General features: G+C 46.8%; 1 long non-coding RNA gene across 1 annotated transcript; it reads left to right on the top strand.

Annotated features, from left to right (window-relative positions):
• The first annotated feature begins 34,739 nt into the window (after positions 1-34,739).
• On the top strand, positions 34,740-105,812 carry LOC129385766 (uncharacterized). Its single transcript, XR_011895426.1, has 5 exons — positions 34,740-35,003; positions 46,783-46,934; positions 63,363-63,439; positions 91,443-91,520; positions 105,599-105,812. It is a non-coding gene; the product is annotated as an uncharacterized lncRNA (long non-coding RNA).
• Positions 105,813-144,179: the final 38,367 nt, after the last annotated feature.

Genomic DNA, 144,179 nt, shown 5'->3' on the forward strand with positions numbered 1-144,179 from the left:
TAGCCGGCCAAACACACTTGGCATTTCTCAACGTTTGCACGCACCGACATGCCATGCATCTTCTAGCCCATACGAATGCATCGTGGCGCTGCCGCTAAATGGCGTGCAGTGTTTCTAGGTAATGACGAAATTGTATAGTCCCGCCGCAGTACACCATTAATTCACAAGTTGTTTGGATGGTGGCAATAGGCTCTGCCACTATATTGATTCGATGCTGAACGCATTACCGTCGACAGCTATCGCGGGATGGGTTCTGCAAACTTTTGGAACATAACCGTTTCAGTCACGGCGTACACGCTTGTCGATGCGGCTAGCAGTATTTGCACGATTCCACTGCGCCTCCGATTGTAACGCGCAGTTATATTACCACCAGATATAATAAAATATAACTTGGTGCCAATTCTACTGCACACATCAAGTAAAGACACCCAAGCCGGCGTGTTGTTTGCTGCAACGAAAGAGCGTCTTTTTTTTGCCATTGTGCCCCTGGACTACCTCAACCAAGGGTGGTTGAGCGGAAGTGCAATGACAGGCGTGTACAGCAAACTGGAAAATGGCGACCGAAAACCAAGGCATAAACAGACAAAGTCCGTTCTATGGCGATGTGGCCAGCTACCTTGCATAATTTCTTTTATTTTATTGCGATAGCAATTATATAGACACTCCAAGCGCATTTCTCCTGTTGCCGTCGTTGTCGACGTGATGTTCTGCATAAAGTCCAAACACGATACCTTTGTAGCCACGCTCTGTGAGCTGTATTTAGGAGTGAAAACTTGCGAGGGTATGTCGATGATCGAGGCTAAATCTTGCACTCGCGAGGGAGGAAGGCTGGGCGGAAGCGCGCCATCTTCTGTCGGGTGCGAGGAACAGGGGTGAGAAGAGAGAGGGGGAGGCTTCTACTCTTCGGGCTGCTGCTTATGGCATGGCCGCACGGGCGCCATATCGTGAAAGCAATCTTTGACGTGGGCAATGTGCGCCTTGTGGCCGCAGCTTCGTTTGCGCTGTGCTTCCGACGTTTCGTTCGCGTTGACGCTAGAGACAGCCCGAAGGTCAATTTGCTAGCTGGCGCTGCCACGATTCCTCGCTCCAGAATTTTCACAGCGAGTTCCTGCGGTCCTCGAGTGACCTGTGTTCGTGTTTACCTCTGCGCGCGTAACAACGTACTTGTTAATCTAGTTACTAAGCGAATGCTTACAAGATTAGACGGTTGGTATATTTACTATCCTCAGTTGGTATAGCCGTCTACTAATTTGCTTCGCAATCGATGCTTTGCTTTTGGGCAAAACTGCGGCTTTTTTTTTTGTTCGGTAAGAATGCCTTTCCTTTTTGATATTGAGACGTAGTTAAGATTGCAACCCTCGTGCAAATTTGAACGAACTTTTTATTCGAGAAAGGTGTGCGTTAGATCGTGCAAATACGGTATTTGTGACAACACTGTACAGTCGTTTCAAGGAATAGACAACGAATAATTGTCTTTCAGTAAATTGAACATTCTTGCTATCCTAAACTATACTCAATTCATTTTTGAGTGAAATGTATCGCTTCAGACGACCGCTTTCGTGAAGCTATTACCGCGTTTAACGGGATGTTTGGAATAAGGCGTTTCGATATTAATTACAAAAGGTTTATTCTTCTCTTGTTCTAATACTTGCACCCAATAATTAACATGCGCATGAAACTTGAGTGGGTGATTCGTTTGTTTAATGTAGGAACGTAATATGACTGACTGTAGACTAAACCTATATTTGATTGCCAAGTAATTATGACCGGCCTGTATAAAATGCACAGTAATTCTCATCCCACCTTGACATACTTTCTATGGAACCTCCGGCACATTGGCATAAAATTATGTAAATTTCACACGCTAATGTACTATCGTGAGCAATATGAGCAGGAACACGCGAGCGCGTGGGAAATGGCCTCGAAACCGACGTGGGGCGATGCGTTGCGGCCGCTGTAGGAAACAAAGTGGAAAGGGCGCCGCGGTTCCGCCAACTGTCGGCACTCCCGCCTCACTAGCGTTGCTGCGTAACGGCACCGGATTGCATGTCACCGGGCGCTAGCGATGATAAGGCGGTTATGGCATGCAGAGCGTGGACCGCGCTGTCTGTAGTTCAGCGCAAAATACCGCTGTTAACCTTTTTTGTTCCTTTTTTTCTTTGTCTGAGTGTGCGTATGTGGAGCGGTCCGACCCGACTCTTAGATATTTGCAAGCATGCGACAGGGAATATTTTCTGGCCGACTTCTTAAAAGGTCTATCGTAAGGCCAGTCGCACCTTTCATGGAAACGTTCGAATCTTTGATGAACAAGAAAAGAAGTAAAAATGCTACGTCACGGCCGACGCGCATCTTTAATTTCTTTTTCGTGGCAAATGCTTATAAGGGAGACCACGACTGCCCGCGGTTAGAAGTGCGTTTCAGCGTCCTGCGATGTCTCGAGTGCCGTTGAATAAGCGGGAAGAAGTCGTTGAGTTGTCGAAGAAAGGTTACTCGCAGCGAAACATTGCTGCCTTGACGGGCTGCCGGTTGAACACAGTCAGCAGGATAGTGCAGGCGTACCGAGATGAAGGACGCATTAAGGATGCGCCTCGCGCCACGTCGGCGGATCAAGACCTACAAATTGTTGCTGCAGTCAACGAGAAGCCATTTCTAAATGCGAAGGAGGTGCGCAGTACTCTTGCCCTGGAACATGTAAGCGACAGCACGGTGCGGCGAAGGCTAAGGGAAGCCGCCCTTCGTAGTCGTATCGCTGCTCAGAAGCCCTTTCTCACAGTTGCCAACAAGACTGCTCGCCTAAAGTTCGCTGTCGATCACCGCAGCTGGAAGGTCGAGGATTGGAAATATGTCATCTTCTCTGATGAATCTACGTTCTCAAGCCGCTGGGACCAGCAGAGAAGAGTGTGGCGCATGGAGAATACGCGCTTCTCTCCGCAGAACGTCAAGCAGGTGGCCGCAAGTGGACGCACGTCAGTAAACGTGTGGGCGGCTATTTCGCGGGATGGCCTAAGTCCCATTGTAAGAATCCCTGGGAGATTTACGAGTTCTGCATATTGCACATTGCTGGAGCACGAGATGACCCCCTATGCACTGAATGGTCCACACCCGGATGGGTATTATCTATTCCAGCAGGACTTGTCTCCCGTTCACACAGCAAAGGTCGTGGCACGTCTTTTAGGCGAACTAGGGGTAAGGAGCTTGGAGTGGTGTGCGAAGGGTGCAGACATGAACATCATAGAACATGTTTGGGCACGTATGAAGTCTAACCTTTCAAGACTCTCCTTGGACTCGACGACCAGTGATGAACTGTGGGAAGCCATAAAGCGCGAGTGGAAACATCTTCAAGATGACAAAGCCTTCATCCAGGCTCTCTACGTGTCTCTGCCAAAAAGAATGGAGGCCGTCATTCAAGCAGGCGGAGCCATGACCCGTTATTAACGCATGAAGCCTGCAAGGAAAGGTCAAGCTGTAACACTGATGTATTGGGATACTTTTTGTGTGGATGAAAATTTTGTTACCATTAAGCAATCGTCTAATAAAACCTTTAAATTCACTGCTGCGTACAACTTTTCTTTGTTCACAATAACCGAGACATAGAAAAACACGCATAACAAAACAACCCTGCTTTTTCCTGCGTGCGAGCGCTATTACAGGCGCCACGGTATCACGCCGGTATCATTGCGATACGTTCCGCAAGTATGATAAAAAGAGAGCTAGAGATATTTTGCGCTCAACTACAGACAGCACGGTCCACGCTCTGCATGACATAACCGCTTTATCATCGTTAGCGCCCGGTGACACGCAATCAGCTGCCATTACGCAGTAACGCTAGTGAGGCGGGAGTGCCGACAGTTGGCGGAACCGCGGCGCCCTTTCCACTTTGTTTCCTACAGCGGCCGCAACGCATCGCCCCACGTCGGTTTCGAGGCCATTTCCCACGCGCTCGCGTGTTCCTGCTCATATTGCTCGCGATAGTACAGTCGATTGTAATTCGTGACTGAAGTGGATAACACACCAGGAGCCTTATGTTATTCAAAGAAAGTGTAATTACTGATTAGTTTTAAACCGATATGGCAGGGAAGAACAAGAGCATTGCCTTTTATTGTAGTAGTAAAAAATATCTTTTTATTAGAGCCCGCGGAAGAAAACTAAATACGCCAAACCTCTCTGAAGGACAAGCGTACCATAGGTTCGTAACATTGTATGGCAGTTGGCGGGTGTGGAATGTGTGTTTTGCCAAGGAATGTTGAATGTATAGGTTGATGTAGTACGCATTATTTATTTATATATCCGCGATGACTGTAGCAGAGAGATACACATACACATAGAGAGAGATATTTACATTGCCGAATATATTGTTGCGCGCCATACACGCCGACGCGATTTATTTCTACGCCTGAGTTCGACAGTTAGTGTTCATGGACATTTCACTTAAGTTACTTGCAGGATGCCCGGGCCAGCATAACCAACGTGTTACTGGCGTCATGGGCAGTCGAGTGCTAACGGCTGTGGGTTCATGCGCCTGTATTGCGCAGTGGCGTTTGGTCTCTTTTAGGGTCCCCTGTAGTCACCTTCGCTCCTCACTTATCTGGTGTTTACCAGGGTGGCTTATGCAGCTTGCTACTGCCCTTTCAATATAGCGTTGGGTATTTCAGGCCTAGGTATTGCCCATCCTTGCTTTGAATGGCATATAGACCACAGGGAACGTGGACGGACTCGTTGAATGTTTTGCGCTGCCGCACTTACTGTTATCGGAGACAATGAGCCATTTGTCACTGCGCCAACGTCGATCCAAATAGGTCGCTAAGCTCTGGACGAAAAGCCGCGCAGAACAAATTGTGACCGATATCAGCAAATCGGATTATGGGAGCAGCGATTGAAGTGCGACTATGTGAGGAGGGAAGAAACATTCGGAAAGAAAAAATAAACGTTCATTTAATAAAACCAGCCACAGTTTCAGTCATTTAAGGACAATAAAATACCTAATCAATTTTATTTACGCGTGGCGAGCAAAGAAATTACAACTCTATTTTACTTTATCATTATCAATATATACCATTTCTCAGCGCTCACCAAAAGAGGCGGTGATGACGCTACTATCACTTGCAATGCAATTCAGCTCTTGAAGTGTGCCCCCAGAAAGGCGCGCTCGTAAAGTTCACTTACAATACTCACAGGTTGTGTTCATTTGCTTGTCGACGTTCGTCTGAATTTCTTGGCGCGGGTAGTCTCATCGTTTCATACCCTGTTCAGTCAAAAGTTGTGAGTTGCGACCGCCAGATAAATGTTTATTTTAGCTGTTTTCGTGCGGCTGCGCGGGCCGATGGGCTTGGCGCGACACTAAGAGACCTGCACGTTACACCTAAAGCGTTCGTCCGCCGCCAAAACAAGTATGTTCTGTGCATGGGTGCGATTTTGACACCCGTGTCGGCTGACCATTTGCTGCAGCGCTCGCCGCGCCGAAAGCTCTAAACGCCCATCAAGCTGAATTGCGGGGCACTTGAATATACAGCTCTAGTGACAGGTCACGAAAACAAATTTCGCGTTTTTCCAAACAAACTGACGTTACTTCTGCTTTTAGCGGATATGGCATCACATTACTTTTTCTTCCACCTGAAGTCGTTCCTCGTCGCACAGGTGGCACTAGGCCCTATGAACCACCGATGAACCACCCTGCTTCGAACGTGTGGAATTCTATGGAAGCTTGGCTAACATGTATATTTACCTTGATGGCGCTGCGGATGACAGTTGTCAGTTGTGGCCCCAAGTTTAAACTGCGCATTCTTGTGCTATATTGAAAATTGCGTTTTCTACATGAAACTTCTTGACCGATTTGCCATATTACGTTACGAGTTAAAAGAGGGCGTCCATGACAATGTGAAAAAAGACGGACTCGTATAGTTCGTCTGGTACTATTTGCCCCCTTGAAACCTTTCAATGCTTTGCTCCTTCTGGTGGGGGAATTATGAATTGCGGTGGCACATATTTTGCGGTTGATGAACGCTGCATCTGTGAGCTGTCTTACATTTTGACTTCATTTGTTCAGTGAAATGCTTTCTTCTAAAATGAGTAAGGAACAGCCGAGAAGTGTCGCATGGAACAGTCTTTCTGTGACTGGTGTGATTTACGGGGCTGTACCTGAAGAGCGGCTAAGGTTAACAAGTGTGCGGAAGGAGAGTGCGCCCAAGGGAGCAGTTTCCCCACGACCAAGATTTCAGTACATTGGTGCCAAGGTTTTTTTATATTTCAGGAAATAAAAGAAAGATAAGTTTGTTCTATTCTGGTACGCGCAGTACTTTGCGGGCTCACCATCACACATTTCTTAAGATTATTTATTTAATAAATAATTACCTTCTGTATTAATTTATTTCACGCAGCAGACTTGTCACTTTGTACTACACAGTTTTCGAACGTACAGAAAGTTGTGCGATATGCACAGCACCAGGTGCGTTACTGCCTGCGCCAAGGTTCATGTGCACGCCTCCTTTCTCAGATCCTGAGAAAGGCTAGGAAATAGTGTTTCAAGCTGTTTGAAACAGATATCAATACTTTTTCAGAAACTTTAAATATAACTGTTTCAACTGCAATATACATCGTCCCTAAACATAAATCGAGGTCGCTCCCACGTGCCTGCGGATCAAAAATTTAAAAAATATGCCTGTGTGTTTATCAATGTTACACAAGACAAAAATAAACTTTAAAAGCTTCAGCAAAAGCTGTAACAATATTTTGGATCTGACACAATCTTGCTGCATGTCCGTACACTGTCTTGTCATTTTCTATTGAGGCAGTTATGCAACAAATTGAATCGCGGATTTTTATTGGTATGCGCCAGGTTTTGGGGATGCAATAGGGCTGACGTACGTTTTGTTCGTTGCTACAGTTGTGCGGCCTGTCTGCAAACTGTTTGAAGATTTTCATCCAATGAAACTCAATTACAATCAGAAATTTGGCACAAATTGGAATACTTTTCTTTCAGCGTGAATTGACCACCAATGTGGAGCAACGCTCTAAAGTTTGGAAGCTCGCATATACCAGACAAACAATGAAGTAATTAAAAAAACATAGTATGTGGCCAGATGCGCTTAGTGAGCAGCGATATAAACATTACCGAAATGACAAGTAAATAACAAGGTCACGAAGACGCAGAAAGCAAATTTTTTCAGCAATATCAGCGTGGAGAGTAGTAAGCCAAATTTTATTCCTTCGCCACTACACATCACTTCGTGTTAAATGGGGCTTTACATCTAAAATACCGTTACCGACCTAAAGCGCCAATTCAGTAGGCAGAGTTTCAAGTTTTGAAGAACGAGACAATAGTTGACTGGTGCGGAGTTGCAGGATGTGTAAAAGTACCCTCGTAATCGCAAGGCTACAAAACAGAATAAATTTCATCGATAACAAAAATGATATGGAGTCCCTTCCGTTTTTTTTTTCTTCAAGCAGCAGTGTTCCCTCTTCGCGCAGATAGTGCTAAGAATCATAAACGGTTGACGAACCGCAATTTTTCGAAAGCATGGACATCTATGAAAATAACGCTACCTCCTATGTGATTACTTTGTTTACTAAACACTCAAAGAGTTTGCTTCTTTTGACAAGTGTTCTAGCGATGCAAAGAAAACAGAAGAGAGGCCACAAGGCGTTCAGCATGGCTTCGCGGTGGGCCAAAACTATTTCAAACTTTTCTATTCCAACTCTGCGATCAGCCCTCCGCGATTGGTGAAAAACTTTTTTCGACCACCCCCCCTTCGCATGTCTGTCAGCGACGTCAAGAAAACCGCGCTAGCTCCCCATCTGATATGGCGCGTATACAGTGATTATGCACGATTGGGCCGAACAAAACAAAAATATTTATTTCTGATTGGACGGCTTTTCGCCAATAAACCTTGGCTATTGGTCAAAAGTTTTCGGGCGACACCCACTTCACCTGCCCGTCACGCGACGTCATAAAGCCGCGAGAACTCACTACGTAAAAGTGGCGTGTACGAGTTAAAGATGCAATAATATGCCGAGCAAAACTGAATTTTATTCTGAATAGCCGCAGCCTTCACCGTTCCGAAAGGAATAAAAAATGGCTGCCGCCGATCGCCCAGGCATAGGCTAATCGCGCCTGCCAGAGAGCATGGGTTTATTTACATACTATAAAGCTTTTTGCGTTCCCGTGTAACGGTTTCGAGCACTTTTGGCATGTTTACGTCCTCGTTCTGGCAAGTCGTCTTTGCTGAGGATCGGTTTTAGCGGCATTCTTAACCTTCCGTTGCATGTCGCCGTGGTTTTCGACCACCCACCGCAATCTAAGTAAGGGAAAGCGGACTAACCACAGAAGCCGGCACCACCCTTTTCATGCTGTTATCAATTTTCAGCGCACTGGCTCCCTGGTATCCCTATCCACTTGAGCGTGCTTCTCGCCCCTTGTTAGATAACACAAGGCGCTCAGTGTAGGCAATGTTATTCGTTTTTGAAGCAAACCAAAATGACCTCCTATAAAAGTGGGGAGTGTTTGATTGGTCTGTTCAGACAGCCCTGCGGGATACCACCCGATGCTTGCGACGGCGGTTACGCAAATTTTACGTCAGGAGAGTGGAATAAAAACATTGAAATAGCTTTACAACATAGGGCCCCAGGGTCACTTATTTGCCCTCCAAAGAGAATGAATTACAGCCATGTTTTTGTGCAATCTTTAGGTAGAGACTACCAGGGAACGTTATCGAAACAGCTAGAAGACAAAAATAAAGGTCTGACGTACGCCGTTCATTTGTTTGCGGAGTGGAAGGACACTGACGCTACCTATCTACAGGAGCTAGTAAGTTGAGCAAGTGCTAGCTGATCCACTAACAGAAAGGGCGCGTCGTTGTACCTCGGTGACTGGTGTTAAGTTTTCACGGGAAATCGAAAAAAAAAACATGGTAATGTATCTTTGCTGAAGATGTTTGAAAGCGTGCTGCACGGGTGACACGGTTAGGTAAGAAAACACTGTGCTAGCCTGTTGTTTCTTGGTTAAACAATGGAAACCGTCTACAGGGTCGCAGGTTGCAGCAAAAGCAAATGAAGGAGTTTTCACGCGTTGAATGCTACGGCTCCGGACTCCTTTTACGTTAGAAAACGAACATTTCTGTTGGCCTAAAGAATAAAAAGAAAGCCTACTCGTCTGCTTTTTATCAAATATTCAACTTCGATATGCGGCGTTCGCGGATGCTTAAATGAGAGCTACGTAGCTCAGCAGACCTTGCTGAGTACGAACGAATGTAACCTCGCAACGAGTCGCGCTTCTGCGCAGCGAATACCAAGGCACTTACATAGGCGCTTAGCAAGTCACACGCTACAGTTTTCACGATAAGTTTTGTTCCCTTCTCCAGCACAAATTCTTCTAGAGCAGGAAATGTTCTTAGTCAGACGACCAGCGACTTCCTAATTTTGGAAGGTAGTCTTCCGGTAATAGGAGTTCTGCAAAACGAGGAAGGCAGGAACAATATAAAATGTTGAATAAACTAATCCGTCAGTGGCCTCATTTACAAATGAATTCGCAATGTATAGATAAAGATAAGGCAGATGTAAGAAACTGATAAGCGTTTTCACACAGCTGTTGAGGAATCCGCATTAAGAAAGATGTTACTCAATAAAAATTGAGATTAGAACTTGGCTTATTATTTATTGAGCCCTTCTAGACCTTAATGATTATGGTCATCAGCAGCAGCCTGTTTTATGTCTACTGCAGGACGAAAGCCTCTACGTGCGATCTCCGATTACCCCTACCCTGCGCCAACCGATTCCAACTAGCGCCCGCGAATTTCCTAATTTCATCGCTCCACCTAGTCTTCTGTCATCAGCGATTGCGTTTCACTTCCCTTGGTATACATTTTGTAACTCTAATGGTTCAATGGTTATCTAACCGGCGCATTACATGACCTGCCCAGCTAAATTTTTTTCCCTTAATGTCAATTATAATATGGGCTATACCCGCTTGCTCTTTGATCCTATTTCTGTCTCTTAATGGTATGCCTAGCAATCTTCTTTACATCGCTCTTTGCGGCGTCCACAACTTCTTCTCAAGCTTCTTTGTCAGTCTCCAAATCTCTGCCCCCTATGTCAGCACTCCTTGGTCTGAGAGTAAATTAAATTACAGCTGACATACAACCATTTAAAGCACTGTCTTGCGCAAGCTGTGATGAAACGCATTTCACCTGTTGTATTGTGCGTACTCACATAACTCCTTACATCTATTTTTTTCAGCCAGCAGGCCCAGCACGGATAATTACACCACCCCTGAATCGCTGTCTCGACTGCTTTAGGGAAACCGGAAAAAATGCTGTCTTCCTTCTTTCACCTGGTCTTGCTTACTGATAATTTTTTCTATAGGTAATCACAAAGAACCGTTGTGGCAAACAATTTCTTCTTATAGAATTGTTATATGCAGAGCAAAACAACAATATTTTTGCTGTTAAGAAATTGTATAAAGCTTGAAGTGCTCATGTGCCAATATAATGATACATGCATATCGCGTGTTTCTTGCGGCCCATGCACCCGGGCGCACCGACGAAGACAACGAACGCTCTCAGGTTTTCAAGCTGTCGGCTGAACTGGCCAGCGCTGCATTATCTTTTCTAAATATACTTTTTTAAATAGTCTCCAGTCTTGAGCCTGCGTTCCCCTAACATTTTGGTGGAAGGTGCCGTTCCCCGTCCTCGCCATGGAGCTCCGCAGAGGCCTACCGTCCTGCTTTCCGCCATGACTCCCAGTGACGACCCCTCGTTTACTTCTACTCGTGAGACCCCGACAACAACCTACGTTACGGGTACCAATCCCTGCGATCCTGGCATATTCTCCGGCCAAGATAATGTCGACGTTGAGGACTGGCTCAGCCTATATCAGCGTGTGAGCCGAAACATCCATTGGGACTCTACCATTATGCGAGCGAATGTCCTATTTCACTTGGGCGGAACTCCTCGTGTCTGGTTCCGGACACACGAGGACGAGATCTCTAGCTGGGATGCTTTCAAGGAGAAGCTCAGCGACCTCTTTGGAAATCACACAGCTAGATCGCTGGTAGCTAGAAAAGAACTTGCTACCCGAGTTCAGTTTTCTACTGAATCGTATGTCTCGTACATACAAGACGTGCTCGCTCTTTGCCGGAAAGTCGACGAGAAAATGGCCTAAGTTGACAGAGTCAGCCACGTACACAAAGATATCACGGACGACGCGTTCAACTTGTTGGTCTTCAACTATGTGTCCACCATGGACGTCATTGTCAAGGAATCCCGCCGCTTTGAACTCTCCAAAAGCGGACGCGTCATTCCACAGCTCTCCTAGCTTCCTAACACGGCTGCCGCGTCGTCTTGCGTCGACCGTACCGCTTCACCACCCTTAAATGAGTACGTCACACGTATTGTTCGCTGTGAGTTCGAGGCCACAAGTCCTGCGCCGTTCCATCAACGCCCACTTGACTCCACCATTCACCAACCAGCCCCACCGATCTCTCTCATTCAGGCACTTGTGCGGCAAGAATTTGCAAACCTAGGTTTTCCTGCTGCTTGCTCCGTCTCCCGACCTGACGCCCGCCCGGTGCCGACTGGTACGCCTCACGGCAATCTCTGTTCCCCTACGAAATAGCGTAACCCTACCGAGTGCAGAACTCCGGACTACAAGCCCATTTGCTTCCGTTGCCTCCGAAACAGCCACGTCGTTTGCCACTGCCGCACGTCTTGGACGTCGCCGTATTGAAGCTCCCTTTCCCCGTCTTCTTGGCCATATGCCGCCCCGTGCCGTTACTCGCCTCGCCATATGCCTGCTAACTCTGACGTATCCGTCGATGTCAGTCGTCCTGCTCGCTCGCCGTCACCTCAGCGCCATCGGTCTCCGTCGCTCCAGCCACGCCGCTATTCGTTGCCTACCCATTATGGACCCTCCCGGACGGAAAACTAGACCATGCAGCTCCTGGAGCTACTGCTGCATTATCTTCGTCGTGTGGCAATCCTCCAATAACCCTCCAATGAATCAGAACTTACTTGATGTTCACGTCGATGGTTTCCCTTTGACGGCGTTAATAGATACTAGAGCCCAGGTGTCTATAATGGGTGGTAACCTCCGTCGTCGACTGAGGAAGGTTCTCACGTCTCCTGCTAATCGAGCCGTACGCGTCGCCGATGGCAGCACTGATGACGTCACCGGTATGTCTACTTCATGTATAAGTATCGCCGACCGCCACGTTCCTATTCTTTTTACAGTGCTGACCAATTGTCCCCATGACCTAATCCTCGGACTCGACTTTCTTACGGCGCATTCAGGTTTGATCGACTGATCTGCAGGTGCCCTTTGCCTCGAACTTCCTCTACTCGCGCATATTCGTGCCGAACTGCCGAAAAACTTTAGTACGAACGCCTTCATCCGCCAGCTGCCTAAAGCTTTGGCGTTCGTTGATTTGGTATAATCTTTTCCTGTGCGCGATGGTGATTACGTCGCCACACCAGTTCCTGATGTCCTTTTGAGGTGCAATATCACTGTACCCCATTCCATCGTCACCTACGCCGACAAGCGGAAATACCTCCCCGTCGTCAATTTTGGCCTGAGAAAGGAAGTTCTACCCAAAGGCATATCGGTTGCAACGCTCCGTGCTATCGGAGATGACCAGGTCACGACGTTTTCCGTTGACGTCTGGTCCGATTCTTCACCAAGTCCACAGGATGATATTTGCCCTGACGCAACATTCCGGCCCATGATTGCTGCGGATCTATTGCCTGAACAAGCGGCAGTTCTATGTCGCCTTTGGTTTCCTGCCACGACATCTTCGACCTCGGCAATCGTCAATTGGGCCAGACTTCAATTGTTAAGCATCACATAAATACTGGTGATGCCAGTCCTATTCATCGCCCGTCATATCGAGTTTCTGCTTCAGAGCGTAACGTTATTCAAAATGAAGTGATCAAGAAGATTTCCAAAGGCATTGCTGAACCTTCGTCGAGCCTTTGGGCTTCACCCGTGGTGCTTGTGAAAAAGAAAGATGGCACATGGCGTTTCGGCGTAGATTATCGTCATCTGAACCGGATTACCAAGAAAGACTTCTAGCCCTTGCCTCGCATTGACGACGCCATCGATTGTCTCCACGGTGGCCACTACTTTTCAATAGACCTGCGGTCTTGTTATTGACAGATTTCTGGGGATGAAAAAAAACCAAGACAAGACCGCGTTCATTACGCCTGATGGTCTATATCAATTCAAAGTTATGCCATTCGGTCTATGCAATGCCCCAGCAACGTTCAAACTTACGATGGACTCTTTGCTTCAAGGGTTACAACGGTCAACATGCCTCTGATACCTAGAGGACGTTCTCATATTGTCGCCTACAGGTGAGGCACACCTTGAGCGCTTATCAGCTGTTCTTCAAGTCTTCCGCAAAGCTGGGTACCAAATAAATTCCTCGAAGTGTCACTTTGTTCGTTGGCAGATTACAGTGCTGGGCCACCTCGTCGATGCTTCTGGTATTCAAGCAGACCCGAATAAAATTCATGCTGTCACGTCTTTTCCTTTACATCAGTCTCTCAAATGCTTTCGAAGTTTCGTAGGACTCTGCTCCTACTTCCGAGGCTTCGTTAAAGACTTCGCAGCGATTGCTCGACCTCTTACTGATCTTCTGAGGACGGACGTGTCGTTTATGTGGGGCCCCGCTCGAAATGCCGCATTTGCCCACCTCACCAACACTCTCACCACGACACCTATACTAGCCCACTTTGACCCGTCCTCTCCTACAGAGGTGCGTACCGATGCCAGTGGTCACGGTATCGGAGCAGTCTTAGCCCAACGCCAACAAGGCCAAGATCGCGTTATCGAGTACGCTAGCCGCCTCCTCACTGCAGCAGAGCACAACTATTCGATTACAGATCGTGAATGCCTGGCTCTCGTCTGGGCGGTTTCCGAATTCCGCCCGTACTTGTATGGCACGCCCTTCTCTGTAATCACGAACCACCACGCGCTCTGCTCGCTTTCCTCACTCAAGGACGCTACCGGCCCATTTGGTAGCTGGGCTCCGCGGCTGCAAAAATATTCCTATGCTGTAGTGTACAAGTCAGGCCGATTACAGCAAGACGCAGACTGTTTATCATGCTGTCCAGTGGACGAACCACCCGGCGACGCTGACCGCGATACTGACGCTTGCGTTTTCTCCGTTTCTCAGCTGCTACACGTTGCCAACGAGCAACGCCGTGATGCCACATTGCGCCCAATCATTGATGGCTTGGAATCTTCGCTTTCTTATTCGTCCCTTTACTTGTTTGTTCTCCGGGATGGTGTATTATTCCGCCACAATATACGCCCCGACGATTCTGCCCTACTCCTCGTGATTCCTAAGCACCTCCGGTCAGCTGTTCTCCAAGAACTTCATGATTTACCAACGGCAGGTCACCTTGGCGTCTCCCACCCTAACGATTGGTCTCGCCGATACTTCGTTTGGCCTGGCCTTGCCCGCTCCGTCCGGAAATACGTTGCGGCTTGTGAAAAATGCCAGCGCTGAAACACACCATCCACGATTCCTGCCGGGTGCTTTTCCCGCTCGAAATTCCTTCGGAACCGTTCTGTCGCGTTGGCTTGGAGTTACCAGGCTCTTTTCCTCTATTCACGTCTGTCAACAAATGGGTCGCTGTGGCGAGAGATTACGCCACGTGCTACGCCATCACCAGAGCGCTTCCAACAAGCTACACCACAGATGTCGACGATTTTATTTACGCGAATGTGATTCTGTAGCATGGTACTCCACACCAACTGCTCACAGACCATGGCCGGAATTTCTTTCTCAAGTCATCGCTGACATCTTGCAGTCCTGCTTAACCGAGCACAAGCTGACTACGTCTTACCATCCACAGACCAATGGTCTCACTGAACGTCTGAATCGCACCCTAACAGACATGCTTGCACAGTACGTCTCATCCGGCCATACTGATTGGGAGCTTGCCCTACCCTATGTTACTTTTGCTTATAATTATTCGCATTACGACACTGCCGGTCTGCTGTTCGGTCGAGAATCCACATTGCCACTGGACGCATGCCTTCCATCCGCCGCAGCAGAGACCAGCGAGTATGCACTTGACGCCATCGCCAGGGCTGCCCAAGCACGCGAAATTGCCCGCGCTCGCCTCCTGACCACTCAAGAGAAACAACGACGCTTGTACGATCGCCAACACAGAGACATCGTCTTTTCACCTGGATCGCTGGTACTCATGTGGTTCCCGAATCGTCACGTTGGCCTATCAGAAAAACTCGTGTCTCGGTACTTAGGCCAATATCGAGGGCTGCGGGCCGTGACTCCAGTTACCTACGATATCGCCCCAGTCAGTACCAGTGCCTTATCTGTGCAAAATTCCACTGACGTTGTGCATGTCGCACGCCTCAAGCCATATTACTCTCCCGTCATCACCGATATTTAGACGCCCCGGGACGGTGCTCCTGCCACCGGGGGTAATGATACATGCATATGGCGTGTTTCTTGTGGCCGATGCACGTGGGCGCCCCTTCGAAAACCACGAACGCCCTCTGGCTCTCGAGCTGTGGACTGAACTGGCCAGCGCTGCATTATCTTTTGTAAATATTCTTTGTACATAGTATCCAGTCTTAATCTTTCCTTCGCGTAACAATATTGTACAGTTTATACTGTAGATAGAGATACTCCGCTGTGCAATATAATTTTGAGTATTGCATCTCTTCCTTTGCCAATATTCATAATAAAGTTGTAGGAAAAACTTTGACACCCATCTCGCGATGACTGTTGACGGTATTGCGTTGAGTATTGCATATATAAAGCAACACAACGTATTTCCACCATTCTAACGAGAGACGTATGAGGCATGTACTGCAGCAGGATATCATTTTCGGCTTTTCCTAAGAACATTTATCGCTATCTAGCGGTGCTTCCGCGAACCGTACGCGTGACGTCCAAAATGGAGAGCGCACCGGTGCCGGCAAACACTGGCAAACGCGTCCTTTAGTATCCGGGCTCCTTCCTCGCATTCGGTATGAAGACTCGCTGTGCTATGTAGTTGGCCTTCCGAGGAGTCCACACTTGGACTCGGAGATGAGAAGCAAGGCGCGCCTCTGAGTGCGAACGCTGAGAATCGTTCCATCAGGTGCCGCTCGCCTATTGGTACGTAAAGACTGACTCAATTTGACGAGAGTTCAATTGAAGAGCAGCACATACTCAGCGCATTCTTGTCGCGGCTCGCTACAGCGTTGGTGTAAAAGACATTCATTAAAAAGCGGCTCACATTCACTGCATTTGTGGCGCAGCCTGCTAACATTGGGTTGCTCTCCTTGAAGAAGCCATGTGACAACGTTTCTATTCTTCCCAGCATCAAAGAAATTTAAGGATAATTTTTGTCATCATAAAGTGACACACACGTACTGGCGCAAATCCAGTGACTCAAGTTGGCATCAAATAGGTTCATCGAAGAACAACATCCAGTGCTCCGAGACAGCGGCAGGGCTTCATTCAAGCGCGGTACCTACAGCATTTACAGTAACCCGTGTGGGCAGAAAAGAAATTTCTTCAGGAGTGGCACATATGAACACATTGCCAGGTACTTAATGACTCAAGTTAGTCCGATGCTTGGTTTCGAACCCTGGGGCGCTATACCGTAAAAGTATTCCAAAGTTTTCTATTCCAATTCTGCAATCAGCACACCGCGATTGGTCAAAAGCTTTTTGGACCCCCCCCCCCCCACTTCACCTGTCTGTCACGCGACGTCACGAAAACCGCGATAGCTCACCATGTGATATCACGAGTACACACAGACTGTGCATAATTTGGCCGAACAAAACGAAAATAGTTTTTTCTGATTCGACGCCATTTGCCATTTGCTCTCGGCTATTGGTCAAAATTTTGCGGGCTGCACCCACTTCACCTGCTTCTAACGCGACGTCACAAAACCGCAAAATCCTACCGTGTCAAAGTGACGCGCATGCGTTAAAGATGCATTAATATACCGAACAAAACTGAATTTTTTTCTGAATAGCCGCAGGCTGCCCCGTTCCGAAAGGAATCAAAGATGGCTGCCACCGATCGCTCAGGCACTGGCTACTCGCTCCTGCCGAAGAGCATGGGTTTATTTGAGTGTAATAAAGCTTTTTCCGTGGCCGTGTAATGTTTGCGAGAACTTTCGGCACGTTTACGACCTCTGTCTGCCAACTCTTCTTTGCTGGGGATCCGTTTTAGCGTCATTCTTAAGCTTCCGTTGCATGCCGCCGTGAATGTCGACGAGCCACTGCAAGCTAAGTTAGAGAAAACGGACCAATCGCAGACGCCGGCACCACCCCTCTTCATCTGGTTATTGATATTCAGTGCGGTGGCTCGGCTCTATCGAATCCACTCTCCACTTGAGCCTGCTCCTCGCCTCTTGTGAGCCAATTAGTTAAGACAAGCCGCTCAGTGCAGCCAATGTTTTTCGTTTTTCAAGCAAACAAAAGTGACCTCCTATGAACGAGGGGAGCATTTGATTGCTTTGTTCAGACAACCATGCGGGTGAACGACCGATGCTTGCGTCGGCGGTTACGCAAATTTGACGTCAGGGGATTGGAATAAAAACATATTGGAATAGTTTTACTTTATATGGCCCTTGTTCCCTTAGCACAGCTACCACTTGCCATACTTATTCGATAACACACAACCGAGAAACCCAGAAAGGTGAGAAAGTGACTATACAGTAAAATACATACGTACCTTGCCCCCGGAAAACTCTTGAATGCCCAAGAATGCTAACACAATAAATAAACACAATTCAATAGCAATTAATGTCCTGCAGAAACACAATATCCGCGTGCTATGGCGTGCTGGCTCGCGTATCTGGAGCTAAATAGAGTAAAGCTTTAAGAAACCAGAATACGCGACTGACAAATAATAGGTGAACAACCATACACATAAAAAATATTGCCATTACAGAAAGAAAGAAAATGACAACTGTTAAAACAAACGCAATGCAACAGCAAACACAATTCCCGCTATGTTCCTCTTGGTGTGCATAGAAAATTGCGTGCTCGTCTCGCGCATAGCAGCGGACAAGAGGGATGGTGTCTCCCCCTAGAGCACCAACAATACGGTGTCATGACAGCAGGCTTGATTTTATTTATCACTGAAACATGTCCTCTAAGATAACGAGGGCAGCAATTGGCACTAGCGACGGGATTCCGGTTTACCTATGGGGTATACTGGCTCACGTCGCCGTGATGTGCACGCCCAGCTACATTTGCAGCGTGGCACTTTATTGGTTCCCGCTACGAGTAACAATTGCGAAGATATCAAATATCTCTAACCATCACAGATACTACCATGTGCTACTGCATACTTTGACCTCGTAGGGATAAACACACACGCACCAGATCATCGTGTTGCCAAATGTCGCTGGCTGTCGCATGGCGCAGTATGATGTAACAGCCACTCTACCATCTACGGCACCCCACGAAACTGCATCGTTCATACTACGACACATTGCTCACCGCGTTAGCACGTGCCGAGAAGCCTTCAGCAACAGAGGACAAAAGTCACCACCAGTAAACACTCGTTCCTTAAAGACGCAGTCCTTTGCCGCACATTCAGCGCGGGCATTTTTATCGTTCCTTGATCTGCGAGTGTTAAATAAAGTGCCGCTGTCCCTCCTCACTGTACAAACCTTGCTTACCACCTGAAAAAAATATGGCCTTGACGAAGCACTTCACCCACAGTATGGTATGGTAAAACTTTAATAATAATTAAAGTCCTGCAGATCGTGAGTCTTCACGAAGCGGGCCGCTCCCACGTGGGAACCGGAAGGCCGAGCCTCTCGGCCGCATCGTGGGCCTGCTGGACAGCCCAGAGTTGGTCAGCCAGAAGAGGGCTGCGGAGAACCGCCTCCCATCTGGCCGAGCTGTTAGCGATGATAGAGCGTGACCGGGCACACGGCCAGAGCATGTGATCTAACGTGGCTATATCTCCACAATCGTGGCAGGTAGCGTTGGTGTAAGTATCCGGATAGATTTTATTTAAGAGCGATGGATTCGGATAGGTATTCGTTTGTAGTAGACGGAGCGTTAATGCTTGAGCTCTATTGAGGCGCGGATGAGGAACAAAGTAGGTTCTACGGCTGAGATAGTAGTGTTTAGTTGTCTCGTTGTAGGTGGAGGGCGTGTCCCTGTTCTCTAGTGAGTCGGCTTCCGATTGGTCGAGGGTAGCGCGGTGGGCAAGTTCCCGCGCAGCCCCGTGAGCCGACTCATTGAGGTTGGGAGGAGCACCCTTTATCTGACCCTGATGTGCCGGAAACCAATAAATGAAATGGTGCGTGATTGCCTTTCCCTCAATAAGTCTGAGGGCCTGTTTGGAAACGGTGCCTTTTTCAAATGCTCTGACTGCAGATCTTGAATCACTATAGATGGCATCCCGTGAGCTATCCAGCAGGGCTAGTGCAATAGCCATTTGTTCAGCTATTTCGGAGTCCCTCGTCCGAACCGAGGCAGCATTGGTGATTCCTTGCCGACCATCAACAGTGATGATGGTGAACGCCTGACGTCCCTTTCAAGAAGCGGCATCCACAAAGCTGACCTGTCGCTGATCACTGCGTATTTGCCTAAGGAGGTTGGCCGCCCTTGCCCTCCTTCTACCGCGATTATGATCGGGGTGCATGTTCCTAGGTATTGGCGCGACCATAATGTTCTTACGAATCGACGGAGGAACGTCAGAGAACTTCTCTGCTACTCTATCGGGGTGATATCCGAGTTCCTGCAAGATGTATCTCCCTGCCTTCGTTGTTGTGAGGCGAGTTAGCTGTGCGCGCTCCTGGGCCTCTGCAATCTCTTCAAGAGTGTTATGAATGCCAAGTTGCATTAAGCGCTCTGTACAAGTGTATACGGGTAACCCGAGAACCCGTTTGGTAATCTTCCTAAGCTGTGCATTCAATTTATCCCGCTCTGCCCGTTTCGATCGATGCGTGGCTGCCACGTATCTAAAGTGGCACAGAACGAAGGCATGCATTAGTCGAATGAGGTTATCCTCCTTGAGTCCATGATGCCGATTTGATACTCTCCGAACTAAACGAACAGCACTTTCAGTTTTAGCAATTAGCTTGCGTATAGTGTTGCCATTTGTACCCCCTGACTCAACGATCATGCCCAAGACCTTGATTGAATCGACTTTGGGTATACGACAACCGTTTTTTGTACATAAGTTAATGGCTCTGTCTTCTAACGATGTCCATCCCTTGGGCCTTGGACCGCGTTTCTTGGGACTATACAACAAAAGTTCCGACTTCAAGAGGGAGCATCTGAGACCGGTGGGTTCGATAGTGTCTATTGCCTCCTGTAAGGCTCCCTCAACCTGACCGTCACTGCCTCCTGTGCACCATATAGTTATATCGTCAGCATACATAGTGTGCTGACGATATCAATCTTCAATCTCGAGAAGCTTTCTGCTTAGGTCAACCATGGCTATATTGAATAAACAGGGGGAAATTACCGACCCCTGTGGGGTGCCCCTCTCGCCAAGTTCCAGCAGTTGTGATTCGAGATCGGCCACCCGGATGGTAGCCTTCCTATCCGAGAGGAACGATCTAACATAGTTATAAAATCTCTCACCCAGATTGAGCCGAGATATCGAGGCTAGGATATGCGAATGTAGAACGCTGTCGAAGGCCTTTTCAAGATCAAGTCCCAAAATGGCTCGAGTGTCGCTAGAGTCGTTGTCTATGATTTGATTCTTAATCAGTTTCATGGTATCTTGTGTGAATAGGCCTGGTCTGAATCCTATCATACTATGGGGGTAAATGTCGTTATTCTCCAGGAACCGGGAGAGTCGATTCAGGACCGCGTGCTCCGCTACCTTACCCACACAGGATGTAAGCGAGATGGGCCTCAAGTTGTCAACGCTAGGTGTTTTGCCAGGTTTGGGGATGAGTACTGCGAGAGCAGTCTTCCAAGGTTCCACTCCTCCAAATTTCATTAATGTCCTCTGTGAGGTGTGCGATTGATTTTTCATCCAGATTTCGCAGCGCCTTGTTGGAGATGCCATCCGGCCCTGGTGCGGATCTACCACTGAGTCCATGTAGAACCCTACGAATCTCCTCAACGCCAAACTCTGCATCCAGGTAGGAATTGGCCTGGCCCTGGTAATTGAGATGTACAGGAGACCGCGCTGAGCCGACTGGGAGATATTTGTTGGCAAGCGTGCGGATTAGTTCGTCCTCAGAGGTCATTCGTGCAGCCTCATGTATGGTTCTACCAATGACATGCCTCTGATTAGACTTAGTATTGGTCTCGTTAAGCAGATGCTTAAGCAAGTTCCAAGTTTTACCATTGCGCATTTGGCCGTCTATCGAATTGCAAACCTCGTCCCACTGCTGTTCAGAGAGGGTTACACAATGCTCCTCAATGTGTTTGTTTAACTCAGATATCTTTTTTCGTAGCCTACGATTAAGTCGTTGACACTTCCATCTGTTGAGAATGGACTGTTTGGCCTCTAACAGATGGGCTAGCCTGCTGTCCATTTTCTCAACAGGAAGGAAGGTGCAGACCTTAGAGGTTGCACGCCGAACGTCATCTTGAACCTGAACCATCCATTGCTCCATAGTAGGTCGGGAATCTGAGGGAGGCCTCTCCACCCGAAGCTTGCGGAATTTATCCCAGTCCGTGTACGAGAATTCGCGCTGTTTTTTACCCACGATAGGAAGCTGGGCCTCACAAATATAGTGGTCACTACCAAGGTTCTCAGCCAAGTTATTCCATTTGGCCTCAGTCACGTGCCTCGTAGATAACGGAATTGTGCGCACACCCCGACAATTCCAAATGAGAGCTCGTTCTCTTTTTTTCGTTGCCATGCTACCATCTCTCAGTCAAACGCCTATTGAACGATACGCGGCGTCATGTACGCTGGGCTTCGCCCTTACTCTATGGCATTGCCTATTTGGTGCCACTGTTGCGGAACGGGCACCTCATTCTATTCCAATTCTATTCCGCGGACTTATAACTTGCCACAATTCCATTCCTTTCAATTCCTCAACTTAGGAAACCCAGGGAAAACACGGGGAAGGCGGGAGATGGAAATTCAAGACGATGCGCAAAACGACAACAAGGTGAAAGCAGGAGCCAACGTTGCGACAAGTGGACTTGTCGCAACGTTGGCTCCTGCTTTCACCTTGTCGTTTTGCGCATCAACGTAAGAAAGGCATCGTGGTAGTTCATCGAGTTAACGGTGAACGCACCATAAAGCTCGTGTCATCAGATGCGCTAAGAACTGCAAAAATACGAAACACACGTTATCAAGGTCAAGGGATAGTTGCTTGGTGACATATCTAGTGATGTACAATCATCCTACTAATTCCGTTAGGGGCAGTACTCTCACTACCTATAGTATTTGCATGGTCGGCATGTTTTACCAGCTTGTGATGTTCAAATATTGTTTAAGCTTAAATAATTTATTGCTAAAATGACGACTTAGCGTATTTTTGCTTAGGTGTCCTTGGGATATTTAAATGCTGCAATAAAGTTTGCAAGCAGTGCTAGGCGCAAAAAGAAGCTTTATTTTGGTTTTATTCATCGAAATTTTCCAACGAAATGTTAGTTTTCAGAACCCGAAGTGTAAATGACGGCTGCTTCAATGGTTTATTCTAAAACAAAAAAAGTGAGATAGAATAAATGCCTTCTACGTAAATATATGTTGCGCTTCACAAACATCAGCTGCTCGAAAGAGGCGCTTGAGAGCCGATTTCGCTTCGCTGTCGTTATCAGGGATGCCGCAGAAAACACGCGTTCCACATCAGCTGGCGTCGCATTCACTGTGAAAACTGCTTCGTGAGGTGGGAAAGCAAGGGATAGGGACTGGCGTTTGATTTCCAATAGCTCTGGGGCTCAACCGTTTTTGCGCAAGTTCATTCTTTAAGGTAAAGAGAAATTTCCCCTGCAATGGATCCTGGCATGTTGCCTGGGTGGGCATTTTCATTTGGTCTTATGTTTTTAAACATCAGTCTGATTGGCGCTGCTTGAGAGTCTGCATTCGAGACGAGGCTAGCGCTGTTTTGCCCTAACAATAGAGGCCCTCTCCCCAGCACCACAGAACGTATTTGCTCCGCTGTTACAGCTGAACAGCGAGAAGTCTTAAACCATGGGGCTAGTAGGACACCCACAAAAAAAAAAACACACACACACAGTCAGTCAACGTACTTACGAACGGCTTCTCCAGGCTACGCTGTAGGCTTTTGCAAAGAAGTGTGCTTTTGCTGCAGATTTCCGCAGGGGAAACTTGGATATTTTGCAACACAGGAATCAAAAGCCCACGGTCTCGTGCGTTCACGTCATATCATAAGTACCAAGAAACAGTAAATTAATTGAAATGAAAGTGGATGAAACAACTTGCCCGCAGGTGGGGAACGAGCCCACAACCTTCGCATTACGTGTGCGATGCTTTCATTTGGTAGAGCATAGTACGCGTAATGCGAAGGTTCAGGAATCGTTCCCCACCTACGGGCAAGTTGTTTCATCCACTTTCATTTCAATTAATTTACTGTTTCTTGGTTTCATTTATTAAGCACAAGTAATTTCCCCTATGTTGTCCTTGGTGTCAGTGTTTGTTCGCGTCTTATTTCTCTAATTCAGCAAATTGGCTGTGATGTGGACAGCAGCCAGCTGGTATATGCGATGACGGAGTTCGCTCCACATGAGCCTATGTCAAGACAGTACCTAGTCCGTAACCACTCGCCTCAGTGCGGGGTTCGGTTTGGGCTGATGAGTTGAAGTGGACCAAAATTGGAGGCATGGTGAGGAGAAAGCCGTGTCTTGTGTAGGACCCCAAGTAAAGGGGGCGCCTTGTTCGAGAACAAATGCGTGCGGTTTCATAATCGCTGCAAAATTCTTCACAAACCGCATTTTCTTTGAGTCAGGTGATAAGCCGCCAGTGTCCACAATATGGGCAAGAACAGTAATACATCGGCGGCCAAAATTGCACATCGATGAATTCAAGTGATGTCCTGAACGGAGAAACACGCCAAGAATCACTGTGAGCCATTGTAGCTGTGTATCCGATGCAGGACAACATACGCCTGCCCGGAAAGCCAATTACTGAAGTCCAAAATGTATCGATACGATTTGAGAATACGTCTAAGGGCCACCGTGTTCTCAGGTGGAAGGTCAGCTGCTAGCTGAGTCTTCAAGGGGTCAAAGCTAGTCAACGGAATGCCCCTGCTGAAATACATGCTTGATGAATCCAAAATTCAGAAGTCGAAGGCAGGTACTGTTAGTCATAATGATCAGGACCATGTAGGGTGGAGCGACACCGTGCGTGAGCAGGATGTCGGTGAGAGGTGCCTTGTAGTAGTCGCCATCTGGAACAGCTAGCGAACATTACAATTCGACGTTCGTCACGGTTTCAAATGGAAGGCGTACAAAGTCGCCACCGTGTAAAAGAAGCGCAAAGGGTAGGTCACTGGGTTTACAGACGCGAGTCCGTGCAGTATGGAGGACACCGGGGAAATAATCAATGACAGCGGCATTCTCCGAAAGAAAATCAATGCAAGGCTGAGGTAGTTAGGACACAGTGCAAGGGCTTTAAATATACCAATCACCTGGTACAAGCAACGGTAACCCGAGCCATGCACATCGAAACCGCAGTAACACGTACAATTTGGGTCCTGAGAGGTTCAACGATGTTCTTCATGCGACCACAAAAACTGGCACTCATGACAGAGACGTGCGCCCCAGTATCAACCAAAGCTCTAGCAGCGACACCGTCGACGTGTACTTCAAGAGTATTCCGGTGAGCACGTAAAGACAACAGAAAATTTATGGTTACCGGCAACAGTGCAGCTTCACCTTCAGAAGTTCCGCAGTGTAGTTTTCCGGCGAAATGCGACGCTTAAAGGACGACGGCGAAGGAAAGTGGCGGCGAGTCGTTGAAGGAGATGTACGGCGATGCGGTGGCGGCGAGTTGGCGCAGCAGGTACGTTCCTCAGGGACATTGTGCGCAGATGATTCGGTGGGGTGCAGATAGCGGCTTGCAGTGCGGAAGGGATCAGAGTAAGTGGGAAACCTGCTAGGAGACTGAGAGGACCACTGGCTGGAGCTATAGCGATCAATGTGTCCAGCTCGGCTACAGCGGGAACATATAGGTTTATCATCGTTTGTCTTCCATTCCGATGAGTTTCTAGAACGATGAAGGGCTAACCGTCCGCGACGAGGCTTGTTCTCGCATACTAAGGCAGCGTAAGGAGCGTTCATGCCACAGACAGCAGAGAAGAGGCCAGTGTTCTAAAATTCCTGACAAAAAAGGGCCTAGATCAATGAAACAGCCGGCGTCGAAGTGTGGGATAGCGTGCGTGTATAAGATGCTGGATATGCGGCCTCAAGTTCTCGGCGGAAGATGCACATAACGTCGTCTGATGTGGATGGTTGACAAGAATTTTCCCAGCAGGAAGATCTTGAGGCGACGTCCGCCGGCATTTCGCTTGCTCTAGGTGACGGCACTGTTTGATCACTCTGTCAACGGTGGTCACCTTAGTGAAGACGAGCTGGTTGAACGCGTCGCCCATTACGCCCTTCATATCGTGGGCGATCTCGTCAGCCTCGTACATCTTCCCGTCAGCTTGTAGAGACAAGGCCAGCACATCCTGTAAGTACAACGTCTTGGTATTTGACGTAGTAGTCCTGCGGAAACCCGCAAGGTGGAGAGGAGTAATGAATAAAGGGAAAATCAGACATCCACCTGTTCGTAGCAATTGCTACAAAGGAAACCCGTACGGGTTCCTCGAAAGAAAAGCCTCAAAGTTGAAGAAAAATTCGTCCCGGACCAGGACGAATTTGCACGTGTAGCGGCGGGTAAGGTCTGTAACCAGATGCAAGGGGTCCCTCGGAGATAATATATGACATTTGCCAAAATTATAGCTGCACGACAGCGATTTCGTTGCTGAAATGCTCGTACATACTCATCCACGTCAACACTATTTGCCCCCGAAAAGATCCCCGGATCGCGGGACTGTGAGAGCGCGATAAACTAGGTAGTGGTCGCAAGCGTGGCTGAGGGTCACGTATCCTCACCTCGCGGCATGGGGGTAGAGTCAATAGGCATCCACTGTGAAGCTCCGGTGTCAGAAGTAGTACCCTGAATCTCTACCGAATAAATATGACGTGGAAGCTCAGCAGGGAAACTAGTCACAGGGTGCATTTGCAAGGTTAGCAAGCACTGGCCAACATGGAAGCCATCGAACATCAAGCAAGGAACGTCGTCACTACCAGATCAGGGAGTGGCCACTTATGTGGGCGTTCCACTACATCCAAGTGTCGACATCATCGTCTTCGAGTAGCACACCGCAATATCATTCGATTTAAGTTATTAATTCTTTACCTCCAACTTTTACTTGATCTATTTTTAATGTTAAGTGCATACTACTTTCACTAGCTATGCTAGCCTGACTACCTCATTGTTCACTGTTTTAGTTCATTTACTCTCGGTCTGTTTCTCATTTTCGATGATTCATTCCTTTTCCCATGTTTGATTTTTTTACATCATATTACTACACAGTTTGTTGCCAATCGCCACAGTGGGCATCTGCATTTAAATGAGGCATCACCATCATCAACATAATCATCATCATCATTACTGAACTTTTTTTTTTATTCAGAATACCCCTAAAGGCTCTCTTCCAGGAGCGTATTACATAGGTGGGTGTGCAGTAGCGCATACAGATGTAACAAATGAGCAGCAAGTCGTGGGAAAAAAAGCGGGAACTGATAAACTATAATCACAAAAAATAAATAATTGTGCAAAGGCCGATAAGATTGTCGTAGTACTAATAATAATCAGAAGTGCACAAAAAGAGAATACGAACCACAAGCACACAAAATTGAGGGTAATTTGGTTCATAGAAAGCACACGCGCCATTAATGTATAAGAAATCAGAAAACAACACAACACGTCACCTTAAAAGGAAAAGGCAAATCACCGCAATCAAAACAGGAACAATATCCATAAAAGCATGCATGTCACACAGAAGCCAAGATAATTTTTTAACGCCGTTTGTAGTGTACGGAAAAAAAAGGGGGGGGGGGCATGACAAATGAAAACTTTACGCACTTTCATTCATGATTACAAATTTCTGAAATTCATTTATGTCGGTGGCGGCTGCGATGTCTGATGGCAAGTTATTCCACTATATTATTGTGCGCGGTATGAACTATCTGGCATAAGTTAGTGTGCGACACGTGACGCATTCGATTTTAAAAGGATGATCACGGCGGGGAAAGATGGCAGGGGGTGGTTTAAAGAAGTCCTCGTGAAGTGATGCGTGATGGTAAAGGTTATGAAGAAGTGATAAGCCGGTGACTTTATGGGGACATGATAATACATGCAGTTCAGCACGATTCTTCAATAAAGTGGCACTGGTGTGACGTGAGTAATCCGAAAAAATAAAACGCACAGCACGGTTCTGCAGGGCTTTGATGTTATTAATAATGTAGTCTTGATCAGAATGCAGGCCTATATGCCCAACCTCCTGTCTTTTGGTGACTGATTAGTGATCTTATTCGTCCCAATTTGCAAGTAGCCGGAATTTGACATCCACCCCGTACCTTCGTGACATTAAGAGATATCATGTGCACGTTCGGGAAAACTTGTACTGGTTTCCTATCCCTGCATTAAGTTTTAGGGCTGAAGTCTTTGTACTTTTCCCCAACTTCTCGTCGCTTCTTTCGTCATGCTGTTATCATCACCGCTTTCTAGTTTGTTTGTTTTTGTTTTCCTTGTTTTTTGTTGCTGTCGATTGCTTTCCTTTGTTGAAGTCAGGCGTTATCAAAACCCTCTGTTTTATTCTTTTATTTCTTTTAATTGTTTACGTATTCCTGCTACTCTAACTGTTTACTCGACATTTTAGTTGTCGAGTCGTTATTTTCAACTCCTAGCCTACGTTTTCTAAGTAATAGAAAAGTGTGCACACATATTGTACAAGTGATTGCAGAATTAGAATTTTGTTGTTCGCTTTTGCATTGGACGCATGTATTAACTCGGCCATACCATCAACCATTATACAATGATGTGTCACTGCTATGCCCTTTTATTGTATCTTCATAATAGAGAGGGCCAACCGAGCAGACTTGCTATACATGTGCTCCCGATTCAGCTTGCAATTCCTGTGGATCGCCCCCTCGCAACGCCTGACTGTCCGCAGCATTCGACTCATCTCAAGAAACGCCATTCAGACAGACCACGCACACCGACGTGTGTTTATTCTTCACGCAAGTACTATTCCTGAAACTTGCATGGCGACGGCCGTGCCCAGCTAAGCCTACCCACGATTGCCGATCCCGCTGCCCGGGGCCACGCGCCTCGTGCCTCGAGATCCACGTGCACGCCGGGCCGCCCGACAACGGCTTTTTAATGTTTTTTTCTCTCGCCAAAGGTAGCAGCAACCAAGCGTTATGGAAGTTGACTGAACGAGCTCCATAGCAAGAATAACAAATAATGAAGCAGAGATGAACGACACGGAGCCGACGTTCGACAGCAACAGCGGAAAAAACACTATGCAAGAAAGCACCGTGGATGATGCTACAAGCGCGACATCAGAAGAAGAAAGAATCCATTGCAACGTCGAATACTCAGGAGTTCTCATACGAACACAGCAAGGGGCAGAACACGAATGATGGAAAACGACAACAAGCTCCTCGAATGCCATGGGGCCAAGCCAACGCAAGCAAGCCACGTCCTCGCTGGCCAACGACTCCACCGCTACCAGAAAACCATTACAAGATTGTGTACAGACCTAAAGCCAGTGTGAACGTATCAAACTCGAGAGGCGGAGTGATAGCAAGAGGATTAGCCCAAGCATGCGGAGTCACACCCCAGCAGCTCTACGCGAAAGTGATCGTACAGACACAGTGGCAACAAAACTTAATTCTGGCAAGTGCCGAAGAAGAGGACTGCGCACTTAAACTAGCGGTAATAACAAGCATCGAAATTGGCGACTCAACTTGCGAAGTCACACCGCACCTCAAGCCAATTCCGGGCACTGTACGTGGTGTTATTCACGGAATAGAGGAAGGCACCACCGACAAGCAGTTAGTAGATCTACTAGCAACGACCAACAATTGCAAAATCCTCTACGCTAGAATGCTGGGAAGATCGACGTCGGCAGTGATCACCTTCGAGTGCCCGCATGTGGCGTTATACGTTAAAGTTGGATGTACCCTCACCCGCTGCAGAGCCTGCAGAAACTCATTCCAGTACTGCAGATCTTGCGGGGAGATAGGACACAGACAAGGCGTCTGTCCTAATCCAAACGACGAGCTATGTGACAATTGCGGAGAACACAACGCTGATCCAAACAGCCACCAATGCGAGCCGAAATGTAAGCTCTGTGGAATGCCCCATGAAACGGCAAGTAGAGACTGTCGAAGGAAGCTGAAACCGGTCCCGCGACCATTGAGAGTCAGGCAGCGGTCAAGATCGAGACAGAGAAGATTCTGGTACCAGGCCAGCGTAGTAACTACCAACGACAACGAGCAGATGATGACCATGTCACCATCGCCACAGTCACCGAATGAGACCGCACAGACAAAAAAATCGAGATCCAAGTCGGAATCGAGATCGAGATCAAGGGAAAGAGAACAGAGCATCCCCCGGATACCGACAACGGGCGTGGAACACGAAAACACCCAGCGCAAGGTAAGCTGGGCCAATGTCATCACAGGGCACAATAATACGTCGAGGGAAAATAATGGCGGTCAAACCACAATATACTCGAGGTACGAGGACACGATAATGATTCTCCGAAGACAGAACGATGAATTGAAGCGAGAGCTAGAACAGCATGAGAAGACGACACAAGAGAAGGAAGCTAGCACAGAAAAACAGCTCGAATACCTCATGCGAGAAATAGAACAACTACGGAGAGAAAAGGGCCAGCAATCGCAAACACCACTACCGCGGCCTTCATCCCCACCACCACCATCCACAGCAACACAACCAAAGCTAGCAACACTGTCGAACCAAGTGGTGATAACCCAGAACGACCTCAAGACACTTGAAGACCGCATCAACGCCAGCGTGACCGCCATGATGGAAACCACAATGTCCACGGTAACACAGGTTATGCAAAACACGGTAACCCAGATGATACAGACTGGGTTACAATCTCTCAAAAGCGAAAAGGACAACCAGATTCAGGTCCTACAGAACAAAATGACTCAATCGGGAGAAAGTTTCAGTCAACGCATCCACATGCTAGAAGAAAGAGATAATACTCGCAAGAAGCCAAAATACCCTGCGAGAGAAGCCAAGATCACGCACACCCTAAGCGAACAAGATGGCCAGGCTAACTAAAGAGAAACATGACTACAAGCAACACCCACGGATCAAAATTTGGCAACGGAACTGTCATTCTATCCGAAGTAAGAGAAGCAACCTTGTACAATCCTGCACGCATTTTAACCCGGACATTATAGCCTTGCAGAAACCGAAGCTGAAGACTTCACTGGCTGTGTTTACCTCACTCACGTCACCGACGGTAAGACAAAGACAGCAATCCTGACCAAGAAGGCCATCAACGCTCAACGACACGACATCCAACGCCGCATCGAACACACCCTTGTCGAAATCGCACCCGAGAAATAACAGCAGCAAAGCCTCTTTGTGTTAAACGTGTACAGCCCGCCAAAGGACCACCTAAAAGATCTAGACAAGCTAATGCGAGAAGTGAAGAAGCTGAGCAAGGGTAACGGACTGATAGTTGTTGGTGATTTTAATGCTCCCCATGTGGCCTGGGGATATGCGGCCTCAAAGAAAAAAGGAGAAGATGTACACAACGTAGCCCAACAACACCTCCTCACGCTACTCAACGACCCGCACACACACACCCGCATCGGCAACAGTGTATCTAGAAACACCAGCGCCGACCTCACATTCGTACACGGACTCAAACAGTATGAGTGGAGCTGCATGGACGAGAGTCTGGGTAGCGACCATTATATAATGCAAACGATCATCCCGCACCGCAAAGCGACGATGAAGATTGGAAAAGCCAAGATCACGGACTGGCAGGCCTTTCGCAAAGACGAGAGCGCCATTAACGCGACGATAGACGACATAGAAATATGGATCACAGGAGTCGTGGAAAGAGCCGAGAAGCATACGAAGACAATCCAGCTGTCGCAAGTCACCCCCGTGGTCGACCCCCACTTACTCCACCTGCGGGAGGCGCGGAGGGGACTCGCGAAACGCTGGCAGCGTAACAAATGCAACCGGAAACTCAGAATTTGAGTCTCTAAGCTGATCAAGGAAACGTAAGAGTACTCTGAACAACTTGAAAAACATTACTGGCGCGAAACGTGTAGCAAGCTTCAAGGGACCTTAAGCAGCAAGCGCACTTGGGCGGTACTCAAGGCACTCCTATCAAAGAAAGAGAACAAGAACGCGGCAAAACAGAAAGTGCAGGGACTTATACACAACCACCCGGGAAAAGAGGAACACATCATCAAAGAAGTGAAGGAGAAGTTCCTCGGTACAGAGCGGAACACAGCTGTAGATTCGCCCTTTGACGAGCATCGAGGCAAACCAAATATAGAACTGGATCGGCCCTTCACAGAAGCAGAAATCGAGAGGGCCTTGAGTAAACTCACCCGCAACACGGCGCGGGGGTATGACAGAATGAAGAACAAGACACTCCAGAACCTTGATGGACCCTCTGTAGACGGACTCTTAAAATACATCAACGAGTGCAGGGAACGCGGCAAAGTTCCACCGGAATGGAAACATGCCGAGGTTACCATGATACCTAAACCCAATAAGCCCATCAGCGTGCAGAACCTTCGACCTATATCCCTCAACTCGTGTGCTGAAAAATTCTATGAGCACATGGCGCACAATCGCATGATCGAGCATCTCGAAGACAACGGACACGTCCCAAACACCATGTTCGGATTTAGAGCTCACCTGTTCACGCAAGACGTTTTACTGCAGATCAAAGAAAACGTCCTCTACAAAGTGGACACGCACAGCAAAAGAGCTATCCTCGCACTTGACGTGACAGAGGCTTTCGACAACGTGTCACACGAAGCCATACTGCAACCCCTCAACATATATAACTGCGCTAAAAATATATGTAATTACATTAAAGCTTTTCTGAAAGAACGGGCAGCCACAGTGGGGATAGGCAACTTACGCTCTGAGAAATTCAACATACCGCGAAAGGGAACGCCACAAGGCTCCGTCATTTCGCCAATGCTGTTCAATCTAGCGATGAGCTCGCTCCCCAAACAACTGAAGCAAATAGAAGGGATTGGTCACGCAATATATGCTGACGACCTCACCATCTGGACTACGGGAGGGTCGACAGGTAAACAGCAAGACGCTCTCCAAGAATCGGTTGACACAACGAAGAGGTACCTGGAAGCATGTGGACTGACGTGTGCACCAGAAAAATCAGAGCTCTTGGTGTAAGAAAGCGCACAAGAGGCCGACAACCGCAGCATGTACCAGACCCGGAAGTAAAGGCGGAAGGCATCATAATTCCGCAGGTAATGAGGCTGCGCATGCTCGGAATCCTGATTCAAAAGGACGGGGCCGGGGGAGCAGAGTTGGAAAAAATTCAGAGAGCAATGCCACGAATAACCCACCTTATTAAAAGAGTGACGAGCAAAACGCACGGACTCAAGGTGGGACACTGCAGGAGAATAATACAAGCGCTGCTCACGAGCATCGTCACCTACGGGACCCCGCACGTTGGCATGAAGAACAGTCGAAGCAAACTAAACGCCCTCATCAGAAAATCCTACAAAATTGCGTTGGGCCTGTCCCCTTCCACATCCACAGTGAAACTACTCAAAATGGGAGTTCACAACACGTGGGAAGAGCTCGTGGAAGCGCACAACGTCAACCAACTGGAGAGACTAAAGCTAACAAAAACGGGAACAGCCCTGCTCCAAGATCTGGGCTACCAAGTCGAGGATGAGAGGCACCTACCTCAGCGTATTCCCCATGAGATCAGAGACAAGCTACACATAAGTACCATTCCCAGAAACATGCATCCCGAGTACGACAAGGAAAGGAGACAGGCTAGAATACAGGCGCTCAAGCACATACTGGAACGCACCAACAGCAAAGAAGAAAATGTGAGATACACGGATGCAGCTGCGTACAAAACAAACGACCGATTTGCAATCAGCGTGGTCGATGAGAAGGGCGAATATCTTGCAGCCACATCCATAGATGTCAAGGACGCGAGCACACCGGAGGAGCTGGGCATAGCCCTGGCCATTGCAACGTGCAAGAAGACCCTGGTTACCGTGGTGACGGACTCGCAAGAAGCATGCAGGAGGTATGTGAATGGAAGGATCGGAAAGGCAGCACTTCAGGTCTTGACCAACGCCGAGATAGAAATAGCACAAATCCCCTGGACGCCAGGACACGAGTCTCTCGCGGGGAACCAGGCGGCGCACGCCGTGCCTCGAGATCATGCACGACGAGTCATCTCCAACAGGCAGAGAACACGGACCAATGACTGCGACGAGGATGATTAGCGGATATCCAAGAAGTACTCCGACACCCTGGCGCACTACAGGAAGCAGAGGCGTCGCTACCCGCCCCCGCATAAGACGATGAGTAGGAAGCAAGCGGTAACCTGGAGAAGACTCCAGGCTGGAACCTACCCGCATGGAACAGTGCTGCACGCCATGTATCCGGGCACCTACGGGCGAGACTGCAAGTTCTGCCCGCCAGACACGCCCAACACCTTGCGCCATATGGTGCTGGAGTGCAGAAATAACCGCGAAGTACCACCGTCATCATCACCACCAGGCGATAACATGCAGGAAGAAGCGGATATAGAGGAATAATCGGAAGACCTGTGGGAGGCTCTGCTGGGGACGCAAGACCCTGACAGCCAGCTGCGGTTGGTGAACAGGGCTCGGGCGGCGGCAGCGAGCCATGGCTACCTGGACTGAGGGGGCCACCCGTCTTTGGAGTCAAGAAGCCTGGTCTAACAATAAAGTTTATTTCTCTCTCTCTCATAATATTCTCTCTGGGGACTATTTTTTGTATTTGTTACGTTTCTATGTGTTCGATAATGTAGATGACACTTGCGCATTCACATCGCCTCTTTATTTACTTTCATGGTATCTTATATCTATATGTTACCCCATTAATTTTATTCATTACTAGACATGTAAGCTACAATAAATAAATAAGCAATCTACCCCCATCCGCGCTAAACTGTAGCACAAACGCGCCAGTTGTTCAGCCCGAAATTTGATGTTTCATTCGCGCTTCAGTTAACCAAACATGTCCCTATACGACTTACATGAATGCCTTCTTCCAACCCTTACTCTCAGTTAAGTGTGTTAGTGTTTCTATGTTAGAGCTTCTCAGCGAAGGAACAAAATATGCGTGGCACTCTGCAAATCGCAGTGCTGTAGGACTGAGCACACATTGAAAGCAGGGCTATTTCTTGAGCGCAATAATATCGAGATAAATATAGAAACAGGAGTCGGTATATGCAGAGCTCTCCGAGGAAGCAAACCAACAATGCGATAAGCCAGATAGGTTGGAAAATAGGAACTGCTGTTTTCTGAAAGTTGACTCATGACTTTTTCTAAATGTAGCCACACCGTGCAATAAGAAACAAGCTAGGCAATTCTTGGATACACAGCTGGTGTTTTTCGCAGAAGCGTTTTTCCATGGCTAACACAAGTTCTCTCCCCAATATATGAGGAGTATGCCTTTCAACTTGAATATGTGCACCTGTATGCATTTCGTGCTTCCAGACGTAGGTTCGAAATTTGAAGAGAATGCTTTGTGCGATTTATTTTTAGAGCAAGAATGACTCTAGAAAAAAATAAACCGCATGTTGGACAAGTTACGTCTTGTGTAAAAAATTCTGAAAAAAGACAACCGTCACAAAAATATTTAAGGCACACTTTAAAGGTTTCTGTGGAGGTTCCAGGTTACAATCTCAACGCCAATGTGTGCTGTGAAGTTTGTGTTCTTGATAAGTTTGGCTGTTGTGGCTAACAGCGCTACTCTTCAAGACCTTAAGCACGTAAGCATAAATATGTAGGCAAAGAAGTCTTAGCCTTTTGATTGTTCCGTTCATTCTTCACATTGTGCTTGCTTTTGTGCAATCAGGCAGAAGTGTGGTTCCTGGGAGACAATAAACACTTTAATGTTTTTGTTACTGCAGTAATATTGCTCCTTTGCTCGAACTGTTGACTAAATCCCCATTTTTTATGCGCATCCATTCCAAGCAAAATTTAATTACACGTAAACATTTCTGTCAGTCACTTGAAATCTTAGAATATTTGTGTCTTCACCCTCCCCAGCCCCTCCTATTATTTTATTTCACATGTACCACGCTTTTCTTCAGAAAACCGATGCACTTGACTAAGTTGAAAGGCTCCAGCAAATCAGTATATCATAATATTCCTCTCTCAAGTTCTAGCTAGTTGGCTCGCGGAAATCGCCAAATTGTTTATTGGTATTAAAGTTAACCTGCACAGACATTCACTGTCTCGAACTAAAGCTGAGAAGAAAGCGAATGAAAATTTATTTCGAATATTGCGTTTATATTCTGAAACTTCTCATTGGATGACGAGACTCCACTTTGTAGGGCTCCGGAAAAAGCTTTGCCACTTGGGTGCATTAAAGGGCAAAGTGCATTGCACCACATTCCATTGCATAATATTTCTACTTCAATATGGCGGCCGCGGCCATGAATAGAAACTGCGAGTTCATGTTCAGCAGCACAGCGCCAGATGCACTAGGCCTGTACGTGGGGCAAAATATGGTAAAACCTGGTGGATGAGACGAATATTACGCACCGTGAAATGTGTTTGCTATAGTAAGCCAAACTTCTATTCTGTGTGAACCTATTTGAATTTCTGCCTTCTTCTCGCTTTCTGGCTACTTGCCTAGTTTACCCATCCTCGTTTTGTGCAGCGCGCCTGCACCTAACAGTCGAGCGCAGTCGCGACCGCGAGACGAGAGTTTGCACATCAACTGCATTACGAACGTGTGGGCTTCCTTGGTCGCGTATAATAGTTTTAGACTGCAGCCAACGCCGGGATGCGTGGTTTCTCCGGCGGCCAAACATAACTTCAGTGTGATGTCATACGCTGCTTGAAAATTCAGATGTACGTTGTCCTTTGGCCGGTAATTGTCGCAGTCAATAGGCTGCCCTTGAAATCTTTGTTAAGAAGTGAAGGCCATGTATTTTAATAATTCTAATTTGAATTTCTTTTTCTTTTCACTTACTGAGAAGTCACGTATGTATGACCACTAAAGTAAATAACGCAAGCCATGGACCCTACGCCCGCCTGGACCACTGAAAACGGGAATCACATCATGAACACTATCTCAGCGTGAATGGCCCTAGCGAAGCCTTGTCACGCGTCTGAAAGCACATTGATATTCAGTACACATGATGTATTCTGCGTATTACTGTTTTAAATCAAACAAATAAGTTCTGAGGTTTTGCGCGCCAAAACTACGATAAAATTATGAGGCACACCACAGTCGGGGACCCCGGTGTCATTTCGACCACTTCCGCTTCTTTACCGCGCACCCAAGGCACGGTACACGGGTGTTTTTGCCTTTAGCCACCATCAAATTGCGGCGGCCTCGGGGATTCGATCCCCCAACCTCGGACTTCGCAAATGAATATCAAAGCTACTACACCACCACGGCAGGTTAATGTTTTTTATAGTTGAAGTTCAGTTTTCGCTTCTGATCGCAGCGGTGGTGGAGTGCTAGAGCGTGCGCCTCGCATGCGAGAAGCACTAGGTTCGAATGCTGGTGCTGCTGAAAACTCACCGAGTTTTAACAATGGATAGGGATGTAGCACGGCCTGGCGTTTGAACGGTTATTTATCTAAGTTGTCATCTTATCTATGTGAGCTCTGATTTCAATTGAGATTTTCGAGGATCTCTGGGCGCCCGTTGCCCTACCACAGGTTTGATTAAATCATTGAACATCCGCCGTTTTTCTGGGAAGCAGCCGAGTTCCAACGCCACGTACCTGCAGGGAAAATAGGCTCGGAAACTCTGGAGTTCTATGTTCTTACAAGGACACCCAATTATTGCGAAGTTGGTGGTATGAGACTGCTAGACTGCTTTTTGGAGACTGTTGGTGTTATATTCATCTAGTTTCTTCCCCATCAACTGTAGCTGCCTGAATGAACTTCTGCCGAGCAACACTCTGGTTGGCTGGCCGAGTGGTGGATTTTACCCGTCTTACACGCCACTGGGTGTAATATGAATTTGAATGAAGCACCTTCAACAATATTGTTTGGGATTATTCCAGCTCCAGTCGCGGGTTCATCATCGCCGTGCGAATTAAAAACCTGGGCACGACAACTGTCGCGACTTGCTCATTTTAGCTTTGAATGAGATGACGGTGACCACTTCGACCCGCCGTGGTTATTTAGTGCCTTTCGCGGTGCGCTGATATATGCCCGAGCCTACGGGATGAAATTCCAGAAACGTCGTCCGCATTTCGATGGGAGGTAAAATGATAAAAAAGACGCCTACGATGCACTAAACGCGTGTGGTAAAGAAACCCAGATGGTTTAAATTATTCCGGAGTCCACCAATATGGAGCGCCTGCTCCATAATGGGACTACTATCTTCGAAAATTCCGAATCTCTCGTAACCAAGTCTTGGCTGTAATCCGGAGGCGGAGAAATAATACGACACTTTGTTAATACAACAGGCTCAAGGCAATAGTAAAAGAAATGGGAGTTGGTAAAAGGCGTAACAGATGAGCAGGTGTAAAAGCAAATCAACCTGGAACAAGTTGATGCGAAATGTGACGAAACGCTTGATGCCTACTTTACTAGCATTGGTTCATAATCAGCTGACAATGAGAACACTTTCAGCTGCCCGGTCAACCCAAACATGCGTCCACTCAGATCCGATTGTGTCTCGGGGTGCACAATAGCCTCCGCGATCTAGTCGAAGGTCATCTTAACAAAGTTCATCTTAACAAACAAAGTTCACGTCGCCCAAACTGCCCTACGTATGTACCCTGACCGTCATAACGGCCGAAGACAGGCAAGGGCACAAGCCCTCACTCGACTATTTGTGGGGTTGACCCATCGGATACACCTGTACTATATACCAACGTGACCCGGTACTCACAGAAACGTGCCCTATGTCTAGTCGTACAAGATAGTAGAGAGATTCTGAGGGCTTCGACCACGCTCAACACTCTGGGCAGTGGCACAGAGGAAGAGGCAGATGATCCACAAGCTCTTCAAGAGACCATGCAACGCGGCATCGACGTCGTACAAGCTTATGCGCAGTCGAGGCGGCTGATGTGCTCACCGGAAAAGTCCGAATACCTCCTGATCAAGCGCGGCAGAAGTAGCTGTCCCAGGGGATTACCACGGAGAAGGTGCTTCCTTGAACTTAAGGTCGGACAACTTACCATCCCGCAGCGCCCCAGTGTAAAAATATTGGGGCTAGACTTTCAAAACACGCTGCGCTGCCGGCTAACCTTACAGCTCATTCGCCGGGTGGCTAATCGGCACCACGGCATGGGTGAGGGCGATCTGCTTCTGCTTGTGCAGGCATACATAACCAGCAGAACCATGTACTCAACACCATATGTCGAACTCGCAGCCACGGACTTAGCTAAATTAAACACAATGATCAGACGAAGCACAAAGGCAAGCCTGCGCTTTCCGGACCACGCGGCTACCGCAAGGCTAGAGGCCTTAGGCATGCACAACACGATCGAGGAGCTCTTAGACGCTCACCACACAGCCCGAATCCGTCGTCTCTCGCTAACCCCGGCTGGCCGCACAGTCCTCCAGAACCTCAATCTCGAGGCTATCCCCGAGGTTAGAGAGTACATGACGATTCCGCGAAAGGTCAGGGGGCATATTTATGCCCCACGTCTACCCCGCAACATGGACCCCGAGTTCCTATCAGAGCCGTCGGCAGGCCCGTAGTGAAGCCATTTGGAGACGCTATGGCTCGCAAGATGGAGTGGTCTACACAGACGCAGCCAGACACCCTCGCGGCGACCTCATGACCGCGGTGGTAGCGGATCACAACGGAGGATTGATAGAACACCCAACAATCACGGCTGGCCGAGTGGTGGAAGCGGAGGAAACCGCGATTGCGATGGCCATGCATGCGGAAGCGAATACCGTCATAAGCAACAGCAAGCAGGCCATCGGCAATTAGTTCCGCGGTAGAATTTCCAAACAGGCATACCATGTCCTCCCACGACGCCCACTAAGCGGCTTGAAAACCCTCGTGTGGAACCCCGCTCATGCGGCTGTGCCCGGCAATGCGTCGGCTCAGAGTTTGGCTCGAGATCTCGCGCGCCAAGCCTCGTCCACGCATGCGGACGGCATGAATGAGGAGGAGAGACACGAGGAACCCTGCAAGACATATCATGAAATAGCCCATAGGTATCGCTTGAGGCGCCGCGCGCTCCCACCACCGGCCAAGCAACTCGATAAAACGCAAGCGGTCGCGTTTCGGCGACTTCAGACAAACACATACCCACACCCAAATTACATTAACAAAATCACAGGGGGCAAGGAAAGCGACCAATGTAGGCTCTCTTCAGAAACAGGAACACTCACACACATAATGTGGGAATGCACCTCGCTCCCGTTTTCGCATCCCCCCGTCAGCAGCGAGACTGACTGGACAGCCTGGCTCAGTTCCGGGGACGTCGACCGACAGCTTGAACTATTCGTAGGGTATATAAGGTGCAGCATCCTGGCGCTCTCAAGCATGGGACTTAGCTTTGTGCGTGCGCTGGAGAGCATTCAATCTCAAGCATTGCGCACGCGTTTGGGCCTCCCTCGATGCACGTCAACCAATGGAAGAATAGCGGAAGCTCGTGCTTGTCCTATTGGGGTATAATTGCTCTACGAGCCTCTTCGAATGTACCTTCGCGTGTTGACCCGACCAAGGCACCATCCTCTGTCATAGCTCCCTGCCACCTACCCAGGTTTAAGCTTTTGAAGCACTATAACGCGTCATCAGAGTGTTCTGCCGTCAAGGTTTTCGCCCGCCTGTATTCCAAGAATACCACCGTGCGTTCTGCCTAAACTTTTCGTTACATTGCAGATCCCTGGGATTACTAAAAAGTCACCCGTTACATCTATTGGCCTCAAGCAACTTACCCTGCTGCACATTTCTGCAGGCGACCGAGATACTGTACACGTGTATACCGATGGCTCTGTCACACCATATACCTCCACTGCAGCTTTCGTCATTCCACATAAGTTCATCGCTCGGCGGTTTCAATTGGACCATGGATCAACATCAACTGCCGCAGAACTCGTTGCTATCTGGGAGGCACTTCAATTTCTCTTCGAGGAGCCTCCTCACGCATGGAAGATATTCTGCGATTGCAAGCCAGCTCTTCAAACGGTTGACTGTGTCCTCAGACGCGGCCCATAATCCATGGCCAAGAAACTACAGAGCATGTCGACCACGCAACTAGATATGGCCACAATGTCACCTTTCAGTGGATACCTTCACACTGTGGCGTGATAAGAAATGAACAGGCGGACGCTGAAGGGAAAACTACTTTAGATAATGCTTTTGAAGTAAGCATTCCGTTCTCACGAACAGGCACAAACGCCCTACTTCGTCGCGAATTACGCAACCGTACATTGGAACCCTAGACCGATCCTGATCGACGACGCCTGCGAGTACACAAATGGGGCCAAGAAATGAAATTTCTTATGCCTCACAAGCTCAAAAGAAGCCAAACGAGCATGGTGCACCGCATTCGCCTTGGTGTCGCATTCACCAACCGTTATAGACATATTATAGGTGGCAGTGAATCTAGCCCAATCTGTGAATACTGTGGGGTGCCAGAAACACTTTATCATATATTTTGCGTGTGACCCGCGTACGCACAAGAATTACAGTAACTGATCTCTTCCAATGCAGATTCATAAAAAGCCGCTATCAATCAAGTTTCTTTTAAAAATAACGTACAGCGCGAAGGACAAGGACTGCGATATACGACATACACAGCGCTGTCTTCCAACAATATTTCCAACAATATGTCTTCGAACAATGTCTTCCAACAATATTGTTGGAGGACAGCGCTGTGTATGTCGTATATCGCAGTCCTTGTCCTTCGCGCTGTACGTTATTTTTGTTCGTGGATTACCAACTAGCCCAAGCAACCACCCTAGAGTTTCTTTTAGGTCATTGGCCTAATGTAAACAGCGCAGCCCTGATAACAAGTGTCGCTATAGCTTTTCTCCAAAACACTGGGCTGGACGCACGGCTGTAGAGATGCTACAACTCTGTGAATTTGTGTATACGCATCTGTTCCTTATACCATCGTCATCATTCATCAGCGCTTTGCCTCCCCGTGCCTTTTCTCCAGCCTAGAGTAGCAGGCCAGAGCAAGTTAGAGCTCAGGCTGACTTCTCTGCCTTTCTGTAAACATAGTTCTCTCTCGTCTGGTCTGGTGTTCCGTACTTTGTGAGTACTTCTTCAAAGTGATATTCCACCCTTGATACTGTAAACGTGACAGGTATATTAATTTATCGTGAAGGTAGTACTATAGAACACTTAGCATAATATACTTAAGAGAGTCGTATTAGATTACATATGAACTGCAGACCGCATATATCCAATATATACTGGAATCTAGCTTCTGCTTGCGAAGTACTAATTAAATGTAGAGCACGCTTTAACGTTAAGATATGTAAGATTACCTACTTTTCTCTTTTCCACTGCCATATCGTATACTCCTGTGAGCTGTTGACTGGTAGGTACAAAACCTACATAGATACGATTATTCGGTTACAAAAAAGCGCGTTGCCTATTATTACATACAGAAGCCCACATGATAATAACACTGCGCTGGTTAGGCTTCACGGCATACTACCATTGCTCCTGGCATGCGAAATGAAATTTGGTATTCTGAATAACTATATACACCTAAATCAGTCATTTTTGCCGGACTTGTTGCTAATACCTAATCGAAATAGAAGCAATGCAACAAATATAAGTTTTAACTTACCAGTCCCTTGTAAGACGTACGATCAGCGATTGACGGAGTTTCAGGGTGCCAAAATAGGTAGTTCAATACCTCAGGAAGTAAAAATAGCGAACAATTTTGCATTCGCTATCAAAAAGTTGTATCTATCTAAACTGACTTGATTCATTTTTGGTGCTATGCTTCGCAATTTCTTATGGTATCTGATTCCACACTCCTAAAAACACTTGCACATAACCCTTTCTTTTCATGCATTATACTGGTACGCATAATTTACTGTATTTTTCATAAGCTGCAAGTGTGTGTGTGGTCACGAAATTGTTTTGAATTTTATCACTAGGAAGTAGATATGTAGTATGATATGTAGTAGATATGTATATATATGTAGTATATATGTAGTATATATGAAGCAGATAAGTAGATATGATCCTTGCAGTCCTTGAAAATAGAGTTTATAGCTGTTAACAAGAAATAGCCTATATGAGCGAAGTTATAGACACACTTCAACAAAAAATTGACAGCCTAGAAAGCCGCAGTAGGCAATCTAACCTAATTATCTATGGCCCAAAGGAAAAAAAAAAGACGATGAAACTAGCGAGTCGTTAGAGCACACTGTGAACAAATCCATTATCCAAGACACCCTTGGACTAGAAAAATTTGCCATCGAGCGTACACATAGGTTGGAGTAACGCGCCACAGAAAAAAACACGACCGGTGATAATGAAGTCACTTGACTACAGAGAACATGTAGCAATCTTAAGCCGAGGTTTCAAACTAAAAACAACTGACTACATAATTTGTGAAGACTTCTCTAAAGGAATAAGAGACATAGAGAAGAAACTTTGGGATAGTACAAAATCAAACTGTAAGAAAAAGAAAAATATCACTTTCTTTTGACAAGCTTTGCATTAACAAACGCGCATATATTTGGGACGAAAAGAAGAAGGACAAAGCACCGATGCAAAAGACGACACAGAAACAAACCGCCGAATAACCCGCCGAGCCACACAAGCCGCACAAGCGGCACAAGCCGCACAATCAAAAGATTAAAAATTGATAAATATAAACGCCCGCAGTGGCCGAAATAAAACAGAAGCCTTGGAAAGCCTTGTAGTCAACCGCGAGCCCGATATCGTAGCCATCACGTAAATATGGCTATCATCCGCAAAATTCGACCACGAGATTGCTCCGCAAAACTACACAATCATCCGAAAAGACTGAGATTCACGGGTTGGAGGAGTTACCTTACTGATAAAAAAAAACTTCCTCCGCTTTGTTCTTCTTCCCGAGGTGGACAACACTGAGGCCATTTTCTGCAAACTTTTATGCGACGGGACGTCAATTGTAACCGGTTGCCTTTATCGGAGGCCTTCCTCTGACCGTGCATGCCTTTCAGCAATTCAAGAATATATGCAGCGTCATGTCCATCAATCGAGGATTATTCTTGCGGGAGACTTTAGCCTTGCTGACATAGACTGGCCCACAATGCATCGCACATCAGAAGCCTCAGAAGTGCTAACAGATTTAATGCTAAATTTTAACCTACATCAACTTGCCACTCGTCCTACTCGTGTTCAAGGCTCAACGAAAAATATCCTCGACCTCATATTTCTTAGCAACCATTTTTCCACAAGTCAAGTACGACTGGACATTATCGAAGGGATATCCGATCACAGTATACGTATGTGCACATTCCAGCTTGATCATTGTATTACTACTCTGTCTACACTAAAAAGTTTTTTTTAACTTTCATAATGCAGATGACGCCAGCATACTAACTTATCTGTCGCATGAATTCGATCCCTTTTTTGGAAAAGGCATCTCAGGAATCCACTGAGGTAGATGCATTGTGGCTACATTTTAAAAGCATTGTCCTGCACTGTATAACTAATTATATTCCAATGCAAACGAAAAAACAGCTCCTTAAGAATCCATGGATCACACGCGAAGTCATCCATGCTAAAGGGCGCGCAAATTGGCTTTGTAAGGCAAACAAGAATAACCCAAAACCATCTGCAACCTTGAAATTAAAATCTGCAGTTTTGCATTTCAAGCAGAAACTGAAAGATTCGGAACAATACTACTACAGTGTCACTCTTGCTAGCTTCCTAAAAAATAGCCCACAAATATTCCGGGAACATCTGCGCAGTACCGAGCAGACAACAACCAAACTAACTGAAGAGGAAACAAAGTGCAACGGCAAATAAATATAACGATTTATTCCAAGCCAGTCTTCACGGAAGGCAATGGTACACTTCCCCCTCTTCCACCATCCTGCACCTCAGTGCTTGATCCCCTAATAATAAAGGACGCCGGAATCCACAATCTTCTCCTCAACAATGACCCTAAGAAAGCAAAGGGCCCTGACGAAATCCTAAACGAATTGCTAAAAAAATATGCTGAGTGGTGCAGTAGATATCTGGGACAGATTTTTCCTAAGCCACTAGCAACTACTAATCTACCACACAACTGGAAAAAGGCTAAAATAATACCGATTCACAAGAAAGGAGAGAAAAATAATGTTCCTAATCTCAGACCCATATCTCTCAAAGCACTTCATCCAAATACTAGAACACGTCATTTTAAAACACATGACAGTGTTTCTAGAGCACGAAAATATCCTATCGCCTCACCAGCAGTTTTCGATCTGGCTTATCAACCATGACTCAACTAGCAGAGGTAGTTCATGACCTTGCTCTTAGTATTAATAATCGTTCTCAAGTTCACATAATTTTACTTCACTTATCTAAAGCTTTTGATTGTGTGAGTCACACTAAGATAATTGCAAAAGTGGAGCAAGCTATCTGGAAGGGAGAAGTTTCTGGTTGGATAACAGCTTTTCTAACACACCACTCACAATTTGTTATGCTTGACCATATGCTATCTGATGTCGTTCCTGTGACATCTGGAGTACCACAAGGCTCGGTACTCGAGCCGCTGTTATTTCTGATCGTTATTAACGATATAACCAGTAATATAGCGTGCAAAATCAAACTCTTCGCGGATGATTGCGTGATATATAAAGAACTAACCGCCATAACGACCATCTCGATCTTTCTGATTCCCTTAACACACTAGCCGAGTGGTGCTCCCAGTGGCAAATGTCGATTAACGTCAATAAATCAGTTGCAATGACAATAACAAGAAGAAAGCAACCCTCTCATTTCACCTATATCGTTAATGGCACGCCTCATTCGAAGGTTGAGCAACAGAAATATTTAGGAATAACGCTGACATTAAACCTCAATTGGGAAACATACGTAACTAATATTACAACTGCTGCACTGCGAGAGCTATTTTATCTAAATAGACGCCTAAAGATCGCTCCAACGAACATTAAGCTTCTGGCCTACAGAACATTTGTGAGACCTATATTAGAATACGCTAACACAATTTGATTTCCTTACACAGCAACTAACATAGCTAAACTTGAAGCCGTACAAAGAAAAACGGCAAAGTTCACTTATAGCAAATATGGTTCCTCTGAGTCACCTGCACGTCTCTTCGCTTCCCCAGGGCTCAACACATTTTCGACGAGAGCAAAACAAGGTCGAATAAAATTCCTGTTTCAAATTCTGCATCGTCAGTAGAAAATTGACATCACCCAGTGCACTTCATATTCGCAATCTAAAAAAAAAAAAAACGGGGTATCAACGCGAGCATACGCTAACCGAGTATTCCTTTTCTAAAGGCGCATTCAGGTACTCATTCTTTCCTCGCGTAATCAGAGAATGGAATGAACTTAACTAATCATTAACAGCAACGGATTTTTTATCCCAGTTCGTTTCACAGCTGGAGTTCATCACAAGAGATTATTAATGACTTGTGATGTTTGTTCCCTACTCTCATTATGTTAAACTGACAGTACTTAAAAAAAATTGTATACACTTGTTTTCTCCCAAATATTTCACGATTTTGCTTTGTCTATGATGTGCCCCGGTTGTTGTTCATTTTACTCTGCGTTGTTTAGTGGTCTATTCGTATACTGTATCTACCTTATCTTTTGTATTTTGTTGAATATCCTTGCTTTTTCAATCTTTGTGTAGCTCGCACGTGTATTTAGGTACGGAAAAGAAAGCGTTCATGCCCGTCTGCTAGGCTATCGGTTGAGAGCGGCAGTATTGTACAATAAATAAATAAATAAATGTACTAAATCTTGTGGCTGCTAGTATATTGACTGTGGGCCGACACTAGCCTTTCGCTACTAGCACAACAGCTTTTTCTATCAGTACGGTAATATTGACAAACAAATTAAATTATTGAATAACTGAAAATGCTGTATATCGTGTAGGTAAACGGTGGCCTTTTGAAACAGGCAGCTGGAATGTTACATGAAGGCAAGAAAGCTGCCACAGTCGTGAGCGTGGCTATGCAATGGCCGAAAATATGGAAAAGCGACGCGCGCATGTTTGTTAGTCTCAGAGAGCCAACAGAAAACCTGCATCTTCTCCCTAAATTATATACTTTCAACCGGAATGTTTGGCCATCTTCTAAACCGTTGGCTATAGACCACTAGTATTTTCGTTCCACAGTTGTCGTAATTAAATATGGTCTAGTGTAAAATTGTAGCCCAGATTTTTCTACACGACATGCCACTAAAAATTATTTGAGAGTCAATTTTCGCATTCTCACGGTTTCCTTTTGCTTTTTATCAGTCGCCCATATTGCCGTTGCAATCTCCTCTGAAATCAAAGGTTGGTGACGCTACACGATGTCCGATGCCCCCATCTTTTATGTCTATGTCATGGTTGTTAGTCCCTTGAATTTATTATTCCACTGACACAGTTACTCAAATGTTGTATTTCAACCAGTATTCATCCGATTTTATTCAGTTTCTGGATACGCACGAGAAAGTATGGAGTCGCTATAGAAGTTTTGATGTGGGACCAAAAGCACACCATCATAGGTGTATATATGCTGAAATAAGAAGAACTGAACGTGGTCGATACGTATATGCGCAGCACTACGAAGTAGGACCGAAATGGTAAGAATATTTTTTTGTTGAGCAGCTTCGTATAATAAAATATGCATGCTTTCCCTTTATTTCGCTTGACAGTTGTTAGTGTTCCGAATATTGATACGTAACCTTTCGAATAGTTTGCTTGAGCCCGCTGGTTGCACGTAGCACAAATAGCTCTCAGCAGAATTTACGGACATGGACAAAAAGGGACCGTCATCCCATTTTGTCCGTGTAACTGAGTTCTGTCGGATACCATTCATGCTATGTAATCATTGCCAGAGTCTTTTTTTAACGAACAGCGTATTTCTATTAGTGGCTAGTGAAAAGCTGGGCTTGAACAGTAGCATTAGCCACAACATTCGAAGTTCCGAAATCCCGAAGGTTGTGAAGGTTTGGAGTATGTTAAGGGGCGAGGTTGGATGCGTGTCAGCAAATTATAATGTAACTCAGTATATTGCTGTGCACCAGTGTTCATGGTTACAAAGAGGCCATTGGTGTCAAGACGACTACAACTGGAGGCTAGCGCGGGATGTCGTCTTTGGCAAAGTGCAGCATATTCATTTTACAGATATACTTGCATATAGCTTCTTGTCTACGTCTTCCCACGTAAAAATAGAAGCATTCATTTTCTGCTATTTGAGGGATGACATATGGAATACCTGCAATGTTGCGTCAGAGTTCTTGGAGAAGCAATCATTGTAACACAGGCGGAGACATTATTGTGCCCAGGGGAGGGAGGAACGTGGCCCGATGAGCTTTGGCAACCCCTAAATACGCACAGACACATACAAAACACGCACACGTGCATATTGTCACAAGCTGTCAGAAGAAGAGTGAGTCATGGAAGTGCAAGAAGGCTGACGTGGCCTGGAAGGAGTGAGGTGAAAAATCGCAGAGCAACGCTAAAACAGAAGAAGGAAGAAGTCGGCTAGAACACTGGGCGAAGAAGGCGCTGAACGAAGGACGTCGAGATTGAAGAGTTGAACAGAAGGAGGACACCGGTAGCTCTGCGCCAGTCGGGTTTGATCCTCTACGCCCGCGGCTGTGCACGGCTGTCGCGAGCAAAGGCTTGGTCCGAGGATAACAGCCCCATCCTATGCTATGGGGATAACCTCGCCCTCACCGACGACTACGCTCGACAAACCAGGCCTATTATACGAAGACAACCCTCAGCAGAGATGCCAGTAGTCCACCGAGCAATGCGAAAGGCCTACACCGACTCAGAGATGTAAGCGCCATACCGCACGTGACGTTGTGAGAACATATAAAACAATTTAAGAACTCGGGAAAGATATTAGTGGGAAGGAGCGAGGTGAAACTCAGTGTAACAATTGTTGCGGATGGTTGTAGATTTGATGGGGACTTATCGATGTGATACATTGTGTTTGGTTTGTCGGTCCAGATTCATGTCTCGTGCGCCGGTAACCGTGACAAAATATTGGCGAGGCTGCCAGGATACTTAGCGTTATGATTGTCGAGCAGCGCGAGTCATGGATTTTAACAAGTTATGTAACGTTGCGGAAAAGACTGGTCTCAAGGGTGAAGAACTCGCTAACGTCTTGCGTGATGAGAGGGTGGCGTCACGTGAGATGGCACACGAAGGACATGCGTGGGCCGATAGACGAGCACAGTTAGATAAGAAAAAAGAACACATAAAAAAGGAGAGATTAGAACTGAAGTTATGAATAGTTGAATCCAATGCACATAACTCAGCAGATGAGTCACGTTCGGTATCGTCAGAAACAGGGTCGACCCGCACGCAGTAAATATGCACTAGAGAACTAATGGTGCCTATTGATGACAAGAGGGACGACTTCGACGCTTACCTACAACGATTCGAACGGATAGCCCTCGGTCAGGGTTCGAACAAGAATGAATGGGCAACTGCGTTAAGTCTGCTTCTCAGGAGAAGCATTGAGCGTGCGTGGCAGAATGCCAACATCAGAATCATTGGACTATGACAAGGTGAAAAGCATCCTACTCCATACGTTTAGATTGACAGTGGAGGGATTTAGGAGAAATGTTCAGAAGTACAAAACCGTATGATGTGGAAACGGCGAAGCAGTTCGCATCGCGTATAGCTAACTACTTCGATTGATGGATAGACATCTCCAACACCGAAAAAATATACGATGGAGTAAGAGATCGTGTAGTAACGATGCAGTTCCTTACGTGTTGTAGTTCGAAGCTGGCAATCTTTCAGAAGGAACGTAACCTAAAGACTAAAGGAGAATACGCGTCATTTGCCGACCAGTTCATAGAAGCACAAGACATGAAAAACTTGGGGAGAACGATGGATGATCGTTGCCAGACGCAAGTGTTCCCTCGCGAAGAAAAGGCTTCCGGTGTAAAGACAAGGCCGTCTCAAAGGTGTTTCCTCTGGAACCGGCTGGGCTATCGAGCTGCGGACTGCACGGGTGGGGCTGATCGCGGAGAAGCGCAAGGATGTCAGATATGCCACAGGAAAGGACACAGGGCTGACGTGTGCAAAGCATATCAAGGCAGGACAGCTTGTGCCCTTTATCCAAAGGACCAAGAAGGTGGCATGAAAGCTGATATATATGACTGGAAGACAATGAGTATTGAGGTCAAGCAAGAACACAGGACAGATGAAGCCGGGCCGAATATGCCAGTAGTTGATAGCGAGATAAAAGGAAGACGAGTTTTCGTACTGGGAGATAGTGGCACAAATACAGTGCTAGTAAGAAGATTTTTGGATTATGCCGAATTCACTGGCGAGCAAACATCGGTAGTCCTTGTGGACGGAACGACTAGGTGGCTCCAAGAGGCCAGGATTTTCCTGTCAACACCGTACTATACGGGTCTCGTGACAGCAAAATGTCTAGAAGAGCCACTATACGACCTTATATTAGGGAACGTGCCTGGAATAAGGCGCGTTGATGATCCCGACCCCCAGTGGCCGCTAACAAGGTCAACGACACATGCACGGTCAATGATCAGCAATGACACAGATGAGATCACCACGCGATCTGGCCATGACGACAGGAACAATTATACCCGCCAAGGATATACATGCACCAAAAACAAGAAGCATGACATAGTTGAATTGGCAGTGCAAATGAGAGCGGCTAGGGCAAGCCGACCTCTACGGCCGTTGAAGGTACCTGATATGTAAATCCTAGACGTCACTCATGCCGACCGTTCCAAAAAACAGAGACAAGATGAATCCATACAAAAGTATATTGAAAAAGTGGGGACCCCATTCAAGAGAACGAGAACTCGCACTTCATTTGAGTTTGAGATGCATGATGGGATATTATATAGACGTTGCCTATTCTCGTCTGGAAGAGAATGCTTACGATTGGTAGCGCTTAAAACTCTGCGGACCACTTCTTCAACCTTGCACACGATGCTATTATGGCTGGGCACCAAGGAGTGAAAGGAACGACAGCAAGAATAACAAAAGAGTTTATTTTTCGCCAGGAGTGCACAGTGACATGCAGAGAAATGTAAGGTCATGCGACCAATGTCAAACAACCATACCGAAAAGTATAGTAGGACAAATACCGTTGGGAAAGATGCCAACTATCGACACACCATTTCAGAGGATAGCCATTGATATTGTAGGACCTATTACTCCAATGTCTACCACAAGCAACCGATACGCGCGCACGATGGTAGATATGGCCACAAGATATGGCGATATCTTACAAGACAAGCCTGGGCAAACCAAAGACGTTGAATGCCGGTTGCAACTAACTACTGATAGACCCATAAATGCCAAGCAAGACCCATTACCAATAGCTCTACAAGAGTGCATCGACAAAGAAATCCAAGGCATGCTAGTAAAAATTAAGTCAAGCGGAAAGAAATTACTCGACTATCAAGAAGGAATGTCCGGTGGCAGTGTGGGCAGTGAAAAAATGCCACATATATCTCTACGAATGACATTTGTGTATACACACAGACCACGAACCCTTAGAATATCTCACCAAAGTCGAGTTCACTAATAGCAGGCTAATGCGTTGGAGTTTAGGCCTGCAGGAGTATAGCTTCCAGGTCATCATCATCATCATCATCATAATCATCAGCCTAGTTACGCCCACTGCAGGGCAGAGGCCTCTCCCATACTTTCTCCAACCACTCCGGTAATGTACTAATTGTGGCCGCGTTGTCCCTGCAAACTTAACCTCATCCGCCCACCTAACTTTCTGCCACCCCCTGCTACACTTCCCTTCCCTTGGAATTCAGTCAGTAACCCTTAATGACCATCGCTTATCTTCCCTCCACATTACATGTCCTGCCCGTGCCCATTTATTTTTCTTGATTTCAACTACGATGTCATTAACTCGAGTTTGTTCCCTCACCCAATCTGTTCTTTCTTATCCCTTAATGTTACGCCTATCATTCTTCTTTCCATAGCTAATTGCGTCGTCCTGAACTTAAGTAGAACCCTTTTCGTAAGTCTCGAGGTTTCTGCCCCGTACGTGAGTACTGGGAAGACGCAGCTGTTATACACTTTTCTTTTGAGGAATAATGGCAACCTGCTGTTCATGATTTGAGAATGCCTGCCAAACGCACCCCAGCCCATTTTTATTCTTCTGATTATTTCAGTCTCATGATCCGGATCCGCGGTCACTATCTGCCCTAATCGACGAAAGTTAAGGCTAACATTTTGGTGGAGGGTGCCATTCCCCGTGATCGCCACGGAGCTCCGCAGCGGCCGCACCGTCCTGCTTTGCGCCATCCGCACCTCCCGCACCTGATTTCCGTCCTGCACCGTCCAGCTTTCCGCACCTCCAACAAAATGTAACGCGACCGAAGGATTAGGAACTGGAGACTATTTAAAAAGAATATTTACAAAGGATAATGCAGCGCTGGCCAGTTCAGCCAGACGCTCGAGACCCAGAGAGCGTTTGTCGTCTTCGTCGGGGCGCCCGCGTGCATCGTCCAGAAGAAACACGCAATATACATGTATCAATATGCATGTATATAATAAGAATCCAACAAACACCAAGGACAACATAGTGGAAGTTACTTCTACTGAATAATTAAATTATTAAAATGATAAATTAATGGCAATTCAAGTGGATCAAAAAACAACTTGCCGCAGGTAAGAACGACCCCCAATGTGAAGACGTGGGATTGGCCATAATTTGGCACTTGTTTACTGGTACACACACGCACGCACACACACACACACACACACACACACACATATATATATATATATATATATATATATATATATATATATACCCACCGTGCTTGCAGAGTGGCTTTCCTGTTGCGCTGCTAAGCACGCGGCCGCGGGTTCGACTGGCCGCCATGGCAGCCGCAGTTCCATAGCGGCGAAATGCAAAGCCACCCATGTGCTTAGATTCAGATGCACAGTAAAGAACGCCAAGAGGTCAAAATTAATCCGGAGTGCCTTAACCTCTACGGCAGGTTTCATAATCAGACCGTTGTTTGTCCACGTAAGACCGTGACATATACATATATATATATGGGTCGAGGCCGGGAAACCGGCCAAAAAACTCCCCCTCTTCCATGGCTACTTTCCTTCTGAATCGTACATACAAAACGCGCCGTTACACTGCTCCTCGCGCAGACGAAGCTCGCTGGGCAAGTCACGGGGCCTCGCGCAGAGTGCATGGTTTGAGTTTGGCACCATGCGTTACTTGATCCCGGGCAGCACTTCTGCGTTGGAGGTGATGCGCTATTGCATAGTTCACCTCGCTGAGGTCGTCCAGTTAAAAAAAGAAGGCCATCATGGTGTGCCAAAAGCTCTCTGCAGAGACCCCGCTTTCGTACTGGGCTTCACAAGTACACGTAGCCGCCAACTGCATAGTAAACGGAACGGCGGCGGCTGTCGTATCTTGCCTGTGATGTATCCACCGAAGGTTCCGTACGCAGACGAGCAAGCCTACGAGCCTCTTCGGCGTGACATTGTGCATCAGCTATAGAACTGTCGTCAGTAGTCAACAAAGGGAGGATGTTGTCTAGAGTATAACGATGCGCGCGTGTACAATGAAGAAAGAATTGGCTATAGCAAGTCACCTTCGGTCTCGTAGTGTTGAAAGCGTACCTCATAAACGGTAGATTATGGCCTCGTAGTGTTGAAAACGTACGTTATAAACGGTAGATTATCATCCTAGTTCTCCTGATCCGACGAGGCATACACGGCAATCATGTTGGTAAGCGCTAGGTTGCCACGCTCTGTGAGTCTATCGGTTTGGGGATGGTATGGCGTCGAATGTCAGAAGCACACAAGCGTAGCAGGTATTGTACAATATCTACGGTGAACTGGCCGCTACGGTCGCTGATTATCACTCGAGACAGCTCATGCCGGAGGCTGATGGAATGAAGCAAGAAAAGAGAAACTGCTGCAGCAGCGTCGGAGAGTCTGGCTGCTGTCTCGGCAGCAACGGGTATACCAGTCGACGCACACGACTATCCAGTGGTTATCCGTGGAGAATCCCAGAAAAGGGCCCACAAGGTCGATGCCAGCCTTCTCAAAAGGGCAGCATAGAGGCAGCACAGGCTGAAATTGACCGGTGTCAGCTTTGTTCGGAGCTTTACGACGCTGACACGTTGTGCAGCTGGCAACGTCTTGTTCGGTAGTCTGACACAATTTCGGCCAATAAAAGCATTCTTTAGCCCGGTATAGAATCCGCACTGATCCCAAGTGGTCTGTTGTGGGGTCATCTTGCATGATGCATAGCATAGATGAACGGAGGCTCTCCGGAACCGCTAGCGGAAGGAGTGCACCAGTTGTAGTGTTGTCCCTCTTGCACAGTAAGCCATCGTAAACACTAAAACGGCATGCCAATGTAGAAGTTTGCGTGGCGCAAAAGCACGGCAGCAAACTCGCGTCCTTCACTGCACAGTGTTGAATGCACCGCTGTCGGGAAAGACATTCCAGCGAAGCGAGGTAGTCGACGAAGTTGTCAGCCTTGTAGTGCGTGGAACCTAGTGATATCCTTGAAAGGCAGTCCACGTCAGCATGGCCCCCACCGGTCTTGTACGACACAGTGAAATCATACACTTGAAGTCTAAGGGCCCAGTGCGCAAGTCGACCAGATGTATCGCGTATGTTCGGAAGCCAACACAGTAGGTGATGGTCCGTGACAACTGTGAAGTATCGGGCGTATAATTAGGAACGATACCTTTGAACGGCAGAGATTACGGCAAGACATTCCTGTTCGCTCAGAGTGTAATTACGATCTGGCTTGCTTAGCAAGTGGCTGGTGTAAGAAATAACGTGTTCTCTGCCATTGAAGCGTGGGGTCAGCGCAGCACCAATGCCCATACCACTATCATCTGTGGAAATTTCGCTTGGTGCGGAAGGGCCAAAGTGTCGGAGAATAGGTTGTGACTTAAAAGAAACGCCAGCCGTCAAAAAGACCCTTTACACGTGGCTGTACAATCAAAGGGTACATCCTTTCGGAGGAGACATGTCAATAGATAAGGAACCTCAGCTAACCGATGAATAAAGCTGCGAAAGCACGAACACTGTCCCCAAAAAGTGCGCCGCTCTCTCACAGACCATTGTTTTTCGTGTGTGCGTGACCGATGCAGTCAGTCAAGCCGGGCTTGCGACGAAGAGAAACACCGGGCTTATTTCCGCCCAGTTTTATGGCATACATTGGGAGAGGGTGTGGTGCACGTGAAAGGAAAACGTACACACGGGCATGAGCCGCGAAGTTGAGAGCGTGTCATAACTGAAGCACTCCCCATTAATACATACACACGATGCATCTTCCACTCACAAAAAACATAAACAAATCACCTATATGCAAAACTAGCCCACCTGATCACTTATAGAGAGCACTGACTGAAGTTCTAGTCATAAGTCAGGCGTTGAGGAGGTCTTCCCTGGCGCGTTCTCCTTCGTAAAGGTGCACTCACTGGCTGCGGCATCGCCACGTTTGAACATGCTGCTGTCGGGTGTGGCTTTCTTGATATCCGTTCTTCGCTGCGCTTCGTTGTCGGTGTCGTCAACATCAGATGTGTCGTGAACGACAGGCTCTTTAGCCTTCAGCAGATGTTGGCGGTTTCGCCGAAGAACCTTCCCGTCCTCGGTGACGACACGGTACGACCTTGGCTGCAGAGCACGGATCACCTTTGCTTTCCTTGCCTATGTGCCCTCACGATTTCTTACAACTTGCCCTTCACCTAAGGGCGCCAGGGCACGTCTGGGCTGTTCTTGTTGATGTTTTCGTACAGCCGGGCAAGGCCCTTTACAGAACTCGGGCAGAGGGTCCGGAGCCGCCGGCCTAGGAGTACCTCAGTGGGTGAATTGCCATCTTCCAATGGACGGGCCCCGTAACCAAGAAGTCCCAGCAAGAAGTCATCGTTGCATTCGGTAGTTTTCTTCACGATCAGTTTAGCTATCTGCACCCCCTTTTCTGCGAGGCCATTCGAACGAGGAAACCTGGGGATAGAGGTGATACATGTGAAATCGCATCTCTTTGAAAAGAGCGACAATTCGCAGCTGGCAAACTGTGGTCCGTTGTCAGTGCATACTTCCACCGGTTCCACCGACAGTTCCTACGCATGTGTCATGGAGCAATTCCACCTCTGCGAAATTGGAAAGCGTGTCATGAGCGCAGAGGTACGCCTTGCCACCATAGTCGAAGATGTCCACCATTACTTTATACCACGCATGTTCGGGCACGGGCCGGATCAAAAGTGGCTCGCTTTCTTGTCCATACGCATGCGTTTGGCACACAGCGCATTTCTTGGCGAGGTTATCGATGTCGGCGCCGAGGCCTGGCCAAAAAACTAAATGGCAGGCACGTGCCTTGCATTTATTTAATCCCATATGTGGGTCATGAATTCCGCGCAAAATTTCAGCACGCATACCGGTTGGGATAACGACCTTGCATCCCTTCAAAAGCACGCCGTTGACGATCGACAGCTCTGCAGCAAAATGTTTTAGCTGGCCTGTCACGGGCTTCTTGGTCTGGAAACATTCAACAACGTTTTTCATGTAGCTGTCCTTGCTTGTTTCTTTTATTAGGTTGCGTAACATTGCCTCGCTCACAAGTGCTGAAATTTCACTTACAGCATGAACTTCGATGTCCTCCTCAGCGTCGTCCTTTCGGGGCATGCCGACAGGCGCTCGTGACCGCATATCAGCGAAAAGCAAGCACTTTTCTGGAACAAAAAGCAGGGTTAAATTGTATTGGAGTAGAAGAAAAAAGAAGGACTGCAACTTCGTAGGCATGTCACCAATCGCCTTTTGGGATATTCCTATTAGTGGGTGGTGGCCTGTTTCAAGGAATGTGTGGCGGCCGTATACAAATTGCGGACTTTCTCGCATCTGTAGACCACTGCTATGGCTTCCTTTTAGATTTCGAGTATGGTTTCTGAACATTCCTTAGTACTTGTGAAGCATAAGTAAATGGCTTCCAAACGTCACCATGTCGTTGTAGTAGAGCCGAGCCGACGCCGTCTTGTGACACATCTGAGCTTATGTTCACGTGTCGATTGGAGTCGGAAATAGCTACCATGGTTTGCACAACCAGAAGTATGGGATTCCATTGTTTCGCATGGTCCGCTGCCCACTCAAAAACGCTGTCCTTCTTTATTAGCTCCCAGAGCAGTTTAGCATTTCTGCCTGCGCTGGTACAAAATTCGCGATATAGTTCACGACCCTTAACACTCTTTGCACAACGTGCTTGTCGATTGGGGGCGGTATTTTTAACACCGAAGAGACTGATGCGGCGCTCGGGCGTATGCCTTCAGCCAAGATTGCGTCACCCAAAAAAGAAATTTCCCTGACGCGTATTCTACACTTCGCTGGGTTGAACGTTGGTCCCGCTGTACTCGCGAACTGCAGGATTGCACGTAGCCCGTCATGCTCTTTTCTCGTGCTATCCCATACTAGTATATCATCAACGTACATCTGTGTACCCGGAATCGCGTCGTATATTTCACTCATACACTTCTGAAAAGCCTCCGTGGCTGTATCTATAAAGCGCTCGAAGGTTGAAGAGGCGGTTCACAGCCCTAACGGCATTACATTGAATTCATATAGTCTGCCTTAACTAGTGTCAAGAAGGCCGTTTTCTATTTGTCGTCCGGGTTCATCGGTATCTGTCAATAGCCAGAGCCGCAAATCAGCAGACGAAAGGGACCAGGCTGCACGGGGGCAATCAATAGCTTCGTCAATTGGCGAAAGTGGATTGACGTCCTATTTACTGACCAATTTTAGGCGTCGATAATCCATGCAAAACCTCCATGTTCCGTCTTCCTTTTTAACGAGTGTCACTGGAGCCGCCAAAGAACTGCACGACCCCTGAACTAATCCCTCGCGAAGCATTTCGCGAAGTTGTTCATTGATTGTCCTACGTACTGCTGGAAAGACTGGTAAGGCTTTTGTCTTATTGGATCCGTCGTAGCTGTGTTGATCCGGTGACGTGTGCGAGACGCCGGGATCGAAGGCGTTTTGTCATTCTGGAAAAAGTTGAACCCAGGCAGATGTCTTGGCAGAACATAGGCCAAGGCACGGCGCTCACTTGTACCCAGTGAATTGTTAACCACGCGACGAACACAAGAGCAGGTAGATCCCTCGTTCTACACCTCGCCTGGTGAATCTGTGTGGTAAACCCTGAATGCATAGCGAGCCAGCCGTGGTACTGTCAGTACAAGGATCGAGGAAAAGGGCAAAAGGAGTCCCTAGAAGGCGCCAGCGAAATGAAAATGAACTCGGTTGTCATCGAGATAACGGGACGCACGCTTGTGCCTTTGTTCAGCCCACGAAACCCACAATTAGTGACCGCACTTGTCTCTTCGTTCGGCGCACATCCCTACAATTGGGGACCCGGACTTGGAACAACACAACGATGTCGCATGCCCCCCGGTATTCATGCCAGATGTCAAACTGCCTCTCTTTCGGAGCGGCGGCCCTCAAGTTGGGTTTGTGTAAGTCGAGTCACTGTTGCCCGGACGCTTATTACCACTGATAACGCCAAGTACCATCACGTGGTGGCCAGCTTTCCGCCTGCGTTTACAACTACCAGAGGCTCAAGAAGACGTTTATTCGACGCGTGACCCCATCAGAGGTGGATTGTCTCTGGCAGCTACTGCGCGTGGCTTAACTGGGTGATCGGGACCTAGCCAACTTTCGCGCCACATGCAGCAACTGACCGGCAGCACAGCATGTGCCGACAGTCGCCTAGTGCGGAAGCAGGACACTGCCTAGTGCGGAAGAAAGCAGGACACTGCTTGTGACTAAGAAATTGAAACTGCTACTATACCAACCCACAATCAGTGCAAAGAAAGTCACCACCTCCCGATATGTCTATTACCACCGAGACCGCATCCGTTATCCCGGTTAATGACAGAGTGAGAATCCTCGACATGTTCCTGGAGGAGGATGGCAGTCTAAGCAGCTGCTGTACGGTGGGCGTTGTAGTAAGGTAGGGCTCCCACCATTTATCGGGGACAGTTCACGATCAGACACATATGTAGCAAGCCGCCGGCCGTTTCGTTAATTTTGGAGCTTCGCCAAACAGGGTGGTGGGCGTTAAAATCTCCGGTGATAGTCGATGGACCAGGGGTTGCTGTCAAGACGTCTTCTAGTCTCTTGCTATCAAACCGAGTTGATGGGGATAAGTAGGTAGCAATGACAATGGTGGGTCCATCTGCTTTCGATGACGCTGTATGAAAGCATCGTGGAAGCGTAAGCAAGACGTTTTTCGCAGTTTTTGAGACGAGAATGTAAATTTCCTGCAGCACGCCGTTCAGTAAAATTTGGCTCACATGTACACAGCAGCCTCTATGACAGATCAGCAACGTCTTTTTCGTGTGTTTAAAAAGTGATTCAGGGCGGCATTAAAACATGTTTAGGGGATTTAGCTAGTTCATAATGTTCTCGCTAGAGCTTGGGACGGGAAGTAGTGAAACAGGACAACAGCAGACATGGACGATATCCGCTAGGAAGGACATATGAAGGCTCAAAGTATCAATGAGAATGTGCGTTAACAAGGGCGCCTCAGTAAATGAAAAACTTCTTACCTCTTCCGTTGCCTACAGTTTTTGTCTCTCATCTCTACCGACGCACTTTATTTCTTTCAGTTCTTAAATAAAGTGCACACCGACAATGTGAAAAAGCGATTGCCAAACTCTTGCGTGCATAGTTGCGGTAATTTAAGCGTATTTTGTAAGTACCAAAAGTTATGACCAAACTCGTCCCACGATGTCTGTTCCCTGTGGTACCCATAGCATTCGAGAAATGTAGCCGCAGGATGTGTTCCTGAAGTCACGTTTATTTAACACGCCCAGTGCTGATTCTGAGACAATGTGCCAGATGCCCGGATATGGTCCTAAGATTTTATGGCGCTCACTTGCCATGTTCGCCATGGACATGGCAGTATGGCAACGACTGTATGATGCTGACAGAATGATGATGAAATGACGAAGGAATCATATTGATGAAATGACACAGGTGGTGTAGAGAAGGCGACATGACGGCATGACGTATCAGCTCTTTAGTTGTGCGATGGTGTAACGACAACAGCCGGAGGACGATACCATGAGGACAACAAAATGACGACGACCGTATGGCGACGATGACGTGACGACGAAGGTATGACGACGACTGAATGAAGAAGCTAGAATGACGACTATGGCACAACCACGATGGCATGACGAAGCCGGTGTCAAAGCTGATTCCCAAATGCATCTGTGTGACGACGCCGCGACGACGGTGGCATTTCAGTGGTTGTGTAATCATGATTGAATGGCGACTTCCTGATTACAGTGTAATCACAGCAGGAATAGCGTTGATGAATCGACGAAGGTGTTATGACCTCGATTTGATAAGGTTGTTGGGATTATGTTACTGAAGTAACGATGATGAAGGACAATGAGAAGTAACAGAGACAAGTTACAATGATGAGAAGACAACTTGAAACGACTGCGTGACGACAATTGATTAAAGTGAACGCACTGACAACGACCTGTGATGAAGGTGGCTCATAATGACGACGGCTAATAAGAATATTATCTCGAACACACAGTGACGATAATGTCCCGGACGCAATAGTTTTGCGACTACTGTATGACGACGACGCATTGAGGACAATGACGTCGCAATGCCTTGATGACAATTGGATGACGACGAGTGTATGATGACAACGGCGTGACCATGACTCTATCATGAAACCTGCAAGCAAAAGCGGCATACCGACGACGGCATGAGGAGCGTCGGTTGACGATGTTGTCACAACAATGGCACGACCACGACGGCATGGCGGCGATGTTCTCACAGTCGAAAAATGATGTCGACTGTCTCGCCGTGACGGCAGGAAAATGGTGACCAAATCAAAATTAGATAACGACATTATCATTACAATAGAACCACTAATAAATATTCACCTACATAAAACGACGAAGGAGGTATGACAACAAACGCATGACGACAGCGGGATGACGTCACTGAAGTGAGCACAATGATAAAACTATAGCGTGACCACGACTATGTGACGGCAATGGCGTGATAACAGAAGCGTGAAGAGGCATTCAAAGCGGTCCAATTTCGAGTTCTTCGGTGAGCACATGAACGTGCGCATAGGAGTCTGCGCCACTTCTTTAATAGCTTTTTGCAGTCCAAAGGAGAGACCTTTCTGATAAGCGTCATAAGCTTTCCGCTTATGAATTAAATCAGCACCAGTGTCTATCCCTCTTCGTTGTTTATTTGGCAAAACTCGGAACGAGGGCTTATCGTGCTTCTGACTGAGTGAAGTTTTTTTTTTTTTTTTGCAGTCCCTACCTGATTTGTTTTTTTCGGCCTAATCGCTCCAAGTTGTGCTCAGTTGCCATAGGTTTGGTATTGCCGCACTCAAAGCTTGCTATGTAGATGATCGGCATTTTGCGAAAGTACGTAAAAACGACGTACTATCGCTTGTCAAACACTTAATCTGCGTGAATCGTCGAAAAAGTTTAACTTCGAACAATCGTGTGTTTTCGGTGTAGCTGCCATCACTCATGCTTCGGCGCATTGATTCAAGTGTGCGCCAATTCACTTATTCTAGATACGTTGGCGATAGAGAGGGCGTAAGTTTGTGTGTGAGTAGGGGTGGATGTGTAAAGATAAGGTGCGAAAAACTTACAGTGCTAGTAAGTCGCACAACTCCGTTTTATAAGGAGCAGTACACACTCTTACTCGCAGACGTAATGGGTTTAGGTACTTTCTTTGGAGGTTAGCGATACAGCACGGGCTGAAGATTTAATTTCTTTATAATCGACGAAAGCCGTTCGTCGAGAAGAGCCGGCAACACAGGCAGCCCTTGAGTAACATTGGCCACGCGCATTCATTTCATTGCGCAATATTCCAGTCTCTAGTTTTGCAGCCATCTACGACCCACGTCTCCGCTCTGTCGTTGCACATTTTGCAGTCTGAATAGACCCCAGTGTGTTGCCAAACACCTAGTTGCATTTCCGACAGCTGATCGCACAGTATCAGGGCAGTAAAGGCTTCGTATTCGCGCACTTTCAATGAGGCAACGTTCGGAGCGCCGCCGAAAACTCCATTTTCTTCCTTTAAAGCAAACTGCTCCGAGGAAGGGGTCAATACAGGCTCCCTAAACGCATTTATAACGTCGCGTCAGTGCCGAAGTGGGGCTCCACATCATCATCAGCAGCAGCAGCAGCAGCTTGGCTACGCCCACTGCAGGGCAAAGGCCTCACCCATACTTCTCCAACAACCCTGGTCATGTGCTACTACCCCGGTAGTGTGCTCCACATAATAATAGGTATATGCAAGCCAAATGCCTATCCATGCCATTTATGTGGGTTATGCCTATGGTAATAAATCTTCTCAGACAGTTAAATATAAGAAGTGTCAAATAATGTCACTAATAAAAGCTGAAATTGATGAAAAGGAACTAGCGCGGGCCTTTACTCGCTGCTTAATGTCGCATGTGCCAGATGAGTACATGCCACACATGGAGTGTTAAAGCTTTTATGGGGTCAGAAATTCTGGCGCACCCGCACATGTGGCGTCCGCGTTAGTCCGACCCGCGTATAATAACCATACAATTATTGGTATTAATAAAGATTGTCTGGCTTTTTAGTTCATATTCTTAAAATGTAGCCTTCTTCCAAGGGTAATACACATTTCAGTGTCATACGACTGCAAACTTATGTGGGAAACTTTGTTTCTATGGCGCTCAGCAGCCACAGCTCTGGCACAGAAATTGCATTATTTTTAATTATATTATTACCCGGCGCAGGGTCCCAGGATCCTGTAAATTTGACGGCGAAAATGACAACCTCAGGCCTGCCCAGCACGATGAACAGAACTAAAGTTAACCCACATTTGTTCTATGCGAAGAAAACTACGTAATGCATAGTTATATCAGTGACGAAATACGACGCCGCATAATGACATCGCATGGAACTATCTTGTACCGCTTTGGCTAGTTGCCAGCGCTTAGTGGTTGCACTGATGGCGGCTTCCGTAGAGATACGAAGTCTAGGAAAAGTTTTAGGCAAAAAGAAACGATTCTTGTATGTATTTTGTCTCCTTTTGCGAAAACATCAACATTTTTGCCCCGCAAGAGAACAACAACATTTGAAACAATATCTTCAGGAACTTATGTCAAGAACTGTGCAGTTACTCTTCGTGTATTTTTTTGTTCATTCTGCTTGTTTACTTTGTTTTGTTCCAAAGAATTTAGTTAGTCAATCTTTGTAGAAATTTCTCTCTTTATGTTACGTTGCCGGCAGAAAATACGTTTAAACTTATATTTCTGGTCAGCTGACTAAAATACATTGGCATTCCCTTCATATTAATTTACGTATAGAATACGGGATCACACTTCTGGAAATATTTAGAGTCGATAGTCTTAGGCTTATTACACATCTAATTATATATTCCTGTGTGTTATTTACTGAAAAAACACGGCTTTTTGAGACCTCATAAATTTACACAGGTTGGAACGTGCAGCACTATGAACTAGTGGCATTAAGGATGTGGTAACAAATTTAAACATTATTCGGTAATTTTTACTGGAAGGTAAAAAATTTTGTTGCTGAAAATGTTGTGCTTGTTATTCTTACTTTTTTAGTAAACTGCGCTTAAGCTTCTAGGAGTTCGTTTTCTCTTCTCTGCACTTATATGTCCTCGGAGGTCAGTTTTCTGCTTCATTCACGCAGTGCTGATATTACAAACACAAGTGATTGAAGGGGAGAATAACTCAACAATATAGAAGGAGTTTCTGCGGCACGAGAAATTAACGAGTTCTGCCTGCCTCCCCTGGTGTGGAGAAGGTAGTCACGCTTTAATTAAGGAAGATTGATCGCTCTAGAATTTCCGTGGCGTTCGTAATTCTCTGTTAAATAGTTTTCTGGGCTATGCTTACACAGCCCAGTCATTTCCTATGACGTATGCCAGAAAGTAAATCGGTACTCTTAAAAGTAATCAATTTTACCACAGAATTGTTGTTGGATGCTGTGTTATGCAAACTTTATTTTCAGGGTTAGCCAGTTGTTTGACGCAGAAGCATTAGAAAGCCGAGCTAAGCAACCTGTACTCCGGATAAAGCCGAAAAAAGGTAAGCTCTAATCATATGTTGTAGGTATGGTTATTCATGGTTAGAAGCATATGCTCACTCTTCAAATGAGATTGAAAGGCTTATATTAACATTATTATGCCACATTGAAAGGCATACTTTCGAGTAGCCTATTGTTTTGGTAATTTTTTACATTGCTTGTGACAATTATATTTTGAAGTCATAACGTGTTTATTTTCGGTTTGACACGTTGCTTCTCTCCTAAATAGCGTACTCTCTTTAGTACTGCATATATCACGACCGTCTGAATGAATGAATTATGAATTTATTTTAAGTAAAGGGACTGTTGTTTGTCGCTGTTCGATATAGGTGGGAAAGGAGTCTACGTTACCGTATTGTTGGCAAAGGCACATCTTCATCTCAGTCTTCTCTTTGATCTTCCGCTTTATGCAGACTTTGGTATTACTACGTATATGTTCAGTTCCATTGCTCTGACATGGGCTGGTCGGCCCCTCCTACCCTAGTCGAAACCGGCCACATTGTATGCCATACGTCGCGCTAGATTTTTGCGTTTCAGGCTTACTATGTATTCAATTTCCTAGGGTTCTAATGTATTCACACAGTAAGCGCTCAATGGCGGATCTTTCTAGTAAAATGATTCTCAGCTCCATATGAGTTGTTGGAAATCTGCACTGCATGACTCCTGACAATGTGTGCATCGTGTATAGGCGTTCCCAGTCGTAGCTTCTCTGGTTGGTGCTATTTGTCAAGTATGTGTGGTGTGTGCAGCGTTGATCATAACCTTGTTCAAGAAAACCTCTTCCACGCGAGCAAGCTTGCCCTATGTCATAAAACACGTTCACTGGTGTAGCGTTTTGATGCGAATGTAATGCATCAGTGTTCTTCAAAAAGAGCCTTCGCCCCATAATCTAGGTAAGCATTTTGGCGAAGAAATAGAGTATGGAGTGCTGTAGTTGTAACCAAGCCGACGCGCTTGCGCGGCAACTGCGTAAGCAGCTGCGTTTCCGCCATCTGTTTCAGTGTGTCTCGGTGTCCTTAGGATTTCAACAGTTGTCCCATTGTCTTGTGTTCTGTTTGTTTTCTTCTAGTATCGTTGCCCACAGCATTGTCTGTTGTAGGCGCCGTTATTTCAGCCACCATTTCGTACGAGTCATAAAGAATGCGATAGTTCTTTCGCACACTCTGCTCTACAATGTCTCCCATGTCAACGGGAATGGTGTTAAGCGCTCCCCATATAGCTGAGACTTCTGCGTGCAATGTTGCACCCCCGCGAAGCTGACATGAATGATAGCCATTATGTTGGGGTGTGCAGATGTGCTAACCAAGGCCATGTTCGCTATATCTTTTCTAATAGCAGCGTCCGTGTAGATGTTAATGGCGTGCTGCGGCGTTCGTAGTTCCAATCACTTCGAAAGTATTTTTCTAGCTTCCGTGTGTCATCTAACGATAGGGCGCTGCTGCCTCCGCATGGGCAGTAGTGCTTCCCATGGCGGCATTATGGTCACTTCCGCTAACTCTAGCCTCGCGTATGGTTCTTTATCACATTCCATGATTTGTATTCCTTGGGTAGCGTTTTTCCAAGAGATCGCATTCGAATTCGCGCTTCATTAACTATCTTTTGCATTGGTGGTATCGCTACCAGCTTGTGGAAATCCTCCTTCCTTGAGTGCTTCGGTAGCCTAGTGATCGTACGAAGCGTGACAATGTGTATCTTTTCGATGTCGCCGAGGTCGCGTTCAGATAAGTCGTACACGGGTGCCGCGTAAATAATCCTTCCAACCGTGACTGCCTTTCCAAGCCTTTGGCACACTTTCTGACGCGCTCCACCATACTTGCTTGATATTCGTCGAACCATGCGCAACAGCAGTCTCCATTTTGCTTCAGTATGCGAATCAATCGCTTGGCGCTGTTTGTCCATCACTAGGATCCTAATTGGTCCATTGGTCGACGTAATATAGCTTGGCCGAGAAGCAACGTGATCTGTTTGTTTCCAATAATTACTTTCGTTCTGTATACACTGAGCAGTTCCGTCTTCTCTGGTGATAGTTGCAGTCCGTGGTTATCTGAAGTGTCAGTAAGGCTGAGGATTGTTGCTGGCAGTTCAGCATGCATGCTCTGCTCGTCGGAATAATGAGCCGCTTCCGTCCATATTGTGATACAGTCGTCATCAAAGGAAAAGTGGGCCGAATTGCCGCGCTCAAGAGGCTCTGTAACAAGTGTAATTGCGAGATTGAATAATATAGGCCCGACGATGGATCCCTTAGGTACACCTCTATTGAAGTAATAGGACTTCGGAATCCATCCCGATGCTTTGCCATGGAGCTGGATTGGTCTACTTTAGTGGAAGCTTGGGACACAGTTGTATCTTCTTTAGTTCGCGTACCTGGTGGCCAATTCATGAAGGATGACCTTGTTTTTTGACGTTGTCGAATGTTTTACGCATAGTTACTGCAAGAAGATAGACATATCTTTGCGAGACTTGCGGTTGGTCATTCTGCGGAGCAATCATAGGCGATCATGTTTGCCCATGTTCAGCCAAAAACCTGCCTGCGCAGGGTGCAAACGTGTCTATTCCAGGTAGTGCTAAATTCTCGTGTTGAGCTTTTTACCTACCAATTTACAGATAGTTGAGGTTAGAGCTACGGGGCGTCAATTAGCTCGTTTCGTGTGGTATTTGCCGGCTTCGGTATAGGGTAGAGGCGAGATAGCTTTAATGAGTGTGGCACTAGTCCGGCTTCCTCGAATAGAATTACAATTGTTAGGAAATGTCCTTAAGCTTGATTGCTGCGGTTTCGGAGTTCTCGCCTAGACACCCCATCGTGCCGGGAAGCTGATTTCGTTTTGGTTTGGGCAAGGGCAGCGACGAGATCGCCGAACATAAAGGGCGTTTCCAGCTCCGCTTTCGCGTTGTCTATCGTAGCAGCATGCGTTTCGGCAACATGCAGCAAGAAATTGTGGATAACGGGTTCTTTCAGCACTGCAGGATTTCCTCGCAAAAAGATTTCCGCGAAAGGACGCGCCCCTTTCTTTCTGCAAAGCAGGCTATTCAAAATCTGCCATGGCCTTTTTAGACCAGGCTCGCGGTCATGCTTTGCCAACTTATTGTACCACGCATCTACTTCTAGATGTTTTTGGTATTCCTCGATAAGTCGATATTTATGTTGAAGGCGTGTGAGATCTTTGTGACGCTTTCTTTTTACCGGTATTGCTGCGTCAAACGGTTGACCTTTCGCCACAGATTTGCAAGGTGCGTGTCAATGTGAGCTTTAGTGCCATCGTATGGGGTAATTACTCTGGCCGTCGGCAGCACCTCCGCGATCACAGCGCTGAATTGTTCAAAGTACGTAAAAGAGCGCCCAGTGGCTATTGGAATTTTTTTCCAGTCAACCAGCACAGTCTGGCTCCTTTCTCAGATTTCTTTGGTATTAAACAAGATGATTATTGGTAAATGGTCGCCTCTCCATTTCGTCGATTGTACTTCCCATTGCCTTGCGACCCTTGGAGTGGCTACTGCTAGATCAGTTGTTGTGTCCTGTTGTCGCGCCTGTAGCCCGATGCGGGTTGATGTTTCTGCTGTGTTGCTTACGTCCAGAGTTCCATTTCTATTGCATCGTGTTGTATGCGCCCTCTCGGGTCAGCCTTGCGTAGTACCAGGTTTGGTGCTTCACGTTAAAATCTCTTCCCGCTAGAATAAGAAGGCCTCCGGCTTGTCCTCCGGCTTGTCCCAGTAATTCCGGTCCTTGCCTGTTAGGAGTCCGTAGTACGCGCAGATTGCAAGCATTGGCCGTTGGCCTCGTGGCCACAATTACTGCCACAATTTCTCAAAAATCTTTGCACAAATCTGGTATTTACAGTTGAATTGCGGTGCAATCGTGTATCACTAACAGAGCAACTTGGCCTTGTGCATGTTGGTTCGCTTTGCCCTGGTGTAGTATCGTAGCATGTTTAAAGGTTCTGTAACATCAAATAGTGCACGGTAACCTTGTCTCCTATAGCAGCACGAAAAGGGGTTTGAATTTTTTTAATTTGCTCTCTCAGTGTGGATCCATTCTGCCTAAAACTTCGACAGTTCCATTGGATGTATATACGTCTCGCGGTCATCTTTCATCCGCTGGGTTACGCCTTTTAGATCCCTCATGTCGCTACGGAATATTTGTGTGAATTTTCGTGAATAATTATTGTATCTAGGTTTGTGTTGCATTCGCTACTATGTGAAATTCCGCTGGTAAGTTATTTTCGAGTAGCTGCGGTTTCCGTATGTCTTTTCTGCCTTAGCATGCTCAGCATCTGCCCATACGCCGAGTCTTGGGCTATAAGTGGTTTTGATGCAGACGTTTCCGGGTTCCGCTGGGGCTCTGTACGTCTAGCATATAGCAGCTTTCTCGAGTGTGCCGTGATTTTTACGAATAACTAATGGGCTGTACCGACTGCTCGAATGCGTGCATATTGCTGGGGCGCTGGCGTCTCTGATTAACGACGCTGAGGTGCTTGCAGTGGTTGCATACCTCGTTGTTCTGGCGGTAGTCGTGCGAGTATTTCCTGCAACATCGCTCTCTACTGCTGATTTTACTTTCTTAGTTCTTTTATTTGTTCTTAAAAATTAACAAAAATTAAATTATGGGGTTTTACGTGCCAAAACCACTTTCTGATTATGAGGCACACCGTAGTGGAGGACTCCGGGAATTTCGACCACCTGGGGTTCTTTAACGCGCACCTAAACCTGAGTAAACGGGTGTTTTCGCATTTCGCCTCCATCGAAATGCGGCCGCCGTGGCCGGGATTCGATCCCGTGACCTCGTGCTAAGCAGCTCAACACCATAGTCCCTGAGCAACCACGGTGGGTTTCCTTGTTCTTAGTGGGCAGCGTTTAGCGTGGGCTATTTGGGTGTTCCAGCCAGCACGTTTTTAGACCTGGTCACTGTCCTCTTGCATTCTGCTAAGTTCTGCAAGGCTATCATAGTATATTTCGTTGAACGGCTAGGGCAGGCTGAGTTAGCGATATATCACCCTGTTTCTGGCATGCGACACAGAACAGCTATTCGTCGTATTCCTTGTCTTCTGTGTGTTTTCTGCCGCACTGTTTACCAACTTCGCCTGAAGGAAATATTTAGCAATATGTTCCAAACAGTGACCATTATAGCGGTCTATAATCTTCGGTCTGTACTCGTGAACCTGTGTTAAATTCGAATATGAGCCTGTTTGGGGGAGATTCCGCGTTAAAGGTTAGTAGCAGCATCTTTTTTTTTTTTTTGCCGGGCAGGCGTGCCTCCAGCATAGGTTGTAGTCTTGCATCCTAAGTGATCCTTGATATAGACGGTTTCACTCGCACCATAAGAGCAGGGAGCGTCCGACTCCAAGAAACTTCCTCTAACGGGTCTTATCAGTCCACTGCGGTTGAACACAAAGCGTATTTTTATGTTGGTTTACTGTGCGGAAAGGCCATATTTAGGTTTTCGGATAAAAGTCATGCGCATTACCCCCTCTAGACTAATATATCAAATCTTCGTATAAGTTAGGGTAACATTCAATCGTAAAATTGCCGTTATGTACATGGGGAAGTGTTGAAGATCCGAGGGCTTAGATTTTGACGCACTCTTACTACATGGAGCGGAGAGACGAGAACTAGGAGTCGTATTCTTGATTAATAAGGATATAGCTAGTAACATACAGGAATTCTATAGCATTAACGAGAGGGTGAATGGTCTTTTTGTCAAACTTAATAAGAGGTACAAATTGAAGGCTGTACAAGTCTACGCCCCTACATCCAATCGTGATCACCAGGAAGGCGAAAGCTTCTATGAAGACGTGGAATCAGCGATGGGTAAAGCCAAAACTAAATACACTATACTGATGGGCGACATCAATGCCAAGGTAGGCAAGAAGCAGGCTAGAGACAAGTCAGTGGGGGAATATGGCATAGGCTCTAGGAATAGCAGGATATAGTTATTAGTAGAGTTTGCAGAACAAAATAATATGCGGATAATGAATACCTTCTTTCGCAAGCGGGGTAGCCGAAAGTGGACGTGAAGGAGCCCGAATGGCGACACTAGAAATGAAATAGACCTTATACTCTGCGCTAACCCTGGCATCATACAAGACGTGGACGTGCTCGGCAAGGTGCGCTGCAGTGACCATAGGATACTAAGAACTCGAATTAGCCTAGACTTGAGGAGGGAACGGAAGAAACTGGTACATAAGAAGCCGAGGGAAAATAGAGGAGTTCCGGATTAAGCTAGAGAACAGGCATTCGGCTTTAACTCAAGAAGAGGACCTTAGTGTTGAAGCAATGTACGACAATCTTAAGTGCATCATTAAAAAGTGTGCAATAGAAGTTGGTGGTAACTCCTTTAGACAGGATACCAGTAAGCTATCGCAGGAGACGAAAGATTCGATCAAGAAACGCCGATGTATGAAAGCCTCTAACCCTACAGCTAGAATAGAACAGGCAGAACTTTCCAAGTTAATCAACAAGCGTAAGGCAGTTGACATACGGAAGTATAATATGGATAGAATTGAACATGCTCTCAGGAACGGAGGAAGCCTAAAGGAAGTGAAGAAGAAACTAGGAATAGGCAAGAATAAGATGCATGCGTTAAGAGGTAAAGCGGGCAATATCATTACTAATATGGATCAGATAGTTCAAGTGGCTGAAGAGCTCTATAGAGATTTATACAGTACCAGTGGCACCCACGATGATAATGGAACAGAGAATAGTCTAGAGGAATTTGAAATCCCACAACTAGCGCCAGAAGAAGTAAAGAAAGCCTTGGGAGCTATGCAAGGAGGGAAGGAAGCTGGGGAGTATCAGGTAACAGCAGATTTGCTGAAAGATGGTGGGCAGATTGTTCTAGAAAAACTGGCTGCCCTTTATACACAATGCCTCATGATCTCGAGCGTACCGGAATCTTGTAAGAACGTTCACATTTTCCTAATCCAGACGAAAGGGGACGTCCAGGACTCGAAATATTACAGACCGATCAGCTTACTGTCCGTTGCCTAGAAAGTATTTACTAACGTAATCGCAAATAGAATCAGGAACAGCTTAGACTTCTGTCAACCAAAGGAGCAGGCAGGATTCCGTAAAGGCTACTCAGCTGTAGACGATATTCAGGCTATCAATCAGGTGATAGAGAAATGTGCGGAATATAACCAACCCTTATATATAGCTTTCATTGATTACGATAAAGCGTTTGATTCAGTCGAAACCTCAGCAGTCATGTAGGCATTACGGTGTCAGGGTGTAGACGAGCCGTATGTTAAAATAATGAAAGATATGTATAGCGGCTCCACAGCCACCATAGGGCTCCATAAAGAAAGCAACAAAATCACAATAAAGAAGGCGTCAGGCAGGGAGATACGATCTCTAAGTGCTATTCACAGCGTATTTAGAGGAGGTATTCATAGACCTGGATTGGCAAGAATTGGGGATAACAGTTAATGGAGAATACCTTAGTAACCTGCGATTCGCTGACAATATTGGCTTGCTTAGTAACTCAGGAGACCAATTGTAATGCATGCTCACTAACCTGAAGAGGCAAAGGCGAAGGTTGGGTCTAAAATTAATCTTCAGAAAACGAATGTTTAACCGTATCGGAAGAAAACAGCAGTTTCCGATAGGTAGCGAGGCATTGTAAGTGCTAAGGGAATACATCTACTTTGGGCAGGTAGTGACCGCGGATGCGGATCATGAGACTGAAATAATCAGAAGAGTGAGAATGGGCTGAGGTGCATTTGGCAGGCATTCCCAGACCATGAACAGCAGGTTGCCATTATCCTTGTGTGTACAACAGCTGTGTCATACAAGTACTCACGTACGGGGCAGAAACCTGGAGGCTTACGAAAAGGGTTCTACTTAAATTGAAACAAAGCAACGAGCTATGGAAAGAAGAATGATGGGTTTAACGTTAAGGGATAAGAAAAGAGCAGATTGGGTGAGGGAACAAACGCGATTTAATGACATCTTAGTTAAAATCAAGAAAAAGAAATGGGCATGGGCAGGACATGTCATGAGGAGGGAAGATAACCGATGGTTATTAAGGGTTACGGACTGGATTCCAAAGAAAGGGAAGCGTAGCAGGGGGCGACAGAATGTAGGGTGGGTGGATGAGATTAAGAAGTTTCTAGGGACAACATGGCCAATATTAGTACATGCCCGGTGTAGTTGGAGAAATATGGGAGAGGCCTTTACCCTGGAATGGGCGTAACCAGGCTGCTGCTGCTGCTGCTGCTGCTGCTGCTGCTGCTGCTGCTGCTGCTGCTGATGATGATGATGATGATGATGGAGGCGCCGCTGAAGCTCGGATGGCGTCTCTCTGCTCCGGACTCGAAGCAAACGGGATATCCTCAATTGCTAAACTAGTGATGGGTTCTGCCTTCTTGAGAAAATTCTCCACACAGCGTCTGTACCATGAGCATAGGCTCAAGAAGCGGCGCATATCACGTTTCTTCGCTGTTGGTGGAAATACGGCAACAGCCATAGTCTTTCCTGGGCCTGGCTGAACACCTTCATTACTAACAACGTCGCCGAGGAGCTTCAGTTCTTGAAAACCACAATGGTATTTCTCAAATTGTAATGACAAGCCCGCAGATAGAATTGCAAGGAACACGGAGTGAAGTCAATAGAAGTATTGTTAAAATGTCGGAGAAAAGACAACGACGTCGTTTAAATAGACGAGACATTATTTCCACTTAAGACTTGACCGCACGGTTTACACCATCCTTTGAAAGGTCGTGGGAGCTGAGGATATTCCGAAAGGCAGCACCTTAAATTCGTACAGGCCGCCAAGACGTACGAAAGCAGTCTTTTTGCGATCTCATTCATCAAGGTATATCTGCCAGTGTCCGCTGCGTAAATTCATTGAGGAGAGGTATCGCATATGTCGAAGGTGGTCTAGAGAGTCATCTATGCCGAGAAGAGGATAGACATCTTTTTTTTCGTCACCCTGCTCAGTTTGCGGTAATCGACAAAAAACCGAAGGGTGCCGTCCTTCTTTTTGAGAAGTACAATTGGCGATGTCCATGGGCTGGTTCAAGGTTGAATTACATCATCGTGTAGCATTTGCTTCACTCGGCAAAGAATCGCCTATTGCTCTTTTTGTAACACGCGGTAGGTGTGCTGACGCACGGGACGTTCTGTCGGATTCGTTGTAATACGGCGCTTCGCGATCGGGGCCTGTATTTTGACGTGGATGTGAAACAATCACTGAACAGGCACAAAACACTTCGTATTCACTTATTCTGTGGGGTTGATATCTTAGGATATACATCGACTGCACTGACAACCACAGCGTCACTCTTGGTGGTTGCAGAAAGTTCAGCAAGGGTAGGACCTTTTGCACTCCTAATATCTTCAAAATGAGCATTCGCCATTTGCTTCGTCAGTTGTTAGTACTCGACGCTGAAGTTGGTCACTAAAAGCTCAGTTATTTGGCGGTTCAGTTGAATACTGCCGCGGGCGACACAGACGTGCCCAGCCAAGAGCACCGACAGGTTTCCTTCAGCGATGCCGCTACTAATATGGTAGCAGACGCTTTGAGCAGTTACACACATACTAGTTCACGGTGGGAGTGCCACAGTGTCATGAAGAACACGCAGTGCTCCCTTGCACGTGTTACTGTCTTGTAGCAGAGGGCCACAGTTGTTAGAAAACGTTATAATCAGCTCCCAAAGATCGATAACATCACCATGCTCGCGAAGAAAATCCATCCTAAGCATCACTTTTCGCACGATAAACGAAGCAACCTACGTTGACTTACGGATTTGGAGCCTGGCGGAGCATCTCCCAATCGGCTTCAAGAGATGACCACCTGATATCCGAAGGTTTGATCTGTATCGTGGCGTTGTAACGTTTCGCAGTCCAACAGCTAGTTCAGCAGGAACATCAAAACAATTGGCGCCGGTGTCCACGAGGGTAGTGACCGGGCAGTGTGTCGACTTGAACGGGGATGTCTGCGGAAACACTTTCGTAGTCGACGGAATGAGGAGGTGAAAGGAAATCGTTCGCGGTCTACTGGCGTATCAGGGGAGGAGTAATTTTTATAGATTTGTCAACAGCGGCCCCAACCCCAGAGGTTGCTGCTCCTAATTTCCCCAGCGTGGGCTTTGGGAACTAATGGACTTGGCGCCACCGCCATGAGCGAACGGCAAGTGTTGGCCAGGTGACGTAGAACGTAGAGGAGATCGAGATCGGGGACTAACGTCGCGGAAGAGTCGGGGACTGCTGGCTCACCAAGTACTCCACAATAGCTAGGGGACACACACCATCAAGGCGTCGACGCCCGTCTGGGTGAAACCCAGGAAGGCCCATCTTGCGATATGTACACTCTCGGTATAGGCGACCTGCTTCACCACAATGGCAGCAGAGTGGCCGATTATCTAGAGTGCGCCAAACACTAGATTTCCGCACGTATTGACTTGGGCTTGCGAAAGGCAGAGGGCTCGAGAAGTGCTGTGTCGTCTGCAGCGTGGGAGGGTGGGACGGCTAGCCGGATGTCGGCGTAGGAGGTTTTAAGGCTTCGGCATACGTCAGGAGGGGAGCTGCAACTGGCAGCGCGACCAGCGGTTCTTCCAGCTGCCTGACCTCTTCGCGAACCACGTCATTTAAACCAGTCACGTGGGATTGAGGAGACATTGCATGAACTTATTGCAGCTCCTCGCGTAAAATACTGCGCACAAACTCCCTTAGGGTCACCAAATCAGGGCTGGCCATGGACGACGAGAGAGATGTGAAGTTGCTTGGGCATAGTATACGCTCCATCGTTGTTGCGTTGTTCAGGAATTCAGCTACAGTACCTAGTGGGTTGGGCAATAGACTTGTGCACAACAGCTCTTTTACGCCTCGCATCCACAAGCGTACTTTCTTTTCTTCTGTCATTCCGGGATCAGAAAGCTGGAGCAGCCGCAACAAGTCCTCAACGAACATCGCGACACTCTCATTTGGTCTTTGATTCTTGGAATTGAGACCATGTTCTGCTTGCTCCTTCCGGTCTGAATTGCGCAGCTGGCTACAACATTCTTGCCAGGTTTCCAAACTAGCTTCGTGGTTTTCGAACCAGATGCACGCCGAATCCTCGAGGGCAAAGTAGACATACAGGAACTTCCGGTGGTCGTCCCATTCACTGACGCTGGCAATTCTATTGTGGTGCTTCAGCCACTTCTCAACATCTTCGAACGCGTCACCATAAAATGACCTTGGGGATCGCGGCGTGTTGAATTTACACGGAGCAGGCGCAGCTGTGGTCTCTCCAGTGTGGCTACTCGGTGAACTGGTTGTCATGGTTGTAGACTTTACTGAGAGAGGGTGCAGCTCTAGTGGAAGGCCTAGTTGTCGCGGGCGGCGCCGAAGGTCAGCGTCGAAAGTGTCACGATCGCAGTTGGGAGCTACCTGTTGGTCACAGTGCATGAAACAGTTTATCCCACACCTCCACCAGTCACGTTACTATATATATTTGACGAAAACGATTAAGTTTAACTAAGTTCACGTCCCACACGTTCACTGAGAGTGCGTCTTCGTCATCGTCGGCCTCAGCTTCTGCAGAAGCGGCAAACCCACTACACTGCCAACTGTTATGCCAATGAAAGGTATGTGAAACAAATTACAAGCTCACCAAGTTTTTGCACCCTCTATAAATATTCAATATGTGCCCCTTTGGTGACACCACACACGTCCAGACGACAGTCGAACTCATTCCATATATTTTGCATGCATAGGATAGTCCTATCAATCGTCTGCACTCTAGAACTGATCCGTCCTTTGAGCTAAAGATTTCCAAAGTGCCGGTACGTAATCGAGATTTACAGGCTGTAGACTTCACGGCTCTCCGTGACGCGCTTCATGTGCTAAATGCTGAAAGCCCTCGAAAATGGGCAGTTTTCTGCGATTGAAGGCCGGCCTTGCAATGCGTGACGTCCTTCCTCCGACATAGAACTCACGATCAGCTCACGTATGAAATCGGGGAAGTTGTCCACCATTTGAGAGAAAAACACCATGATATAATATTTCAATGGATACCAGGTCATTGCGGTATCATTGGAAATGATGGTGGAGATAAGGCAGCTAGCACGTCTAACAAAGAAGACCGCTACTTCCCTGTTCTTCTCTGAAGAACCGACGCTGCGAGACAACTTCGTATAATAGCAGACGTTCTTAGCAGAGTGGAATACCAAACATACAAGGCCCACCAGACTGCACAGACTAAACCGTTCACTGCAACTCAGACCTCCGGCTGGACTGCAACGATGCGTCTCTTCTGTGACAGTTGTGGCTGGGAGTTATCATCACGAAAGCTTACTCAGCAATAATTCGAATGGCTGATATTCCTGCCTGTTATGTTAGCGCATGCAAGGAGGACAATGACCACCTTATTGTGCCACTATCCTCAATTTCAAGCACACAAACAATATTAGTCCAACACATTGTGGAAACTAGATGATCGTCCTCTGAGTGAACAGACAGTACTAGAGCACCATCTCCACCGATCACCGGCTCAGAAGGAAGTGAAGGCACTTTAGCGCTTTCTAAGAACATCTGGTTTGGACGAGCGCCTTTGACTCAATGACTATATGTGCATGTCTATATACCCTCTCTCCCTCTCTCTCCCCTCTCTCTCTTCCTTCTCTCTCTTCCGCTTTACCCTTCCCCCAGCGTAGGTATGCCATGCACGTGTCCCTTTTTAAGTGGCCTGAATTAGGTACACTTACCCTTTCGAGGTAAATTTGTTCAGGCTTGACTTTTCTCTTTGGTTTCCCCTTGCTGAACAGGGACCATTCTACGCTTCCGTTGTCATGCCCCTTGTCTTCGTCGTTGTGATCGTCGTTTCTGTCCTCGCTTGCATCCTGAATATCCATTTGGTCGTTTACTTGCGACTCGCTCCTCTGGCCGCCTCCATCGAGTGACTCGCCTCGGCGTTTTCGGCTACAGGTCGCTGTTCGCTCGGCATCTCGACGGTCTCAACGCGCTTCGGTCATCGCGATGTCTGCATTTTGGAGGGGCTACTTTTCAAATTTTCGGCGTCTCTACGCTTAGGTGAGCATGGACCTTCTGCGGGGGCTCCACTCAAGTGCGAATGGTGGGGTAGTCGCATCGTCATCATGTAGTGCTCAACGAGCTGGCCTTGCCGAGGCCGCACTCGGGCTAGGCCTAGACGTGGTTGGGCTGAAGTCAGCGGGCCGCCGTCGAAAAGATCCTTGTACCCAAAAAATTACGTCAATTGGAGCAGTGAAAAAGCACACCAGACTCACGGGAAGTAGTCACAGGGTCGTTGCTCAGTACTGTGCCACGTGAAATTATATGTCCACACAAGTTCAAACGAAAACATGGAAGAGCCAAAGTGGGACGCGGCCTCACACTCTACCAGGACCACATAAGAAAAAAGACAATGTTACCAAGGGAAGCAATGAGGAAGTTAGCTGTGGTTGAAATTGAAATGTAGCAATAATACAGATAAAGGCTGGGGGGAATGAAAGTGGGCGAAAACCTAACGTGTCGCCGGTAGAAGTCGAACCCACAACTTCCGCATTACGCGTGCGTTGAACTACCACCGCTCATATATATATATATATATATATATATATATATATATATATATATATATATATATATATATATATATATATATGTGTGTGTGTGTGTGTGTGTTGTGAGACGAGGTTTCGGCAGCCAGTCTCCTCTTTATTCTCTCGAGTAAGAGCCCCACCACCAGGCCACAATATGATGATGATTAGTACGTACAGGTGGGGATATGCAGCCTGTGAATAATGCTCACACGAATTTCCCCGCGTGCGCAAGCAGCCAGTCAGGCCGCGTCGTAGCCAGGAGGGAAACGCCGAACGAATCGTTTGAGGCGCGAAACGTGAACGATCTCTGAACCACGATAACAATGGTCCGAAGAAACGTCTACGGGGGTAATGCGATAGTTCACGGGGGATGTTGGTTCATTAATAATGTAGGGTACAAGGAAGCGGGATTCAAACTTTTCACACAAACCGGGTGTACGAATGGGCGTCCAAATGAGCACTTCCTCTCCAGGACCTCAGGGTCCAGGGCCTCAGGACCTCAGGACCTCAGGAGGGTGACGAAGCTTGTGCGTGCAGTTCCGCACGGATGATGGAGCGAATCAAGGCACGTAGGTCGCTGTCGTGGGACGCCTTGAAATCACATGTGTCAGGGTGTAAGCGGAGCATATGAAGCTCATCGAGACGCTGACACGTACTAACGATGTCTGCGATGGTAGTGGGATTGAGTGCTACAAGAGCATTGAATGCCACAGTCCCAATACCCTTGAGCAGGTGGCGTACACGGTCAATCTCTGCCATCGAGGTGTTCACGCGGCGGCAGAGGGCGAGGACGTCCTCTAAGTACGAAGCGGAAGACTTGCCTGAGTGCTGAACACGCTCAGCAAGCTTCTTCTTGGCGATATCCGAGCGGACAGACGAGTTCGCGAAAATCTGGGGTAGATGGTGTTTAAAGGAGCTCCAGTTGACGAAATCAAGCTCATGATTGTAAAACCAAGTTTTCGCAACGCCGTTTGGGTGGAAGGCGACGTGAGAAAGTTTTGTTGATTCGTTCCAGTGGTTAAAGTCACTCACGCGCTCGTATAGTTCGAACCAGTCTTCAACGTCGTCACCTGGAAGCCCAGCAAACACCGGTGGATCCTTCTGAGGGGTGGTGACTGTCCAAGAACGGGTTGCCGCAGGAGTAGGCAATGCGGATGTCGTGGTATTGGTCTGCTGGTCTCGCGACATGGTTGAGTGCAGTTGGTAGAGGCGGCGACCCGAGCGGAGCCGCAGTGATGTGGCATAGGTGAAGCTGGAGAGAGACCGGGAGCGGGAGGACGAAGGAACCGGAGAGCACACTCCACCGCTTGTGAGACGAGGTTTAGGCAGCCAGTCTCCTTTTTTATTCTCTCGAGTGAGAGTCCCACCCCAGGCCCTAAAACGATGATGATGAGTATGTACAGGTGAGAAGATGAAGCGTGTGAATAATGCTCATAATATATATATATATATATATATATATATATAGGTGGGAACCGAACCCACAACCTTCGCATTTCGCGTGCGATGCTCTACCAATTGAGCTACCGCGGCGCTGTTTCCCCATCCACTTTCTTGGGTATTTATGTGTCCTAGTAGAATTCTGGGAGTGTTAGTCCGCGCCACCACTCACAGACCTTGGCGGCGGACGTGGAACGTCCTTCTTGCCGCAGGCGTCATGAGAGCGTGATCCTTTAGGGTGAAGGCGACTGGTCAATCAACCCACATATGCTACCTGAAGGCCTCAATGTAGCCGGATTCTAGACCGTCGTTATGTAATGAACGAGAAGAAAGGGGTTAACCGAGGGGCCCGATTTTATTAGTCATATCATGAGAAGCCAACAAACACTGACACCAAGGACAACATAGGGGAAATTACTTGTGCTTAATAAATGAAATAAAGAAACGCTAAATTAATCGAAAATTAAGTGGATGAAAAAACAACTTGCCGCAGGTGGTAACCGAACCCACAACCTTCGCATTTCGCGAAGGTTGTGGTTATTAATTAATTTCGATAAATAATTTCCATTAATTTTTCGTTTCTTTATTTCATTAATTAAGCACAAGTAATTTCTCCTATGTTGTCCTTGGTGTCAGTGTTTGTTGGCTTCTCATGATATGACTAATAAAATCGGGCCCCTCGATTAACCCCTTTCTTCTCGTTCATATATATATATATATATATATATATATATATATATATATATATATATATATATATATATATACATAGAGAGAGAGAGAGAGAGAGAGAGAGAGAGAGAGATGCATCTATATACTTATCTCAGACTAAACACGACGTACGGGGAACTGTCGAACTTTTCGGCTGGTGGACCAGTCTTAGTCAGTGACGTGGAACAAGACAGCTGCAGCCCTTTAAACATTTCAAAAATTTTTTTGCTACGCATGCGCCGCATTATTTAGCAGTATATTGATACGGTTATACATTGAAGATACACAAACTACAAGTATAGACAATGAGCGAGGTAACGATGCGCACCCTATAGTACATGTTCCTGGGCTAGCCAGTTCATATTGCTGAGTTGACCATATATATGATCGCTTTGGCACAAACCAGCAAGGACGGAAAGGAACAAGGGGAGCGCTCCCCTTGTGCGCTTCCGCCCTTCCTTGTTGGCGCCAAAGTGGTCATATTTATGGTCTACTCAGCAACGAAGCGCACGACGTCCACCTTTTGTCAATAGAAGCGTCTCAATGTGTGTAGGGCAGAGTTGTGATATGAGTTGGGCATGATATGAATTACGCGATGTAACGACATTATGCGCCCATGCTAAAAAAGAGAGGTGAGCCAAGCTATAGGACGGGCAACAACAGAAAAACAGAAATATATACAATAGGTACAATGCGCTGTGTAAAAAGTTAGAAAGGCAGTGATCAGATGCGATAAAATCACTTTGAGAACTGGACGGCAGACCAGAGAGTGTGCCTGTGCGTTCGTTTATGCCCGGCCTTACAGTATCGAACTTTTCATGAGGAGAGATTGACTGCTTTACCACACATGGTGCGAACGAAAACCGAATTCCTCTACCGTTCCCTTAATTTTATCAAAGGAGTGCAGGCATAAGGACGTGCTTTTATAAGGGTAATTTCGGAAGTGTTTCGCGTGAGACTTATAGTTATTAAATGGCGTTCTAAACGAGATTTCTGTTTGGCCAATATAAGCATGTACACTACGGTGTGAGCGTCACAGTATAAAGCGCCCCTGATTTTTACTTTAAAGCCAGTGGATGAGCTGGTGACGATTTGCGTCGTTGCCATTTCCGCACACACCTTGCACCATAATTTCCGACAAGGAATGCGGCTTTTGTGTTTACGGATGACGAGCTTTGAAGTTGACGGGATATCGCGGAGGTTTTTAACCGTCCGTAGACTACCCTCGGTGGTTCTGGAAAATTATATAATTTTAGGCGTACTCATTTGTCAGGATTTTATTGCGTTGTTTCAATATAGCACTAACTGTTTCTGTGGACGCCGAGTGAGTAAAAACGCGATTAGCCTGGGATGCATTGGAAGACATCGGATTGTCGTGAAGGAGGTCGACCCGGTTTGGGTGGACTATGCGCTTTATGGCATAATGAACCATTCCCTGTGGGCATTCGCATTGAGTGAGAGAGTATTTCATTCTTGCCAGTTTGAAAGGAACTCTTTGAGGTTAGAGCATTCTTTTTTAAACAGACGCACCTGGCGGTCTTTTCGAGATCTTTGTCACAGACTTCTATTTGCCAGTAGCCAGACTTGAGCTCCACGTACGAGAAGTATTTAGCGTTTCAGAGCCGATCCAATTCGTCATCTGCACATGGGAGGAGGTATACGTCCTTCTTCGGGATCTTGTTCAGTCGACGATAATCGACGCAGAAACATAGGGTTCCGTCCTTTTTGTTAACCAAGACTATAGGAGTGCCCACGGGATTTTCGACAGCTGGATGATGTCGTCGTGCGGCATTTCGTCGACTTATTGCCTAATAGCGTCACCTTCTCGAGTCTAAACTCGATAAGAACTCTGGCGGAGTGGTCGAGCGCACTATTTGGTTAATATAGATGCTTTGCGACTGGTGTTTGTCGAATCCTCAATGACGTTTAAAATTTGTGTTTGTATCGTCGGAGACTTCTGACCTATTGCTGCTTACTCATTAGGAGACTTGGATATATATTAAAGTGTGGTTCGGTGACTATGTTCAATGTGCTAGGTGAAGCAGAATCCGACAAGATATTGCATTGCTGGTTACTTCAATTTCCTTGATTTATGTGATCGTCGAGCACTTGTTGATTTGCTTGAACTCCAGGCTTAATGGTTTTCAGCATAACTTTCGTTTTTCCTCCGTGCAGTGTAGCAATCTCTTTTGCGAGGCAGATTTCATGGTAGCGGCCTTCTAACGGCGAACGGGATGTTCGTCATGGGCTCCACTGAGTAGCGGCGAGGTAGTCGGCGCTATCACGAGGGCGTTCACGTCCTTGAGGGCGTGGTGCATCGACGGCGAACCCATGCGGTCCCATCTCGCCATAAGGACATCGGCGGTAGATGTGGCCGGCTTCTCCGCAGTGTTAGCAGAGCGAACGGTGCTCGGGGGCTTACCAATGTTGGTCGTCCTCGCGTAGCTCCACTGGGCGATTGGTTGGCGTGCTGGCGGCGGCGGCCGTGGGCAACGGAACTGCGGCGGCGTTACAGGGCCCTGGCGCGGCTGCGGAGGGCGACTTTGACGGTGGGCGACGGCGGTGCAGGTCATCGCTTCTGGCTAGGACTGTGGTGATTGTCGTTGCACCTCAGTAACTCCAAGCGATCGCTGAAACTCTCGTTTGACGATGTCGGCGATTGAGGCCAATTGAGGCTGCGACCTTGGAAAGAGCTTCTGAAGCTTCTCGCGAAGGGCAGCTCTGTTGGTCTCCCGGAGGTTGTCGCTGCCGAGTGCCTGAACGGTGGTGTGGCTCGCGGTCTGCGCTCAGCGATTAAATTGCCTTGTCCGCATATCGAGCGTCTTCTGTATAGTTGTGGCCTCCGAAATAAATTCGCATACACTCCTAGATGGGTTGAGTATCAATCCGGCGATAAGCTCTTGCTTCAAACCACGCATCAGCAAGCGAACTTTTTTCTCTTCCAGGATGTCTGGGTCGGCGTGTCGGAAGAAGCGAGTAATCTCCTCCTTAAAGATCGCGATGTTCTCGTTTGGTAGCTGCATGCGGGTTTCCAGTAGAGCGCAGATTTCTTGCAGAAAAGTCATGGCGTGCCTTTATGAGTGCGATGCTCCAACTTTATAACGCACTGTTCCTGCGTCTCCTACGCTATAACTTACCGGTACTAGGCGGGACCGGTAAGATCAACCTCCGAGCCCTCCAGTCTGTGGAGGCTCAAGCTCTGCGAATTTGTCTTGACCTTCCCAGGTGTGCATCCACGGCAGCAACAATAGCCATTGCGCATGATTACATCATCAATACGTATATTCATATCGACTCTTTACGTGCGCACATCAGGCACTTCGCCCGACTTCTATCGCATCATCTCGCCTCCCTTCCTGCCGTTCGACCTCGTTCAGCGTTTAGCAGAATTATTGTCGCCAACCTTGGAACTTTACCGTCAAACTTCACGCCTGCAGCACGATCATCTCTACCGCTGTGGTGCCTGTATCCACTCCAGGCCATTCTTGTCATTCCTGGCATCAAAAAGAAAACAGAGATGTCATCTCTCGCCCGCAAACAAACTGTGCTTTCATTGCTGCATGGCAAACACAAATAACGCACTCACGTTTACACGGACGGTTCTGTATCCTCTAAAAGTTCAGCTGCAGCAGTGGTAATTCCTGCAAAATCTGTCACCAGCAAATTTAAGACATCTCAAGTTACATCATCGAAGGCTACAGAACTCTAAGCTATCCGTGCTGCTCTGAAGTTTATTGGTCACAAATCACCACAATCGTGGCCCATGTTTTGCCACTCGAAGGCAGCTGCCCATTGTCTGCTGTCCCCTTTCAACCATGGACCTAATGTGCAATTAGTCACAGACATGCGACTACTCTACCGTCATGCAATCGACAAGGGGCACATCATCTACCAGTGGATACCACTTCACTGCGGACTTTCGGAAAAGCACAGTGTAGATGACGCTACCCGATCGACCCACGATGATACCCATATTATACCAATACCGCTGTCAAGAACACATTCAGCCACAAGTCTTCGCACAGTAGCTTACCCAAACCCTATGGAACACCAGTACATTCACGAACGCACGTCTTCACAGGTTGGATCTACGTCTGCAACTCCGTCTTCCGCCAGGGTTACCACGAGCCGAAGCGACACTTCTGTGCCGCTTATGGTTCGGCATGGCAATCACGAACTCCTATTCCTTCCGCATTAGATTGGCCGACGGCCCTGTTTGCAACACCTGCGGCTGCGAGGACACTATGCGCACCTCCTCTGCGACTGTCGCTGTTACAATGGGCCAAAAGAAGTGCTCGTGACCACGCTCGAAAGATTGTACAATCGCTTGCCCTGCAGAGAATAAAAGTTCTAGTACACTGGTTTCTGGGGACAGAAGAAGAGGAAGCAGAAGAGATTCTGCAGACTGCAGATGATTCTGCAGACAATTTTGGCAGGACCACGCCTCCAAGCACATCATCGGATTCATGAGGTTAACGCGAATCACTAGAAACTTTTGTACAACGTGGGCCAGCGGTTTTCGGTCTTTAATCGTCTCTCTTTTGTGCATCGCACGTGGGCGCCATGCTGGGCCTAACGCCACGTAGGTTTAGCGAGCCAGCTAAGCCGGCATGGCTGATGTATGTATGAACGACGAAGTCTCCTCGAAGATGGAAGACGGCGAGCGAAAAATGGATTGGCCGTTGGTCCCCATCCGAAGATAGCGATCAGCGAAAACGACCTGGGTACTGGTGGAGCCGCGAATTTGAGCCAAGAATCACAGGCAAAGGAGAGCGCCAACAAAGGTGCTGCCGAGGCCAACAAGCTGAAGCACCGGATAGTGAAGGCTTCAAGGATGGCGCAACTGCAGGAGGAGCACAGGAAAATCATTGTTCGGCCTCGCGGAGGCCTCAACGTGAACAAGGTCAACACAGCTATCGGAGAAGCGGTCGTGGAGGCGGCCGGACTTATAGCAGACCAAGCGAAGGAAGACATCGTCTGCCCCAACTTCACACAGAATTTCGTGATGGTTAGTACCCCGGACTCCGATCATGCCGAAAGGTATGTGATAATCAAGTCCATTACGGTTATGGAGGCGGATCATGAAGTGAGCGCTTATGAAACCGCCCCACACTCTACGTGCAAGGGGGTTATTAGACGAGTGAACCTCAACGACAGTGACAGTGTGATTATGAAAAGATTCTGAAGAAATATGACCAAACGGCATTGGCTGCTTAACGTATCAAAGCTACGGGCTCGGTTATTGTGCTTTTTGGGGGATTCAGGGTGCCCATACTTCGTCAAATATGGGTCAACCCTTGTCAGGTACTATCGGTACAGGAAGCAATTTTACGCATGTTTCACATGTGGAAGAATTGGACACAGATCCTATGTTTTCCCCACAGCTGATGTTGTGCAGGGGACGTGGTATGCATGGCCCTGGAGAGGATCATATCTGCTCTCCCAAATGCAAGTTATGCAGTGAAGATCACCCTACAAGTCACAAGGCTTGCAGGCAGCGGTACCAAGTACCATATGTAGTAATAATAAGAAGACAACGCTCCCAAGTAGAGATCGAGATGGAATCAGCCCAATCGACAAAGCAAACTCCTCTGGATGCCGACAGGCGCTTATGCTCAAGCAGCAGATCAAGAACGAGTCAGCGTTCAACATCGGTGACAAGAAACCGTTCCAGGTCTCGGGAGGCGTAGGTGCGCTTCGAGGAGCATGAGCTGAAGACACACACTTAAAAGGAGCCAGGAGCGACTTGGGCCGAGAAATTCAAAGGTACTGTGATAGTCACAGGTGCAATAGCCTCGCAGGAACAAAGCAATGATGCCAGAGTAGAACAGCTGATCAGAGAGGTTATATCACTAAGGAAAGCAAATAAAGAACTCAAGAAGCACATGCAGGAAATAAACAAAATGTTGAGGGCACAAAGTGGCAGTGTGGCAATAGCTAAGCGAGTGAGTAGAATTCACGTCCAGGAGGAAGAATGCACACCGGCGTCCAAAAAGAGAGCTGTAGTTCCGGAGGTTGAAATGATGTGCTCGGTTCTGGAGAAGATTAGGAATGCGAATATGCACCTTAAGGATACGGTAGCCAGCGTTGACCTTAATATGGATAAAACATGGAAGTGGAAGTTAATAGCCCAGAAAAAAGGAAAATCTAGAGGCCCAAGGAGAGGATGAGGAATATATGCCCTCGGAAGTCCAAAGCGCTACAATACTCCCAGGAGCGGTAAGTGGGACAGTCAACAGAACAGTGACAGCGGGTAGCAAGTCAGGGGGTAACGGCAATAATAATGGATAGCAGAAAGAGATTTAGTGCGTGGCAGTGGAACTGCCGAGGATTTCACCAAAATAGAGTGTCACTAGCACAGATAATCAAAACGGTTGAAAGTATGCCGAAATTAATAATGCTGCAGGAAACTTTAGCAGAAGAGATCGGGCTGTCTGGCTTTAACTGGGTCTGCAAAGGCAAGCAACCGGGCAGAGGAATCGCCACCTTGATTGAGCAGAAAATTCCCTACATAGAACATGATTTAAACTTAGGGGCGAGTAAAATTGAATACATATTGTGAGAAATGGTCCTAAAGAAATACAGAGGTAAAGCACAAAGCTTGTTCTACCTCAACATTTATAGCAGTCCCAGGGAGATGAGGCAGAACTTCAGAGCAATTTTTAATAAGGCCATCGGGGTATTCAAAACTGCGCCCCTCATAATAGGAGGGGACTTCAACGCCCGACACCAATGTTGGGGTTACTGCGTGAGCAGTAAGAAAGGGGAACGGATCTGGCATCTCGCCACAGATTTGAGCCTCTCTCTTATCATGGACCCAGCCTACCGCACTAGGTGTGGCACTTCAACATGTAAGGCCCCTTCCCCGCACTTATCCTTCACTTATAACTTACCCAGGGCAGACTGGATCAACCCTGGCGCAGATCTAGGGAGGGAGAATTATATACTACACCAATGGCAGAAACGACGGGGATGGAGCTAAAGGATTTCACTTACATTGACTTGGATCAATTTAGAAAAATCTGAAAAGATAGAGCAGACACAGATAGAAAGGGGCGCATCAGACTACCAGAGTGGGTGGCTCAGCTTGGGGATGACTTGAATGCAGCAACTAAAGCTACAAAGACAGAGGAAGAGGTCGAACAAATTAGCGTATTTGATCGAAGCCAAGCAATCGATTTTACAAAGATGGAAATCACAACGCTTAAACAGAAGACTTAGAAAACAAATTGCTCAGTTCAATATGGATATCGAGGAGCACGTACGATATTTGCAGAAACAAAATGGCATGATGTTTGTAGTGTGCAGATGGAAGGATAAAACCTGGTAGCAAATGCAGTCTGCTCAGGCATCTGCTCAATGAAAAAGGAACTAAATCGAATAGACGTACGGCAGTAGCGAAGCTGGTACGCCAGGAAAGTGAGACTGCAAGCGCAGAGAAAATAATGAAGCGATTGGCAGCTAAATAATTGCCTCTCAGGAAAGATGATCATGATGTAAGTTATCCGGAATACTTAGGGCTAGAATGCAACTATATGGATCAGGGATTCACTGAAAGTGAGGTACGCAGGCCACTGTATGATTTGAATAGTAGGTCAGCAGCGTGCCTGGATGGCATCTCCAACAGATTGCTTAAGAATTTGGACGAAAAATCAATAAAATATCTGACCGCATACATTAATGAATTCTGGAAAGATAGAATAAATGCAGAAGGATGGAGAACGGCCCGTACTATCTTAGTACCAAAGCCGGGCAAACAACTCAACTTGGATAGCCTCAGGCCGATTTCGTTAACATCATGTCTAGGAAAGACAATGGAGTATGTCATATTGAACATGTTATCCAAATATGTGGAGGTCAATGACATCCTACAGTGTAATCTCATTAGTTTCCGATAAGGCTTGTACACACAAGATGCCATGTTGTTAATCAAACGCCAACTGCTATTAGCCAAACCACAGAACACTGAGCTCTCTTGGGGTCGGTTGTCGAACAAGCCTGTCGCCTAGTTAAGCATAGAGCAATACTTGAAGCCATTTCCGAACTGGAATTGGGGATAAAACGCTATGAAGTGGTCAAAACCTTTCTTGGCAATCGATCAGCTCACCTTAGATTTGGGGATATTCGGGGGATGTATCTAGGTGACAGAGGGGCCCCACAAGGGTTGGTCTTGTCACCTATGCTTTTCAACCAGGCCATGTGAAAAGTGCCAAAGGAATTAAAAGGGATAGATGGCATTCACTTTACTATTTATGCAGACGATGTAACTATATAAACCACTCAAGCAAGTATGCGACAGGCGGAACACAGACTTCAGAAGAGCATTTATGAGGTAGAGTCCATTTTAGAAAACGTGGGACTCAAATGCTGTGCTGATGTCTGAACTCCTTGTACTCAATACCAGGAGAAGGGGTAGAAAACGAAGGGTGTGTCCCCGAGGAAGAACCCAGGTTAGTACTGACCGCGAAGGCAGGCGAACCTATTAAGAAAGTAGAATCCATTAGATTCTTAGGTTCAAACGGGGCAAACGGAAGAACAATACAACACATCACAAGCAAGAGTGAGGAAGTAATAAGATCGCTAAGGAGAATCACTAACAGACACAGAATGTTGGGAGAGGAGAGCGCCATGAGACTGATCTACGCTTTCGCCATGTGTCACTTCTCATATGTAGCTGGGCTGCTCAGCTGGACACAGACAGAGCTAAACAAGTTATACACCTGAATTGAAAGGCTTCCCAAAACAACAGTGGCGTTGCCAATTAACACGCCGGATGATAAATTAATGAAACTGGGGCTTCACAACACAATGACCGAGATAACTGAAGCCCAGCAAATTGCCCACAGAGAGAGGCTCTCTGTACGATCGTCAGGTAGAGCAATACTCGAAGATGTAAGGTGGTGCCCAAGCGAATCCTAAATTTCAGGCGAAGACACAGTAGAACTAAGAGATAGCATAAGAGATATAATCAAAAAGACTCCTTTCACCAGGAATATACAGCTGGTGCACAACACGGAAATACGAAAGGCAAGGGCCAAAGCTCTTCTGTAAGTGAGAGAACATGACAGAGAACATGCGAATTTTGTAGATGCTGCATGGGTCAGATGAAAGAAAGCCTTTACGGCAGTAGTAGATGCAGATGGTCTCGCTCGGGATGCTAATAAAATCATGACTGAAGACATTACAGTCGCGGAACAAGTAGCGATAGTATTGGCTTTCAGGAATAATAGGTGGACGCGAATTTACAGTGATTATGAGATGGCTACTAGATATTTTATCAAATGCTTTGTAACCAAAAGGGCTGCCAAGCTGATCGGGGAGATGGACAGCCAACGGATCGAAATCCGCTGATTTCCTGCACACGTGTGGTCGGTCTATCCATCTCGGAAGAATTTAAACAAGATGGCTAACCCAGCCGCACGAAGACTTACTATCCGTGCACTACGCGGCCAGGACCATAACAATATACAGGAGGAGAACAGGGAACAATTACTTAGCTATAATGAAATCGCGAAGCTTTACTACATCAACAGAAGGGAATTCCCAATGTCACACGCTAAGCTCAATTGAGCTCAAGCGGGGACTGCGAATGTTACAGACAAGAACTTATCCGAATGCAAACTTTATTACCAAGGTATATCCAGAATGAGAGGTACCAATCAATTGCAACAAGTGTAATGGCCTTATTACTCTAAATCATATGCTTTGGCAGTATCCTGTGTCTTTACACACTGTGACAAGGAAAGTGACTGGTGACGACGAGCTCTTCATAGTGGAGTTCTTTTAGATAACGTACAAGTCGTCCAGAAGGCTCACGATACGGCGGTATGGTTAAACCTTACTGTCCCGACATGGGAGCCACCTGCGTCAACGTAGGGGTTGACCTTCCGGACCTGTATGAAATTCATGCCATATCACACTTGTCGAGATGGGTTTCGGCACTCAAGGCCTTAAGGGCTTTGCTGAAGTTTTTAAGGCATTGTGAATTGTGCCTCCACCTTTGATGTTTTAGCGCGTAGCATCCCGTTACTGTGTGAATTTTTCTTGTTTTTTCCTCTTGTTTCTCCATTTATTCCCTTTACCCCTTTCGTCCGTACAGGGTAGTCAGCCGGTACTTACACTGGCTAACCTCCCTGTCTTTCCTTCCCTCTTGTCTCTCTCTCTCCAGTAGAGCTTGGGCTCGCTCTTCGGGCAGGACGCTCGTGAACGTCGTTAGCAAGCAATTGCGGAACAGGTCCCATGTAGTGAGGGTTGATTCTCGGTTCTCAAACCCCGTCCTGGCGGCGCCTTCTAAGGTGAAGTTCACATGCAGGAGCTTGTCGTTGGAGCTCCAGTTATTGAACGCAGCGACCCTTTCATGTGTTTCCAGCCAGGTATCCGGGTCTTCAAATGATGATCCACGGAAGGTCGGTGGCTTCCTGGGCTGTAGCAGCAAAATGGGGGACGCTGGGGCTGCCATTGGGGTTGACTTTGCGACGAACCTCCTGGTCATCTCACGCAAAAGTCCGTGCTCCGGGGTCAATCCTTGAAGCATGCGGCTACCTTGCTCGTTCTTGGTGACGTTGGTGTTGTCTTCCGCGTTCGGGATTAGGCCACGACTTTGTGGTGTTCTCAGGTACAAGAACGCAAAGCACCTGCACCAGTTATCACGTAGTAGTGACGACAAAGAACGCAGTAGCCATATTGGGAATGTGGAAACTAACTTCTCTTGGGCGAACCTCTGCCCAAAAACACGCTACACAAAAATCACAACGATAGCGGCGATCACAATCGTCGATCGTCGAAATCTGATCCGCCGGCCAAGCACATCGGCTTTTATACATGAGCCATCGAAGGTTTCAGAGTAATCGCTGGTGCCCGCATGCCTTCAAGAAAGTTCTACACAATTTGTGTCGCACATGCAATCAGATTACTGAATCTTCGGTGACAACAGACAGCAGCAAGAACCATCGATACGGTTGGAGAAACATCCGATAAACGCGGGCGAGTCCCGCGCTGAGCAATAACATTGCTTAGACAGTGAACAGAGGTCACCCGAAAAAGATGTACAAGTACACGTCTCAATATTTTTCCTCACCGTAGAGCGAAACAATGCCAGCGGTACATACCTAGCTACCCAACTTCGGGTTAAAGGCATTCAGTGAAGAGGCACACTAAGTACTCGCACATACCCAGAGACTAGAGTTTGCATCAAACAGTTTCGTTGAACTTCAGCACAGACCAATCCACGTTGCACTTACCCAGTGTTCCAAGTCGGCATCAAAGAACGTTTTCGAAGAACGGCACCTGCCCTGTCCCAGGTGTACAGTGGACGATGTCGCCGCGAAAGAGATCTGTTGAAGAGCGGCAGATATGTACACATTTCTACATACCCAGTGACCAAAGTTGCTTCGATGGTTGGCTTAGATGCATGTTCGACCATGGACTACCCAACGACACAGGTAGGCGGGACACTTGTTAGATAAAAACATACATAGATAGGCAAAGATTTACACAAGAACGCGGTCATTGGCCCCCGGCGATTGCATGACGTACCTTAAGAATTATTAAGCATTAGCATGAATATATATGTGCATAGCTCTCCGAATGTCGTTGGGGTAACCTAAATGTGCTAGTACACTAATATACCGCTGTTTGGTGACCTTTTGTTTGTTAACTTGGTCACATTTTATTCGGAAGATCTAGGGTACATCATACTGCAGCCAGAACTCCACACTTGAACCAAGCAAGTAGCTTAACCGACTCATCCCTGTACGCATTCATGCCCACCGTAGTCTTCTGAAAATACGGCACGCCGTGCTACCCCAGTGCGCAAGGAAGATGAACCCGCTATCTCAATCAAACAGTGGCTGCGAACGGCATTGAGCCTGAACGACGGGCGTCGCAGGGAAAACTACAACCGTATACTCTCACGCACGGTCTCACAGGCAAAGGCTACAGTGGTCCCCGGCAAACTTTTTGCCGGAGTGAGGAGCTACTCAGAGCGCTAGAATTTTAGTGGCCAAGGCAAAGCTTTTAACTTGCAGCAATTCGATATAAGAATGTGCTGCTTTACCTTCTCTCCACGTCACCTCAACTATTAAAGGAAATAATCGTGTAACATTTATCAATTGTGGTGGCAACAGTTTTGTCAAAATGACATCCATATTCACCTCACAGCTGCTACGTCAATAATTCCTGACATACTGCGTAAATGTCCGTCTTCAACTCTATTCTTAAAAAATAAGATTTACATATTCGTGCCCAACTGTGTTTATAATGAGAAGACAGCGTCTGGCGTGATGACTATCGTGAACACAAAATGTGAATTGCTTCTTAGGAGGACAGTTCTATGATTACAACTTGCAGTTCTGGTCTGCTGGAGAACGGTGTGCCATTTTTACTTTTACCCTTCAAGGTGAGTAAGCCTACGTTGCATACTAAATTTCAATGTTTTCTAGCATGCATTTCATATCAACAGACTTAGCTGATAAGGCTGGCCCTGGCATATTGTGCACAATTTTTCTTTTGCGCTGCAAGTTAATAATTTCCAAATTTGTGCAAGATGTCGTTCCTGGTTAGCATTACGTCCTCGACCAGTTATTTTCATTATCATACTCCCTTTATTCTGGGTTGTACCAGATCCAGATAAGTCACTCTGGAGTTATTTCGAAGGCCGCTGTCTTGCATTCACCGCAGGGTGAGACACCCTTGATAAAGAGCTACTTTACCGCAAACCCTAACATTCGTAACCGCTAAATACACAAGCAACTACAAGCATTAGGAAATTATTTCTGGAGGTTTTTATTTAATTTGAATTTATTTGAATATTTCCCTTATTTCCTAACTGACCTTTCCGGAGTTTGTTCATCTATACAGTCTGTAAAACTAACGAGTACGTGCTTCAAGAATATGCCTGAAAAAACTAACGGAAGACATCCTTCGGCGTCGATATAGAAGAAAACATGAAAACGACGCTGTGATGGGATTTGAGTGAACAGCCAACAATTGAAGCGGGACGTGAGGGCGGAGCGTATGCTTAATCTTGGCTATGTTGTATAAGAGAGCGTAGCGATTCACTCGCCTCAAAAATCTCGATAATTGCCGATCACATAACCGTAGCGATAACAACAGTGCATATCAACAAAAATTGCATCGTTTTTGTGTAAGCAAACATTTCTTTGCGAACTACTCATGGATGAGACATGTTATCACCGTCATCATCATCATCATCAGCCTGGTTACGCCCACTGCAGGGCACTGCAGGGCAAAGGCCTCTCCCATACCTCTCCAACAACCCCGGTCATGTACTAATTGTGGCCATGTCGTTCCTACAAACTTCTTAATCTCATACGCCCACCTAACTTTCTGCCGCCCCCTGCTACGCTTCCCTTCCCTTGGAATCCAGTCCGTAACGCTTAATGATCATCGGTTATCTTCCCTCCTCATTACATGTCCTGCCCATGCCCATTTATTTTTCTTGATTTCACCTAAGATGCCATTAAGTCGCGTTTGTTCCCTCACCCAATCTGCGCTTTTCTTATCCCTTAACGTTACACCCATCATTCTTTTTTCCATAGCTCGTGGTGTCGTCCTCAATTTAAGTAGAACCCTTTTCGTAAGCCTCCAGGTTTCTGCCCCGTAGGTGAGTACTGGTAAGGCACAGCTATTATACACTTTTCTCTTGAGGGATAATGGCAACCTGCTGTTCATGATCTGAGAATGCCTGCCAAACGCACCCCCGCCCATTCTTATTCTTCTGATTATTTCCGTCTCATGATCCGGATCTGCCGTCACTACCTGCCCTAAGTAGATGTATTCCCTTACCACTTCCAGTGCCTCACTACCTATTCTAAATTGCTGTTCTCTTCCGAGACTGTTAAACATTACTTTAGTTTTCTGCAGGTTAATTTTTAGACCTACTCTTCTGCTTTGCCTCTCCAGGTCAGTGAGCATGCATTGCAATTGGTCCCCTGAGTTACTAAGCAAGGCAATATCATCAGCGAATCGCAAGTTACTAAGGTATTCTCCATTAACTTTTATCCGCAATTCACCCCAATCCAGGTCTCTGAATACTTCCTGTAAACACGCTGTGAATAGCATTGGAGAGATCGTATCTCCCTGCCTGACGCCTTTCTTTATTGGGATTTTTTTGCTTTCTTTTTGGAGGACTACGGTGACTGTGGAGCCGCTATAGACATCTTTCAGTATTTTTACATACGGCTCGGTTATCGCCGTACATTTCAATAATTCCCTCAACAAATACACGCTGTTGCTGCTCCAGCCATAAGAACGGAAGTTGTCATGATGCGCAATACGTTTCCACTCACGAAAGTTCTCGGCTCTCTACCTTCGCCCACACAGACGGCACCACCCACCGATTGCGCCCCGGCATTGCGAAATTGTTGGCATCGTGCTGGTAGGCCTTGTTACGTCCCAAACAGCGATGAGCCTTCCTTGGACGTTTTCCCCTAGGCAGTCCCTTTCATCAACGCCACATAGACGGCGACAGTTCCTGACACCGACTGTGATGGACAAATGTTCTTTGAGTGGACGCATTCTATGGATGCTTCTTCCAACGCATCCCCCCTTCATCAATGTCCGCCTACTTGGTGACGGAGCTCGACACCGACAGGGACGCTTAAACAAGGAAGCTCACGTAGGAGCGACAACAACCACCACCCTCTGTGGAAGCGATAACAAACGCGGAGACGAGTCTCGTAATTCTGGCGAGATGACCGTCACAGAGAGCAAGCAGCCAGATCAACGACTTTCGTAAAAGGAGCGTAAACTCCTGCTTCCATATTGCCTCGTCCTTGCTTGGAAGGTTGGTTAACAACGGTGGAGTTCTGTAAACAGTACTACAGCCAAGATTGTCCCACAGAAGGTCATCGAATTTCCTTGTGTAGGGAACTAGGGAAGAACTCCTTAAAAGTACCGCTCGAGTTAGACTGAGAGAGCTCTGACTAGAATCTGAGTGCTCGTTACAATATGTAAGCAAACCATTTTCCTTCGATTCAACTCCTGGGCGTACTCATCCCTAAGCCTGGAGGATGCCTGGCCTAAACGCTACTCTTAGGCGCAACGGCCTCGACGTTCCCGTTGTGCGGACGCGCTCGCGTCACTGGCGACAGGGGTGTAATAAATGCTAGAAGATTTGTTCGCATACCGCTATTCATTTCGGCTGGATACATATCTCTCCGCAATAGCATGACTGGGTAGCCGTTAAAAACGGAATAAAGTTAGAGGGAAAGAGGTCAGTCCCCTGTCAGGAAACGAGCCTAGGCTGACAGCGTTGTGTGTGAGCATCTATGCATGACACGATGCCAACTTTTTTATGCGTTTGCCTTAAGGTCCCCGTGCCGCAGGAAATCTGGCGCTGGCGCCTGCCGTCGTGGACGAGCAAATCACCCAGAAGCACGCGTCTTCTATACGGCACTAATGCTCTTCTTCTGTCACTAAAGTTGATCGTACGTTGCCTTACGTTCTTTACAAAGTTGTGCCTCGGAATTTTGATAATGGCAGCCCACAAACAAATACCATGAAAGAAAACATTGAGGCGTATGACTTCTATGTTAAATCTTATCAGGCTAAATAACAAAAGCGCGAAACGACACCGGAAGATACGCCCACGCAAGACACTGCATTTCTACCAGCAAGCTTACGTTCATGCATAGATTTAGTCGCCATCTTTTCTCAGTAAGCATTACGGTTACGTATAAGAGGCAGTTGCTCGTGAATGTCAGATGCAGTAAAGGATCTTTGAATCCTATCGCGTTATTTTAATGCGCTAGTGTTAGGAGTTTCACAATGGAAAACGTGAAATTGAACTATGAGAAGCCCGTCAAGTGATACAGGTGGGGACGGGACGAAAGAGCCTTGAATAGGGTGCCTATGTGCGTACGTATACGTATAAATTGGCAATAAATAGATAAGTATATTTTTTTTCAATTTGACAAATAATTTAAGGAGGATAGGAAGCACGACTTAGCGGTTGTCTTCGGTTTACTTGCCCTGCACTATCGGTCGCTGGACCGACTTTCTTCAACTGTACAGTAACTTCTCGTGACACCTTGTCGTCGTGTGCGAAAAAGTGTGAAAGTGTGCTGAGACTAAACAGAGTACTCGTTAGTTACATGGGCAATCACCCCGCCTTCGCAGAGTCTTGTTTGAGACGTTGGCACCTTACTCAAGACGATGGTCACAGAGTCCGAACGTGAATGGCATAAGCGAAAGAATGCGATAGGCTTGCGCTCAGAGTGTAGACAAAACGAAAGCCACCTTGTGGTGCTCTTATCAAACAAAGGCTTTGAAGTATGTGAAGACTATGTAAAAGAAAGAAGAGGGAAGCGACAATGCAGAAGCGGAGATAGCTGAGAATGGAATCAGCAACTAATCACAAGAATGTATTGGAAGAAAGGAGAAAATATTGTTATAATAATTTCTCGAACTAACCGAAGACACTCTCAAAGTTGGGATTCTAATTATTTATCATCATATATTTTCTATCACGTCATCAAGATCATTATCAGCCTATTTTACGTCCGCTGCAGGACGAAGGCTTCTCGCAGTGTTGTGGAATCACTCCTTTGTTACGTTACTAGATTTCAACTTACGCCAGCACTCAGTAATAGCAGTGTAATTGCTAACTTACGTCTTACGCAACTGACAGTCTTGTTCTCCGAGTTTTGCACGTTGTAGGCGTTGAACGAGATAAAGTCGATGTCATTTACGGTATAGTAAACGCGTTTGGCTTCCGTCACGCTAAGGTTCGCACGATGGCACAGATCTAGAACATATTGGCACGCACTAGTTACGCTAGAGGTCGAGGAAGAAGAAGTGTGCGTGGTAGCTGCTGGAAACACGAACTGTAAACGGCTGTTCGCTTAGAACTGACTGACTGCCTTTTTCTCTCCTGACAAACTGGTGGAGGTGCTGGGTACGCATCCATCGTATGCCTACGGGTCCTGAACCAGAAGCTACCGACGCCAGTACCTCGGGGACGGCAGAAATCTATCGAAGCAGCCGTCGCCTCCAAGGTCTTCCACCGCAATACAGTCCCCTGGCAAGCTCCGTGAGGAAGATGTCAACAACTACCGCAAGCCAAACCGAGGTGATCCCAAATGCTCCCGTACCATGCATTCTCAACGCGCCTCGCACGCCTAACCCGTTCCATGGCGACGCCTTTGATGACGTTGAAGACTGGTTGGTCCATTTCGACCGGGTCGCCGCCTTTAACGACTGGGACAATTGCCGTAAGTTGAAGAACGTCTACTTTTCCCTTTTAGACCCGGCGAGAGTATGGTACGAGAACCACGAAGCCTCATTTACCAGCTGGCAGGAGTTTTACCGACTGCTATGCGAAGCCTTCTGCACTCCCGAAAGGAAAGAAAGAGCCGAACAGGCACTGTCTTCGAGGTTCGAAATGCCAAACGAAACCGTCGCCATGTTCGTCGAAGACATGACGCGATTGTTCCGTCGGGCCGACCCACTAATGCCAGAAGACAAGAAGGTGCGTCTGTTAATGCGAGGCGTAAAGGAACAGCTTTTCGCGGGCCTCGTGCGTAATCCTCCTACAACAGTCTCTCACTTCGTTCGTGAGGCAACAGTCATGGAACGTATGCTTCGGCAGCGGCTCTCGCCGTATGAACGCCAGACCACCATGACTGCCGCATGCTCTCTCGTACCTGCAAATGATGACAGGGAGTCACTTACCGAGCTAATACGACAAATTGTTCGAGAAGAACTGCAGAAGTCCTATGCATCGGCTCCGACACCTCCCAGTGCCGCGGTTCTTACGGATGTCACTCGAGAAGAAATCGGCAAAGTGGTTCATCCCTCGCCACCAACACGACCCGAAATTCCCACGTTCTCGTACGCGGATGCTCTTCGGGCTTGCGCGCCGTCGACGGGCCGTTTTTCGCAGCCGCCTGCTGGGATTTCTCGACGCTCCCCAAGTCCGATCCACCGCACGAATCCCCAAGCACCCTTTCATCCTGGTCCGCGCAAATCTACAGTATGGCGCGCCCCCGACAACAGTCCGTTGTGCTATCACTGCGGGGAGGCTGGTCACATGTATCGCGATTGCCAGTACCGACGGATTGGTCTGCGGGGATACCATCCGGACGCCCGTTGCCCGCGCTATGGCGAACGCCCGCACGAAATCGAGAAATACTTAGAAAGTAACCGGCTTCCTCCTGCCCAACAGCGAAGACAGTCACGGCCGCCTTCACCTCGTCGGTACGCGTCACCGAACCGTGCTCGACCCGCCTTTGATTCCGCTGGAGTCAACGGTGGATGCCCGCGCCGGGGAAACTGAAAACGGCGACCTCCGGGGGTGAGGCCGCTGTCATGCGAACCGTCAAATATCCTCCGCCGACGCCATCCCCTCGCGACGTACCACTGACGCCTTCATTCGCAACTGCAATAAAAACTTCTGCTGCTATTACTGCTTCAATCGACGGTTATCCAGTAACTGCACTTGTAGACACGGGAGGTGACTGCTCGGTTATGAGTGCCTCACTGGCGACTCGGCTACGCAAGGTGCTGACAGCGTGGGACGGCCCACATCTTATTACGGCCGGAGGACACCTCGTGTCACCCATTGGACGATGCACCGCCAGACTTGCAATTTCTACTTCGACTTTCGTAGCGTCTTTCCTTGTGATGCCCAAGTGTTCTCGGCTAGTTATACTGGGCATGGATTTTCTCCAGGAATATGGGGCGATCATTAACCTCCGTGACTTGTTCGTGACTTTTTCTAACTATGTTTCTTCGGATTCGAATGTGGCGGATGAACATCACCACGCGGCTTTACGCGTGGTCGATGACTGCGCGACGTTACCGCCTCGAAGTAGCATCTTCGTCCTCGTTGAATGCCCCCAAGAACAACTAGGAATAGGCATCGCCGAAGGTAACCTCACCATATTGCTGGATCGCGAAGTCGGCGTCGCACGAGGTCTCGTAGAGCTCCAACATAGGCAAACCACGATTCTAGTTACGAACTTCAGTGGCGAATACAAACACTTTGCGAGGCATACCACCATGGCCTACTTTGAAACGGTGGCCGAGTCCAACGCCTGTGCTTCGGTAACGACAATCTCGATTCCGGAACCCAGCGATGTGGACTTGACCAGTCACATCAACGTCAACCCACAGCTCGACCAAAACGAGAAGGAGAGGCTCCTTACTCTGCTCTCGTCATTTAGCGACTGTTTCGCCACCACGTCGAAGGTCAAACAGACTCCTTTAATCAAACACAGAATCATCACTGAACCGACCGCCCAACCTGTTCGCCAACACGCTTACTGCGTGTCGCAAAGAGAACAGGATGCTATTCGTCATCAAGTGAAACAAATGCTCGACGATGATGTCATTCAACCATCGACAAGTCCTTGGGCTTCACCTGTTGTATTAGTCAAAAAGAAAGACGGTTCACTAAGATTCTGTGTCGATTATCGCAAACTGAACAAGGTCACGAAAAAAGATGTTTACCCACTTCCTCGAATTGACGACTCCTTGGATCGCCTGCGACATGCCCGTTACTTTTCTTCAATGGATCTACGTAGTGGGTACTGGCAAATTGAAGTTGACGAAAGGGAGCAGGAAAAAACGGCGTTTATAACACCCGACGGTCTCTATCAATTTAAGGTCCTCCCTTTTGGATTGTGTTCCGCTCCGGCCACATTTCAACGCATGATGGACACAGTTTTATCTGACCTCAAGTGGAACTCGTGTTTAGTCTACTTAGACGATGTAGTTGTTTTTTCCACCACGCTTGAACAACACATCCAGCGGCTTGAGGCGATTCTTCAAGCTATCCGCACCGCCGGCCTCTCCCTGAAGCCCGAAAAATGTCACTTTGGCTACGAGGAGCTCAAATGTCTAGGTCATATTGTCAGCAGCACAGGTGTGCGCCCTGACCCTGACAAAGCCCTGGCAGTTGCTCTGTTCCCGATACCGAAGACAAAACACGATGTCCGCCGATTTTTAGGGCTTTGCGCGTATTACCGCCGTTTTGTACCCAATTTTTGTGAAATTGCCGAACCTTTGCAACGACTCATCAAGAACGACGTCACATTTGTTTGGGGCCCGGCACAATCCGACGCCTTCCACGACCTTCAGCGACGTCTACAGACACCACCGATACTCGGTCACTATGACACCGAGGCTGACACAGAAGTGCATACTGATGCTAGTAGCGTTGGCATCGGAGCGACACTCGTACAGTTTCAAGCTGGTGTTGAGCGCGTTATTGCGTATGCCAGCCGAACCTGGTCCGCTGCTGAAAAAAACTACTCAGCAACTGAAAAAGAATGTCTGGCAGTCATATGGGCTATCCAGAAATTCCGCCCATACCTGTACGGACGCCCCTTCCGTGTCGTCAGCGACCACCACTCTCTCTGCTGGCTGGCGAATCTCAAAGATCCTTCAGGCCGTCTTGCAAGATGGAGCCTTCGGTTGCAGGAATTTGATGTGACCATCGTCTATAAGTCTGGCCAGAAACACACTGACGCGGACTGTCTCTCCCGCGCCCCCGTCGAACCCGCACCACTAGATACTGACGACGATTCTGGTTTTCTTTGTACTCTCCCGTCTTTAAACCTTGCTCAACAGCAACGCCAAGATTCCGAGCTCCAGCCCTTGATTGAATACCTTGAAGGAAGCCGCCCACAACCCCCACGGCTGTTCGCGCGTCACTTGTCCTCTTTCTGCCTACGTGGCGACATCCTATACAAGCGGAACTTTCACCCTACGGCAGCCGTTTTCCTGCTCGTTGTTCCCGCTATTCTCCGCGACGACGTTCTACGTGCATGCCATGACGAACCAACGTCCGGGCATCTTGGTTTCACGCGTACTCTCGCGAGGATCAAGCAGAAGTACTATTGGCGAAAACTCACAAAAACCGTGAAGCAGTACGTCAGAAGTTGTCGATATTGCCAGCGCCGCAAAGTTCCACCACTAAAACCAGCCGGTCTGCTTCAGCCTGTCCGACCTCCTTGCTCACCTTTTGAACAAGTCGGGATGGATTTACTTGGCCCATTTCCCAAGTCTTCGGCTGATAACCACTGGATCGTCGTCGCCACCGATTACCTCACTCGATACTGCGAAACACAAGCCGTTCAGCGAGCTACTGCTTCAGATGTTGCTAACTTCTTTATCAAAAATAGCGTCCTTCGACATGGTGCTCCCGCTGTCGTCATCACAGACCGTGGTACGGCCTTCACTGCCCAGTTCGTCCGAGATATTCTGCAGCTGAGCGGAACAACGCACCGTACGGCAACTGCGTATCACCCGCAGACTAACGGTTTACCAGAGCGTCTCAACAAAACGATTGCGGATATGCTTTCCATGTATGTTGCCACGGATCATAAAAATTGGGACGAACTGCTCCCGTATGTGACATTCGCGTACAACACTGCCCTACAAGAAACCAGTGGGTTTCCTCCTTTTCGTCTGGTCTACGTACGCGACGTCACCACTATGCTCGACGTGATGCTCCTACCAACTTCGTCTCAACCTACCGCACCAGATACAGACGCCTTTGTTCAGCGTGCCGAAGCGGCGCGGCACCTTGCGCGGCAACGAATTCTATCCCGACAAAGTCAAGATGCTCGTCGATACAACATATGCCATCGAGACGTCACATACAACCCGGGAGATCATGTATGAGTTTGGACCCCTATACGTCAACGAGGCCGCTCAGAAAAATTATTGCGCCGATACTTTGGACCCTACATAGTTTTGCGTCGTCTAAGTCCTGTCAACTACGAAGTTATTCCAGCCGACACTTCGCACCACTCCCGTGGACCACGTTCCTCTGACATTGTGCATGTTACCAGGATGAAGATTTACCATTCGCGCTGACTCTCATCCACGAACTTTGTGATGCGGCCCCTGTCGTCTCGTCCGTTGTCTTTCTCATTTCTTTTATTTTTTCCTTGTGGCATTTAACATCTCCCCAACTTTATTTATTTATCTCTTTTTTTTTTTGGAGGGAGGGGTAATGGCACGCACTAGTTACGCTAGAGGTCGAGGAAGAAGAAGTGTGCGTTGTAGCTGCTACAAACACGAACTGTAAACGGCTGTTCGCTTAGAACTGACTGACTGCCTTTTTCTCTCGTGACAATATATGTACGAGATGTAGTACTAGTGCGGAAGTTTTAGCCGCGTTTCTCACTTCTGTTTGGCTAATTCTGCACGGCCGCATCAGGAAGCAAAGATTGGCTGCATCTTGGTGGCGAAAATATTTGACCAATCAGCGATGTCGGTTTTATGTCTGGAAGGCCATGTCGTGGAGTTAGGGCAGGGCAAACACTACGTGCTGTGGCAGCTTTCGAAGCGAGATTCGGAGTGACAGAGTAAGCTCAAGCAGCCGTTTACTTTAGTGACACAGTCTGACGTGGTAGCAACGGTCTAGAATACAGTATCAAATCTGTGAATGGTGAAATTAACTCTTTATTGGACAAATCTGTGCTCATAAAAACAGGCCACACTAAAAACAGAATTATAGCGGCGAACACAGCAAGCAATCGTCGAAAATATGATCATGCATTCAAGCGCGTCGGCTTTTATACATGAGTCATGGAATGTTCCACAGTAATTGCTGGTGCCCGCGTATCTTCCAAGAACTTTTATACAAGTCGAGTCGCGCAGACGATCAGGTTACAAAAGGTTCGGTGACAACAGGCAGCGGACAGAGTCATCCTTAAAATTCGAGAAAGTTCCGATACATGTGGGCGCGTCCCGCTCTGAGTGATAACATTTGTTAGACCGTGAAAAGCGCTCTCCCGAAAAAAGTTAAATACACGGGTCAATAGGAAGAATGTCAGCGGGTATTTAGCAGAGTGTAGTCTATGCCAGTACGGCAAGTGCACACGCTAAGAGGCTGAATACTAAACGAACTAACATATTCCCAAGCACTAGTGATATAGACACAAATAGGCTACTTCCGCAAGTACGAATAACTATGTGAAACGAAGTAAGAACCTTTAAATAAATAAAAAATGCTCACGCACGTCATGTTTGAGTAATTTCCTCGCGTTCTGTTAGTGTCGTGTTATCGACTCAACAGCAAAATTATAAATTACATTTAAATTTATCCCATGAAATGTGCGATTTTTCTGGCAAATCTGTTGTATGCGCAGGATGGCTAGGAAATATGCTTAACCATATCTATTAGAAAACATGTATTTACAGATATTTACAAACAAATGGTGGTTAAACTAGGTGAGAAACACATTGGCATTGACGCCAATAGGCGACTGGCCTTTCACTTCGTCTTCATCTGAAGAAGCAATCTCATTCTATTCGACTCCAGCCTCGTGAAACTACTCCCGCAGAAGGAGAACACCGGCCGACACGACTGGCGTATTTACGGTTGGGGCAATCGCATCAGTCTCGTTTGCGAACTGAAGTAAAACAGGATAGGAATCGTTGTAGTGCCATAAAAGTTTCTCCAAGAGTAGGGTACGCCTAAATAGAGTCCATATTACGAGAAGCCGGAAGCATAGGAAGTTTGATTAGCAGTGATCGTAAGAAACTTCTCTGAAACCTGCGACTGCACAGCCGCTCACCCTCAAATGGCATGCTGTGGCAGCCCGAGCATTGGGACGTGAGGACACTAAGTGTACTTTTACGTCGATACTAGAAATCATGGAAATGTTGCCTTTGGAAATGGAAAATCACTTTGGAAAGGTTGCCAAGTGCTCACACAGAAGATAAATTGGTACATGATAGAATGGTTAGTAACCGGTGTTGATATGAGGGGACAATTTATAAGCGAACATCCGATGCGACTATTCAGTGCTCTTATTACAGAGGTCTTCAGACTTGCACATTGAAAGTGGGTCAGTAGGTCAGTCGCATTGAAAGTCGATCAGTGAGCGTAGTTTTCGGCTTTCGCCCAAAAGTTTCAAGCTATTTTTGGCGTTCATCCTATTCGCACTGAAACCGCAAAAAAGAAGCTCGACCAGGGTGTTCAATTTTCCATGGAGTCGTACGCGTCTGACAATGAAGATGTCCTCACCCTGTGCGGGCGTGTAAACTACACTATGGCCGAAAGTGACCGCATCCGTTGCAACACCAAGGGAAGCAACACTATTGGCTTCAGTGCAGTGGCTACACAGAATGATACCACCGTCCCGGATGTCACCACTATGTGCCAGCACCTTGAGGAATTGTAATCCCTTCACGTTCACGCAGATACGCATGACGGTCGTCTTCCTAAGGCTACGAACCTGTGCTCTTTGATCAATTACATCAAAGGTGAAGGACTCCACGAGCAATGCTCTTCTTCTGCTTCTGGCACCACCACCTCCCCTTCTGCAACCGGCTTGCATGCACTCATTAAAGAGGTCGCGTCCACACCCCGTGTCATGTGTTCTGATTTTATCAGCGCTTCCTATGTAACAACATATGCCGACATCGCCGTGATTTCTCCAATCACGACCACGCCCGGGACCACAACATCTGCACACACAGCCGTGCCTTCAGAATGGGCGAAGGCTCGTGCTCAACTTTCCTACTCTGATCGGCGTACTACCCGTCCTCTTGCTTATTACTGCGGGTACCGAAAGCACATTTGCCGGTTCTGCCGATGGCGCCAACAGGACTAGAGGCATGTTTACGCTCATGAAAAACACTTCGATATACAACATATATATACAATATATATGTACAATATATAGTCTATATATAGTCTGAATGGTCGCCCTGGTACGCATTTGGCTATGTATTGTCAAGAACACGATTGCTCAGCGTGTCTTAGTAGCACCGAAATTTTGTATAGGCATAGGAATCAAACTGCGAGAGAAATTGTGGAAGCACACTGGATTGAAAAACAAAAGGGAAAATGCATCAGCCATCCTTCTGTTGTATTGCTGGATAAAGAAAATTCGCTGTTGTCATCACATCTTTAACGTATTTTCATCGTAAGTGCTTGTTACATGCGCTTTGATCTTTTTAAGTTGACCGGGTGGCATTGGTCCACGGCATTTTATCTCAAGTGTTATATGCGCTATAGGCGTGCTCTGTTTGAATAGATCGCGCAGATCTGTGGGCATTTAAGCAGGAAGTTCTTCGAAAATAAAACCAGTTGTTACAAAGCGCTCGTCCTTCTGTTGCTCCTCTTCTTTGTCCCTGTTGGTCAGCGCACAAAAAGATTTCAAATAATGAATCTACATTTGTGATAACAATTAAATCACTTTTTCGAGGAAAGCCTGACCTGCACAACCACTTATCTTCGCTACTATGTGTATGCAGCTGTACCTTGTGCATACGGTGGAAGAGGTTCATCTTCATGTATAAAAGAAATGCCACTTATTCAATGAATTAGAACTTGTTCCCAAAGCCATTCCATGGTGTTTAAATCCTTCTATAGGGCAAGTTTCTCAGTAAAACGTGTAAAAGACCGTAATTTATTGCGCCACACGCTATGGACAACGCTCCGCACAAGGAGATTGAAGAATAAATCCATAAAACTATTTTAACCGCTTATTACAACCGCTTATTACGCTTATCCATTGCTAGAGCGAATATTTATTTGGATCTTTCAAGAGGATGAAGATCCTCCGTGACCTTTATTACCTTCAACACGGAGAAAAGTTGAAGGCGACAACAACAAAGATTCGCCTTGGCGAATAGTTTTAGGTGATGAACACTTACTGAAATAAGTGATTCTAGGAAATCTTACCTATTTCACGCTGTGTACCACACTTACACGGCACGAGCGTGCTTTCAACGTTAGCGTTTTTGCATAGCTGTTCGCTTTCGAGAAAACTTGCATTCTACTGAACGCATGTAACTAACACTGACATAATTCAAGTCAACAATGTCTAATTTTGGCTATATCTGCATTTCATTGAAACGGGTCTACAAAAAACAAGGACACGGAATGACACCAAGCACACAAACGTATGAGTTCTTAGTGTCATTCCGTGCTCGCATCCTTGGGCGGCCTCGTTTCAAAGAAATGAACCTTTACGAACACGCTGAAATGTCTGTTATACTTGTAGCTGCAATATTGCGAAACTGTTCTTTGGAAACAAAATAACAAACAGAATTGGTCAGATATTACATTTCAGAGACTATCAGAATGTGAAAGTTTAAATAGATAGCATGACGTTAGCGTAGGTATTGCTCTTTTATCATTCGTGGTACGTTTCTTCTAACATATTACGAACGAGTTATTTTTATTCATAATACAATTGCTATTAACTCATTTGTCTTACATAATCACGGATTTTTAGAGTGCTTATGGGATTACGAATTGGCTCTTGACATGCTGCATGAGCCATGAGCAGAGCCATGTATTCGACTACATTTTGGTCTGACGAATGAGTTGTCAAATGAAGTAGCTGCTCATGCACTGCTGCGACGATAGTATATTACATAACATTTCTGGTATGCTACTTGTACACGCTCTATTGTAATATTTCGTTTCTGTATTTACGAATATTGGTATTATTTTCCTAAATATCTTATTTTACCTTTTAGGCCACCTTCAGTGCGAGATGCTAGTTTGGGAGGATCACATTGAACGCAATGTTCCCATGTGCCAGTTGGCATATAAAAAACATTGTGTAAGGCAGTTTGCTATTTACACACGCCAATGTGCACCGCCTCCACAAAAAATGCAAGCTTCTCACTCTGTCTGATAACAAGACTCGTCGCTTTTCGAAGACACATTCAATAAAACATTTGCCATTTATATTATGTTTTCATTATTTACTTGTATATTCAACATATAATGATTGTCTTTCCTCATTTATATTTTCATTGTATAGCATTCGTAAGGACACTTGAGCATTCACTGACGCCGGGACCATGATCTTCCGTATAACGTCCTACTGCGTTAAAAGCCTATCGCGCCCAAGTGTGCGGGTTGTGCTTGCGAGCGACAGCGTGCGTGGGTGAGCCAAGAATGGTGCCCTGATGCACGTCGTCCTCTCGTGACCCAAAGCTGGAGGTACCATGATCATGCGCATTCGAAAGGGAGAGTGGACATGAGCACACGGCAACGTACTAGCGTCCACTAAGGGGTGAGGAGTCAGATGAAGCGTGTGTCTTGGTTTAGCTCAGCCGTGACTGCACTGGCTTTCCGCGTGGCTTAGCGCATACAGGATTTGCGCGCCCGATCTGGGCGGTAACCTGCGGCGGGTGCGAAGACTGTGTGAGCCACATGGCCGGTGCCTTTCTGTGTGCTGTCTTTCCGTTACCTTACAATTGGAGGTAGCGTAACCTAAAGTTTTGGAAACGTGTTGAAACGAGAGGCAGCGATGCTTCCACTTTGCCTGCGCTCCTGATCACTTCAGTGCTGTAACAGTGAGCGCTCATGTTTATTGAGGGAGGTATTATTCTGTTGAGTTATGCGCCCTTGACACGATGCTTCTTGCAGTAATTAGCGAGATAATACTCAATGCAAATTATACGGCCCTCAACTCGACGAACCGCATACCCGATTTCACGTGTTTGCTTAACATTTGCTATCGCTGAGTGCTTCGCGTGTAGGGCACTGCTGTGACTGCTTCATTTCTTAAGTGTTGCAAAAAGTATATCCCTACTCAACTATGTAACCCCTCCGGTGCTAATGGTGGGATCTATCTGTGGAAGTTATGCCATCCCTTAGAAGTGTGATAGTGGCTGATGCAGCCAAGCTCGTAGTTTTTATACTTTTCGTATGTGCTTTTTATCATTCCTTAGGAGGGATCGTTTGTGCAAGCCAAATTGATGAAGCACACCATAAAAGCGAACTACGAGTACCGGGCATGGGGCATTCCTAGGCCCACAGGACATGGAGAATAGTCGGCGAATTAGCTTACGATGTCTATGGGACGTTCTTGCGCACACAAATTATTTGTTCGAGATTATTTCCAGTATGTACAAACTGGAAATGGGGATCTCACGTGACCGTTTAGACTAAACAACAGTATCTTCCATGTGGCACTTGCTGAAAAACACTTGCGTAAGAAGGCGTTATCCCTGGGAGACGTGATGCCTGTTATGACATCATCGACCATTTGTTCCTTGCATTTGTTGAAGGTCCTCAACATCAACTAAATAAAAAAATGTCTCTCCACGCAATGCCCTAAATACTTTCCATATATATGCGCACCACATTTTTTTTCGCTGATCAGTAGGGGTATTTGTGAGGATGAAGATTGTGCTCAGGTTGCATTAGGCCATATTTAGGCTTTGTCAGGTGCTCGGGTACGCTTGGTTCTTTACTGTGCTGCTAGGCCTTGCGCGGTCAGCTGCAGCAACACAGCAGATGACAGAGTGAGCAAAGTTGAGTGCTTTAAAGTAATAGCGTCTGCCCCATGTTACCATGTCCTGAGCTATGACGTCATGATAAATGCACCTCCTGCGAAACAAAACTAATGTTGCAAAATATAAGATATGTTGTACTAAATTATTTAGAGAGCTCTGGAGATTTAAACAGTCCTTTACAGATTCGAGGCAGGTATTCGAGGTAGGTATTCTTTAGGCCCCAGAATATTTGGTAAATAAAAAAAACACAAGATTGTCAAATGCTGTCCTGCTGCTGTCTTTCATGTAGCACTTATGTGTAATCAGAAAAAAAAACGAAGAAACAATACGCACAATTTAGCTGTAGGTGCGAAACTTGGTCGGCAAGCTTAGTCTTAAGCACATAATTATAAAATACAGATTTCAAGCATGTTTTCTCAGGCCTTCCAGCTTACAAACCGCGTGTCCCTAGCTAAGTTATTCAAGCTGTTCAAAAAAACAATATGTTGAGACATTACGGTGAAGAGATACAATTTCAAGACTTTTTGCGCCCGATGTAGGAGGTCTGATGAACAAAGACCATAGTTCCTAAATTGATGTCTTGCACCAGGATTGTTAATGATTATATTTCTTTAAACAGCTTGAATACCGTTGGCTAGGACACCCTATAGACTTATTTGGATATATCTATGTCTGCTATAGTAAGCCGCCGATATGAGGAACACAAAGTTATGTACATAGAGCGAGTTATTCATTGTCTAACATTATTCGCACAAGAGTGGTAAAGAGTTTGTAATTAACTTCCTCTCGTCTTGCAGCTCACTGCGCACTTGGGCGTAAGCCAGAAAGCAACAAATATACACGTGACTTTGCCATGTCCAGCCATGTTCTAAGCTGCATTGAAAGCTTTTCGCATATCAGTAAAATTTGTTAAGACAAGCATCGCTGAATTACCTAAAGAGGCGCACGCGCACTTTCATTAAAGTTACGAACTGCACTGTCATATACAAAATAACACTTTCGATTCTTCTTCGATATGAATGGCGAGAAAGCAGTTTCAGGTGTTGCGGCTCTTGAGGTATATTGAAATAAATATGCAATATGACATCAGTTTCAGCTCGGTAGACATAAGAGTATCGAAATGTTCGTAATGTACCCCTGAGCAATGGAACTCAGCATTCACTTGCAGAATCTTGCACCAAAGCGAAATCAAGCATTCGGGTAATATTACAGTATGATGCATGAACAGCAACAAGGAGCTGCCTAATTTTAACCGATTAGAAACATATATTTATTGAAACCCTCAAATCATGCTCACAGGAAACGCAGTGCAGCTTAAAACAAAATCCAAGAAAGGTTTGAGATGAGTAATAATAAGCTAGACATGCAGTTTTATAAAGCCGTCACTGTAAATTTCTGTAACACAGAACATTATAAAAGTGGCCTGAACAAAATATAGCGTTACGCGTGTAGTGAATGTGACTGATGTCATAATTTCATCGAACATTGTTTATTTGTTAAAACATGTCAATGATCACGTAGCCCAATATCCATACACTCTGCAGCTAGCTCAAATTTCATTGAAACAGCAATTCTATTGACACTCAAGGCGTGTTTCTGTTTTGGCCGTGATAATATCGTATCGTATCCGCGCGCCGTATGCTGTATGTGCAAGTGAAACTTGCGAGGGTCCCATGAAGATCGCGACTCAACCACGTGCACTCGCGGGAGAAAAGTGGGGATGCAGTGCGTCGTATTCCATCAGGCACGAAGCATCGGGGGAGGCACTGGTGGTTCTACTATGCTGGCTGCATCGTATGACGAGGCCGCACGGGAGCCCCATTTTGAAAGAGATCATCGGTTTCAACAAAGTGCGTGACCGCGTGGACCTCAAATGCAAAGTGACCTGCGACTCGGAAAAGTGCACCCAGTGCGGGTAGCCTCGTATGCAATGTGCTTTTGACGCTTACTTCACTTCAGGTAAATTCGCTCGGTGCTACTGCCGCGCTTCCTCACTCCAGCGTTTGGACAGCTAGTTTCCGCACTCGTGGAGTGAGATATGGTCATGTTCACATGTCTGCACGTGAGACCATGCTTGTCAATTTTGGGAGATGTTTTTTAATTGCAATTATTAGGTTAAAACTAAATGTTTGTAAGTTTATAAGACCGATAAAACTACTATCCTTGCTCCGTATAGCTGTCTGGTAATTTTCTATGCATTGGATGCTTGTCCTTTTGAGCCAAGCTGCGACTTGTTTTATGCTATGAAATTATGTGCCAAAACAAATATTAGTTAAAATAAATGCTATCCTAGTAATCCGACACGCTCCTTCAGAAGACGCCACTGCTATGTCTTTTACCTTGCTGTTTCATTATAGCGGCGGTTAGCATCATGTTATGATTGAGCATTCTAGCTAGTTTTCTCCATATAGTTATAAGGCATAAACAAGTAACGCGTCAATTAAAAAATGCTCCTGTGCAAATTTTAGCCTCTTCAGTGTCATTACTATCATACGCATCCATGAGTATCCGAGAACGAATAAAGTACGATTGCCAAAAAATAGGTTCTCGACACGTCTGAAAGAGACAGATAATGAATCAGGGAAAGGCGGAGAGGTTAACCAGGCTGTGTTGGTTGGGTACTTTGCGCTGGGGAAGATGAAAAAGAACGAAATATGACAAGGGAGAGAGAAGTTCGCACTTCCTACTGTACACGCAAGGGAAGGTGTTCGTCGTCAATCAAAAGCCATCGAGAAGCTGGTTCTTCTAAAGAACTTAGCAGCGCTTTCGTGGCATTTTAGATTCAGGACGCAAGATATGATGCGGCCAGGATTGTATCTTATTTCAAAGGCTTGTCGGCTACGTGTCCTAAAGCAGCCCGAAGGGCGCTCCTCTAATCCTCGTTTCTTGGGCATGTGTTGGGCACGTTTCTTGGGCAGGTGTTGCAATTTGACCTCTCCATCGTTGCAAACAGGAACGACTAGATATCGTGAAAGGAACTTCTAGTCGCAGGGGGTACATTAGCTTTATTTCGTGAAGGGTAAAAGCTGGTAAAAGGTGTCGTTTTAGTAAGGGAAGAAGTTTGGGCGCGTTGGTAGTTCAATCGTAAACTGGGATACGTAGCGCAAGAATGACACAAGGACGAAGCAGGAATGCGGGACGAGCACTCGTCCTGTGTTCCTGCTTCGTCCTTGTGTTGTTCTTGCGCTATGTATCGTAGTTTACGGTCGTTTGAAAATTGGGTCCACGGCATATCAGTGCCGGTTCTTGAACTGTGGTGTATTTCATTTTCTTAGAGTGATACTATGGGAGGCACCACTCATGGGGGTGCCGCATTGCATCCGTTGGATGGGATCGAGGTGCTTTAACATTGTGCACGTACATGACGAGTTACTTTTTCAGCATTTTTATTTCCAATAATGGCGCCGCGCCCAGGTAGCCACAGAAATGCTATGCCGTGGCCTTATACTTATATTTTACTTATATAAGTTTACTTATATCTCAGCCACAAATTGTTTATCTCGGCCCCGATAGGGATCGGAAACTTGCATGGTGGCCTTTCAATACCAGAACGTAGCTCAGTGACTTCGTGAGCGTTGATGCACGCAACGCACTAGGTTACGGAGAGCAACAAGTTTGGCCCCTGTAGAAGGTGTGACGTGACTTATCATATATCTGCTGCAGCAAGTTTATGATTTCGAATCTAAAAGCACCAATAAAATATTTGCCTGGTGGGTTGACAGTCGTCGCTGTCTGATGCTCGATGATAATTAAAGACAGCAGATATGTTTCTCAACTTTATGCTTTGTAGGCAAGTAGACTAAAATACGCAAAGTAATTTCTTTTATTACACATGAAATGAAAATGAAAGAACCATACTATCCAACTACATCGAGACGCAAAACTGTCGACCCCGCAACATGTTCGGCTTCAGGCCACATGTATCAGCTCAAGACATGTTCCTCCTTCTGAAATACGATGTCGTGCATCCGATGTCCTGTACGTTAGGTCCTTCCTGACGCACCGAACCGTTACAATAGGTTTGGGATAGACTAGGTTGGACACTTTGGACTTCCTGAACAGATTCACCCTGCAAGGAGCTATACTTTCTCCTATCCTCTTCAATGTGGGCATGCATAAGCTAGCCACTAAACTACAGCAGGACCCAAGTTTAGGCGTCACTATTTATGCGGACGATATAAACCTTTGGACACGAAGAGGGTCGTATGCGGAAAAACAGGACACACTCCAAAGAGAAGTGGACAAGACACTGGCATTCACGGACGGAGCAGAGATGAAATGCTCACCTGAGAAGACCGAACTAATGAGAATAATGGCTAAATACGAGAGAAAAAACGATAGTGTATCAGTAATAATATATCTGGATGAACGTCCCATAAGAGGGCCGAAAATACTGCGCATTCTCGGAATGTGGGTACAACAGAATGTATTATACCACACACAGCATCCAAAAGTTGAGAGCAACAACCGGGAACGAAGCCCGTATGATTCGATAGATAGCCAGCAGCAGAGATGGGCTAGCTGAAGTAGAAAGGATCACGCTGGTCCACCCCTTAATAATTAGAAGGGTGACGTACTCACTCTCGTACCGAGCACTAACAAACCAATAGATAAAACAAGCTAATACAATCATAAGGAAAGCTCACAAGGCAGCACTTAGCATCTCCGAAAGTGCGAAGAACGATAAAGTTGAGAAACTAGGTATCTACAACACCTTTGAGGAATACGTGAGCGCGGTCCTCATAACTCAAAGAGAGCTGCTCTGCTCAACGAACCAGGGACGTGCAGGTCTACGAAAGCTGGGTTTAACGCCACGACTGCTATACTGCGAGGACGATACATGTTACTGGACAGGAACACGAGATATAATATCATGGTGGCACCGATACCAAAAAATATGCACCCAACATACCATGCAGGTATAAGACGACCACGATCTGTGACCCTGCGGAATCGTTTTGTAAAAGGGTCGGCCGCGTACAACACAGACGCTAGCAGAGCTATAGAGAGACTCAAACGATAGCAGTCACTAAAAAAACAACGTATCATGAGCCACAGTCGTACCTCTGTCCACGTGTACGGCCGAAGCGGCTGCAATAGCCATGGCCATTTCAGACGCGGAACACAGAAACGAGTCGGCATTCATACTGTCCGACTCGCAGACGGCACGTCACCTGTTTCTCAATGGGACGGTGCCCAAAATGGTACGCAGAATTCTGGGACAAACCCTGACAGATCACCAGGACATTATTTGGTGTCCGGCTCACGAGGGCTTGGAGGGTAACGATGTGACAGACTGTATAGCTCGAGGATTCAACCGAATTGTGTGGCCGAGCTGAGCGCGGGACTTCTTCCAAGCGCTCGTGATATTCTTGTACTACAACGGGAGGAACGCAGTCTACGGTCATGCACACAAGGCCCTTAACATACAGTAGAGTAGGGACTGGAGAAGCATTCAAACCAACAGCTACCCAACCTGCATAAGCTCAGTAAAATAAAGACAACTAGATTTCTGGACGTCTGTCAATGGTGTTCAAACAAACCCCTCTTACAACATATCACATGGGAGTGCCTGGAAAGGCCTTCACATATTACTAGCCCATACATAACGGCACATCCACTCATGTTAAATAGGTAGTGTGAGGCATGGCTTGCGAACGAGGGAAAGGAGAGCCAAGTGGCTCTCCTGGACCAAGCCCAGCGAGGCGCTGGCGCCAGTGGAGCCCTGGACTAAGGGCCGAACCACTACTTCTCTTTTTGAAAAATAAAGATTCTTTCGTTCCTTCTTTCCTCACGAAACCTCGCAGACGCCGGTAAGTGTTCGTACAATATTTTCGTCGCTCCTTTTTCTTGAGTGCCCAGTCCCTCTCGCTGTCCTCTTTGACTTAGAATAATCTACCTGTTCAGCCAATTCACTTATTCTACAATCACAGACTGTAAATGTGCGAAAACATGGGGAAGGCTTGAGGTGGAAATTCAAGACGATGAGCAAAACGAACGACGAACAAGGTGGAAGCAGGAGCAAACTTTCGACAAGCAGGCTTGTCTTCTTCAAGGCGAGATATCTTTTCCTCGCCACAGTATATATGAGGTGCGGTTCTTCTTAAGGGGAGATGGCTGTAAACGGGTATGAGCATGTTGCTATAACAAATAAACCAACCCATATTTATGAGCGGATGGCTAAGTTTTTTTCAGCTGCAAAAACGAAGTAATTTGAAAATACAACTAGACGTGAACTCGCAATACATGTGTCTCTGACTAGCCTCGGAAAATCTTCATCGAGGGCATCGTATTTTCCCATTCAACAAATAGCGCTCCTTATAGAAAAATTGAACTGAACAGAGCTGATCATATATACGAGCTAATTTCGTATATTGAGACAAGTAGTAGGCCCAGCCGTCATGCATACGGCATGCTGTCAAATAATGGAACACATACTACCTGTATAAAAAACTGTTATTCTCCGGCTACTTGTAGACCACTTTAAACAGTTTGTTGTGCAGCTGAGTCTGTTATGGCCCATAAACACACTCAGCGCTTTAGAAAAGTCTACCCTAAAGACAAGTGCTTGCGCACCGCGATGCAAGGAAAGTTACGCTAACAGTATCAAGCGAAGCTTTGCGCAAGCCAGAAGAGTAGCAGACGACACGCCGTATGCGCCACCTTTGGCACTCATCGCGCCGGCGCACATTGTTTGGCATCAGAACGGCAAGTTGGGTCAGTTGGTGGGGATTCATGGTAAGGTTTGTAACATCGCAGCCAAGACAAGGAAAACAGAAGGAATAAAACGACACACAGCGCCGTGTCGCCGTTTTATTCCTTCTGTTGTCCTTGTCTTGGGTGCGCTGTTACAAAAACATTATTCTGGCAGCAACATGTGGTGCACCGCGGAACGTGGCCGCGCCCTGTTGTGTTTCCCCTAAATTACTCTAACTTGGAACGCAACGCAAATTATGCAGTCGTTAAACTCAGACCCCTATCTAGTGCCACACTTTTCTAAATCCCTTTTTCAAGCTCCCGTTGTTTTACCACCTTGACACACATTCTAGCCAACTTTTTGACAGAACTTTCATTCGAAAGCGCTTCGCAAGGTTTTTCAGGCTTTTTGATAACTTCAGTGCGTAGGAAATACCTGCGCATGGTATTGAATTGCGATACACTCTTTTTCTCTGCTGTTGGTTGTTCCTTCATCTTCGTGGAATTGACCATTTTTCGCAAGCTTCATAGACAGTGTAATAAGGGAAGCGTTCCTGCCCTAATCTATTCAATTTTTCCTCAAAACTATGACTCAGACGCTCTATGTGTAATTTTTTCTAATGGCGAAATGATTCATGAGGGCGCTTATTGCTAGTTGGCTTAACTTGGAATGGCTGGAACTAAAATAATCCGTATATTAATGTTATCGGTTAACAGTGCAGTTCTTGAGAGCCAGCGCATGCTACATGTGTTTCCCTTGTCTTTCGTCCAACTAAAACCATTCCGCATACTTCAATATAAACCACTACTCTATGTCGAAATGTAGACAAACTATGCAAAATATTTCTCTCTGATGAAATGTTGTATAGAAATCACATAAATTGCCCACGAGAAAGCAGCGAAAAGGAGTAGCATGCTGAATGACCTACGCTCACGCTGGCAAGCGACATACTTTCACCACTTTCTCCGTACTAGCACGTGAGTATCACTTATTGAATCATTCGTCCTTCCTGTATAAGGCTTCTATATGTCAAAGACCACTGGATCGGGACAGGGTGCATGAACTGATACTAACATTGTCCCCAGCACAATATACAAAACACAACATTTCCATTTAGAAACTCAACTCGGTAGTTCTTTATAGCACTTAGGAAACGTTGTGGTATAAAAGATATAAACAGGGATAACGTGCCTCAGAAAGGCTGACCAACGTTTGGATAGGAGGACCTATCTTCGTCAAAGGTGGCCTCGTCATCCTCGGCATGTTAGTTTTATAGGGTTAGTGCAGTGACGTCACGTGCAGTTGTCCGTGGTGGCTGGTTGTAAAGTGAGAGACCTAACAGAGAGCGAGCGCTGTCGCCTTACGTCTGTGAGCGCGGTTCCCAAGACGAGGGGGCAAAAGCGGGAGAGCGGGAAGGCGGGTAGACATGAAATGAAAGAAAACTAGAGAAATAAGCGGCGACGCCAAGAGGAAAAAAAAGAAAGAAAGAACAAGAAAAAAAGAGGGGCTTGGGAGGTTGTTGGGGAAGAGAGGTTAGGGAGCATTCAGGGGTGTCGTTGGTGGCATGTTTTTGTGGCTTTAGAAGAGCCGGTCAGGCGGCCAGTGCGCGAGCACCAAAAAAGACCCAAAGAGACATCAGTCGAAAGAGTGATTTTTATAGCGTAGTAGCAATGCGTCGACTAATTTTGAAGGGGTTAAGATGGTGACAAGAAGTTTGGGATTAAATGCATGGGCTAGCTGGGAGGCAGCGGCATGGTTTTTCAAGGGACGTTAGCCCCAGTAGCTCAACTTAGGTGTCGTTAAGGCGGTATACAGAAATGAATGCAGTACACGTCACCCTCCTATTTGTTATTCCGGCTTCGGTTCTGGCTTTTTCTTTACTGTTTTGTAATATAAATTTTTTGAAACACCCTCACCAACACTTTCCAAAGTCCCACAAGCCAGTATACCTTTTTCGGCGCCTCAGCCACACAGGGTATCGCCATTTCTGTATTCCGCCTTAACAACACCTACGTTGATCTACTGGGGCGAGCATCCCTTGAAAGACCATGCCGCTGCCTTCAAGTTACCCCATGCATTGCTCCCCAGACTCCTTGTCGCCATCTTAAGTCCTTCTAAATTAGCCGACGCATTGCTACTATGCTACTAAAGTCTCTCTTTCAACTGATGTCTTTTTGGGTCATTTTTGTTACTCCGCACTGACCGCCTGACCCTCTCTTCTAAAGCCACAAAAACATGCCGCCAACGACACCCCTGAATGCTCCCTAACCTCTCTCTTCCCCAACACCCTCCCAAGCCCCTCTTTTTTTCTTGTTCTTTCTTTTCTTTTTTCTTTCCTCTTGGTGTCGCCCCTCATTTCTCTAGTTTTCTTTCAGGTCTACCGGCCTTCCCACTCTCCCGCTCTTGCCCCCTCGTCTTGGGAACCGCGCTCACAGACGTAAGGCGACAGCGCTCACTCTCTGTTAGGTCTCTCACTTTAAAACCAGCCGCCACGGAGAACAACTGCACGCGACGTCACTGCACTAACCCTATAAAACTAACATGCCGAGGATGACGAGGCCGCCTTTGACGAAAATAGGTCCTTCTATCGAAACGTTGGCCAGCCTTTCTGAGGCACCTTATCCTTCTTTTTAAACTTTATGCCACAGTGTGCTATTCCATCTGCCAGCCCCTTTCTTGATTCTGGATACTCAGGAAACATGAAACGTGAGAAGACTATCAGGAAACAAAAGTGCCACATCAGAGAAGATTATGCCACGCGACAAAGCTTAAAGTGGCGTATTCGTTCTCTTTTACGTTTCGTCGCCTCATTTTCTTAATTCACACGGAAATGTAGCCTTGTCAGAGCAGAAAACTTTAATTCAGAAAACTTCAGTCTTAATTCAGAAAACTTTATAAATCTGTAAGTTTGATCTATGCTATGTTTGCTGCAACCAACTGCACCGAGCCTCTTCCTGATCGTTTCTTACCACGTCCGTCTTGAGGGTGTATTGATGGTTTTTATAAACATACTTACACGTACGACTACGTCACGAAAACAGGCGACTCCGAGTCGCAACAGCCCGCTACTGCGGTGCCACCCAAAAAGCATCTTCGAATCATGATGCTGATGGTGTCTTATAGGTATCCCTTTTAAATCGCGGCGGTGGCATATATTCGCCTATCCTCCTTCACTTGATCAGGTATGCTAATAATGCTTTACACTCTACTCTTTAGCCTACATCTCGATCTTTTTCTCTTCCTTAAAACTTCTATATTTACATTGTACAGTTACCTATGTCTGTATTGGTTGTGGTTCAATGCATCTGTTCACTGCTTTTTTCTGCAGTATTCTAAACGTGCCTTTTGTATCTCGAATGATGACCTGCTGATGCTTACATACCCTTTAGATCCTAAAGCTTCTCGGGCGTGTACGTTCCCGTGACTCTCGCTGGGTACATACCTCCGCGTTCCATTAGAGTTTGCTGAATTATCTTGAAACTTATCATGCAGCAGGCACATCCGTCATCCTGTTGCGAATATTCGCTCTGGTATGTTATTGTACTCAGGCATCCTGCTCGATGCTCAACTGATCCGGCATTGCCCTTCATATTATCGTACAGACTTTCCTTGCTAATTGGATTCTTCCCCTATTGTAAATCCCCAATATCATTTTTATTTCCAACTTTTGTGTCTAGAGTATTGTTTGGCTTTCTCTCAGTTTCTTTTCAGTGACTCCTTGTTGTCTATTTACACTTTCATTTGCCTTGTACTTGTCTGACGACTACTTTGACATCTACCTGCACTCTGTGTCCACTCTGCTCTGGTACAGATATTTGTTCACTCTACTATGTCATTCATCTTTTCACATAATTATGCTCCTTTTTAGAAAACTAAATTTCCTAAGCGCTTCTCTCACTTCAAAAGAGGCTCAACTTAGGTCACCCTGCACTGCTTTATTTGTTGTTTTAGCATTCGCCTCCAAAGTGTAGCGGCCTACCCATCTTTGCTTAAGGTAAAGCATTCTGTAGGGATTCGTAAAATACTTCAAGTGCGCTGTATTTTCGACGGATTCCGAGTAAAAGTAACGACTAGACGCTATAAAGTCGAGCATTTTGACATATATTCTCATGTTCGTATTGGTGCACCTCTGAGAAGTTACGCTTGCGCTACCTATCATTGTCACGAATTACTGCTACACCCAGCTCTGTGCGCTGCTCGCTACGAAGCTCCTACATCCTCTTCTGTGGTATAAAGTTTGTAAACAGGGATGAAGTGCCTCAGACAGGCTGGCCAACGTTTCGATAGGAGGACCTATCTTCGTCAAAGGCGGCCTCGTCATCCTCGGCGTGTTAGTTTTAAAGGGTTAGTGCAGTGACGTCACGTGCGGGTGTTGTCGCTGGCGGCTGGTTTTAAAGAGAGAGATTACAAGAGTAAACAAGCGCTGTCGTCCGACGTCTGTGAGCTTCATTCTCAAGACGAGGGGACAGGAGCGTGAGAGTGGGCACGCGGGAGAAAAGAAAAGAAATAGAAGCAGAAAAAAAGGGAAAAAAAAAGGGGTGGGGTGGGGAAAACCAGGGCGGCACCAAGACAGACAAAGAAGGGGGGAGTGAAAGAAAAAGACAGAGAAAAGTGAAATCTTTCAGAAATACGGGGGCTTGGGAGCGTGTTGGGGATGCGAAAGTTTAGGAGGTATTCAGGGGGAGTCGTTGGCGGCATGTTTTTGAGGCATTAAAACGGCCGGTCAAGCGGTCAGCGCGCGAGTAACACAAAAGACAAAAAAAAAGGGAAAGGAGAAATCCCAGCCAAAAAAAGAAAAAAGAACATGAGTTGAAAGTGACTTGAGTAGCATAGTAGTAATACGTCGAGTAATTTTGAAATAGTTAAGGTGGCGACGAGGAGTCTGAAAGGGTGACTGAAAGGCAGCGGCATGGTCTTTCAAGGGGCACTGCCCCACGCGCTTAACGTAGGTGTCGTTACGGCGGCCTCCAGAGATGGCGATACTCTGGGTTGAGGCGCCGAAAAAGGCATATTGACTTCGGAATGTGTTGTCGAGGGGATTTCAAGAAAAAAAAAGATTTAAAAAAAAAGGGGGGGGGAGGGAAGGGAGAGGGGGAGGGGGCCGAAACCGGTATAACAAACAGGAGGGTGACGCGTATCCGACACTTTTTTGCAGACACACCAGACACCGGGACGACACCACTTAAAGCCCAATCCACTTGGACTCCCGAACCAGAACAAGCCATAGAACTTGACATATACCTTAAAACTATCACTAAAGAAATTATAAGCCAATCCAAGACATCTAAGCGACCTAAAAACATAACTGCGTCGGAGAGTCATATCATTTCAAATCTGAGCTGCCGGAATGACATTGTTATTAAGGAAGCAGATAAGGGTGGAAGTATAGTTATTTGGCCAATAGAAAAATACAAGCACGAGGCTTACAGACAACTAAACAACCCAGAACATTACCGCAAACTAGATAATGATCCGACATTGTCCTACACAGTGACAATTACCAACAGGCTGAAATCACTTTTGGCTGATGAATTGATAACACCATCAGAATACAAATTTCTTAAACCAAGAAACAAAACTGCCGGACGCTTTTACCTCCTTCCGAAAATTCATAAAATTCCATCCGCTGAACTATACACTGCTATTATCCCAGGCCGTCCGATAGTATCAAACAACAACACCCCGACAGAGAGCATCTCCACATTCCTTAACCACTACCTTGGTGACTTGCCAAAAGCACTTCCGTCATTTGTACAAGATACGCCCCACCTGCTGAGAATTATAGAAGACATTAATACTAAAGGCACACTACCCCACAACACTATTCTCGCAACACTAGACGTCACGGCGCTGTACACCAACATTCCTATCCCTGATGGTTTATCTTCGATAAAACAAACGCTGTCTAAACACAGTTCACAACACTCTACTGAAGTCTACCTGTCTCTCCTTGAATTAGTTCTCACACATAACTACTTCGAATTTGAAGAGAGTTACTACCTACAGATACATGGTACAAGCATGGGTACGCCTTGCACCAAGCTACGCGAACATATTTATGGGGATTCTAGAAACAGATTTCTTATCGCGCTGCACTACCAAGCCCCACACATACGTACGATACATAGACGACATACTCATAATCTGGGGACATGGTCAAGACAGTCTAGATAAATATGTAGCCTTTCTAAATTCTGTTCACCCAACAATAAAATTCACATCAGAATCCTCAACTGAGCGCATAAACTTTCTGGACACAACAATATACATTGACAATGGTGAACTAAAGACAACGCTGTATAGGAAACCTTTCGACAAACAACAGTACCTAGAATATACCAGCCACCATCCCAGACATTGCAAACAAGGCATCTTTAAAGGCCAAGCCACACGACTACGTCGCATTTGCGTTGAAAACCAAGACTACATAGATAGACTCGATCACCTTAAAGAAACGCTATCAAACAGGAACCACCCAAACAGTGACCTTCAAACAGCTTACATCGCTGCAACCAAACTTGATCGAGGCGAGGTCCTCAAACCCCGCCCGAGGATCACAAGAACAACAACGCCTCTTCTTACTACTAAATTCTCAAACGCACTCCCAAACGTGAATAACATCCTAAGTAAATACTATCCGATTCTCACCAGCAACCAGAAACTTAAGAAGATTTTTCCCGACCCTCCCAGAGTGGCCTACAGACGCAACACTAATTTTAAAGATGTCCTTGTGCACGCCAAACTACAGAAAAAGAAGAAGTTGGGAACCAATCCCTGTGGCCGCCCCAGGTGCTCTACATGCAAACACATTCAATCTACTACTACAGTAAAAAGTACAGCGTCGAATTACACACACAAGGTAACTTCGGCTTTCACCTGCATATCAAGCAACGTAGTCTACTGTCTAGAATGCGCTGCTTGTAGCAAACAATACATAGGTGAGACTGGACAACAAATTAATACAAGACTTAATGGTCACCGCGCGGACACAAAACACAATTTACCCAAAGCAGTAGCCAGCCACTTTAATGAACATGGACATGTGTTTGACAAAGCAAGGCTCTATATACTACAAACAAATTTCCGTTCCCCTCGCGAAAGGAAGTATACGGAATCATACCTCATACACAAGTTTAATTGCCTACACCCGACAGGAATTAATTTGGCACGCGGCAACTTAGAATCTTTAAAAGCTGTAACTTAAATCTGAAACTCTCATATCATCAACCAATACACAAAACACATTAGGCCACCAACCAACTTTAATTCTTAACCTCACCTACTCTTCCATTTCGAAAAAAGTTTTTCCTGCCTACTACTCAATTTAATGTACTCTTTCAGGTTTTTACGTCTATACCAACTGTACGATCCCATTCTTCCATGTACACTTGCCCCCTTCTGCACGCGTCACCCTCCTGTTTGTTATACCGGTTTCGGCCCCCTCCCCCTCTCCCTTCCCTCCCCCCCCCTTTTTTTTTTAAATCTTTTTTTTTCTTGAAATCCCCTCGACAACACATTCCGAAGTCAATATGCCTTTTTCGGCGCCTCAACCCAGAGTATCGCCATCTCTGGAGGCCGCCGTAACGACACCTACGTTAAGCGCGTGGGGCAGTGCCCCTTGAAAGACCATGCCGCTGCCTTTCAGTCACCCTTTCAGACTCCTCGTCGCCACCTTAACTATTTCAAAATTACTCGACGTATTACTACTATGCTACTCAAGTCACTTTCAACTCATGTTTTTTTCTTTTTTTGGCTGGGATTTCTCCTTTCCCTTTTTTTTTTTGTCTTTTGTGTTACTCGCGCGCTGACCGCTTGACCGGCCGTTTTAATGCCTCAAAAACATGCCGCCAACGACTCCCCCTGAATACCTCCTAAACTTTCGCATCCCCAACACGCTCCCAAGCCCCCGTATTTCTGAAAGATTTCACTTTTCTCTGTCTTTTTCTTTCACTCCCCCCTTCTTTGTCTGTCTTGGTGCCGCCCTGGTTTTCCCCACCCCCACCCCTTTTTTTTCCCCTTTTTTTCTGCTTCTATTTCTTTTCTTTTCTCCCGCGTGCCCACTCTCACGCTCCTGTCCCCTCGTCTTGAGAATGAAGCTCACAGACGTCGGACGACAGCGCTTGTTTCCTCTTGTAATCTCTCTCTTTAAAACCAGCCGCCAGCGACAACACCCGCACGTGACGTCACTGCACTAACCCTTTAAAACTAACACGCCGAGGATGACGAGGCCGCCTTTGACGAAGATAGGTCCTCCTATCGAAACGTTGGCCAGCCTGTCTGAGGCACTTCATCCCTGTTTACAAACTTTATACCACAGTGTGCTATTCCATCTGTCAGCCCCTTTCTTGTTTTTGGACATCCTCTTCTAGTAACCTTAACTCGGACATAGATGCTGCTATGGCTATGCGTTCGCCATCATGCACACTGTAGATTGTGAGACGGCGACTCAGATTTTCCGACCGACAGCAATATTAGACAAGGTTTCACTATAGGCTGTTATTATTTTTTTTTTTTCAAGGAAATAGCTCCACTAATACTGCGGTTTATATGGTGCACGGATGACAGCAGCTGTGGTTTTGTATTCCAACGTCCAGGAGGTCACGCCAGTGTTGAGAAATGTAGTCGAGGAACAGCGTTCATCCTCGCAACCATCGTGCACTCCACAGATTGTGACTGCGGGCTGAAATTTTGGTGGGAAAATGTCCGTCAATTGGCTCGTTGGTTCATCTACTGGAATTCTGTAAAATCACGCAAGTGTGCTGCATGTTTCAGAGGCCCCACGTAAAAGTAACGATAACCGTTTCCAAACTAGATCATTGTGGCGATATTTTAATAAATTGTTCAGGGTGCTGCACCTCGTTGGGCATAACTTGTAACATAATTTTATTATTCACTCAAATGAAGCAATATACGAATGATTGCACGTGTCTCATTTGTGTGCGTTCATTTGGTTACTGCTGTCTTTTATGACCTGAAAAAAAAAACACGTAGTCTTCGTTATAGTAATTTTCATGCGTGCGTGAAAGCTCAGTTAAAGTTACGAATCGCTATAACGGAGCAAGAAAGTTATGATCCTAATTGTGAACTCCCCCTCAAAGCAAGCGCATTTTGATACTGTCTGCGAGAATACTTTTGCCTCACCGCGCTCGGTGGAAGCTCAGGGTTCGCCACGTTCCCATCTAATAAATGGAGTGTGAATCTCACTTTGTGCTTAGCAGGGTGCTCAACGATTCTTGTGTGACCTTTGATTTAAATTTGCCAGATTCAGATCTGAGAATCTTCGCCGTTGTTCGATGCCAGCAAAGGTTGAGAGGCCAAATTATCCCCGTTTGGTATATCCTATGTTGTTACATTCCAGATTGCGCATTTTTTCAGTTTATCTCCCCATTCAACATCATGTGCGTAGAAGTGCATTCAAGCGCAGTACTTGATATTCGAGGAACTCGACAATGTGCTCAAATATCTTCCAGATAACACATTTTTACCTCAATCGCGCTGGTGGCTCAACGGCGAAGGAGGTGCAAGATGCGTTGGTGCTGACTGCGCCCACACTTAGGGCTTGTCACACTGGAATTCTCAGTGATTCGCTAGGGTAGGCACTGGTTTAAATAATATTGGATGCAACATTGTGCTGGTATACTGGGCTGTACTGATTACAGCATAACCATTTGATGTTCGCTTGAACTCTTTAAGAGTAGTTGTTGTGGGATCATAAAATTATTTCAACACAGCTAAACGGAAAAAGAAAATCGGCAATGCCGCCATACGATGGTGTTCTTAGAACTATGCCTAGCATCGGCAAATCATTTTGTGTAGTGATGGTAGGAGATTCCCCGCATTCAATATCCGACGCTTGTATACTATACTGAAGGCACCAATACTGTTAAAGCATTCCACCGACTAATAGCAGCCGAGCGTAGTGTACGTTAAACGACAAAGAGAACTTACTTCATCAGCAAAGTGTCGATGCCGGCGTGCATTCAGCCAGTGATTTTTAGTTTATGCAGCTGCATCGACAGCAGGCAGATTCATAATTCAATAAAGAACATGAACGCAATAAGCGTTACTCTGATAATAAAGAGAAAGTCACCCTCAAAGCTCATCCTTCCATATCGGCGCGTACCACTGAAAGCCAATGCTGTAATTTTTACCGGCGGCATTCAGCCGCAGGGAACTGAAGTATATTGACAACGCTCAATTGTGGAACTTCCATTTCTTAGATATCAAGTTGAAAGGAATAAATGTGACCCTATTGCAATTCGCCTTGGCCGCAGCTACAGTGTAAGAGTTATCCAGTTTTGCGTAATTTATTATTTCTGTTTATTGCACTGAATGCCACACAGAAAGTACTCCGCTAACCCTAAAAAATAAAGGCTGTATTTAATGTGCGTACTGTCGTATATGTAGGCAAGGTATTACAGGGACAACAATTTGGTTAGGGAAGGGACCGTGCCATGAGATAGATCGCTTTTTGCTAAATGTCATTGCTTTGTATTTTTGTATTAACGATCATTTGCCACCGCGAAAATCTGTTTCATATTGGGTTTAGATCGTCTTGAAGAGGCACATAATAAGCATGAGTGAAGTTCTTACCCAATATTAGGCCGTCATGTGCATATAAGCGAGCGCTTTTCCTTATATCGCAGGAGATTTCTCTGATCTAAGAGTTGTAATATCGCTCTATGACACTGGCTTGTTGAATAACAGATATAATGAAGTAGGGAAGGAGAATACGGGATAAAAAAAATGTAAACTGTTTGTGCGGCAATGAAACGTTTATCCGCCAAGTCTAAGGCTGGCATATCCAAGTCTAAGCAGTTAACTGCTTAGACTTGGTTATAATGATAACTTTACCAACCGCTACTGCTAATAATTTAATGATGACCAACCAACCGCTACTCCGGTTAGTAAAGCAAATGTAGGTAAAGGCATGGGATGGTTGTAATATGTATTACTTTATTTTAATATTTGAAAATACGGATGCATATGGCAATACTGCAGTCACGTAGAGAGGGTACCGGTAGACAACAATCGCGGAAAACGTAACAGAGGACTTAACTACTGGGAGCTACTCTGCTGCTATTAACAGCTTAGCTACTGTATTTGCCAGGCACGATACACGCTACGTGATTTCAGTACTAGTAGGTCCTCACTTTTATTTTATTTATATGTAAGTGAACCGCACAGAATGAAAGGAAGAACGATTATCTAGAGAAATTGATGCCAAATAGAGTTAGGGGCTTGGTTGGCGCAGTCTAGTAGAAATATTCTGCCGAAAACGTTCACAGTAACTCAGATATGCAAAGGTTCTTGGGACAAAATATTTGTGGTAAATGAACGTGGTGCTTTTAAATAACGTAGAGTTCTTCCAACCTTCTTAGTAACCGCATTTAATGAATAAATTCCTATTAAAAGCATTCTGTTTTGCCATGTTTTCCTGTTGCGTTCGAAACTAAAATGGCGCTTGAAATCGCAATACCACTGAATTAAATTCCTTTTCTTGTTGAAATAACTTTACACTCACCTTCGAAGGGCTGGTAAACAAGTTTTGTTGTAGATTGCGTACTTTCGGTATCCACAATATGTACCATAGAAGCTGTCACACTCTGGAACTTTTTCTTCGATATTTTCCGACCATACGAGCATGTTACACGCACCCTCACCTAAATAACAAATAATCTATCATTATATGTTCTCTATCTTCTATTCACATGTTATAATAAGAAGACACTTCACCGTGAACTTCACTTTTTGCAAAGCTGTCGCTGCCTTCTCCAAACACATTCACAGAAATATTCTCTTGAAGATACTATTCTTCAGAATAATGATCACTAGTACGTTGCAGAAACATTTCTAAATGCTAATCGCGATGTACTGTATAGCTTATGCTGTAGCGTTTTGGTTAAATTTTCTTCCGCGGAAGAAGGCTCCATCTGTGTACTTTGATTTACACTTGCTTATAATATCAGACGAAGTAAATACATTACTTTATTGTGCTGATCATAAACTTGGGTTTTCAAATGAATGTGTTCTATTTGTTACACATCTCCCAAAGGAACCCCAACCATGCCCCATCGTATATTTGGGTTGTAGGCAAAAGGTCGACACTGTCGACGTATCAAATGCAACAGTATATCTAGTTGGATAGAGATGTCTGGTCTCCTAATTATTTATGCGAAATCGAGAGGACGTTTGTTCACAATGCTGAGTTCCCGAGCTATGGGTTGTAAAGTTCCATCCAGAGATATGTTTACTACAATCAAAATATAATATATTAAATATAATAAATTATTATAACAAGCCGTTTTTAGCTCACAGTGTACCTGATGCGGAGGGAGATACAGTTTAGATCCCATGCTCTGACGGTCTCTCGTTACGAGAAGAGTTCCACTGAACAGAAGTGGAACTCGGCCATCAAGAGCTCGGAATATTATCGTCAGCTTTGGGCTGTCCAGAGAGCCTGTGATGCGGTGGTTAGAATGGGCCTAACTGTCCCCACGTGGTAGCGGCCCGCGGTGTCGCCCTAAGGGGCGCTGCTTCTCAGTATGCTTTTGATAAAGTTCGTCGTATCCGCATAACAATTATATAAAAGCCATTAGTAGCCGAAATAAGAACAAATAAATTGTTAGTAGATTATAATAATACGAGGTTAGCTACCTTCCCGGTGGAGGAAACGTATCCTCCACCTCTATCCGCGAGTGATATTTCTCTGCGCCCTTCTGCATTGGAAGCCAGAGCGAAACTTCGTAGACCCCCGCCCCTTTTTTCTCTGCCACCACACTCATAAAACGCACATCCTTTCTTATGAAGCGACAGCTTTCTGCGTTGTCATGCCATTATTGTTTTGGCATTGTATTCATTTGCACCGTTGCAGACAGTCACTAAGACACACTGCTGCCATACCATCGTCGTCATGCCGCCGTGATCGTGCTTCGTCAGCCTAATCTCGTCAAGCCGTCGGCGCAAAGGTGTTGTGATACTGTCGTGGTCGCGCCAATGGCTATCCCATTGTCCGATCATTATATGCCACCGTCGTCATTGCAGCGCTACCGTGCAGTCATTGTGATGTCTTTGCGGTCACTCCATCATCAGCATTTTACCTTCAACATCCGATTCTCCTAATGCCTTCGTCATCGCGCTATCATATTCACACAGTCTTCGTTTTACCATGTATTTATGCCATCGTCGGCACGCTGTAGTTTTACCATCGTTATCATTTCAGTGAAATGATCGCATTGTTGCCATGCTGCCGTCACCAGGTACCTTTGTCTTTACACCAACGCGATTTCTTCTTCGTCGTTTTACTGTAATCGTGCTGCAGTCATTCAGTCGGGATTGCGCCGCTACTTTGATGCCATTGTGATTAGTGCGTCATGTTCCACCAATCGCCATCATGCATTATTTTTCATAATGTCATTCTAATGTCGTCAATGTCATCCACTTCACATCATCTAGTTATCTCCATGCCGTCATTGTTCAAAGCGTTCACCCAATAGCTTCGGCATCCTTACAAAGTTCTACTCTCATTAACATCAAGCCGTTTTCGCGTATCTCCTTTGTTGTTTCTTTAACTTCATTCATTCTTTTGACGCCATTGTTGTCAATTCACCGGAATTATACAGTTGTCGTCATGCCGCCATGCTTATGGGCGAGCTTGCAAAGTGAGTGTCATATCAAAGTGGGACGATACCAGAGTACGTCGAATAAAGTCGAAGCAGCGGTTGTCACGGAAAGAACACTACAGTTGTTACGGGAGTTAACTTCATAAATACGGTGTGACACTGCATTGCTCAACTGCTAATCACATTGTCATTGGCTCTCATCATGAGACGGTTCTGTCGTAATTTTTCCATGCTGTCATTTTTACTAATTACAATTTTGTCGTGGTAGCAGTGCTGGTGTCCTACAAGCAAGGAGAAGACATATCTGACACAAGTTTGGTATCTTCTTTGTTTTGTTGGTTCTTTACCTAAACCATTTATATGTTTCTCGTAGTCGTCTTCCTCTTCTTTCTTGTTACGATTTCCGTTTGCTTCGACCTTACCCCAATGTTGAATGTAGGTTGCGTCGATCACGTGTTTCGTACCTTGGTTACCTGCAGTAAGCGAAATTATGGCGCCTATTGTTGTGACCTGACGTACGAAACGACGGGTGACTTATAGCAGGCGAAGTAACTAAGAAGACATTGACACCATTTACAAGATATGGCAGATTCAGCGCAGAAACCTACAGCTGCTCTTCAGCGGACCATATGGGCTTCCGAGCCTCCATACCAACGACGTCGACTTGTGCTGAATCTTTCCCCTATCATTTTACTTATCTGGCCTTAAATAGCCTTGTCGATGCAGACTTACCGGTCCATCGTCACGCAGAACAAGGCGGATCGTGTGTGAAGTCACCCGCGTCCCGTTCTTTCTCGCATAGGAAACAATACGTCCTTGAAGGTTGATGGCTCTTCACGTCTTCACATCGAGCGAGGCACTTCTGACTCATAAGTACTGGATGCAAGCTGAGTACTTCATCCCGTCTTGCGTAAAGGACGGGACACCCCAGAGTAATACGGAGAGACTCCAGTCACCGCCATTACACCTTGAAGATGTCTGCCATAACCCAACTGTATACTTCCACGTCACAGTGCTGCCTTACAATATAAAAAAAGTATTCACTAAACCTATATCATATAACGTCGTTCAGAAATAGGACAAAAAGGCGCATTTCTTTTGGTCTCTCCTATCAATTCCAAAGCATTCGAATTGTTTGTATATTGTTCCACATAGTTAAAAACTACGAATATTTAGCGAAACATTGCCGTTAGACAACCTGCCCGGGAACTACCCGCGTTTATAACCACTATTTCATGGACGCCGCAATATTGCGTGCACAGTGGCGTCTTTGGCGCAATTAGTGTACTGGCGCAATTACTGTACTGGGGTAATTACTGGCGTCATCTATGGGCACTCGCCATGCTGTCTTGGACGAGTTCTTCATGTTGTATGCGAGGCAAACGCTTGGCGGATATTTTTTGTGGTTGGTCTTGCGTCACGTAGGCGTCTTCTACCTGAGAAACAGATCTGTGTGATTTATTGAAGTGATTTAAATCCGAGTTAGGCGTTTCACCGTGTGAGGTCCTATTGCGGCATTTTCTCTTTCTTTATTTATTTTAGATATGGGAGGAGGACAGCTTTTGTTTTGATTTGTTCGTTCCGTTCTCTAATACCCGCTCACCCGTATTAAGGATTCTTTCTCTGACAAATGGCCGGAGCATTTATTTTTACGAGATCTGCTTCAGATATTATGGGCTTACCGGAGACAAATTAAATGCGAAAACACAAAGCCCATATATTGTTACAGTATGGTATGTGCTAGCAGCGCGAGAGCGGAAGAAGACGAGGTTGACTGTTGGCTTTACTCTGGTTCGGAGCCCTGGCTGCTGCGATTATTGTCACGTGGTAGTGACGGCGAAGAAAGAAGCAGTACGGTGGAATACAAAACTAGCCTTTTATTGGGCGAACCTGTGCCCACAAAACAGGCTACACTTATAGCACAACGAAAGCGGCAAACACAGTCGGCGATCGTCGAAAATCTGATCAGCGGGTCAAGCGTGTCGGCTTTTATACAACAATCATCGAATGTTCCAGATTAAACGTTGGGACCCGCATGCCTTCTAAAATGTTCTACACCATTCGTGTCAAGCGATGAAATCAGATAACACAACGTTCGGCGACAACAAACAGCGGGTAGAAGCACCGATAACTTTCCAGAAATTCGGATACATACAGGCGCGTCCCGCGCTGTGCGATAACATTTGTTCGGCGGCAAAACTTGTCGCCCGATAGAGACAAGTACACGTGTCAATATTTGAAAACTGGTGCAGACCCCCTACACCGTGACATTTGGTGGGAGGTGCGGGGTACGCTCGCTAGAATGCTGCGCTTGATTTCCGTTGTGGTTGCCACATCGGGTACATCACGATGTCTTCAAACGACGACGCCGCGTCCACATCCACCCATGCTTCACCACATGTAGTTCTATCGTACCCTTGTAACCAAGGGATTTTCACTGGCGCCAATGGCACCGGCATGGAAGACTGGCTTAGCAAGTGTGAACGCGTCAGCGACTATAACAGAGGGGACGCGACACTCATGCTTGCCAACGTAATCTTCGACCTCCAAGGCACGGCGCGCGTGTTATATGACACACACAAAGACCTCGCTAGCTGGGAAATCTCCAAACAAAAGATGCGAGACATATTCGGAAAATCAGGCGGACATCAGTTATCAGCCACACAGGAGCTTGCGACACGGGCTCAGTCGTCCACAGAGGCATATATTTCCTATATACAGGACGTGGTGGCTCTTTATAAATAAGCTGAAATACATGTCAGAATCCGGTAAAGTCGGCCATGTGCTAAAGGCGATTGCAGAAGACGCATTCAATTTGTTTTTGTGCAAGCGTCGTGTGACAGTTGATACCGTCCATGCGGCGTGACGACGCTTCGAAGAAGTTAAAATCCGACACGTTGCTCAGAAATTCGATCCCCTGCCAACCACGCGGCTACTTCCTCCTGCATTGACGTTCCAGTGTTTCATCAGCCGTCAAGTACACCTACCGTGACAGAGATCGTCCGTCGGGAAGTGGAGACCATAGTTACAACGATCCATTATTCTCGACCTCTGGACAATGATGTGACGACCGTATCGCTCATTCAATCTATCGTCCGAGAAGAGAGTGTCGGCATGGGTCTGCCAATAAAGGACGCAGCCGTACGCTCAGAAATGCTCCAGTGTTGCTTCAGTTGTACCGAGTCTGCGGTACCCACGGCAGCCGCATTTCGGTGGAGGCGAAATGCGAGAACACCCATGTACTTAGATTTAGGCGCACGCTAAAGAACTCAGGTGGTCGATATCTTCGGAGTCCTCCACTACGGCGTGCGTCATAATGGGAAAGTGGTTTTGGCGCGTAAAACCCCATAATTTTTGACCCAACAGGGCGTTGTAAAAACTCAGCTGAATGGCGAGCGTCAAACGACCCGCCCATCTGTTTCACCTGCTGTTGCATCGGCCATATTTCTCGGTACTTCCGCAGTCGCTGGTACTCATCTCCACGTCTCAGCGTCACTTTTAATCGCAGCTCGGCGTGTAACCCATGCGGCCAATTATATCGTCGCTACCATCCTCCAAGTGGTGACGTCCCCGCTCCATCCTAGAAGCCCAGCCGTTCGCCCTCGCCCCAAGCACGGCAGTCCCGCTGACCGCCGCGTTGACATCGGCCGTCTCCGTCATACCCCTGTCGCAACTCGAGAAACTAAATAATGCAGCGCCCGGAGGTGAGGCTACCTTGACGACCTGAACTAAAGATATTCTCTTTAGCTCTGTTCGTTCACGTAACAGTAACGAAGTTCTTGTTGATGGTCAGTCCACAACAGCTCTAACAGACACAGGCACCCAGATATCCGTAATGAGCCCTACCCTCCACCGACGTCTTAAGAAAGTGCTCAAACATGCCGCCTCAGCTGCCGTTAGAGTTGCCAACGGCAGCACAACTGTCGTACTCAGCCTATATACTTCCCGTATCGAGTTTGCCGGCCGTGTTATGTCTGTTGTGTTTGCCGCAGTGGCGTAGCTAGGTCGGCTGGCACCCGGGGCCCATAGGTCTTCGCACCGAGTCTGAAGACGATCCAGAGAATCCCATTCGCGGCTTTTGACGGCCGCACTCATGCAACGTCACTCTCAATGAACGCTTCGCCGTAAACGCAAGCGCCGGGCGCGCTGGTTGAACGCCCTCTTGCTGAAGTCTTTGTTCGTCTTCGCTGGGCGTTCTGACTCCTGTGACTCCTGCTCCCAGCATGAACGCACGGCACGAGCGCACCCCACATGAAACGTTCCGCTAAGGCGAGTAGATTAGTGACCATTTTGCGAATTAAATTTTTTAGCCCGCACACTCGTGGAATTATTTCGTGGGGTGTTGACAGAGCTGCAGCCGACAATTCTGCGGCGCAGCGCATCGGGTACATGAGCTCGGGCTACTGGATACCGGAGCATTCTGTACCATTTGCGCCCAGTCAAGCCAGCGGAAAGAGGGGTGTTTTCAGGCGCATATGACACCCCCCCGCTGGCCCCTTGCACCCGGGGCCCACGGCCCCCCGGCCCCCCCTGTTGCTACGCCACTGGTTTGCCGTCATCGACTTCCCTAATGATCTGATTCTAGGTATTGACTTTTAACACTTTCCTCTGTGCTGATCGACTGCTGTTCTGGCGTTCTGCTCTTAGGTCTACCCCAATTTACTGCCGACCATGCTGCTTACGATTCACGGCTGAGGTGCCGCCAATTCGTTCGTCTGCTGCCCCATGCCGCAACCTACGTCTCGATGGTACCGTTCCTGCTTTCCCTGAGGAGTCTGCGGGGTATATCCTGCTTTAGACGTTCTCTTATTACGTTACCTTACGCCTTACGCCTTAGCCTTACGTTAGCTAACACCATTGTTACAGTTCAGAATAATCAGGCGTGTCTTCCGATTTTGAGCCTCAGCTCATCGATGCAAGTTCTTACGGTGGATATTTCCCTAACGACGCTGCATTCCCGGCAGCACTGTACTGTTTCGGCGTTGGCTACTCATCTTCAGCTTGACTGCTGCAGAGTCGACTTCAGCTTACAAGTATGAGGGCCCATTACGATAAATGATTTCCCTTGACCTGCGACCTGATTACGCTGATGCTCTCTGTTCCCTCGTAGCTTCACACCAATATATCTTCGATTTTGGAGGTCATTCGTTGGGTCATATCACCCTGGTTTCGCATCACATAAACACAGGCGATGACCTTCCCAGTCATTTGAGACATCAGCTTGTGTCAGCACCCAAAGGAACCATTGTAGGAAGCCAGGTTGACAAAATGCTCAAGAAGAACACTGAAGAGCCTTCCACTCCTTGAGCCTCCCCAGTCATATTGGTGAAGAAACGGGACAACACTTCGAGATTTGGCGTAGAGTATCGTCATCTGAACAAAGTCACCAGGACGTGTACCCTCTTCTCTGGGTACTGGTAAATTGCTGTTGACGAACACGATCGCGAGAAAATAGGCTTGGTTACACCTGATGGCGTCTACGAATTTAAAGTCACGCCGTTTGGGCTTACAATGCCCCTGCCATCTTCCAACGCATGAAGGACTCTCTTCTTGGATGTCTTAAGTGGCCCATACACCTCTGCTACCTTGATAATATTCTTGTTTATTCGTCCAACTGTGAAAGCCATCGCCGTCGCCTCACCGCCATCCTTGACGTTTTCCGAAAAGCCCGTCTATAGCTCAACTCTGCTAAATGCCATTTCGGGCGCCGCCATGTCAAAGTCCGTAGCCACCTCATCGACGCTTAAGACATACAACCTGATCCCGACAAGGTTCGTGCTGTAAAGGACTTCCCACTTCTATGCTCGTCGAAGAATGTCCATAACTTTATAGGTCTGTGTTGCTACTTTCGACCCCTCATCGGGAACGTTGCGGACATCGCCCGCCCCTTGACTGGTCTTCTGATGAAGGGCGTTTCTTCTTCATGGGGGCCTGATGAGGCAGCGCCTTTTCAGAACTTATTAATAGACTCACGAGTCCACCCATTTTTGGCTTCTTTTGAGCCAGCTCCTACAGATGCAAGTTGTCATGACATTGGCGTTATTCTTGCCCAACGACAGAATGGCTTTTCTCGCTTCATTGAAGTGAAGCTTTCCCTGCCTCTTCTACTTTCCCACTGCTCCTACTGCTGTCTGGCACGCCACATCAGGGAGTGGTTCACAGCGTTTGTATATATGACAACTGCACTGCAGAGAGGTAAGACTATGCGAGAAACTCGTTCAGACCTTCGCGCCACGTCGAATGCGCACAATGCCCTGTGGAGCTCCCTGGCCGACGCCACAGTAGCCTCTGGAGGGATAGGGAAAAGGTGACGTGGGAAGGCAAGGAAACTCTACTACAATAGACACGACAGTGGTTGCGGACAGACGGGCTAACATTAAGTTCAGGATACGCTGCGGTACGTATCTGCTATTTCTGAGAAATAAATACCACGCAAATTTGTCAAGCGTAGAACTTACGCAGGGCTTGCAGAAGCAGAGCCGCATTAAAGCGCACCGTAGGGTAAAGGCGATACCACGGAAGCGGTCACACGCCAAATGAGCACTGCTGTGCCCACCGCGGCAGCTTTTCGGCTATGGCATTGCTCGACATTGCGGGTTTGATCGCTACCGTGGCAGCCCCATCTTGATGGGGGCGAAATAAAGAAACCTAAAAAAAAAGTGCAGCGCTCTTGCACCTAAATTTAACGAAACGTTAAAGGACACCATGGTGTCAAAGTTATTTCGGAGTCTCCCACTGCAGCGTACTTCTTTATGCGATTGTGATTTTTGCAAGTACAGGCCCATAGTTGAAATAAAATTTAATACTTCTCCCACAATACGATGGGTCATGTAAGGCAATGAATATGTTCAACACTCACCGAGGTTAAGAAGCATGGCGCACAACAAAGCCTCAAGCAAACACCTCTCCCTGCTTGTTCAGTGTAATTTGCAGACAGAGAGCAGTAGCACACGCAAGGTAACGTTTAACATCAACTCACCACTATTACGTTGGACTAAACGTTGAAGAAATTAAACATTCGCCATCAGCATCGCTGCTAATTATCATCAATCAAAGCAGGCAGCACATAAATGTTCACCTACACCTATTCCCACAGTTCATGGAATCCCCGTATTTTGCCTATGCTAGCCCACTCCTTTATCGTTCTGAGCAGAATTTCTCCATAACCGAACGTGAGTGCCTAGCCCTCATATGAGCCATCGCGAAGTTTTGCGCCTACCTTTACAAACGACACTTATCTGTTGTTACGGACCACCAAGCCCTCTGTTGGCTATCGTCACTGAAAAACCCGACGGGATGCCTCGGCCGGTGGACATTACAGTTACAGGAATACTTTTCTGTGACAAATAGATCAGGGCGACTACAGCAGGATGCCCACTGGCTGTCTTGATATCCGGCTTACCCACCTAATCTAACTGACAAGACTGACAGCTGTGTTCTATCCATTACGAAATTTCTCAGCATCGGCATCGAGCAGCGTCGCGACCCCTCACAATCGATCATCGATTGTTTCACCGCACAACCCTAGGACCACTCCGGCTCTTCGTGTTAAAAGATAATGTTATAAAGGCGCAACTCTCATGTCAACGGTGCCGAGCTTGTTGCTGTCGTTCCGAAACACGTACGCTCGGACGTGCTCGAGCAGCTTCACGACGTGCCCTCCTTCCCCGCAGGCCACTTAGGCGTCACTCGCACTTGTGACCGTGCCCGTCGGCGCTTCTTCTGACCTGCCCTTCGTCCTTTTGTTCGACGACACGTTGCAACATGCGAGAGCTGTGAACGCCGCAAGCTGCCTTCCTCGCATCCAGTTACTCCAGCCGATTGATATTCCCGTCGAGCCGTGTTTCCATGTTGTCTTGGATATACTTGAACCTTTCCCTGCATCAGCACTTGGCGACCAATGGATTGCGGTGGCCATAGATTGTGCAACTCGCTTCGCTATCACCCACGCAGTCTCCACGAGCTGGGACATCGATTGCATCAATTTTCTCTTTCGAGTAGTTGTTCTACAACAAGGTGCTCCTCGTCAGCTCCTAACGGATCCTGGGCGCTGCTTCCTTTCCAAAACAGTTGACTGCAGTTTGGCAAAGATACTGTGCAATTATATCGAGATACGATACCATATACTCGGCCAACAAGTACATGAGATACACATACGAGGTAGTACAACAATTACTGTATCCAATACGATACTTTCCATTTATATCTTAAGATACTTCAATGCATTCGCAAATTACTTATTACACATCTACATAATGTAACAGCAAGAACGTATGCCAAAAATCTTTGCTTTGATTTTTTTTACTCTGACAAACCCTGTTTGATTTGAATAAAATGTCTGTAAGTATGTTAGTATTTCAGAGTTTTTGTTCCGAAACAAATTATTGGATTTGGTCTAGCTGCTTAACATGAAAGGTATTTACGCACTGCACTGTCATAAGTTCTTGCTTGCCGCTTCTGTAATTGATGAGAGTCACAGTTCTTTGCGGCCAGCTATAGAATCATCATTTAATTACAGGAACGTCAATAAAAGCCTTAGCCCGATGGCCTAAATTCTGCTGTGGAGTTTTACCTTGCCCGTAAGCCTATCGCAGGAAAGGTACACAGCGGCAAAAATGCTGCTAGGGACATTTTTCTTCGACGCATCGTGTATAGAGAAAGCAAATAAAGCTGCCATGAGCTCTTGCATTCTACTTATCTGCTGGCATAAAGCATTCGTTAGTAACATATTGATGCCGCACGCATTGACGTAAGCAGCACAGTACGGTAGGTACGAGCAGGTGTCGTGGCACAAACGCAACTAAAAGCAAAAAAAAAAAAAAATCAAGAAAACAAAAGGTCGGCTGGACGCAGACGTTGGCGCAAGTTTTTTCGAGACAGCGAAAGCGCCACCACGTGGCTCTGCTCCACCAATAGGTACGCACAGACCTCATCGCCTGCTCTCGCTGGAGGACCTCTGGCGGAAAGATAAAAGAATGCCATGGCCTTTAGTTTCATTAAGGTGGCTTAGTCGCAGCAGTATCAGCTTGAGGAGCGAAATTCCGTCAACGTATGCCGTTTCGCAGGGTGTTTTTGCAACAGCCAGTATCTTGTATCTCAAGATACACGATGCATTCCTTTATGTATCGGAAGTACAGATACTGATACACGTCTTACCAGACGTATCATGATACAAATCGGAGATAAACAAATAGTATCGAAGCTGCATGTATCTTCGATACTGCCCTGCACTGTCGTTGATAATCTTCCACAATCCTACGCCACTCCTCATCAACAAGTTACCATGCCGAAACAAACAGACTACCTGAGCACCTCAACCGCTCGCTTACTGACATGCTCGCTATGAATTTGTCGGAAGATCATCGTGATTGAGACTGTGCATTGCCCTTTGTCACTTTCGCTGATAACTCCATGATAACGCCATTACGCAGCAGGTTTTTCATCTTTCTATCTTTTGTGTGACCTCAACGCACTCCTGCCATTTAATTGCTTCCCACAGATTCATCTGCAGCTTGCTCCTACGCCCTCGATGCCATTACCCGCGTCAAAACTGTCCGCGAGATTGCCCGCAACCGTCTTGTAGCATCTCAGACATTTCAAAAAAAGCTTTACGATCGCCACCACCGAGATGTCCAATTCAATCCTGACCCCCTGGTCGTCGTCTGGCGGCATTCTCCTTATCCAGCTTTTCTGGACACGTACCAACTAGCGCCCCAAGCGGTTCCGGCACGATGCTAGCACGTTTTCAATGGAACGAGGAGGTTTTTCGCGAATGACTAAAGGTGAAGGTCGATTATTGCAAAACGCAGGTGAAAGACGTGTTCTGGAAGGCAATCCACATGAGCCAAATGCAGTAACCACGCTGTGTAAAGCAAGAATGTTCCCAGAGCGCCTTAAGATTCAGTGATGGAAGCTTGTGCAAACGACAAGAATTTTTACTCAATTTTCGAGTCAGACGTGGTAGCTGTGATAAAACGACGGGTGCTCTCACAATAGCTGCTGCAGCATATGTAGTCCAGAAACTCAACTTTCGATTGATGCCTATCTCAACTCTCTACATATGGCGTAACATTGTTCCCAAAAGCAATTTTTGAAACACGGTCGTGCAAGTTCACGTAGTATCAATAAAAACCCGAGCGTACCACTTTCGACATATGTGGAAGCTATGGCCAAGTTGTTTAACCGCTCACAGGTTTCGCTCTACGTCATGTTGGCAGCAGTTCGATACCGTCCTGCGTGATACTTTTTTTCAACGCTACGCAGGATTGAGTTCGACAGTCTCCCACCAGATGCCCGAGAACAAAACTCAAGATTTGGTTTCAGTTTCGGTTTTTTCAGGAGTGCTCTTCAAACAATATATTTATTTTTACTTAAGGAAATGCAGCAATGCGCTTATTTGTTCCGTCAATTTCAATCGATTTCAACTTTATCATTATTAGAGATTATTACAATTACAAAGGAAATGTAATACAGAAGCAGGTGCCAAAGTAAAAACTGTCAGTGCCACCTGCTGTTATACCAAGTATAAAAATTCAGAATATACATTTAGCAGCGAAAGTAAGAACAGCGTGCAAATCCAATCAACATATTAGAAGTAATTATTGAAACATATGGTAGTTGAAGATTACACAAAAATGAGTAAGAATAAATTCATATTGAAATACACATGAATATACGAACATTACAATATTTCAATAGGAGTATAATGATTATATAACAAAAGTGTCAATCCAACAGTGCAACAAAACTAATTTACAAAGGGCTAATAATCTATGAGCATACAACGAAAAAAAAAACAATAAAACATGGCTACACCGTAAATAATGTATACACACATATATACACATACACACAACACACAGATATATATATATATTATAATACCGAGACCGATCAAGTTGTCCAGCGCTGTTTATTGCAAAAAAGGCAACGCCCCAGCTCACGCGCGAAGAAGTAGAAGTAGAGGGAAGATGATGATGGCTATGTACAAATGAAAACGACGCAGTACGTTAATAGTGCTTGCACTAACTTCCCCCCGTCATGGAAGCGGCCAGCCTGGCCGCCGATTATAGATTATCTAAACGGGGAGTGAAGGGCTTCATCCGCGAGACATGAACAATTTCGGCATTCCGGCGGCGCCGGTCAGTGACGCAGTGTACTTGGCGGACGAGATAGTTCACTGCAGATGTTTGCAGCACAACGGTGTATGGGCCAATGTAGCATGGAAGAAACTTCTCACAGAGGCCTGGGGTGCGGACTGGAGTTCAAAGCAGGACTTGGTCTCCAGGGTGAAAACGTAGGTCGCTGCGTTTGTTGTCACAGTGACGCTTGCGCTCCGCTTGGGTAGCTTCTGTGCTTTGCTGGGCGATTTGACGGCAATGTGCAACTCAGGCAGCAAAATCTTCTGGAAGCGACGTGTTAGGCGAAGATGGTGCGAAAAAGAGTTCTCTGTCGAATATGGTGGAAGGAGATCGTCCAATAGAAGGAAGAAAGAGCTGTAGTCGGTAGTCCTATGAATAGCAGTATTATACGCGATTGTCAGAAAAGGAAGAATTTTATCCCAGTCAGTGTGGTCAGGACGGATGTACATGGAAATCATGTCAGTCAGCAACGTTGGAAGCGCTCAGTAAGGCCATTGGTTTGCGAATGATAGGTAGAAGTAGATTTGTGGACGGCATTAGTAGCCCGAAGAAATTCCTCGTAAACTTGTGAAATGAACCCCTTGCCACGGTCACTGAGGAGAACGCGAGGAGCCCCGTGGCGCAAGGCGATGGACCGCAAGAAAAAGTGGGCGACCTCAGAAGCGGTACCGGATCGCAGAGGGGCAGTCTCGCCATATCTTGTTAAATGGTCGACCGAAGTGAGATACCAACGGTGACCGGAGTGTGTCAACGGCAGGGACCATATAAATCAATACCAACAAATTCAAAAGGTCCGTCCGGGCAAGGGAGAGGTTGTAGTAAACCGGCAGGAGGGGATGTGGAGCGTTTGCGGTGCTGACGTGACGCACAAGAGGCAATGTATTTGGCCACCGTTGTGGATAGGCCAGGCCAGAAGCAGCGGGTCTTTATGCGGTCGTAAGTCTTGTGGAAGCCTAAGTGGCCAGCCGATACGTCGTCGTGAAGTGCCTCTAATACCCGCAGGCGAAGGCAGCGAGGTAGATCTGGAACCCACCGGTGTCCTGTTGGGTGGTAAACGTAGCGGTGTAGCACGCCACCTTGAAGGCGGAATTGTCGAAGTTGGCGTCGCAAGCAGCTGTTGGGTGCTTCGGCGAACCCACTAAGGCAATCCATGAGAGCTCGACAGTAGGAGTCGGCCCACTGAAGCGAGACGAAATCAGAGCGTGATGAAAGCGTAACTTGGTCCAGGGGCGTTATGGAGAGCTGGTGTGAGGCAGCCATGGCATCGGAACGATTTGGTGGGGAAGACGACGGCGCGTTACCGGGAGAGAGCAAGAGTGGGCAGCGAGACAATGCGTCTGCATCATGATGACTTTTTCCAGACTTGTAGGTTATAGTAAAGTCATATTCCTGCAAGTGGAGTATCCAGCGTCCTAAGCGCCCTGACATGTTCTTCATTGATGACAGCCAACACCGAGCATGATGGTCGGTGACGATGGTGAAGTGGCGGCCGTAAAGGTATGGGCGAAATTTCTGAATCGACGAAACGATAGCCAGGCACTCTTGCTCTGTAATGGTGTAGTTCCGCTCAGCTGGAGAAAGCGTTCGGCTGGCATATGCTATCACTTGCTCTTTAGAGGCTGCATTACGTTGCAGAAGTACTGCGCCAATACCTTGTGCGCTTGCGTCAGTATGGAGTATGGTGGGGGCTCGATTATCGAAGTGGCGAGGCACTGGTCCGGAAGTAAGATGCCGCTTAAGGTCTTCAAAAGCTGACTCGCAGTCGCTAGTCCACGTGAAAGAGGCACCGGTAACCAGTAGCTTGTGTAGAGGAGCTGCTATTGCTGCGAAGTTACGTATAAATCGACGGAAATACGACGCCAAGCCGAGGAAACTACGTAGATCTTTCTGTTGCTCGGGGTGAGGAAACTGGAGAACGGCACTAATCTTTTCGGGGTCTGGCTGGACGCCGTCTTTTGAGACGACGTGACCCAATACTTTTATAGTCTTGCTTGCAAATTTGCCTTTTTTTGTATTGATCTGGAGACCCGCATTTGCAAGGCACTTGAGAACTTCGTCTAATCGATGAAGATGTTGGCTGAAGTCAGACGAAAAGATTACAATATCGTCGAGATAACAGAGGCAGGTCTTCCATTTTAGACCACGAAGTACGTTGTCTATCATTTGCTCAAATGTGGCAGGAGTGTTACAAAAGCCAAAAGGCATCACGTTAAACTCATAAAGTCCGTCTGGTGTAGCGAACGCGGTCTTTTCTTTTTGAGTCTCGCTCATCGGAATTTGCCAATATCCTGATCGAAGATCAAGGCTGTAGAAATACTCCGCCCCTTGTAGTGTGTCCAAAGCGTCGTAAATTCGAGGTATTGGATATATGTCCTTGCGTGTGATCTTATTGAGCGCTCGATAATCGACGCAAATGCGAACGGAGCCATCTTTTTTCTTTGCTAGGACCACGGGAGAAGCCCGTGGGCTAGATGAAGGTCGTATTATCTTCCGCGCAAGCATGTCAGCAACTTCTCGTTCAATGACCTTTCGTTCGGACGGCGATACACGATAGGAGCATCGTCGTATTACAGCGGAACCATCGATTTCGATGCGGTGTGTAGCCGCAGGAGTTTGGCTCAACACAGGGGAACAGCTATCGAAACAGGCTTTGTGCTTGCCAAGACCACCATTAAGGCTTCGGACTGCGCGGCTGTTAGGTCAGAGACAAGAACGGCTGGAGGAGGGAAAGAATCATCCAAACCTGAGGTTGGTGCGGGCGATGAAGAAGGGCAAAGCGTGACAAGAGAGATAGGTTGAGTTTCGGCTAAGGTTGCCACAGTCATCGCTTTGGGCAGCATCACAGGATCTGGGGTCGTGTTGCAAGCAGAGAGAAGGGCGCGGCAACATGAAAACCAGACGAGACAGGTGGCAATGAGAATTCCATGAGAAGTACAGCGGGAAGAAGGGGCGACTAGCGTGTCTCCGTCGGCAATCTGACTGGATGTTATGCGGCTACAACGTCTTCGTGGCCCAGACGCAGGACGTAGTCTGCAGTGATGGCCAAGTTCACGCATGAAAGTGAAGAGTCCGTAACAGGTGCAAGCGCTGTATCCGTGATATGGACAACTTCCTCTCTACATGAAATGAAGGCTGAAGCAGAATGTAAGAAGTCCCAACCATGTATAAGTTCATGGATACACGTTGGAGGGATGAAAAACTCAATGTGGTGGCGTATGCCGTCGATGAGAACACGAGCAGTACACTGTCCGCCGGGGTAAATGAATGCATTTTTAGCACCACGCAAAATAGGTCCAAGATAAGGCGCTTTTACTTTCCGGAGCCGGGAACACAGATCACTACGAAGAACAGAAACGGCGGCACCGGTAACGATGAGAGCTGACGCGGAAACACCTTCGACAGTTACAGAAAGCATGTTGGCCGGGCGAACAGGAGCAATTTTTGAAGACCGATAAGAAGCAGTTTTCCCTGAAAAACTGCAAAAGTTAGTTTTGCGAGTGCTGGTCGACAAGATGGGAAGTGGGGCGAAGCGGTGATGTAGAGCGCCGGTAAGGGGATGGAGAACGACGTCTGGCCGAAAGGGAACTGTGAGGCAGATTGGGAGCAGCTGGGGGAGACGGAGAACGGTGTTGAGGGAACGAGTACGATGCGGGATAGTAGGCGTCTAATCGGCGAGTGCGGTCTCTCTCGTACTCAGCATAGCCTCGTCTTTCATCCTGCTGGCGACGGCGGCAGAAGCGAGATATATGGCCGCGTATACCACAGTAAAAACAATCTGGACGAGGTGGATGCCACTGAGGGTACGATGGCGCTGCAAGTGCTCTGGTTCCCATCGAAGCCAAATGGTCATAGGAAACGTCAGTAGGCACGGAGGTCACAGTAGGGGTGGGTAGCGAAGCAACATCCGCGTAGGTAGGTGTGGGGCGCGCTACCGCAGCAAGATGCGTCGTGGGTGTAGTCATCGCTGTCAACTCCTGATTTACGAACTCGCGCAAGTCGAAGGTGGGGGTTGGGGCGCAGGCAGGAGGTGGACGCATTAGGTGTTGTATTTGAAGCTCTTCGCGGATGGTGGTGCGGATAAGAGCACGTAGATCTCTGGAATGGGGAACCTGAGGATCGCTGCTGTCATGTGGAAGACGAATAGACTGCAGCTCGTCTAGGTTGAAGTGATCTCTTGGACAGAAGCCGGATTTTGCGCGATTACGGCGTTGAACGCGACAGACCCAATGCCTTTTAAGATGTGGCGAACGCGTTTGGCTTCCATCATGCTAGGATTCGCACGGCGGCACAGATCCAAGACATCCTCTGTGTATGATGTGTAAGACTCTTTTGGAAGTTGGCGGCGTGTTCCCAGCTTCTATTTGGCGACTTCTGCACGGCCAGACGAGGAAGCGAAGATTTGCCGCAGCTCGGAGGTAAACGTGGGTCAATCCGCGATGTCGGATTCGTGGTAGAAATACCACGTCTTTGCAACACCGTTCAAGTAGAAGGCGACGTGCCTCAATTTCTTGGTGTCGTTCCACTTGTTGCAAGAACTCACGCGGTCGTAGTGGTCGATCCAATAGTCGACGTCATCACAGCGGAGTACCACAAACACAGGGGGATCGCGTTGAGGGCTCGTTACAGTCCAAGAGGGCGCCGCAGGAGGGGTAGTCTGCTTGGTAGGGTTAGAGGCGCTGGAAGGGCCGGGGCTGGAAGTGTCCATTGTTGGGCTGGGCGCAGGCGCAGCCCAACAATGGACACTGGGCACAGGCGGCGACCGGAACGGAGCTCCAGGCAGAACGGGAACGCGAGAGGACGTCGGGGTCTTGACGTACCTCCACCAATTTATAACACCGAGACCGATCAAGTTGTCCAGCGCTGTTTATTCCAAAAAAGACAACGCCCCAGCTTACGCGCGAAGAAGTAGAAGAACAGGGAAGATGATGATGGCTATGTACAGATGGAAACGACGAAGTACGGTAATAGTGCTTACAATCAATATATATATATATATATATGTATGTATATATATATGTATGTATATATTGACGCGAAATAAGTTTGCACGTGATGACACGGGACCCTTAAGGCGAGAACGACGACGTTCGGGGTTGCGCGCGCGCTCTCCGAGGACCAACCATCGCTAAAGACCGACGTTCTTTCTTTTTTTTTTTTGCCAATCTGTTGGTGGTAAACTGTTTTAGTTGTAATAGCTGGGTGACATTTCTGGTGGACGTGCGGAGTACAGTCGATGTTAAGATCTCCGGAGCATACCCCAGACCTAAGCCCGGCGAGTAGTTCAGTCGAGCTAACCCCTGTGCACGTACGTGCCAGCCGATGTCTCCAGGGACTCCAGCCACAGCACG

This window comes from Dermacentor andersoni, chromosome 7 (assembly GCF_023375885.2).
Source record: "Dermacentor andersoni chromosome 7, qqDerAnde1_hic_scaffold, whole genome shotgun sequence".
Lineage (NCBI taxonomy): Eukaryota > Metazoa > Arthropoda > Arachnida > Ixodida > Ixodidae > Dermacentor > Dermacentor andersoni.